This window comes from Rana temporaria, chromosome 1 (genome assembly GCF_905171775.1).
Source record: "Rana temporaria chromosome 1, aRanTem1.1, whole genome shotgun sequence".
In the NCBI taxonomy this organism is placed as follows: Eukaryota; Metazoa; Chordata; class Amphibia; order Anura; family Ranidae; genus Rana; species Rana temporaria.
In genome coordinates, this window is record NC_053489.1 from 399488302 (window position 1) to 399629000 (window position 140699).

The 140699-nt window shown below is 42.7% G+C and overlaps 2 protein-coding genes across 2 annotated transcripts; both read left to right on the forward strand.

The window, feature by feature from the left end:
* The first annotated feature begins 1513 nt into the window (after positions 1–1513).
* LOC120913251 (ras-related protein Rab-8A) lies at positions 1514–68617 on the forward strand. The gene is made up of 8 exons (XM_040323075.1): positions 1514–1799; positions 28211–28271; positions 33346–33406; positions 47487–47564; positions 55254–55343; positions 57146–57211; positions 62418–62468; positions 67194–68617. The coding sequence occupies exons 1-8, from the start codon at positions 1676–1678 to the stop codon at positions 67284–67286; spliced, it is 624 nt and encodes a 207-aa protein (XP_040179009.1). The 5' UTR covers positions 1514–1675; the 3' UTR covers positions 67287–68617.
* Positions 68618–99788: 31171 nt separating this feature from the next.
* On the forward strand, positions 99789–133187 carry HSH2D (hematopoietic SH2 domain containing). The gene is made up of 6 exons (XM_040323088.1): positions 99789–99970; positions 118567–118703; positions 122730–122819; positions 126460–126625; positions 129713–129985; positions 132299–133187. Exons 2-6 carry the CDS (start codon positions 118600–118602, stop codon positions 132677–132679), a joined length of 1014 nt encoding a protein of 337 aa, XP_040179022.1. The 5' UTR covers positions 99789–99970; positions 118567–118599; the 3' UTR covers positions 132680–133187.
* The last annotated feature ends 7512 nt before the right edge of the window (positions 133188–140699 follow it).

Genomic DNA, 140699 nt, shown 5'->3' on the forward strand with positions numbered 1-140699 from the left:
CGTTTGAATAAAAGACAACCTTTTTGGTCATTGGAGTGCGGCTATCCATTTCCTTTCTTCGTATCCTATGCATGGTCAGTGCATTGCCAGCACCCACGGTATACTGAGTCAGTCTAATTCTATATAGTGACCCACCTGGAGCGGTGATCCTCTTTCTTCTCGATAGGCAATACTGACTGGCATCACTGATGGGCACAGATTGGCGTCACTGATAGGCAATACTGACTGGCATCACTAATGGGCACAGATTGGTATCACTGATAGGCACAGATTGGCATCACTACTGGTAACTGACTGGCATCACTGCTGGGCACAATTGGGGCTGCACCGATGATCAGTGCCCTGATAACCTGTACAGGTCTCCCCTGCAAGGAGATGCTGCTGATCTGCTCTCCTGACACTTTGTCAGTGTGAGGCTAGGAAAACTGATTACCAGCACTTCCGTGTTTACATGTGATCCACTGTGATTGGACACAGTGTGCCCATACCTCCCAACATTTTGAGATGGGAATGAGGGACGCCTACTAGCAAACGTATGTAGGCATAGGACATGCCCCATGCCACACCCCCTTAAAGGAGAATTAACCAAGAAAAAGGTTAAATAAATCCACAAGGGCTTTTTTTTGCCACTACTATTCCTTTATATTGGCCTTTAAAATTTACAAATGCAGCAATTAAAAATTTGGATGAAAGGTTTAGTTCTGGGAAACTCTTTTTGGAAGATAAAAAGTGCATTTTTTATACAACTATATAGATCAGACCAAAATGAGGGACAAATGAGGAGGAAAGAGGGACAGAGGGATATTGCTCCAAATCAGGGACAGTTGGGAGGTATGGTGTGCCCACGATTGCTGCGACAGTGGTGAGACTGGGGCAACATCATATGACGTCATCCCAGAACGAAAAGGGGATCCCATCCCGTGGCGGGTTGCCACCTCATCCCTTTAAATCCGAAGACCTATTAATTACACGGGTTCTGCGACTGATTAAGGTGCTAATTTAACTCACTTAGTGCCTTGCCTGCATTAAATTAGCCTCAGAACCTGTGTAATTCATGTGTTCGGGTTTAAAGGATCATGTGGCAACTCTACGCCCGCCGTCATTCGACTATTCGGCGGGCATGAGGTGGTTATGATAAAAATTGCAGAGGGTTTAATACTATGTTGAGCCACGCCCAAAATTCAGCGCAGTGTAGCCACTCCCATTCCTAGCTGCAGACAATATGCATGTTGTGTTTCATGAAGTTTAATAAAGTTCTCTATAAAGAAGAATGACATGAGAAGAAGGAGCGTGCTTGGTTCTGTGCATCCTCCTGCAAGCTGTACGTAATTGGAATCTCCTCCCAGTGTAACATAAGCCTTCACCAAAGGACTGCGCCTTTAAACGATAGCCCCATGACATTACAGAAACTTCAACCTCATCCTCCCTTCCAGCCAATCACAAGCTGCCGCTCTGACGTGCGCGCAGCCAATCAGCTCGCTCTTCTCAGTTTGACTCGTCCGCTTAGCCAGATAAACTTTATGCTGGGATCGGCCCCGGGGGTCCCCGGAGATGGGCTGGCCCAGAATGACGTCAGAGGGACAGTAACCAGTCGCGTCTTTCGCCGCGCTAGATTGATAAGCCCGCCGGCCAATAGGATCCGGGCGCTGGTATTTCCTGTATAGTAGTTTTTAATATGGCGAAGACTTACGACTATTTGTTTAAACTGCTTCTGATCGGGGACTCGGGGGTCGGGAAGACGTGCGTGCTGTTCAGATTCTCAGAGGATGCCTTCAACTCTACCTTCATCTCCACCATAGGTGAGAGGCGGGGAGCAACTGGTGGGACTGACAGGGGAGCAGGCAGTGCTGGGGCCAGACAGGCAGCCGCACACAGGAAAGTCAGGGCAGGAGGCTACGTGTTCAGGCTGCTGGGGAGCTCAGGCAGGCACATTCACATGGGATCAGAACTACTATATGCCTTAGTAGTGCATGGGTACTCAACCTGTGGCCCTCCAGCTTTTGTGGAACTACAAGTCCCAAGAGGCATTGCAGGGCTGACAGTTACAAGCATGACTCCCAAAGGCAGAGGCATGATGGGACTTGTAGTTCCTTAACAGCCGGAGGGCCACAGGTTGAGTACCCATGTATAGTGAGTGGTAAATCTCAAATTCCTTGCTGCTGAATCTGACACTTCCTGGTGTGTCAAGTGAGCCCCCCTGGTACTATGCTCAGCCCCCCCCCCCCTTTCTGCTCTGGGGGCACTCGGTAGGTGGGAGGGGCGAGAGACCCGCGAAGAGGAGGATCGGGGCCACTCTGTGCAATACCGCTGCATAGAGCAGGTAAGTATAACATGTTCGTTAATTGAGAATGACTTGCCTTTAATATCACTTTAAATCTAGAGTTGATTGTATTCTATTGCCAGATTGTAATGTATATGATGAGCCTTCGATAGTATTCGCCAGAAAATGTTTCCTTCTATTCCTGTGTCCCAGTGGAACTCTAGGCTACTGAATAAAAATTGTCGGACAGTCAGGATTTTTAATGCAGAAGAGACATACTTTAAAACTACTTGCCTGCCTGTCCGCCCGTCCTTGTACTATAAGGCTCCATTCACATTGTAACGCCGCGTATTTTGCCGCGATTAGTTTACTTTTTTTTTTTTTTTTCACAAAGAATTTACATTGATGTCTATGGCCGAACGCCAATGCCGCCTGAAAAAAAGGGTCCGGGACTTGTTTTCAGGCGTTTATGAGATGTGAACCATCTCATAGACATCAATGGAAATTCTCCCCTCCAGCGGCACGGGCGTCGCGCTTCAGGCGTTTTGTCGCCTAGGAGTGAATGCAGCCTTAGCCGCGCACATGCAGCTCACTGTACAAATTCGGCAATGCCAAATCTGACTGGACTCCTGTGCATGCGTGTGCGTGACGTCATATCTGCCCAGCCATACACTATACATCTTGAATGTATAATCTGTCAATCAAGACCCAGAAGCCAGCCGCCTCCAAGCGGGGAGCTCAGTGATGCCGCATCGCTGGAGCTGAGGTGAGTATTATTCTGCTTAAGGCCCCTTTCACACGGTCGGACTGTTCAGGTCCGCCTGTCATATTTGTCAGCGGACCTATGGAGTGTCGGATGTCCGCTGACGTCCAACCCGATCCGCTAAAATCAGACGGATGGCAAAACGTTGCTATCTGTCCATATCGGATCGGGTGAGATCTGATGAAAATGGGCATGCAGTCCGTTTTCATCAGATCTCTCCATAGGAGACAGCGGCGCTGCACAAGCCCCTCCCCGCTCAGTGAGCAGAGAGGGACCTGTCATACTCCAGTTCAGTGGAGAGATCTCCCGCTGAGCTGGTGGACTCCGCTGAGACGGATTTGCCTAGTGTGAAAGGGGCCTTAAAGGGGAGGTTCACCCTAAAAACCACTTTCTCTAATTACACTGGCCCCCCACATTACAATACAATTATGCCTGTTATGTTTTTTTTGATGCTGTACATACCTTCGTACAGCTATTCACCCCTGGCTTCGGGGTTGCGAGTCCCGCGGGAGTGGGCGTTCCTCACATGCTGGTGATTGACGTTTTGACAAAAAACAGCTCCCCCCGTCGCGTAAGCCGCGTCACGACTGGCGAAAGGAGCCGAACGGCGAGTCGGCGCTATATTGCGCATCGCCGTTCGGCTCCTTTCGCCAATGTAATTAGAGAAAGTGGTTTTTAGGGTGAACCTCCCCTTTAAGCTCACAACACATGTTACAATCTGATTGCAAAGACGCCATTAGATCTGTCAACAACTATGTAATGTATACAGAATGATTGGATAGTGTAGGTAAGTCCACATGTTACAAGGTTTTGATGGATGTAAAGTTAATTGTACAAACATTGTAACTTGTGTGGTGAGTCTTGGGGTCATCGCACACGTTACAGCCTGTTTTTACAATCTCCTTTAGATCTACCAACAACAATGTAGGGAAGGGCCCGCCTGATTAAATGCAGATCCATTGGTCATTTGGGGTAGGTGCAAATGTTACATTGTTTTGGTAGATCTAATTTTGATTGTACAGAGATTGCATCGGTCAGATTGTAATGCTATTGATGAGCCTCAAGGTGGCCATACACTATACAATTTGAATGTATAATCTCTGTAATCTCCTTTAGGCTACTTTCACACTGGAGGTGTTTTTCAGGCACTAAAAATAGAGCCTCAAAAATTCCTCTCCAGTGTGAAAGCATGAGTGCTTTCACACTGGAGTGGTGCGCTTTCAGGACGGGAAAAAAGTATCAGCATCTTTGGGGTGTTGCGGGAGCGGTGAATACACCACTCTTAAAACGCCGCTATCAATGGCCAACGGCCAGTTCTCAGATCAGCAGATGCTCTTGATCAAGATCATCTGCTAAGTTGGCTGATCAGCAGAACTACCCCCAGCACTACCACTCATCCCATCACCCCCACACTGCGGCACGCAGCACTTTGTGGGTGCTTTTAACCCCTTTTCGGTCACTAGTGGTGGTTAAAAGCACCCTGCTAGCCGCCAAAAAGCACAGCTAAAACAATGGTAAATAGCGGCGCTTTACCGCTGACGCCCCGTCACGTGTGGGTTTACCAAAGCTATGCAATATGTGGACACGCCTACCTGTCCAGTCAGGCAGACCCTTGTTCTGCATAGTTAATGGTTGATCTAGAGCAGTGGTTCTCAACCTGGGGGTCGAATGACGATTTGCCAGGGGTCACCAAATCCTGGGCTGTTTCTGAAGCCCCCACTGCTCTCCCAGCCTTTTCACGACTGCCCAGCTGGGCTGTTCCTGGAGCCTGCGGCTGCCCACTCAGACTCTTCGCAGCCATTCAGGTCACCGCATGGCTGGGGAGCAGAGATTAGAGGTCAGCTGGCTGGTGAGGAATGTGAAGTTGGAGGGGCTGGAGGAGACCCTATCTCCTGATTTCGACATAGGTGTCACTGCTGCGAGACACAGTGAAGCTGCGAGACACAGTGAAGCTGCGAGACACAGTGAAGCTGGAGACACAATGAGTAACACTTCCTGTGATTAGAGTTGCGATTAAAAGTCCCCACTACAGTTCTCAGGGAAAGAAAGGAGAACAAAGAGCGGTACATCCAAAATTGTACCATAAGAGGTTTTAATAATGTACGAGTGGAAGGGACTCGGAGCGCTAAATGTCCGTGGGTTAGGGGTGAAAATTACTTGTCTTGCCTTGGGTGCTGACAACCCACGCTACAAAAATGTTACTGTTAGGGGTCCCCACAACTTGAGAAATTTAATCAAGGGGTCACGGCACTAGTGAGGTTGATCTAGAGCAGTGGTTCTCAACCTGGGGGTCGGGACCCCCTTGGGGGTCAAATGAGGATTTGCCAGGGGTCCCCTAAATCTGGGCTGTTCCTGAAGCCTGTGGCCGCCCACTCAGCCTCTTCACAGCCGTCCATTCACGACATGAATGTGAGGAATGTGAAGTGGGAGGGGCTGGAGGAGACCCTATCTGCTGATTTCAGCATAAGTGTCACTGCTACGAGAAACCACAAAGTCGGAGACACAGTGAGTAGCACTACCTGTGATTAGAGTTGCATTTAAAAGTCCCCACTACAGTTCTCAGATCAGCAGATGACCTTGATCAAGAGCACCTAAGTTGGCTGATCCCAACTCCCCGCCAGCACTGCCACTGATCCCAACTCCCCGCCAGCACTGCCACTGATCCCAACTCCCCGCCAGCACTGCCACTGATCCCAACTCCCCGCCAGCACTGCCACTGATCCCAACTCCCCGCCAGCACTGCCACTGATCCCAACTCCCCGCCAGCACTGCCACTGATCCCAACTCCCCGCCAGCACTGCCACTGATCCCAACTCCCCGCCAGCACTGCCACTGATCCCAACTCCCCGCCAGCATTGCCACTGATCCCAACTCCCCGCCAGCATTGCCACTAATCCCATACTCCCCACCAGGGAGTAAGAAAAGGAATAAAAATAGAGAATACATGGAAGGGAGAGGAAAAGAGGGGGAGAAACAAAGAAAAAGGGAGAGAAAGAATAAGAGAAAGAACAAGAGAGGGATGGGGATAACAAAACAAGAAATTAGGATAGAGAGAGATAAAAGTGAAAGAAAGGAGTACAAAGAGAAAGAGTGGTACATTCTAAAATGTACTATAAGGGGTTTTAATACTGTACGAGTGAAAGGGACTCGGGGACCGCTAAATGTCCGTGGGTTAAGGGCGCAAATCACTTGTCTTGCCTTTGGTGCCAAAAACCCACGATAGGAAAATAATTTTACCGTTAGGGGTCCCCACAACTTGGGAAATTTTACCAAGGGGTCACGGCACTAGAAAGGTTGAGAACCACTGATCTAGAGGATATTGTATAACCTGACTTGTATAGTGGATGGTGTGCTACACAATCAATTTAGATCAACCAAAACAATGCAATTTGAGCAATTGCCTGCCTAATCTATAAATTATTTTATACCCACTCAGACAAGCCCCTGCACTACCTTTATGTTGGCATATCGAACAGAGATTGTACAGTCAGGTTGTAATGTAATTGGTGACCCTAAGGCCCCATACTCACGACCAAACATGTCTGCTGAAACTGGCCCGCAGGCCAGTTTCAGCAGACATGTTTGGTCGTGTGTAGGTGCGAGCGGGCCGAATTCCAGCAAACATTTGCCCGCCGGGCCTTTTCCCAGCAGACAAATATTCCTGGACTTGTTTTAAAACAGCCCGCTGGAATTCAGCCCGCTCGGACATGTACGGTCGTCAGTACAGACCTACCGTACATGTCCAGGCGCCCGCCGTCCCTCGCATGCGTCGAATGACTTCGACGCATGCGTGGAAGCATTTTAAAGGCGGGCCGCCCACGTCGCCGCGTCATTGTCGCGGCGACACCGCGTCATCGACGCGGCGACACCGCGGACACGCCCCGCGTATTGTTTACGCGCGGACTTCTGTACGATGGTGTGTACAACCATCGTACAGAAGCCCTCTGGCAGACATGTATGGTGAAAACGGTCCGACGGACCGCTTTCACCATACATGTTTGTCCGTGTGTACCCGGCCTAAGGCTCACCACACCCGTTACAATCTGACTGTACAATGAACTTAAGATCAAATAAAACCATCTAATATGAGCACCTACCTATTCTATCAAATAATTTTATGCACAGTCAGGCAGGTCTTTGTACTGCATACTTGGTAGTAGATCTAACGGAGATTGCATTTTGTCCCAGTAGTGGGAATCTATCTAATGAGAACACCGCCAACAATAAAATGGCTCACTGTTCCAATCTAAAAGGTTTTGTGCACACGGCCATAGGACTTTAGGTAGGATTTCGCTTGGCGATAAGATCCAACGTAAAATCTTGTCCGTACATTCTAGACCAGGGATCTTCAAACTACGGCCCTCTAGCTGTTGCAGAACTACACATTCCATGAGGCATTGTAAAACTCTGACATTCACAGACATGACTAAGCATGATGGGAATTGTAGTTCCTGAACAACTGGAGGGCCGTAGTTTAAGGACCTCTGTTCTAGACACTTGTGGCAGTGAGGGTGCGGATTTAGGATGCTAGGTCACAGGCAGCTCCTGCCCCCTGACATCCTTGGTATTCAGGGCCTATATAATTGGCACCATGGACACAAGAGATTTTCCTTTTTTTTTCCCCTTCTGTCCCTCGGAGCCTCTGCAGACTGTTTTCTGTGTTTTCAGCTTCTCATGAAATGTGTTAAGTCTCTAGGCTCAATTCACAAAGCTTTGTTTAAGCCATGCAATTGTAATTTTTAAATCTCTATGGACTCAACTGAAAATAACAGTTAAAAAAATAAATAATCCTTAGGTTGCCTTTAAACAGGCGTTTAGGTGCATATATTGAGTTCCAGTGGATTTTTGTGGCTGCTATGACAGGTCTATTTGAATAGTGGTGGCCACTCTGCCTTTTTAAAGTATTGACAGGCAGCCATGTAGCCGCACACCAAGTGGTTACATTTGGTTAGGAATGGGTGCCCAAGCATAAATGTAGTCAGAAATCCAGTGTATGTGGTTATATGCATGCGTGAAGAGGGCCTTATTGTGGTGGTAGCTTTGTGAATTGTGCCTTATGTCTCCTGAAGTATGCCCCAACTACTATAGCATCTACGCAGTCTCTGACATCCCTTGTAGCAAGCAGGTAGTCTTTGACTGTATCCTATTGCTTGCCTGCAGGTTTACAACAGCTTTCTGAAGTTTTATATTCCCTAAATCTTATATGTGAATCTTGGCTGATGCCAGGGCCACACCCAAAGCCCCCTTGATCAAGAAAGGTGACCACCATTGCTCTAGGACGTAATTTTCCGCTATAAACATTTTCACAGTAAACTTGTGTGCAGGGCGATTTTATTGCATCTATTCTAATGGATGACATTGTAGAGAAGATCTAAAATGCCAACGTTGCTCTGATTGTGTGAATGACTTGCTAAACTTTGGACTTGCTGCTTCGTTTTATTGAGGAGGATATCAGGTGCTGTGTTGTACATTTCCTAGTCATTGCCACTGGTATGCAGATCAGTACTTTTGTTTCTCTATTATGCCTAGACCCAGTTTACACAGGGGCGGCACGACTTTGGGGCGAGGCGACTTGCAAAATGACTTCTGTATTGAAATCAATGCAAGTCGCCCCCAAAGTCGTACAAGAACCCTTTTCTAAGTTAGAGCGACTTGAGTCGCCTGACGAGTCGCCCCTGTGTGAACCAGCTCTTAGAGTATATTGTGTAACTGCTAGAACATAGAAAATGGCAATGGCGAAAAAGGTCCTCCAAGAAATGTTTAGTAAATCCAGATTTTCGGTTCCAAAACATTTTTTAGGGTCTGGTAGACCTTTGATGTTTCCTCTTCCTCCAGCCACTGCAGATCAGGGACACGCAGGGAAAAATTGCTTTCTGAATGGCTGTCAACCAGCTTTAAACCACTACCACTAAAGCCCTACTCCAGACAAAAACCTTTTCTTGTTAGTTTTTAGCAGAATTAGGATAGAACCTGGATAGGTTTTTATTTTTTTGTGGTTTGTAAGCCCCATTGGGGAGATTTCCCGCCTTTTTCCCTCAGGACTGAAATTATGGGAAATCTTTCCAGTGTCTCCACCTCCTGCAACATAACACCTTTTCTTTAGGAAAATGGATTTGGACTGGAACCTCTATCGGGTTATTACCTACTTATCTTTTCATCTCCGTACTGTTACCTTAATTTCTTGTTCTGCGGTCTCAGGACAGGAAGCAAGGTGACATCTCTCTAACAGGGTCTCCAACATCTATTCTGGGTCACAGGGTTGCACTTATTTATGTACTTCTGTGACCCAGATTCAACTGACAGTGGGCTGAAGCCTTCTGTTGGCAGATGTCGCAGAGCCTCTCCAGACACTGCAAGGATCCAAACTTTAGTGTAGGTGTCAAGCCAGATTTTTGACAGGCAACTGGCTCGGCCTCCCACTGCGCTGATGAGAGCGTGAGCCAGCTGCTGCCATCCTCTCCACAGCCCTGTGCCCTAATGAGCATTGGAGGGGTAGAGCAGAGAGCCAGAGACTGACGGTAATGCCTCGTACAGGAGGAAAATCAAGAACCTGCTCGGTTGCTTTTCCCGTGTACACACGGCCGGTTTTCCTGACAGGAAAACTGCCATGACAGCTTTGGTCGTTAAAACCGGCCGTGTGTATGCTCAACTGCAGCGTTTCCCATAGGAAAACTGCAGAGCAAAAAAACGCACAGAATCGCGGCGGGACAAAAGAGAACAAGTTCTCTTTTTTTTTTTTTTTGCTCGCAGTCTTCCTGTCAGAAAAAACTGCTATGGAGCATACACACGGTCGGTTTTCCCGACCAAAAGCAAACATGGCAGTTTTCCCATAAAACAGGTATTTGCACCACTTCCGGATATAGACCCCCCTCCCCGTTGTGTTCTGGGAAACACTCGGCTCCCAGAACACAACGGGAACCAGTGGAACTGCACAGCGCGACTCGCGCATGCACAGTAGGGAACCAGGCAGTGAAGCCACAGCGCTTCACTTCCCGATTCCCTTACAGAGGATGGTGGCGGAGGAAGCCGAGAGCCAAGCTACTGCTCGGCTTCGGCGGATGTGCTGGACAGGTAAGTGTACATTTTTTAACAGACAGCAGCAGCTGTATTTGTAGCTGCTGTTTAAAAAAAAAAAAAATTGCAGGTGAACCCCCGCTTTAAAGCCCTGTAGGGAATGTCTATTTGGTTTGCAGCACTTTGTCCAACACTAAACTATTCACCTCCGCTCTCTGTGATGGTAACAATCTTATGTCCTTCCCACAGGGTCTGTTTTGTCAGAAGCCTGTTATTTCTTCAGCTTGGATTTTGAAGGCATAGTTCATTATTTCTTTTAGAATGATTCCTTTAAAGCAGGGGTCTCCAAACAAAGTGTACTATATATACCGTGCATCCGCAAAGCATTCACAGCGCTTCACTTTTTCCACATTTTGTTATGTTAGTCTTATTCCAAAATGGATTAAATTCATTATTTTCCTCAAAATGCTACAAACAATACCCCATAATGTGAAAGAAGTTTGTTTAAAATCTTTGCAAATTTATTAAAAATAAAAAAAAATCACATGTACATAAGTATTCACAGACTTTGTCATGACGCTCAAAATTAAGCGCCCATGCATCCCGTTAACACTAATCATCCTTCAGATGTTTCTACAACTTGATTGTAGTCCCGTCCACCTGTGGTAATTTCAGTTGATTGTACATGATGTGGAAAAGTGCACACCTGTCTTCAGTGCCTTGAAAAAGTATTCATACTCCTTTTCCACATTTTGTTATGTTACAACCAAAAATGTAAATTCATTTTATGTGATAGACCAACAGAATGTGGCACATAATTGTGAAGTGAAAGGAAAATGATAAATGGTTATATATATATATATATATATATATATATATATATGTGTGTGTGTGTGTGTGTGTGTGTGTGTGTGTGTGTGTGTGTGGCATGCATTTATATTCAGCCCCCCTAAATCAATACTTTGTAGAACTATCTTTTGCTGCAATTACAACTGCAAGTCTTTTTGGGGATGTCTCTACCAGCTTTGCACATCTAGAGTTTTTTTTTATTTTTTTTTTCTCATTTGCAAAATAGGTCAAGCTCTGTTAGATTGGATTTTTTAAGTCTTGCCACAGATTATCAATTGAATTTAGGTCTGGACTTTGACAGGGCAATTCTAACACATGAATATGCTTTGATCTAAACTATTCCATTGTAGCTCTGGCTGTATGTTTAGGGTCGTTGTCCTGCTGGAAGGTGAACCTCTGCCCCAATCTCAAGTCTTTTGCAGACTCGAACAGGTTTTCTTCTAAGATTGCCCTGTATTTGGCTCCATCCATTTTTCCATCAAATCTGACCAGCTTCCCTGTCCCTGCTGAAGAAAAGCATCCCACAACATGATTCTGCCACCACCATGTTGTACAGTGGGATAGTGTGTTCAGGGTGGTGTGCCGGGTTAGTTTTCCGCCAAACATAACCTTTTTCCTTTTAGGCCAAAAAGTACAATTTTTGGTCTCATCTGACCAGAGCATCTTCTTCCACATGTTTGCTGCGTCCCCCACATGGCTTCCTGCAAACGGGACTTTTGTCTTTCTTTCAACAATGGCTTTCTTCTTGCCACTCTTTCATAAAGGTCAGATTTGTGGAGTGCACGACTAATCTAATCATTATCCTGTGGACAGATTCTCCCACCTGAGCTGTGGATCTCTGCAGCTCCTAATGCTCTCCTTGCCCTACCTGTCAGTTATGTGGATGGCCATGAAGAGAAGAATGGACAGCCACACTCCGATGACCATTAAGGTTGTCTTTTATTCAAACGAACAGCAGGTACATGAGCCATGAATAAGCACTAGTTCAGTGCGAAACGCGTCGGCTGTTCCCCTGTTCCATTGCTGTACCCCTGTGATGTGATGTACCTGCTGTTCGTTTAAATAAAAGACAACCTTAATGGTCATCGGAGTGCTGCTGTCCATTCTTCTCTTCATATCCTATGCATGTCTAGTGCATTGCCAGCACCCACGGTATCCTGAGTTAGTCTATTACTACATAGTTGACCCACCTGGAGCGGTGATCCTTCTTCTCTCAATATGTGGATGGCCATGTCTTAGAAGGTTTGCAGTTCTTAATTTTTGGATGATGGATTGAACAGTGCTCCGTGAGATGTTCAAAGCTTGGGATATTTTTTTTATAACCTAACCCTGCTTTAAACTTCTCCACAACTTTTTCCCTGACCTGCCTGGTGGGTTCCTTGGCCTTCATGATGCTGTTTTTTTCTCAAACAATCTTCTAATAAATATCTTCTTATAAATACAGCTATTCTGTATTTTCTGCAGAATTGAAGGTCCCAATAAGCACAGTGACCTCCATCATCCATAAATGAAAGACGTTTGAAACCACCAGGACTCTTCCTAGAGTGGCCAAAACTGAGTGATCGGGGGTAAAGGGCATTAGTCAGGGAGGTGACAAAGAACCCAATGGTCACTGATAGGGTTGTACCGATACCGATACCAGTATCGGTATCGGGACCGATACCGAGTATTTGCGGGAGTACTCGTACTCGCGCAAATACCCCCGATACTAAATAGAATACTCCCCCCCCCCCCCCCCCCCACCGCTGCCATCGCCGCATCGCACCGCCGCATCGAAAGCCGCCGCATCGCACCGCCGCATGGGTTAAACGCAGTTCGGGAACATCACAGCTTTCATTTGAATAGCTGTAGTGTTCCCGGGCGTATAGACACTCCCCCTTGCCCGGGATTGGATGGGTGATCGTGATCTGTCCAATCCCGAGCAAGGGGGAGTGTCTATACGCGCGGGCAAAACAGCTATTCAAATGAATGCTGTGATCTTCTCCATGCGGCGGCAAAGGTATGGGGGACATGGCTGGTGGGACATGGCTGGTGGGACATGGCTAGAGGGACATGGCTGCATATGTGGAGGACATGGCTGGGGGGACATGGCTGCATATGTGGGGGACATGGCTGCATTTGGGGACACATTAAAAAAAAGTATCGGTATTCGGTATCGGCGACTACTTGAAAAAAAAGTATCGGTACTTGTACTCGTTCCTAAAAAAGTGGTATCGGGACAACCCTAGTCACTGACAAAGCTCCAGTGTTTCTCTGTGGAGAAAGGAGAACCTTCCAGAAGAACAACCATCTCTGCAGCGCTCCACCAATCAGAGACAAGTAAATAATGCGCAAGGATACACAAAACTCTGGTGTCAAAACAGCATATATAAATGTAAGGGCAAAGGGGATGGATCAAAGTCAAGGAATGATAGTTTAAAATAAACTGATCAGATAGTCTGTGGTTGGTATTTTGTGGGTACAAATCAGGCTCCACCAATCAGGCCTGTATGGTAGAGTTGCCAGATTGAAGCCACTCGTCAGTAAAAGGCACATGACAGCCTGCCTGAAGTTTGCCAAAAGGACTCTAACCATGAGAAACAAAGTTCTTTGGTCTGATGAAACCAAAATGTAACTCTTTGGCCTGAATGGCAAGTGTCATGCCTGGAGGAAACCGGGCACCCCTTAACCTCTGGCCAATACCATCCCTACAGTGAAGTATGGTAGTGGCAGCATCAAGCTGTGGGGATGTTTTTCAGAGGCAGGAACTGGGAGACTAGTCAGGATCGAGGGAAAGATGAATATGAATATACAGACACATCCTTGATGAAAACCTGTGCTCTGGGGCGAAGGTTCATCTTCCAACAGGACAACGTCCCTAAGCACCCAGACAAGACAACAAAGGAGTGGCTATGGGACAACTCTGAATGTCCTTGAGTGGCCCAGACTTGAATCAGATTGAACATCTCTGTAGAGATCTGAAAATGACTGGCGCTGATGGAGCTTGAGAGGTTCCACAGATAAAAATGGGAAAAACTACCCAATATTAGGTGTGATAAGCTTGTAGCATCAAACTCAAAAAGACTTGAGGCTGTAATTTGTGCCAAAGGTGCTTCAACAAAGTATTGAGCAATGGCTGTGAATACTTTTGAGGAAAATAATGAATTTAAAGAGGAACTGCAGTCTGCTCACATAATTTGTAATAAAAACATCTTTGCAATTTTGAAGCTTCCCTCCAACCACTTTGCATATTTTATATATACTGTGATTCTGTACTTGCCTATTATGTTGCAGAAATCTCCCTCCGCTGTGTCTGGCTGCATCCAGTTTAGCTGTGGGCAGCTGAAGCTGCTGCCAGTTCACTTCCTGGATTTATACACAGGCAAACCTCCAGCTCTGCAGCTCTCATTGGCCCTCTGACTCATCTCCCCCCCCCCCCTTCCTGGCAAACTCGCACTAGAGAACGGTGCATGATGTCATAAGCCTAGGCTTATTACCAGACAAGAAACAGGAAGTGGGCTGTGATCAACATGTGTATAAAGAAGTGGTCCATATAGGGAACTTGGTGTTGAGCTATTTGTCTAGAGGAAAAGAGATTTCACCTCCAAATACGGAAAGTTTTTTTCATGGTAAGAGCTGTGAAAATGTGGAATAGATTCCACACAGAGGTGGTTCTGGACAGCTCAGTAGATTGTTTAAAGAAAGCCCTGGATACTTTCCTAAGTGTACATAATATAACTGGGTACTAACATTTGTAGGTAAAGTTGATGAAGGGTAAATCCGATTGCCTCATGGGGGATCAGGAAGGAAATTTTTACCATGCTGTAGCAAATTGGATCATGCTCTGCTGGTTTTTCTTTTTTTTTTTTGCCTTCCTCTGGATCAACTGTGGGTATATGGGATTGTATGTATGGTTTTTATTTAATTTTTTTCCTCCTTTATTGCTTGAACTAGATGGACTTGTCCTATTTTTTTATTTTTTTTTACCTGACTAACTACCGTATATGGGGCAATGGAAATGAATCTGGACTAATAAAGTGGACTTTTGGCAGTACAAGTAGTTAATGTAAAAAAAACTATAAATATTTATTTATGAGAAAAGAGAAAATTACCCCTAGGGGCTTTGTGCTGCAGCAAGGAATAGAAACGTACCAAAAAGTATAAAAAAGTATAAATTTATTTAGAAATTATAAATAAATAAATATTTATTTATAAAAAACACAGAGTAAAATAGTATCGGCATATGATCTCAGTACATATAACACAAGGTAAAAATGCTTATACTTATGCAAATACATTCATAACATAAGAATGTGTAGCATCAGAGGGTGTGTATAAACTCTTAGTGCTTGAAACTGAGTTCGATATGCAAAATGGTAGATCTTGCTTTCACTCTCGACATGTTTCGCGTACATGATGCTTCATCAGGAGCATAGAAGTCTAATAACAGACATGCATAACCTAAACAAAAAGATGTCAATTAGTCAAACCAGTTTATACATAAAACAAATATACAAATCACAAATAGAATGTTAAAAAGCTGCTATACATTGTTGCTCGTGCAGTACGCAAACTGACCCGCAGATCAAGTGCATATAGAACCAGACCCAATCCACTCAGCAAGCTAATGACTTGGCATAGATAAACTTAAGTAATATCATATATAATAGTCGTAGATGACATTTAGATAATAACCATTCGGGTAGGGGCAACTTATAGAGGTGACAATTCTTAATGTCTGCATATAAAATCTACTTAAAAAAAAAAAAAACAGCGTGAAAACATTTCAAACATAGAGTTAGTTCTTACACTTACAGATCAAACAAATTTCCAAAGAAATACGTAGATCCAACCGCTAGTAGTAGAGTAAGATGTGTACAATGCTTTTTACCTAACCAGCCTCCTGGGCATATGGTCGGTGCTCTGAAATACACAGAGAAAGACAAAGCATTTCCTAAATGGCAAGGACATAATATGCAGACAAAAAGGGGGGTCACATAGGTGACCCGTATCAGACGAATGGTTGATTTAAACAAAAGGTAGGACAGTCAAATGGGCTCACCGTTGCGTGTAATGGTAAACAAGTTTAGCTGTGACACAATCTGTTGGTAAACGGTGATAGTGGGTAGGCGTCAAGACCCCATCCGAAGTCCCTCTGAACACATCTAGGCTTGAATAGGCTCCATGTACCTGGTTACTAAATGGCTGAGCACTAGAGGGGAGGTAGCCACCTCAGCGCAGCAAAAGGGGGGTAATTCTTTTAACAGGTGCGGCAGTATCTAGGGAGAGATCAATGTGTTAAGTTGCTATTAAATAAAAACCTAAACAGACTTGTAAGTATGGTTACAATAGTAGCCTATTGATAACAAGCCGTGGAAAGGAGTTACCTGAACAGCCGCACAGAGTTAGCCAGGGGGAGAGACAAGAAGCACGGAGGGGGTCATGCATAGACGCCGCAATCCTGTATGTAGCAACAGGAGTGCGGCGTCTGCCGTTCTTAAATTTCCCCATCGGAAGTGCGTCATTCCGCCTGGAAGTGACGTCACCCCGCGGGGTCACGGTTTACCGCGCATGCGCGGTTAGCGCCAAAATGGCGGTTCCCATCAAACCGTTCGTCATCAGGGGGACACGGCAGACCGGGCCAAAACGGCAATGTGTCACAGAGGCGTGCTGGGGCCCGGCCCACTCAGGGAACAAGGACCTGGTCCACCGGCAGAATACCAGCAGGGGGAGTTGACTCCGGGAAGACAGGCAAAAGAGGGGCGGACGACCAAACGTCCACAGTCCGCGCTGTGCACGAGCAACAAATAAACAGCATCCAAAATAATGGGTTAAAAACGCATAAGTCACATAGATGGAAAAAATCCACCCATTACAATAAAACTATACATATTAAAGCGGTGGTTCACCCATAAAAACGACTTCCCCCTATTACACTGCCCCCCCGCATTACAATACAAATATGCCATTAATTTTTTTTTGGCTGCTGTACATACCTGGGTACAGCTATTCACCCGTGTCCTCCGGGTTGCGAGTCCCGCGGGAGTGGGCGTTCCTACCATGGCGGTGATTGACGTTTTGACTAAAAAATGAGCTCCCCCCGTCGCGTAAGCCGCGTCACGACTGGCGAAAGGAGCCGAACTGCGATGCGCAGGCGCAGTATAGCGCCGACTCGCCGTTCGGCTCCTTCTGCCAATCGTGACGCTGCTTACGCGACGGGGGGAGCTCGTTTTTTAGTCAAAACGTCAATCATCGCCATGGTAGGAACGCCCACTCCCGCGGGACTCGCAAACCGGAGGACACGGGTGAATAGCTGTACCCAGGTATGTACAGCAGCCAAAAAAAAATTAATGGCATATTCGTATTGTAATGCGGGGGGGCAGTGTAATAGGGGGAAGTCGTTTTTATGGGTGAACCACCGCTTTAAATGATGAGAGTAGCCAGGGCAGGGGATATGCAGGTGTTAAATACGAAGAAAAAAAAATATGCTTTTAAAATTCCATATAATGTGCATACAAAAACATGGCTCGCTAATAATTAACAATGGTGCATAATATATTGTAAAACCACAACTTGGGACACAAACGTATATAAGTAAATGTGTGAGTAACTAGATACTGTCCCACTGCATCTTAAACCCATACCATAACGGTATGGGCAGTGCAGCACATCCAGTTGTGTGGGGGGTGTAAATCGTACAAAAAAGTACATAGTCGTGAAGGAACATTGGCGGAATAGCTGGAGCTAGAGTAGAGTGCTCTATTGGAGGGATGAAGGGAATTATTAGTGTGTGAACAAAGCAAGATGCATAAAATGCAAGTTATCGAAGTGTTAATGGAAATACACTTCTACATAAAGTGACTAGTTAGTAAAAAAGAGGGGGAGGGAAGGGGGCATTAAGGCCCCTGAAGGGTCATATGAGAAGTACTAATAAAGTAAGAGTGCATGACAGCATGTGTTCCGGTAGTGTAACAGTCCACACGCCGCCAACTTACTCCCAAAATAAATAAATAGATATAACCAAAAAGAGGTAGCTAAATCGTGGGTATAATCTAGGGTTTGTATAGACCTGACCAAAGAAGTACATTACACTTCTATAAGAAGCATTTGTAGGATTGAGGCCTGGAGGATTTACCGCATCAAGCCTCTCAACCCAGATAGCTTCCTATTGGAGAATGATTCTATCCCATTCTCCACCTCTCGGATTTTTTGGAACCACAGCCAGCACACAGAAGGAAACGGAAGTGTCACTTATGATACAAGTCCAGATGTTGGCTTATAGATGTTAGCATTTTTCAGTTTCTGGAATAGTAAACGTGGTCGTTAATACGTTGTCTTAGTTGTCTATTCGTCTTGCCGACGTAGAAAGCCCCACATCGGCAAGTCATCAGATAGACGACCCCCTCAGTGCGGCAGTTGGCCGAAAATTTTGGTGGAAACTTGTCCCCATTAAGTAATGAAATTGTTTGACAAGTAGAAACCCAGTGACAAAACGAACAACTGCCGCATTTGGAAGTACCCAAAGGTAGTTTAGACACTCCGCTCTTCGCCTCCGTGTAATGGCTAGTGGTTAATCTGTCTCTTAGGAAATTGGCTCGCCTGAACACAATTTCAGGGTGGTTCCCCACATATTTCCCAAGTGTGGGGTCATCTCGTAGTAGATGCCAATGGTTGTCAAGAAGCGCACGTATATCATAGTGATGGCTTGAAAATTTAGTTATAAGTTTCACAGTCGGTTGAGGAGGCACTACCGTAAATAATTACTGTGACAATATAGGTAGCTGAAAAATACATAGTTAAAGCTGAACTTCACCCAAAAAGTAAAGTACCGCTGGTTTGCTTCCTCCCTTGAGGGGGGGAAGAGAGTACCAATTTTCATTTGTACCCGCTCCCGCTCTCGGTCACCGGAGCTGAAGAACGGGGAGAGGTGTGTGTGTGTGTGTGTGTGTGTGTGTGTGTGTGTGTGTGTGTGTGTGTGTGTGTGTGTGTAAACGCACCTTCCCCGTTCTTCACTGTGGCAATGTCGGTGATCGTCTGTTCCCTGATATAGGGAAAGACGATCAATGATGTCCAGCCCCGCCCCCCTACTGTTAGAAAAAAAACATGAGGTCACACTTTACCCCTACAGCGCCCCTAGTGGTTAACTCCTAAACTGCAATTGTCATTTTCACAGTAAACAATGCATTTTTATAGCACTTTTTGCTGTGAAAATGTCAATGGTCCCAAAAATGTGTCAAAATTGTCCGATGTGTCCACCATAATGTTGCAGTCATGAAAAAAATCGCTGATCGCAGCTACGAGTAAGCATCACAGGATGCGAAACATGTCAGCTCTTTTTTCCTAATCCACTTCTTGGTTGACTGCATGAATTTTGGCTGTTTTTTCCATTTGAATTTTTGTTGTTTTTTCATGTTTTGAATAAAGACATCGTTTTTTGAGGAGTGCGGCGATCCAGGATTTTTCTTTCATCTCGCCGCTATTGGTAGTAAAAAAAATAATAAAAATGCAATAAAACTATCCCCTAGTTTGTAAATGGTATAAATTCTGCGCAAATCAATCGATAAACGCTCGATTTTTTTTTATTTTTTCTTACCAAAAATAGGTAGAAGAATACGTATCGGCCTAAACTGAGGAAAAAAACGTTTATTTTTTTTATTTTTTTTTTAGATATTTTTGGGGGATATTTATTATAGCAAAAAGTAAAAAATATTGAATTGTTTTTCAAAATTGTCGCTCTATTTTTGTTTATAGTGCAAAAAATAAAAACCGCTGAGGTGATCAAATACTACCAAAAGAAAGCTCTATTTGTGGGTAAAAAAGATGTCAATTTTGTTTGGGAGCCACGTCGCACGGCCATGCAATCGTCCGTTAAAGCGACTCAGTGCCGAATCGCAAAAAGGGGCAAGGTCCTTAACCTGCATAATGGTCCAGGTCTTAACCGGTTAAGCACCTCCATCCATGCTAGACAGTGTGGATGGAAGGATCTACACTGCTGGCTATTGTGTTCTGACAGCCATGACACTCACTGCCGCTGTATTTAGTTGAATGCAGTTATTCAGCTGACAATTTTTCACCAGCTCCTACAATTTTGAAATCTACTAGATGCTGACGGGGTCACGCAAAGTTCGAATTTCCTGTTAAATCAGTTGATATTCATGATTTTATGATCAGCCTATAATAAGATGTTTCTTCAGCCACAAAGAGTTGCAGGGTTTCTCTATACCAGGGGTGTCCAACCTTTTGACCTTCCTGGGCCACCTTGGAAGAAGAGGAGAAGATCACAAGTTAATGATTACTGAAATAGGTACATTATCTATCTGAGTAATGTTCATATTATTATTAATAAATATATAATTTTATTTTTTTACTTTATTATCAAAGTAAAAAAGGGCAACAGTGCGTGCGATATTTGAGACTGATAAACTAACGCATCAATATCAATGGATGTAGTAGTAATTCTCAAGGTGTTCAACGGATATTTTGGTTCTAATTTTGTCCTTCGTGTGCTTCATCCTTGAAAATAGTTGCTCACAAATATAGGTGCTGCTGAAAACTGATGACATGAATAAGTAGCAAGAAAGGTTTTTCCAAAGTTTTGCATAACCTTTCTTACATTCTGTGGACTGTTTATTAGGAAATTGTCATCTTGTAGTAAATCGAGTGTATACTCATAAATTGTGAAGAAGAGAAATGTGATTTTCTGTAAGCCATATGAGCTGTAGCTTTCAAGCAGGTGTAAGGGATGCCATCAAGGTCATTGGAGACTTTTTTAGGGGCCCGTTGACACCATATGCTTTGGGCTGGGCTTGTCTAATGCCCCGTACACACGTGCAGGATTTCTGACAGGAAAAGTTCCCGTCAGAAATCCCGAGGGGAAAGCCAAGAACATGCTCTTTTCAGTCTTTCCCCTACACACGGCCAGTTTTCCCGACTGTGATGGATCCCAGCCATGTGTATGCTCCATCGCAGTTTTTCCCATAGGAAAACTGCCAAAAACCGCCGGGCAAAAGTCCGCCGGTTTTCCCAGCGGGAAAAAGAGACCAGGTTTTTTTTTTTTTTTTTTTTTTTTTTTTTTTTTTATGGCGGTTTTTGAGCAGTTTTTTTCCATCTGAAAAACTGCGAGGAGCATACACACGGCCAGGTTTCCCGGCCAACAGCTCTCCTCAGTTTCCCATTGGGAAAACTGATCGTGTGTACAGGGCATAATGCATTCCCAAGGCATGGACAAGGCAATATGCCTTGAGTCCCATGTGTTCACTGCAGTGAATACAGGGAGTGCAGAATTATTAGGCAAGTTGTATTTTTGAGGATTAATTTTATTATTGAACAACAACCGTGTTCTCAATGAACCCAAAAAACTCATTAATATCAAAGCTGAATATTTTTGGAAGTAGTTTTTAGTTTGTTTTTAGTTTTAGCTATTTTAGGGGGATATCTGTGTGTGCAGGTGACTATTACTGTGCATAATTATTAGGCAACTTGACAAAAAAATATATATACCCATTTCAATTATTTATTTTTACCAGTGAAACCAATATAACATCTGAACATTCACAAATATACATTTCTGACATTCAAAAACAAAACAAAAACAAATCAGTACCAATATAGCCACCTTTCTTTGCATGGACACTCAAAAGCCTGCCATCCATGGATTCTGTCAGTGTTTTGATCTGTTCACCATCAACATTGCGTGCAGCAGCAACCGCAGCCTCCCAGACACTGTTCAGAGAGGTGTACTGTTTTCCCTCCTTGTAAATCTCACATTTGATGATGGACCACAGGTTCTCAATGGGGTTGAGATCAGGTGAACAAGGAGGCCATGTCATTAGTTTTTCTTCTTTTATACCCTTTCTTGCCAGCCACGCTGTGGAGTACTTGGACGCGTGTGATGGAGCATTGTCCTGCATGAAAATCATGTTTTTCTTGAAGGATGCAGACTTCTTCCTGTACCACTGCTTGAAGAAGGTGTCTTCCAGAAACTGGCAGTAGGACTGGGAGTTGAGCTTGACTCCATCCTCAACCCGAAAAGGCCCCACAAGCTCATCTTTGATGATACCAGCCCAAACCAGTACTCCACCTCCACCTTGCTGGCGTCTGAGTCGGACTGGAGCTCTCTGCCCTTTACCAATCCAGCCACGGGCTCTTCCATCTGGCCCATCAAGACTCACTCTCATTTCATCAGTCCATAAAACCTTAGAAAAATCACTCTGGAGATATTTCTTGGCCCAGTCTTGACGTTTCAGCTTGTGTGTCTTGTTCAGTGGTGGTCGTCTTTCAGCCTTTCTTACCTTGGCCATGTCTCTGAGTATTGCACACCTTGTGCTTTTGGGCACTCCAGTGATGTTGCAGCTCTGAAATATGGCCAAACTGGTGGCAAGTGGCATCTTGGCAGCTGCACGCTTGACTTTTCTCAGTTCATGGGCAGTTATTTTGCGCCTTGGTTTTTCCACACGCTTCTTGTGACCCTGTTGACTATTTTGAATGAAACGCTTGATTGTTCGATGATCACACTTCAGAAGCTTTGCAATTTTAAGAGTGCTGCATCCCTCTGCAAGATATCTCACTATTTTTGACTTTTCTGAGCCTGTCAAGTCCTTCTTTTGACCCATTTTGCCAAAGGAAAGGAAGTTGCCTAATAATTATGCACACCTGATATAAGGTGTTGATGTCATTAGACCACACCCCTTCTCATTACAGAGATGCACATCACCTAATATGCTTAATTGGTAGTAGGCTTTCGAGCCTATACAGCTTGGAGTAAGACAACATGCATAAAGAGGATGATGTGGTCAAAATACTCATTTGCCTAATAATTCTGCACTCCCTGTAAATGTAGGAGTAAGTGCACAAAAAAAAATGCATCATAAAACCCTTCAAAGAATGAAGGTGACTGAAATGTCATTGTGCCATTACAATAAAGTAGGAACAAACAAACACACTGGTATAGCTCCCTTTACAGCACACACCAGTGGCCTCTGGGGTGAATAGGCCCAAATTGTCACCACCATGCTCTCCTATATGCTGTGATAGCAAGCTTCAGCAAACGTTAGGATGTTCTGAATCCTGCTAGCAGCTTGTTTAAAGTGGCCACTTTAAAGGGTAAATGAACCTCTAATTTGCTCCATTAAAGATACCTTTGGAAATGTTTTGCTATAGCTCTTCAGTAAGTGACAAAAAAATCCCTGTTGATCCTTCTAGAAATCCTGTTGGCTGATACCTTGTGCTCTCTGCCTGTGTTGCCTTTTACCTATGACATTGTTTGCAGTTATCCCTGAGGACTACAGAACCCCTCCCTTCTATATTATTAGAGACCTGGAGAAGAGGACATTTTACTGTAGTCCTGCAGCAGAGGACAGGGGGACATTTTTTTGTAACCTTGTCCTTGGGTGACAATTTTACTTCTCCAGTACAATAATTAGGCGTTGTCATCCTATGTTAGAAAGTGTGTTGCTGGCAGAATTGTACGCTAAAAATAAAGCAAAGAGTCGCCACATCTAAGGACTGATTAGTCGTAAGAGAATGCACTTTGTTTCTTGGGTTTGGATAAATATATTTTTTTTAATTCTTTAAGCCCCTTCACACCAGCGGATCGATCGGGGTCTGCCTGTCTGTTTTTCCAGACAGACCCGATCGGACCACCCATTGTTCTGTATGGATTTGGTCCGCTAAAAACAGACGGGTGGAGATGCGTTTGCCATCCGTCCTGTGGATCGGATGACAGTTGGATGCAAACGGACAGACAGTACGTTTCTATCCGAACGCGCCATAGAGAACAGCGGGCTGTCGCCGTTTCCACTAGGCATGTGCAAAAGGGAAAATTTCGTTTCGTTTCGTTTTAATTCGTTATTTAATTAATTTAGTTAAGTTAGGTTCGTTACATGTGTTAAATTCGTTTTCGGAACTCGTTCGTTTTCGACCGAATTTCGAAAAAATCCGGTCGAATTCGAAAAATTCTCTCTTCGAATATAATTTCGAAATTCGATCGGAATTCGAAAAAAAAATTTTTTTTCGAATTCCAAATCGAAAACCCGCGGACGAAATTCGATCGGAATTCGAAAAAAAAAATCGAATTCCGATCGAATTTCGTCCGCGGGTTTTCGATTCGGAATCGAAAACGTTCGGATTCGGTAAATTCATTAATATTGCAATTCGGGAATTCGTATGCATCCGAATGTCCGAATAATGAAAAATTCGTCCGAATTTCGATTCGGAACGAAACGAAATGCACATGCCTAGTTTCCACTATGCATAGTGCCGTGGACACGGACCTGTCATCCGCCTTCTCAGCGGAGAGATCCCCTGCTGACCAGGCGCATCCACTTGACGGATTCTGCTCTATCTGAAAGGGGGCCTTCTGGGGATTTCCATAGCTTTCAGTAGGACCCTAGCTTTTGCTTTGTAATCAATATTGGAAAAAAAAGTACTGGATATGAAACCATTGCCATGTTCTACTGTGCTGTTTTGGGGAAGAATCATAACAGACTTTCTCAAGTTTTTTTACCCCAGAGTAACAATATTTTTGAACCCCAGCTTAAACAAATCCATTTGGGGTCAGTGGGGAAAAATGACCCTTACATTGGTGGCCATTGGGAGGAGAATCCTGGCTGAGAATGGCTGGGTTACAAGCTCAGTGATATTTCATTGCTGTCTGTGCTCCCTCCCTTCCTGGCCAATGTATATCAAGAAGGAAGGATAAATCTTCCTAATGTAGTCCTTCAAATTCTACTAAAGATTTTTTTCATGCCTGAATGTGTCCCCTTTCATGAAGTCACTTGCTGGCTGAGACCAGAAGTATTCCCACCACCCAGCCACAGTCAGTGATTTGAGTGGAAGGACCCCCCCCCCCTTCCCCTGCAGCCTCTTGGCACGGGTCACAAGTCCCAGGAGACTGCGGGGTCGTTCACGATGTGCAGTATGGCTTGCGCATACACAGTTGGCTGCCCACATTTAATATGCAGGCGCCTGCATCTGAAGACTGGCAAAGAGCTGGGTTGGGTGAGAACATCGCTGGATTTTGGGACAGGTGTGTTTGTGTTTTTTTTTTTTTTTCATTAGCAGCTACAGTATTTGTAGCTGCTGACTTTTTTATAATTTTGTTTACAGGGTGAAGCTCCTCTTTTTAGCACTTTGGTAATCTGGGAAAGAAGGGCTATAGAAAAATGAGTAGCACCAATACTGTGCACTGTATGGGGTACTCCTGGTAGCATTTCCCCACTGCAGTACATACCGTAGGTTATAATACAGGTATGGCTGATGACTTTTAGAAGCAAACTTGCTTGTAACATTTGGTTGCTGTACTGCATGGTTTATGTGAGAAAATCCAGTTAATTGTCCACATAAAATGACTCCAATGTATTTTATCAGGTTTATTTTAGTATTTTTCTGAATACTATATACACAACATACTGTCTATAAGGGTGTTGCCATGAAATTCAAAAGGGTTTGGATGGGTCTGGTCACTTCCTCCTTCTAGCTGCATTGTCAGCAGGAAATGCATAGTTAGCTGAAACTGCAATGTGTAAAGTGAGTAGCAAGCATCTACTTGTCCATATATTTTGTCCCAGCAATTATATCGCTCTGAGGCAAGGAATACAGCATGGAATCAGTATATTTAATGATAAATTCATATACTTTCCCTCCACTGAAAGCTTTTCCAAAACGAAATGGCTATATAAACCAGCTAGAGGAAGCTGGCGCTGTTTAATGAAGATAAAGGCCCATTCGTGCTTTGCTTAAAAAAACCTATAGTAGTTTTTACCACTGTATATCATAGATGTATTCATGTTATGTTTTAAAAAAAAAAATTTGTAAAAAAAAATCCCTCCGTGGGGCTGCGACTGCCCTGAAAGGGTTAGTTACTTGTTTTGTCTAGGGGAGTGGAGGACCCCTTTTACTTACTTGATCCTCTGCTCCCTCAATAGATGGTGCTCCCCTACGCTCTGGTGGTGGGAAGAATGTTCTTCCGCAATAACACATCCAGATCTGGGGCTAGGGACCCTGCATAAATCTTCACTAGAGTGCGAGGGACCGGTCTATCAGCCGGAAGGAACAAAGTGGCAATTGTAGCCCCACTACAAGGGGTCATTTTCTAATTGCCTGGAGTTGGGCAACTCTCCTGTCTCTTGCTTACAACACTGTTGATTATTCTGTTCCTTTCCTTACTTGGTGTCAAAGCGTTGAATTTTTGTATTGGGTGATTGTGACGCCCATGCATTTAGTCATTGTGAATTACTGAAGCACAATTTCAGTTTTATTGGTGTGAACAATATAGTAGATAGCTTTTACCATGGACGTTTACTAGCTGAAAACTCGAGCATAAAATCGCAACACTTTCCCACGCCCATGGAATCACAGGTGCAGTGCACAGCCACCAGTACAAAGGAATAGCTGTACTCACGTGAACAGTTTTTGCGTCTTGGGGGAAATACGCCGTACGCAAATGTGCAGGTAAGCACAGATTTTAGATATGATGATCAGCATTTACACAATTACTTTCATTGTAGCTATACACGGCAGCTGTGACTCCCTGAATGTGGGAAAGCACCAGGGTTTTTCCTTTTTTTTTTTTTTTTTTAGATATTTTCAGCTAATAAACATCCATGTTCATGAGGCCTTATTGTTCACTGAAAACACTTAAAATCTACATTATGGTTGCTAATAAAGTGTTAATATATAAAAAAAAAAAAAGTATATGTATAATATTTTATGAGTTGGACTGCACCGCCTTTGGCAATTCAAGATGGCCTGAATTCTCCTGGGAATGAGTCTAGGATGGTGGATAATGGTATCTGATACCACTCTTCGTGCAGAAATCCGGTTCACAATCTTGTGCAATGTCCTTTTGTCTCTTTTGGTCAGTTGACCATGTCGTCCGCGCTTATACTTATCGGGGGGACGTTTTCCTGGAACCTGTACTGATCTTTGATATTGCACCTTGCGACACTGCCAATTGATAACTTCAGTCATAGAGGCACCAACAATTTGGTTTGCCCTCTTTGAAACTCGGTAAGCACTGACATGACTCCATATTACTAGCAGCGCATGCAGTGAATGACAAAAGTGCGGCTTCCCACCTGTTGGCTAGGCGTCTCATAACACAGTGGAAGCAATGTAGCATCACTACCGCTTTGAGCCTGGGTTCAAACTATAACGATGTGGGATTCCAGTTCCCGCATTGCATCTCCCTAGCAGGCAGTTCATGCTTTCGGCTGGGTTCACACTACTACACTACTTTCATCCTACTTTGCTCTGTGTTCAATGTTTCCCTATGAGAGTGTCTTGTAGCGTCCTACACAAGTCGGTCCTACATTGATCCTACTTCAGGCCCATTGAATATCATTGAAGTCGGACCAAAGTAGTATCCTGTTCATGAAAGTAGGATGGATGTAGGACCAATGTAGCAGAGCCAAGTAGGATGAAAGTAGTGTAGTAGTGTGAACCCAGCCTTCCTCTGCGAACCGCTGCAGGTGTCAATACAAAGTTAATGACACCCGCAGATCGGTTAGCAGATCGCAGTGCGAACTTTGCCTTCGGACAGGAATCGGATCACATGGGTGTGAACACTCATGTAATCTGATTCCAGTGCGGGGAAAAAAGGTTCCTGCACCTTTTTCGTGCGAATCCAATGCAAGTTCAGTTGTATGGTTGGATTCACATTGCAAAAACATCACATGTGATCTGCCCAACAATGTGGTGCAAATCGCATGCAATGTTTGTCTTTTGGTGAACCTAGGCTCAATGTTAATGTCCTCGCTTTCACACCTAAAAATCATGTAGTGTTTCCATATTTTTGTCCAACCTGTGTGTGTGTGTGTGTGTGTGTGTGTGTGTGTGTGTGTGTGTGTGTGTGTGTGTGTGTGTTATATTTTTTAATCTTCCAACTTGACAAATTTCTCAGGAAGTTAGTAACCAGGTCCAAAACCTAGAAAGCTGTCAATGTGTTTTGTTGAGGCTACATTCACATCTGAGTGTGGTGCCACCAAGCTCATGTTGTCATGTTGCTGCTACCCATGTTTGGGATGCCATCAAGAAATGGCAGCACTGCAGGTGCCTCAAGTTTTTTGGTGCGTTTTCTTCTAAGCCCAGATGTGAACAAGGCTTAATAAATTGTCTGTCGGCGTCTAGCTTACGTTTTGAGTGCTTAACTGAACAAGCCGAAGCTAGAAGCTGATTGGTTAACTTGCACGGCTGCTCCAATCCATAGACCCCAGATGAGGCGTAATTGTTTGGGCATGCAATTGGAGGCTGCGGAAAATTTTTGCCTACATTTTCAAGTCAACTTTAAAAAGATTATGGATTGCATTTTGGTTGTAGTTATTAATGATGATATTTATTTCTTGCAGGTATTGACTTTAAAATCAGAACTATAGAATTAGATGGCAAGCGAATTAAGCTACAGATATGGTAAGTTTATTATACATGTCTTCACTTAAAAATAATAAAAATATTTATTCTTCACATGTGTAGAGGATATTATGGCAGACATTGTCAGATTTTATGCTACAGTATTTCAAGGCTGCAGTGTTGGAAGCTGCATAATTTTGTAATGTACTTTGCTAGGGAGTGTTAATTTACACAGGGAGGTTACAGTGAAAACTATCATAGTTCTAATGATGCCAGGTCATTTTTGGTGTTGGCCTAATGTATAAGCGTGTGTGTGTGTGTGTGTTCCCATACATACAAATGCTATACAGCCCATCCTTGCTTTTTTTTCAGCCAGGAGTGTCTGATGTTCATACATCAGTACATTGTGCACGTATAGAGTTGATCTAATCAAGCCAGCTGGTCTAGGAGGGCAGAGCTGTCCTATAATTTTGCATGGTGAGCGCATCATAGATGGCAGCAAAATGTGGTTCCCACACTAAATAAGTCAGGGATTGTATGCTCATTGCGGGTTAAATCAGTAAGTGACATGGACAAGTAGGAGACCACACGATCCAGGAGGAGAGCATCATTTCTGGTGGTTCTGGTTCCAAGCCTCATTCACGGGGAAGGGCCAGCTGGTGCTTTTAATGGCAATGGTTGTCAGAACGCTTCAGGTGGAAAAGCTAATACTACATTTTGGATTCTTCTATGCAAACTGCAGCTCGGGCAGATACAGGCGCCGCTGGCACCAGCAGGACACAAGCTGAAGGTTGCTGTATCTACTTTTCACCTATCCTGTAATCTGTGACCTGGGGCCCCTTGGTATTGGGCTTAATGTGGCAAGGCACTATTGAGCTCTCCTTCTAGGGCTTCTTAAAGGGAGTTTTGGGGTCTTTACTGATTTCCTTTATCGACTGGTTAAACGTGATGACTTTATGCACATCTGTACCACTATTCTCCCGCACAGACAAAAGGTGCCTTTATACACTTAAAGCGGTGGTTCACTCTGCAGAACAACATTTTAGCATACAATTCGGCATTGTAGCGCGAGCTACAGTATGCCGGTCTTAATTTTTTTATCGCCGTACTCGCAGTGTAATCGTACATAGTAGATTCTGACTGCCCGCGGGGAATGGGCGTTCCTTTCAAGAGGGAGGGTGATTGACGGCCGGCTCTGGCACGTCACGCTCCCCGAAGACAGCCGGAGTAGGTCTCGGCTCTTCACGGCGCCTGCGCACAGACTCTGACGCGCCAGAGCCGGCCGTCAATCACCTTCCGTCTGGATTGGAACGCCCATTCCCCGTGGGCAGTCGGAATCTACTATGTACGATTACACTGTGAGTACGGCGATAAAAAAATTAAGACCGGCATACTGTAGCTCGCGCTACAATGCCGAATTTTAGGCTAGAAGAAAAAAAAAAATTTTATTTTATTTTATAGGGTGAACCCCCGCTTTAACCACTTAAGCCCCGGACCATATTGCTGCCTAAAGACCCAAGGTGTTTTTACAGTTTGGGACTGCGTCGCTTTAACAGACAATTGCGCGGTCGTGCGACATGGCTCCCAAACAAAATGGGCGTCCTTTTTTTCCCACAAATGGAGCTTTCTTTTGGTGGTATTTGATCACCTCGGCGGTTTTTATTTTTTGCGCTATAAACAAAAATAGAGCGACAATTTTGAAAAAAATTCAATATTTTTTACTTTTTGCTATAATAAATATCCCCCAAAAACATATATAAAATATTTTTTTCCTCAGTTTAGGCCGATACGTATTCTTCTACCTATTTTTGGTAAAAAAAAATCGCAATAAGCGTTTATCGATTGGTTTGCGCAAAATGTATAGCGTTTACAAAATAGGGGATAGTTTTATTGCATTTTTATAATTTTTTTTTTTTTTTTTACTACTAATGGCGGCGATCAGCGATTTTTTTTTTTTTTTTTTTTTTTTTTTTTTTTTTTTTTTTTTTTTTTCGTGACTGCGACATTATGGCGGACACTTCGGACAATTTTGAAACATTTTTGGGATTTTTGTCATTTTCACAGCAAAAAATGCATGTAAATTGCATTCTTTATTGTGAAAATGACAGTTGCAGTTTGGGAGTTAACCACAGGTGGCGCTGTAGGATTTGGTGTACACTGTGTGTGTGTGTGTGTGTGTGTGTGTGTGTGTTTTTACAACTGTAGGGGGGTGTGGCTGTAGGAATGACGTCATCGATCGAGTCTCCCTATATCAGGGATCACTCGATCGATGCAGCGCCATAGTGAAGCACGGGGAAGCTGTGTTTACACACGGCTCTCCCCGTTCTTCAGCTCCGGGGAGCGATCGCGACGGAGCGGCTATAAACGAATAGCCGCGCCGTCGTCCCGGAACGCTCCCCGAGGGGACCCGACCGCCGCAAGTCGCGGGGGGGGTCCCGATCGGACCCCCGACCCACGTCTAGGCAGGGACGTACAGGTACGCCAATGTGCCTGTACGTGCCATTCTGCCGACGTATATGTACATGTGGCGGTCGGGAAGTGGTGTTTACAAGTTAAAAAACGCGCTTTTTTGCTAGAAAATTACTTGGAACCCCCAAACATTATACACCCCCCCCCCCAAACACCCTAGAGAATAAAATGGCGGTCATTGCAATACTTTTTGTCACACCGTATTTACGCAGCAGTCTTACAATTGCATGCTTTTTTGGGGGGAAAAAAACTTTTTTTTAATTAAAAAAAATAAGACAACAGTAAAGTTAGCCCAATTTTTTGAAAGATAATGTTACGCCGAGTAAATTGATATGCAACATGTCACACTTTAAAAGTGCATCTGCTCGTGGAATGGCGTCAAACTTTTACCCTTAATCTCCAAAGGCGACGTTTAAAAAGTTCTACAGGTTGCATGTTTTGAGTTACAGAGGAGGTCTAGGGGTAGAATTATTGCTCTCGCTCTGACAATCGCAGCGATACCTCACATGTGTGGTTTAAAGACCATTTTCATATGCAGGCGCTGCTCACGTATGCGCTCGCTTCTGCGCGTTAGCTCATCGGGACGGGACGCTTTAAATATTTTTTTTTTTTTTTTTTAACGCTGTTTTAAAAAAAAAAAAATTGGTCAATTTTATTCCTATTACAAGGAATGTAAACATTCCTTGTAATAGAAAAAAGCATGACAGGTCCTCTTAAATATGAGATCTGGGGTCAAAAAGACCTCAGATCTCATATATGGACTTAAATGCAATAAAACAATAATAATTTGTCATTTAAAAAATGACGACGACAAAAAATGTCCCTTTAAGAAGTATGGGCGGAAGTGTAGCTTTGCCTTCCTATTTTCTGATATTGCTTAGACTTTTCCCTGCAGTTAGGTCCTGCCTTTGTTTTTCTCTCTGAGAATTTATCAGGACAGGATCTACCATATTTGTGATATTTTACGATTTTGGTTGTAACCTGACAAAATGTGGTAAATTTCAAGGGGTATGAATTATTTTTTCAAAGCTATGTATGTATAATATATATTGTATATAACACTCTATATCACATACATACATACATACATACATACATACATACATACATACATACATACATACATACATACATTTGTTTTGCCCTTCATTTGAAACTGAGTGTTTTAACAAGGTAAGGGTTCACATATGTTTTGTATAGGTCAGTGTAAAAACAAGTTTTACACTGTACATTGTGCACTCAATACTACAAGACAGATGTAAACCCTTTGTATACAGGTTTTAATTACAAGTGGCTCATCAGATTACTCATACTATGTGTGAAGTCATAGTGGTTTCAAATTCAGCAACATCAGGAAGCGCTGTAACTGATGAATGCTTCGTGGTATGGTAAATTCAAACATAATTCAGAATTGTGTGTTTGTGTTTTTTTGTTTTTTCCTCAAACTTTAGTTGTATAAAACATTCTGTAGTTGAACTACTAATAATGACCATATAAGGTATACAGTGGTACCTTGGATTACGAGCATAATTCATTCCAGAAGAATGCTTGTAATCCAAAGCGCTGGTATATCAATGTGAGTTTTCCCATAGGAAATAATGGAAACTCAGATAATCCATTACAGTGGCACTTCTAGTGTATGCAGTACCGCATGTAACCAAAGGTGGGGGGTGCCGGAGACATTTGTAAATGCTCCGGAACAGGGTGTTTACGAGCAGCTCTGAACTGCTCAGGGCCTGAACGGGTGCTCCTCCACGGATGTCAGCGGTGACATGCCCGCTGACATCCGACCCGCTCCGATCCGCTAAAGTGTGACCGAGGAAAACCCTACTTTTCTTTGTCTGGCGGATCGGATTGGGTGACAACAGACTCTACGGTCCGTCGTCATCCGATCCCCCCCATAGGGGAGAGCGGCGCTCTGACAGGTCAGTCTCTGCACAGTGTGCAGAGACAGACCTGTCACCTGTCTGCTCAGCGGGGATCGACCCCCGCTGAGCAAAACAGCCCGCCCAGTGTGAAAGGGCCCTTAGAATTTTAATTTGTATGCAATCAGGCAGGCTCTTGCACTACATGGTTTTGGTAAATCTGAAGACAAAAATCTGCAGAAAAACTAATAGTGTGTATGGGGCTTTAGTCTGACACTACAATGACCGTTCTTTCTGATGGGAGGAGAAAATGGTTAATAAGGCACCCCCTATCCCTGAAAGACAAAGCTACACTGTTAGAACAAGGTTGGTGTTTCAGATTCTTGAAAATGCCCATTCTGGGTTATTATGCATAGCACAAATCTTGTCTCTGTAAAATCGGGTCCAGTCATTTCCCTTGGGTATCTTCTTTTTTTTTTTTTTTCCACCTTCACACGCAGCAGTCTGCTCTGAATTTGATGCACATTTTAAAACTGTTATTGCTTGCTGTTGAAAGCTGGACATGAACAGTGGTGGTATCTTAGTCATGCAAGTCATCTGTTTAATGTTTTAATGCTAATCGGCCAATAAGAACATTTTAAATTAGGTTCTTGACCTCTCTTTTGCTGTTTTTTTTTCTCGTATTTTATTCCAATTCCAACTACTAACAACTGACTAATTTGCAATGAAATATTAAAATGCTATTTGTCATGTAAATTATTTGATGCTTTTTCATATTCACGGTGTTCCTATTTTTCAAGGGATACTGCTGGACAAGAGAGGTTTCGTACAATCACAACGGCATATTACAGAGGAGCAATGGTGGGTACAAAAACTCTTTAACCAATATAATTTATGGTTATGCTGAGCTGCATTAAAGCACCATTTTAGTGCACCAACTTACATTACAGGGCCTTTAGGAATAAAATGTAAGAATATAAAGACCTCCATTTTCATGCTTAGTAATGCACTTCTTTTTAATACTTGGTTGAGAAATCCCTCCTATAGAAACTATTCTAAGCTTTACAAAAATGACATTTTAAAAATGTGCATCAACGAATATTTTAACCACTTACCGCCCGCCTTATGCAAAAAGATGTCGGCAAAGTGGTTTCAATATTATATCATATCATATCATATGACGTCCTCAGGATATTGAGCCGCTGCACGCCGATCGTTATTGCAGGGTGTCAGACTGACACCCCACAACACCGATCTAGGTAAAGAGTCACCGTCGGTGTCCAATCACGGCTGATCACGATGTAAACGGGAAAAGCCAGTAATCGGCTCTTCCTCACTCGCGTCTGTCAGACGCGAGTAGAGGAGAGCCGATCTGCTGCTCCTCTGACAGGGGGGGGGGTTTGTGCTGATCGATTATCAGCACAGCCCCCCCCCCCCCCCCGAAGATGCCCACACTGGACCACCAGGGATGCAAAACACAGGTATGCCACCCTAGACCACCAGGGATGACAATCACAAATAATGGATGCCAATCAGTGCCAACAATGGGCATCATTTTTTGGCACTGATTGGCATCCTTTAGTACAACACATACGTTAGTGCCCATCAATGCCACCCCATCAGTGCCACCTCATCGTTGCCCATCAGTGCCACCTTATCAGTGCCCGTCAGTGCAGTACCATCAGTGAAGGAGAAAACGTACTTATTTACATTGTTTTATAACCGAAACAAAAAAAATGCTTTTTTTTTTTTCTAAATTTTCGGTCATTTTTTTTTATTTTTTTTTGCAGAAAAAAAAAAATACCAGAGGTGATCAAATACCACCAAAATAAAGCTCTATTTGTGGGAACAAAATGATAAAAAAAAATAGTTTTGGTACAGTGTAGCATGATCACGCAATTGTCATTCAAATTGCAACAGCACTGAAAGCTGAAAATTGGTCTGGGCGGGAAGGTGCTTAAGTGCCCTGTATGGAAGTGGTTAAATATGCATTAGTACACAGAAATGCATGTTAAAATGCATGTTTAAAACACATTGATGCAGAAATGTGAATAGGGTCTTTATAGTTTAACATTAACTCACAAAATACATTTATAGGACGTTATTTTTTTATTATTTATTTTCAAGCAATTAACCACTAGCAACAGGCACCTATTGTAAATTGGGCTGCATGCCATTTTGCAAAGGATTATAAATTCTTTAAGCATTTGTGATGTGCCAACCGTTGTATTTGTTAGACGTTTCTACTTTTAACTGGTGCACATTTAAAGAAGTAGTATCGCCAGCTGACAAAAGAGCTTGCTAAGCCTTGCATGGGATCCAGTGCACATGGTACTTGGTCTCTTTCAAATCTCTGCTGGGATTGCTAAGCCTTGTATCTACCCAAATGCATGAGCATCAGCTGGTTTAGCTGCTCTGCTGAGAGCTTGAGCCAGCTGCACCTACCCCCTTTTTAAGCCGGCGCTCTAGTGAGCGCTGGAGGGGCAGAGCAGAGAGCTGGTGACTGATGGTCACTGGCTCTCTACACTTTGAAGACAGCCTTTGCTCAGTTCTCAGTCTTTTGAGGAGACAGAGGCAGCATGAGACCAATTCTGCATCCAACTAGGTAATTATGATCTCCTTCCCTCCCTTTTTTTTTTTTTTTTTTTTATCCCACACTACTCTCTTAAAGGGACACTAAAGGCATGATTTTTTTTTCCTTTAAAAAAACAAACATGTTATACTTACCTCCGCTGTGCAGTTAGTTTTGCTCAGAGTAGCCCCGATCCGGGTCTTCTGGGGTCCCTCGCAGCTGTCTCTGCTCTTCCTTGCAAAAGCTTTCCACCTTCATGCAAGCTCCCTCGCATGGTGGAAAGCCTTTGCGAGCGCGCTCCCATGATACAGCATAGCATGCATTAAGGTAAAAAAAAAACTTTTACCTTTACAACCCCTTTAAGGTATTGAAGGATTTGGAAAAGAAGGTAGTTCATGTCAGATCCTGGAAGAGGTTTTCCTTTAAGTAATGACAAAGAGAGATTGGATGCGACTTGATTCCAGGTCTTTAATGTTTCCTGGAAACAGGTATAACCGCTCTGCCACCTTCTCAATCTGTGGCTCCAAACCCTGTGCTCAGACTATGGTTTCCTGTACAATTCCAATGCAATCCACTGGAGAAAAAGTGAGCAACCACATATTAGACCTACCCGGATGGAGGCTTTTTCGCCAGTGCAGTGTGTTTTTAATGTTGCCTGTTTTGGACAGAAACAAAGACCAGGTTGACAGGAAGCCTAAAACCTTTATGAGGTAAACTTGGGATGTTCGTTCTTCCGCTGTGGTACCGGTCTTCACTTCTACTTGCATGGGCAGGAATTCTGACTGCTGGCTTAAGCGCATGGCTCAGCATGTGCCCCAGAAGGACCACAAACAGATTTTATAATCTTTGTCAGTGGTAGGTAGGGCAGTTACCTACCTGGTAGATGCAGCAGTGGGAGCAGTGAAGGCTTCGGATAGATCATTAGCTTTGATTAAATGGACCTGGAGAAATCTTGCTGAAATCTTGGAATGGGGATTACTCTTCAAAATTCAGTTCACTAACATGAAGCAGGCAAAGGTCAGGAGCCCAAAAATTGCTATTTAATAAAACAAATGCAGGGATGGACTTCTCTTTATTTCTTCTGAATCTGCCAAAGATACAGTAGGGAGAGGCTGTCCCAAGTTTATCCTCCTTGGGAAGAGCTTATAAAAGAAGGTTTTTGCCTCTTCTTTTAGCTCCTTCTCCTCAAACATGTTTTCTGACCAGGCTTTCAAGAGATCCATGAAAGGTGGCTGCCTTGATGCATTGCATTCAGAAGTTTTGCCCTTCAGAATGTGATTAAAAAGTTGAACTTCTGAAACCAGAACAAAGGTTTTATTCCCATGTGTCTTTCGTCCAGAAACAGAGAAACACAACTTGAGGAAGTTTTAACCATTTTGTGGAATACAAAAAGTTAATTATGGAGAAAATGTATCAGTCCACAGGTCCCTTTTGAATAAGGTGTTCGTGATTATCATTGACTTGCAAGATGCCTATTTACAGGTACCTATCGGACATATGAAAGGTTTTTTTTTTGTTTTGTGATCCTGGATCATAAAATTTTTCTGGCAGTTCCGTGCCTTATGCAACGTACACACAACCGTTTTTCGGGTTGTAAAAAATAAAAATATTAATGGTCTAGAAAGAACAACGTTTTTTTTCAACCCGATTGTTAAAACGGCCTTGCCTACACACGATCGTAGCAAAAAAAATGCTCTAGCAAAGCGCGGTGACGTACAACACGTATGACGGCACTGTAAAGGGGAAGTTCCATTCAGATGGTGCCACCCTTGGGGCTGCTTTTTGCTGATTTTGTGTTGGTAATAGACAATTCGTGCTTTTCAGTCTGTTACAGTGTGATGAATGTGCTTGCTTCATTGCGAACGCTAGTTTTACCAGAACGAGCGCTCCCGTCTCATAACTTGCTTCTGAGCATGCACGTTTTTTCACGTCGTTAAAGCCCACGCGACCTTTTTTTTACGACGTTAAAAACAACAATGCTAACGTCGTGAAAAATTAGAGCATGTTCTAAATTTTTAATGGCCATTTTTTACATCGCGAAAAATGCTCTGGAGCCCACACACGATCGTTTTAATGACATTTTAAAAAAAAAACTATTTTTTTACAATCCGAAAAACGGTCGTGTGTACACAGCATACCTCTTCAGCCTCACAGCAGCACCAGGTATCTTTACCACGATTTTGGCCAAGTTAATGTCTTTTCTGAGGCTGCAAAAGATATCTTTAATCTCCTTATATGGATATTCTCCTGTTTGTGTCAACAGAAAATAAGTGGTGGTTCTGTTGACATTTGAGCGATTTGGGCTGTCTGAACAAAGAGAAGTCTTCTATAATTCTGGCCCAAACCAGGCCCTTTTTTAGATTACCACATCAATTCAATTCAGTAGCCTAAAAGATTAATTTTTTTTCTCCCAGTTGAGAAACTCTTCAAGATACTAGCTATGTCCAACTTCTTAGTCCCAGCTGTAGTGGTCTCACTGAGGAAAATTGAATCTTTTGGAATTATTGACTTCTATGATTCAAGCCCTAACTTTGGCCCAGTTGCATTCAAGAACCCTGCAGTCATTTTATTGTTACCACTTGGGATCGCAAGAGGAGTTCTTTAGCTCTAGTTGTTCGCCTTCCTATTTGAAGGTATGTTAGTCTCTTAACTGGTGGATAGATCCACTGAAGTTGCAGAAGGGCAGGTTTTGGGCCCAAAGGTTTATTAAAGATCACTGATGCCAGCTCATGGGGTTGGGGAGTTCATCTTCAGGAATTCCAAACCCAAGAGATGTGGTCCCACCAATTTGGCTTAGATCTTGTCTGACCTTCAGGAGCTCACAGCAGTAAAAGAAGCCCTGCTAGATTTTCACTTGATCAGAGATCAGGAGGTAATTACCCTCTCCAACAATACTACCACAATGGCCCCATCCAGAAGAAGCTATGCTACGTCACTATAGTCGCGTGGCGCCAGCTACAGAATGCCTCGTTCCAACTGCAGTTCAGAAGACGTATATCACTGCAATATATCCCAAGCAGCGATGGCCTTGGACTACAAGTACGGTCAAAACCGAACCCTCGCCTCAGCACTGATATAGTGGACTAAGATAAACAGCTGATTTTGACTGCCAGAAGCATGTTATGTGAATAGCCCTGATCAGAGGCGTAGCCTGAAGCTTGTGGGCCCCGATGCAAAAGTTGACCTGGCCCCCCCCTCCTCCCCATTACCACCCACCACTTCCACTGGTGGGTGGTAATGGGGGGGGGGGGGTACATTCAGATACAGTGCAGATACATTCACCGCACGCCAAGATGCTTAAAGTGGCTTAAGAGTTTTGAGTTCACAGAGTTCCTCTTTACATCAGAGGACGGGGATTACCGCTTGAGAATCGCAGGACAGCGATCACTGCTTGATAATCAAAGGACAGGGACCCCTGGAAGGTCACTTGGCATAGCTCCTTTCCCATACCAGCACTATATACAGCTCCCACACTGCACAGGGCTGAAATCAGTCCTTTACACACAGTTTGTCAGTCTTCACAAGGTGTTTCTGGCTTTTATGTTGACCTTCTGACCTGTGAAATTCTCTGGTCAGAACGGCAGTGTAGTTACAGTAGGCAGATACACCATGTTCAGATCATGGCTATCTGACTGTAAAGGAATGTGATTTCAGCCCTGCGGATGAGCAACAGTATAGAGTGCTGTAATGGGAAAGGAGTTCATTAGCCGGGCATAGTATCCAGGGCAGAGGGGGTCGCTAGGGGGTGGCTAGGGGGCTTTGGAGGGGGGTGCAACTTGGATCTGGGAGGGCAAAGCCATGTGACACAATCTGGAGCCTGCAGCCCTTCAGGTTCCCCCTGAGTAGGTGTGAAGGGATTTGTTTTAGCAATTTCTGAAGGTTTTTCTGTCAGTGTTGGGGGAAGGTCACCTCCTGGAGGGAGTGTTGTCTTTTTCCCCCGGTTGTCAGGGAAGTGGGGTAAGCGGACATACCTGGGTTGGGGGGGGGGGGGGTACAGAGAAATCCCAGCTGGTGACTAGGAGACACTGAGCGATGTCTTACCTCACCAGTGACATCGGTCTCATATTGGCTATAGGATGATACCCTCCTGCTTCGCTAAGCACGGTTACCATTCCATGTTGCCAGCGCACAGCACAGACACCCCCCCCCCCCCCATCCTTGGCTGTTCTCACCTCGTGCTCCTCTCCATTCAGGAAATCCCTCACAGCTTTGTGGAAGATATAATATGACAGGGAGGCTGGGGTGGCTGCTGTGGCCCCCTGAAGCTAGGGGCGGGGTTTCGATTGTGACCCCTGCAACCCCTTATGCTACACCCATGGCCCTGATCTCTAGTAAGAACTGAGATAAAAATACAATACAAATAGAAATTCATTAAAATAAATATGAAATTCTATTTGTATTGTATTTTTATCTCATTTATATAATAAAATATCTAAAATATCTCTCTAGCATATTTGCTATCTGTGTAAAGCACCGCTATAATCCCCCATCCCCTTTTTCTACTGGGATGAGGTGCCATATCTATTGAGGACATTCCTGCCACACACCCTCTTTTCTTGTTGCCACTTTTACCATGTTTATCGTAGGATGATATGTTCCTATTCTTTGATTTGTACCATCCGCAGTGAATGCAAGTGGGACTGAGTCTGTTTTAGGGAGTCCTGTTTAAAAACCTTGGTTTTCAACGATGTTCAATACTTACAGCATCAGTGGACTAACATCAAATCTAATGCTCCAATTAACTTGCATAACAGGACCAGGTCAACGTTCAAATCGTTGTATATCAACTACTGCCAACCAAGTCATTTAGCAGCTTGTTTCAGTATTAGTGAGATTAGAAAGTGACTTAAATTCCCAGGGGGGCCATTCACTATAAAACTGTTTGAAAAAATCTTATTACTAAATAATTTTTTGCACATTTCTAATTTATTGTGACAATTACCAGCTTTTTGTGAATGGTAGCTGGAGTCCGGACTTTTTTTTATTATTTCTGTTTGTATTTTTATGTGTTTTCTCTGCTTCTTGTCTGTTTTCATCGCACTACTTTTTAGTGCTAGTTCAAACCAGACGCAGTTCCGTGCGTTTTTTTTTTCTGCACAAAATGCATGCACAGTGTTTTTCCATGTATTCCAATGGCTCTAGTTCACACCATGCAGTCAGTTTCTACTTTGGAAACTGACAGCATGGTGTGAACTAGAGCCATGGAAAACACTGCATGCATTGGCTCTTGAAGATGCAGAGAATATCCCTTCTTTTGCCTTGACCTCTTTCGGTCAGGCTGGACCTTCTTCAGAGGCCTGTATGCCACCCATGGACAGTTGAAGACCTGGATCTTAAAGGAGAATCCTATAGAAAAAGGGAAGTTCAGACTTCACAGTTGGTGACACCATCCTCAGTGATAGAAAGATGGTCACACATTTTTTTACCCCGTGGTATGGAATATCTTTTCCTTCATGGTGCAAAAACAGGGGGTTTTCTTTTCTAGTAGGTATAGCAGGTTAAACAGTCGCCTGGTGCCATCAGGGGCCTCTCTCCCCTTTTCGAAACCCCACTGGTCAGCCTTCACTAAAAACGGAGTGATAGCAGCTAGCCTATTCGCTAAAAATCTTAGCATAGATCTTAAGATCAGTGTTTTAAGAGGGAGATGGGCCTAAAGTTTTGTGGGGAATCCGGCTTCTTACCTGGTTTTGGCAGAGTAACAATAGTTGCTTGTAACATTTCCTCAGGAAAGGCAGATGAGGAGGCAACACTGTTGAACAGGGTACACAGATATGGAGCCAAAGTTTGTGAAAATACTTTATAATATTCCGAAGAGAAACCATCTGTTCCTGGTGATTTGTTTTTTGGAAGAGCCTTAATAGTGTCAACCTCCCCTGATGAAGTCACGTGACGATACGCGTCGGGATTGGAGCACTAGACCCAGCACTCTGATGGCAGGCAGCTCGCAAGTGTCACCGATCATATAGCTGAAGTATATGTGAGGGTTTTTTACCGTTCTTTACCAATAAATGTGCACCATTTTTTATGGGATTACGCAATGTGCTTCCTTTCCTTTTTTCTTTGACCATACTGCCACCCTTCAAGTACGCTTTGCTGTACACTGGGAGTAGGAGAGATCTAAGAGGAACATAAGAATTTTTGCAAGCTCAGCGCTCATGGGGACAAGCACGCTATTCATTGTTCCATGTGAGTGCAGTAGTGTGTTTACCATCTGAGTCTACTTTGGGGTAACAGAGTTACACTATATACATACCTTTTCTTTCCACATGGTATCATCCGTGAGTGATTCCCCTTACCGCATATGAGATCATCGCAGTATCTGCTGTGTTACATGAGGTGCTATAAGCTGTCATTAAAACAGCTTTGAGGTAAGCTGCTTGGCATCACTGGAGGTGTGTGCACTTTTGGATTTTTTACCCTCCAACACGTGTGCTGGTTTCCTGGATTCACCACTCCAGAGAATCTCTCTATATCTGCTGGGCATTTAGTCTAGCTGGTATAAGAGTTAAATTAGATACTCGCTGGTTTGGGTTTCCATCTGGCTGATTATATTATCGGATGTGTATCCCTTGAGAATTATCAGATCCTTAGGAGCTACAGCTGTGAGATAAAACCGCTAAGAAGTCACAAGAGATGTCCTTTGCACACTGAAGCTCCTCTTTTCTCAACACTTGGTTTTTTGGGACCACCACTCAGAGACTTTTATATATATATATATATATATATATATATATATATATATATATATATATATATATATATATATATATATATATTTTTTGCACGTATTCTATGCTGACTTTGCTTGACTCTTACATTTATTATATTAAGTCTATATATTTATGCATTATTTATTTGTGTATAGTGTGGCACTTTATTTTAATTTATGTTTTTCTGAGATATTTGTTTCACTTATTGATCCAGGCAGAGATCTGAAATATTTGGTAGTCTTTTTTATGCATATAGAGTGTATTATAGTCACATTATCTATCTCCTGCCCCCCCCCCCCCTTGTCTCTGTTACACAGTGCAGACACCATCGCCTTTTTTCATTGGAGCATTGAGTGTCGTCAGTTGATTTGTGCTCAATGAGGGCAAAGTGAGTGAACTAAGAAATGAGTTAATAGCTAGTTCAGTGGGTTGTCTTTGTCAAGATGGAGGTTATAAAGAAAATATTTAATGAAAGCATTGGCAATCTGTGTCCGGTGGTGAACAAGTGTGCCTAAATGCGGATCTTTGATATTGGGTAATTTGGCCTGTTGTTGTTTGTTTATATATTTAGCCAGTACTTTCCCCGCTTTGTTGCCGTGTGCATAGTACATTGCTTTAGTTTGTCTAAGAAAGCTCTGATGTGTAGTAATAAGTAATAGGCAGAGTTTGTGTCTACAGTTAAATAAATCAGTTTCAAGTGCGGGAGAGGGATTTTGTTTGTGCAAAGTTTCTAATTTCTTAGGCTCCTCTAGTAAACTGTTCAACAACCCTGCCTTCCTTTTTTTTTCTCTCTGGCTGCAGCCTGTATCGGTAGACCCCGACTAAACTCCTTGTGCGCACACCACAAGGATGCTATATTGGTGTCCTTGTTATTGTTGATTTGAAAAAACTCCTTAAGCTGTAAGTCCAGTCTAGTGATCTGGGTGGTATTGGAAAGAATATTCACATTGTTCCTCCATAAATAGGTTGACGGATCAGAATTCCGATCCTGGAAAGTTATGGACACAGGAGCGTAGTCCCACCAAGTAATAGAGTGAATTGTAACTGACAAGGTCTTTTGCAACAGGGCAAGATCTGAGTGAACAAGGTCGATCCTAGAATATGCGCCATGAGGGAATGAATAGTGGGTATAGTCCCTTTCCGAGGAATGAAGACCTCTCTACGTGTCATATAAATCATGTTCTGCAAGGAGGGAAGTTTTCGTGACGACTGTGGGTGGGAACAATCAATAGTTTTGCTAGGCACACAATTGAAGTCGCCACATAAAAGTAGGGATCCCTTCCTGACTTTCTCCACCTTCCTTAGTATAGAAGTCAAGAATCTCGGTTGTCTCCTGTTCGGAGCGTAAAGATTAACCAGGGTATATGTAGCATGGTTCAAGTCACAAGTCAAGATAATGTATCTTCCATTAGGTTCACAGATTAAATCATGTAGCTTAAATGCAATAGAATGTTTGATGGCCATTGGCCACCATCACACCCCTTTTTTTTTTTTTAACCGGAGCAGTCGCCTGAAAAATATTCGGGTATGCTTTGTGGGAGCATTTGGGTTGTTTAGCGGTCATAAAATGAGTTTCTTGAATGCAAATCACATCCCTCTTAAGTCTTTCTATTTCTTTTCACATGGAGCTCCTTTTAAAGGGACTATTGAGTCCATGGACGTTCATAGAAATAATCGATAGTGTCATCACTGCAGTAGTGGGTAAATACACTGTGAGTGTAGATATGCCATTAACATTCGAATGTAGTAATAAATTGTTACCTGAAGGTGGTGCCGTTGCATCAGATATACATAGCCAGGATACCTCTATATTGCAAGAGGACCCATTAGCGTGCGACCATGGTGTAGATGGGTGGCTTCTATAGCAATGAATCTGCGGTACAGTTAAAACATAAGAAAAACCAGAACGTGAAAAGTCTCGCTAATCGCGAACAAATCCGCAAAACTTGTGGGGGGGGGGGAATAGGCTCTCCAATACCCAGACCCAACATCTCTTGAGTTAAATGTAACCAGGGCAGTTTAAGAACAAACAGTACTTCAGGGTCCCTGAGGAGTCTGGATTATGCTTCACGCCACTCCGGGTACAGTCTCGGGAGGTTTTGGTCTTGTAAGGAAGTACCGGCCTCCTCTGGGAGTAGGTTCCATTTCTTAGCAAGAGAAATCCCAGCCTCAATATTTGTAATCACATAAGTGCGATTTTTTTTTTTTTTTTTTTTTTTTTTTGTGATGAGCAGTTTGGTCGGGAAGCCCCAAGAATAGGGGATTTTATGATTTTGAAGAAGCTTTGTGACAAAAGACAGTTTTTTGCGTGCCAACATGGTGTGCTTGGATAGGTCAGCAAAAACGGTGATATCAGAATGAGTTCCAGGTCGAGGTTGATTTTTCCTAGAGAAGCGCATGAGTTCATCCTTAACATGGAAAAAGTAGATACGAGTAATAAAATCCCTCTGCACTTTATCGGGAAGGCGATGCGCTCTATCCACTATCACTTCATGTTTGGGGGTGTCAGGCAGCATGGCTGCAATGAAAGATTGCACATATTGCCGAAGTTCAGCTGGGGTTATTGCTTCCTCCACTCCTCTAAGCTTTATATTGTTTCTCCTGGACCTGTCCTCTAAATCAGCGATTTTTCTCTCTCATCGCCTGCAGGTCTCCCTCTGTTTCATAATGAGCATCCACCAGTTCATTGTGGGCTGCTGTGAATTCCCCCATCTTATCTTCCACATGGGAGATCCTCTCCCCTATAGCTGACACCTCTCCCTTCAGCTGGGTGACACATACCATCATATCTTTATGCAAAGAGCCTCTGAGAGTAATTCACATGTCTCTCATTACTGTATCACCGAGGGGCTGCCCTGTAGTAGGGAATTTATTGATCTGCTCCACAAAGTCTCTGGTGCTGTTATGTGAATTATATGTGTCATCAGGCTCAGCTGCATACTTGTGGGCTGACGATCGTTTCTGTGCTGATTTCTGTGGGCTGTTGATAGGCGATGCACCCAAAGAGGATCCTCCGCTGGCGCTGTTGGAGAGGTGGGGTCCTTGCCCCTGTGGAGGAGTCGATCCGCCACCTCGATCGCGACGAGGGCTGTACCTCGAGTCCGACGCGTCATCTTGTGTGCTTGCCGACGGATAGAAATCCGTAAATTTCCGCGGGCCCTTCTTTCTCTTCCCCATCTTTTTCTAGGAAGTCCCAGGAGTGTTACCGGGCTGACTGATGCCCTGGTTAGCTGTAATAGTCGCTGGATGTCGGCGGGTATCTCGGAGCTCGCTCCCTACACAGCCATCCGCCTCGGCTGCCGGCCACGCCCCCCAGGGTTTTTCTTTTCCCTCAACTTTTATCATTTTGTAATTTCTTCAGGAGGGAGTGGAGCAAACCCCTGGGATAGTGGTTGTGAGAGCTGCACTTCCATGTAAAAATATCTAGAGCCGCCTGAATCACTCTTACCTGAAACTGATCTCCAACTTTAAATATCCATTACTGCAGAGAAATAGATTGTTTAGAAGTTGACCTTTATGGAGCTCTGACTAAAGGGATTGCTATGTAGACACTGGGTGGATGCTAGAGGTCGACCGATATATCGGCCGGCCGATATATCGGGCCGATATTCAGTCATTTTGGAGAAATCGGCATCGGCCGATTATTATCCAAATGTGGCCGATATTTAGCAGATCTGCATCAGCAGAGTGTGGAGAAGGAAGGAGGAACATGGGGTCCCCCCTCCCTTCTCCACACTGTCTGCAGAGCAGTGCCGTGTGTGTGAAGGAGAATGGAGCTGTCGGACTGATGTCGGGGTGGGCGGGACCCGGGGTGGGCGGGACTCAGCTATCCAACACCAGCCAATGGGATGAGATCATTGGCTGGATAGCTGCTGGGTCCCGCCCACCTCCAACATCACGATGAATCTGAGCTCCTCTCTCTCTCTGCTCTCACAGTTTCACAGCACATAATGTAGCTGAATGTGTGAAACTCTCTCTTCATACAGTTTCACAACTGCTGCAGAGAGAAAGAGGAGCTCAGATTCGTTGCGATGTTGAAGGTGGGCGGGACCCGGGGTGGGCGGGACTCAGCAGCTATCCAGCCAATGATCTCATCCCATTGGCTGGTGGACAGCTGAGCCCCGCCCAACCCGGGTCCCGCCCACCTTCAACATCGCAATGAATCTGAGCTCCTCTTTCTCTCTGCAGCAGTTGTGAAACTGTATAGAGAGTTTCACACATTATCTGCTACATTATGTGCTGTGAAACCTGCCAGTGCCATCTGCTAATGCCAACCAGCCAGTGCCACCTGCCAATGCCATCCAGTGCCACCTGCCAATGCCATGCCAACTAGTGCCACCTGCCAATGCCAACTAGTGCCATCTGTTAATGCCATCCAGTGCCACCTGTCAATGCCATCCAGTGCCACCTGCCAGTGGCAACGCCATCCAGTGCCACCTGCCAATACCATCCAGTGCCACCTGCTAATGCCGTCCAGTGCCACCTGGCATTGCCAATGCCATCCAGTGCCACCTGCCAATGCCATCCAGTGCCACCTGCCAATGCCACCCAGTGCCATCTGCCAGTGCCACCCAGTGCCAACTAGTGCCACCTGCTAGTGCCAACTAGTGCCACCTGCCAAGGCCATCCAGTGCCACCTGCCAAGGCCATCCAGTGCCACCTGCCAATTAGTGCCACCTGCCAGTGCCAACCAGTGCCATCTGCCAGTGCTAACTATTGCCAATTAGTGCCACCTGCCAGTACCATCCAGTGCCACATGCCAATTAGTGCCACCTGCCAGTGCCAATTAGTGCCACCTGCCAGTGCCAATTAGTGCCACCTGCCAGTGCCACCTTAGTGCCACGTGCCAACCAGTGCCACCTGCCAGTGCCATTGAGTGCCACCTGCCAATCAGTGCCATCTGCTTTTGCCAATTGGTTCCATCCAGTGCAATCTGCCAGTGCCAATTAGCGCCACCTGCCAAAAAATAAAAAATCGGCCTAAAATATCGGCCATCGGCCGCCCCAAATTCTAAATATCGGCATCGGTATCGGCCAGAGAAAAACCCATATCGGTCGACCTCTAGTGGATGCATCGAGAAATATAAAAGTATTTGCAATGGATGGATGGTATTTGTGGGACATTTTGCAGTGCTTGTCTTTTTAGAGCTCTGTTTTGTTACTTCAAAGAAGGGTGCAGAGGGAGGAGGAGGAGGAAGTGGTTTCAGAATGAAAGGGGTACATGCTCAGTGCTGGTTGTAACTCCCCTATAGGAATGCTCATATTTTGGGCTTTAGCAAGGGATAGAACTACAGCCAGCACTGGCAGAAATAAAAAATCAATATGAAAATCCATGCACAGGTTTGAATAGGACCATGTCCACTGGATCCCCTGGGAGGGGGAGGTTAACCAGCGTCTTTATCTTCTGGTAATACTACTTTAAGCAGCCAAAACTGTTTCATATTGGCACTGTACCATTTTGGAATTATGCTGTAATCTACTTCCCTCTTTATCATATGTTTCTTTTGTGTAATGAAAACCATGCAGTTTAGAAATTTAAGGCATATAATCTGTGTGCATTTTATTGATCCACTGTATGTGTGTAGATTTTTTATTTTATTTATAAGTATAAACATTATTAACTATTGTCTGTGGTTTTTTGTTTTTATTTATTATTTTAGGGTATTATGCTGGTATATGATATTACCAATGAAAAGTCATTTGACAATATAAAAAACTGGATACGAAATATTGAAGAGGTATGTATGAAATGGCAGTTAAAAATGTTGAGAGCTTGTATAAAGATTGGGTGCCATCTCTTTTTACCCTTTAGGGCTTTCTAAAGGAATAGACAGGGGTACCCTTGTCTCTCAGGGATCTTTGCACACCTATGATGGAACCCTATAACGACTGCGCCGATCTCCTGAAATTTGATGGCTGCAGTTTGGCGGCCTACTCTATATGCGGACTATATTCTTTTATTTCTATGGGATCCTGGGCCTTAAAGGATAAGTTCACTGTAGCACGAAGGGGGGGGGGGGGGGAGTCTGCACGGAGGGGGACAGTTAGCAGTGATTGGTGCGGCTTTAGGGGGAATTACAAGCACCGATCACTGCTGTATAACTTTAACCAAAACAGCTAAAGATCGTGATTGCAACTCCCCTGCCGAACCGATCACCCTGACTGCCCAGGTATCGGGTGAAGCATCGGAGCATTTCCCCGAATACAAGTACTCGGGGAAATGCTCGGTATCGGGACATCCCTAGTATACATATACAGCATCTCACAAAAGTGAGTAGACCCTCACATTTTTGTAAATTATGTTAGTATATCTTTTCATGTGACCACACTGAAGAAATTACACTTTGTGAAGTAGTGAGTGCACAGCTTGTATAACAGTGTAAATTTGCTGTCCCCTCAAAATAACTGAACACAGCCATTAATGTCTAAACCGCTGGCAACAAAAGTGAGTGCAGCCCTAAGTGAAAATGTCCAAAATGGGCCCAATTAGCCATTTTCCATCCCCTGTGTCATGTCACTCGTTAGTGTTGCAAGGTCTCAGGTGTAAATGAGGAGCAGGTGTGTTAAATATCTCTCTCTCTTTCTCTTTCTCTTTCTCTTTCTCTTTCTCTCTTTCTCTCTTTCTCTTTCTCTCTCTCTTTCTCTCTCTCTCTCTTTTTCTCTCTCTCCTTTTCTCTTTCTCTTTTTCTCTCTCTTTCTTTCTTTCTCTTTCTCTCTTTCTCTCTTTCTCTTTCTCTCTTTCTCTTTCTCTCTTTCTCTTTTTCTCTTTCTCTTTCTCTTTCTCTTTCTCTCTCCAGTCCACAATGCATACACAGAAGTGGTATTGTGATGGTAAAGTTGAAACCCAAAAAATCACTATGGGGAGATGGCAGAAAGTACTTCCAAACAGTGGCCACACTGTAGTGTGGGGAGATGGTACAATACCTCAGCAGCGGCTTTAATGCCTCCATGTAGAAAGATGGTACAGGAAGTGGAGGAATGTTGTCCACGCCAGGACTTTGACAAAGCGTCTGTGACGCGAAACATGTCAGTCACGGCTCATTCCCACCATCTCTGATGTCCTCTGATGCTCACAGAAGTCCCTAGGTGCTGTTTCTATGCACACTGACACTTTGGGAATCCTACAGTGACGCCAGTGTATGCCTCTCCATTGCCTGGGTTCTGCTCTCCCGATTGGCCTCAGGTGTCACATGATCGTTGTAGGACGGCGTCCCGACACCGCTTCCTTCTTCCTCCTCTGTGATACTGTGAAGATCCCGCCCCTCCATGCTCTGATTGACGCAGCGGCGTCATCAGCTCGGCTTGGCTGCATCTGATCCAGGCTCTCCCCGCCGCTCTACACCGCAGCTGTGAGGAGGACCCCGCTCCTGTGGGCCTCTCTCCAACATCCGGGTGATTTGGGAAATACCACTCCCTGCATCAGAGCTGTTTCACCGACTGTTCCTGGCGTGGACAACATTCCTCCACTGCCTGTACCATCTTTCTACATGGAGGCATGAGAGGCGCTGCTGAGGTATTGTACCATCTCCCTAAACTACAGTGTGCCCACTGTTTGGAAGTACTTTCTGCCATCTCCCCATAGTGATTTTTTTGGTTTCAACTTTGCCATCACAATACCACTTCTGTGTATGCATTGTGGACTGCCATCAGATTTTATTCATTATTTTAACTTTGCTATTATTGCTGCTATTTTATCAGTTCATGTTAATTTTTTCGTTTTTCAACATTTACAGACTATAAAGTGATATCTACCAAACCACTGTGCGCTGTATTTTTTGTTGTTCTGTTCTATTGCCCATGTCTCCTAGTGGTTTATAGCTGCACGGAAGGTTTTTTTTACCTTTTTTTTTTTTTTTTCCCCCAACACAAAACATTGGGTGGCACTGTTACATGGTGTAGCGCTATCTAGTGGGATTTTTTTGTATAAATTCATTTAGAACAAGCCTCGCCATCGTCGACCAAAGAAGTTAAGTGCACATGCTCTGTGTCATATCCAGAGGTTGTCTTTGGGAAATGGATATATGAGTGCTGCCAGCATTGCTGCAGATGTTGAAGGTGTGGGGGAGTCAGCCTGCCAGTGCTCAGACAGTACACTGCATCAAATTGGTCTGCATGGCTGTCACCCCAGAAGGAAGCCTCTTCTAAAGATGATGCACAAGAAAGCCTGCAAACAGTTTGCCGAAAAAAAGCAGACTAAGGACATGAATTACTGGAACCAAGAGACCAAGATAAACTTATTTGGTTCAGATGGTTTTAAGCGTGTGGGGCAGCAACCAGGTGAGGAGTACAAAGACAAGTGTGTCTTGCCTACAGTTGAACATGGTGGTGGGAGTGTCATGATCTGGAACTGCATGAGTGTTGCTGGCACTGGGGAGCTACAATTCATTGAGGAAACCATGAATGCCAACATGTACTGTGACATACTGAAGCAGAGCATGATCCCCTCCCTTTGGAGACTGGGCTGCAGGGCAGTATTCCAACATAATGACCCCAAACACGCCTCCAAGACGACCACTGCCTTGCTAAAGAAGCTGAGGGTAAAGGTAATGGACTGGCCAAGCATGTTTCCAGACCTAAACCCTATTGAGCATCTGTGAGGAATCCTCAAACGGAAGGTGGAGGACACAAGGTCTCTAACATCCACCATCTCTGTGATGTCGTCATGGAGGAGGGGAAGAAGACTCCAGTGGCAACCTGTGAAGCTCTGGTGAGCTCCATTCCCAAGAGGGTTAATGCAGTGCTGGAAAATAATGGTGGCCACACAAAATATTGACACTTTGTGCCCAATTTGGACATTTTCACTTGGGGCTGTACTCGCTTTTGTCGCCAGCGGTTTAGACATTAATGGCTGTGTTGAGAGGGGACAGAAAATGTACACTGTTGTACAAGCTGTACCCTCACTACTTTACATTGCAGCAAAGTGTAATTTCTTCAGTGTTGTCACATGAAAAGATGTAATAAAATATTTACAAAAATGTGAGGGGTGTAATCACTTTGGTGAGATACTGTATATGCAGGATAGGCTGAGCACATGAAGTAATTTGCCACTCTCCCTTATAAGGAAGGTTATCCTTATTAAAGTGAAAATACTGTCTGTCTTCCTATATTTTTTACATAATTCACCAGTCTAGATAACCCAATTTTATATATAGATAAGCCAAATGCTGAGCTCTATCTTGTGGGGAAACTCCACTCTGAGATTGAGCTTCGGCACTCTCCTTCTACCCTTGCAACAAGGGGGCTTGCTTTGCCTGATTTTATTAAACACTTCCTGGATGGGCAATTAAAACAAGAATATGATTTGCTAAACTTAAAGTAGAATTTTACCTTTAACCACTTAAGACCCGGACCAATATGCAGGTAAAGGACCAGGCCCCTTTTTGCGATCCGGCACTGCATCGCTTTAAATGACAATTGCGCGGTTGTGCGACGTGGCTCCCAAACAAAATTGGCGTCCTTTTTTCCCCACAAATAGAGCTTTCTTTTGGTGGTATTTGATCACCTCTGCGGTTTTTATTTTTTGCGCTATAAACAAAAATAGAGCGACAATTTTGAAAAAAATGCAATATTTTTTTTACTATTTTCTATAATAAATATCCCCCAAAAATATATAAAAAAGCGTTTTTGTGTTTGTTTTTTTTTTTTTTTTTTTTTTGTCCTCAGTTTAGGCCGATGCGTATTCTTCTACCTATTTTTGGTAAAAAAAAAATCGCAATAAGCGTTTAGCGATTGGTTTGCGCAAAATTTATACCGTTTTGGGGATAGTTTTATTGCATTTTTATAAAAAAAAATTTAATTTTTTTTTTTACTACTACTAATGGCGGCGATCAGCGTTTTTTTTTTTTTTTTTTTCGTGACTGCGACATTATGGCGGACACATCGGACAATTTTGACACATTTTTGGGACCATTGTCATTTTCACAGCAAAAAGTGTTATAAAAATGCATTGTTTACTGTGAAAATGACAATTGCAGTTTAGGAGTTAACCACTAGGGGGCACGGTAGGGGTTAAGTGTGACCTCATATGGGTTTCTAACTGTAGGGGGCGGGGCTAGACGTGTGAGGTCATTCATCGTCGTTCCCTATATCAGGGAACAGACGATCAATGACACCGCTACAACGAAGAACAGGGAAGGTGTGTTTACACACACCTCTCCCCGTTCTTCAGCTCCGGTGACCGATCACGGGACACCGGCGGCGATCGAGTATTCTTCTGATTTAAGACCAACAATTCAACTGTATATTTTTGAAGCCTTGCAACACCTCCTTTGAGGTGTGAATAGCCCCTTGCAACCTCTCTCTAACAGTGTGCACTACAACTAGATCCTTTAGGTACGCTCATATGTTAATGGAAATTTTAAAAGCTACCTCCTACTCCTTTTTGGAATAATCCTGAATTACCACAGTTTTATTCCATTCCAGATCCTTTTGTATGCGTGAAAATGGTAAATTGGGCTCTGTCGAATATTCATGCAAAAAACCTGATGTCATTCAAACAGCACTAACAAAATTGCTACACCTAATGAATCTTTCTTTTGGTATGCTTATCCGTCAAAGTTTGGGGCAGCGCTATTGGTTCCTCACTCTTCCTCCCTACTAGAGATTCTACTTTGTTGGTATATCTAAATCTACTAGTACTTCTCACCCCCCCCCCCCCCTCCAGACTAAAAATGCTTCAGTCCAAATGTGCTCTTTCATCCAGAATGAGGGCACTCTAATTCAGGAGGTGTGTTACTGGCCCAATTACCAGGTGAAAACAGATGGGGGGGGGGGGGATTTAAAGTGGACTTTTGCTTAAGTGGTAACTTGGAGCTATGTTGGCAATCTTGCAGTATGGTTTGGGACACAGATGGTAATTCTTGACAATTGGGTTATAGGCACTTGCCTCCAGGAGGTGGACACTGACAAACGGAAAACAAAAACAAAGACCAGTTCCTGTATAACCCCTTCCATAAGGCTGCTTCATACTAAGACACTTTGCAGTCGCTATAGAGCTAAAAATAGCCCCTGCAAAGTGCCTTAAAGAGCCTCTCACTCCAGTGGGAAAGTCCAAAGGCTTTCACATTGTAGCGGTGCGCTTGCAGGATCGTAACAAAAAAAAAAAAGTCCTGCTAGCCAGGGCTGTGGAGTTGAGGAGTCGGAGTTGAGGAGTCGGAGTTGAGGAGTCGGAGTTGAGGAGTCGGAGTTGAGGAGTCGGAGTTGAGGAGTCGGAGTTGAGGAGTCGGAGTTGAGGAGTCGGAGTTGAGGAGTCGGAGGAAATTTTGGGTACCTGGAGTCGGAGTCAGAGTCGGCAAACAATGCACCGACTCCTACTGAAATTTAGATTGGAATTAAAAAAAAAAAAAGCAAGTTTAAATGTCCCAATTCACAAAAAGTTATAATTAATGACTTCTCTACTGTAAGAATAAAGACCAATGCATGCAGTGCCTCACGTAACCGCAAAACGAACACGTTAAGTGACCGTGAAGAAGCATGCTTTTCATGTGCTTCACTATATGGCACGCAACGCACAATTAGGAGCTGCAATACTTATACTTTCCATAGTGTTGTGTTCTGCTTTTACAGGGAATGCATGTTAGAGAACCAGAAAGTGTCCAAATAAAAAAATTTCCAACAGGAGTTTTATAAAGCACTAAAAGAAGTTGAAAAGTATGATCGCTCATCAAAACTTACTGTTGAAGAAGCCATCCTTGTTTATCCAGAGATCGTTAGTGATGTGGCCAGAATAGTTACTGCAACGCCACCCACCCAAGTCCGTGTCGAAAGATTATTTTCAGCCCTAAAAATAATAAAGTCTGACTTAAGAGCCTCTATGAAAGAGGATCTGGCAGAGGCAATTCTCTTCCTTAGAACTCTACATTGAATTGATTTGCATTTGCTAAGCCTAGAACTACATTTCAAGATTAATATAAACCATTTCTAGGTTTTACAGATTTTGTTTTTGGTTCATTATAGATAAGCTTTGTTTTTGTTCTAAAACAACCAAATAATGTGGTTTGTATTTTTGAACTGGTAAAAATCCTGTTCCTGATGTTTATGCCTGCTGCTACTATCCAGCCACTTGATTGATTAATAAAAAAAAATTAATAAAACTTTGTTTTCATTGTGTTTGTCTTTTGCTTAAACTGTGCAATACAGTAGACTGTTGGCTTCCCAGCCAGTAGTCCTGTGGTAGGTTGCGTTTCTTTCCCTCAAGGAATGTATAAAATACATTTGCATATTAATACAGAGGAGTCGGAGTCGGAAGTACATAAAACTGAGGAGTCGGAGTCGGAACATTTATCTACCGACTCCACAGCCCTGCTGCTAGCCGCATCTTTGCAGCACTGTAGGAGCGGTGTATACACTGCTCCTAAAGCGCCCCTGCCCATTGAAATCGACCCGGTGCTTTGTGGGCAGCTTTAACCCTTTTTCGCCCGATATCGGGGTTAAAAGCTCCCCGCTAGCGACCGAAAAGTGCAGCTAAAATGATGGTAAACCGCCGCTAAAAATAGTACCGCTTTACCGCCGACGCCTAGCGCTGCTCAGTGTGAAAGCAGCCTAACATTCATGCTTCTGTTTTCTGCTAGTAGCCTAGGAGGTTAGGCACTTTTTTCTTTAACTTTGCATTTTTACTATTTTTTTTTTTTCTCTTTTTATCAACATCATCAGTATTTCCTAGATGCTTTGTCTCTTTACTCGAAGTGTTTCTCAGTGATTGAGCTGGTGTATACACAGAAGCTATCTGAATCCGCATTAGGTTTGGAGGTTGTACTAATACCCTGCTGGACCGAAAATCGAGAGGCCTGCCTGGAAAGTGACCTTTGGGCACAAGGCTTTGCTTGTGGTGCTTTCCGTACCTTTGTGTACTGTTACTTTGCTGCAGAGCTCTTTCCAGGTACAGTGCCATAGCACAGCCTCTGGTATGACTCAGTCTCTGAAGAATCACTCTGTGGGTAGACCAATGGATGGAAGAAGATAAACAGGAATGTTTGTGACCTTCAGGCACTATGTTCTATATTGTGGTGCTTTTCTGACCCTTGTGTACTATTACCTGCAGGATGCTTTCCAATTTCAGAACTCCATATATAAAAGCTATAGGCTGTGCATTCACATGCATTAGGGGGTATAGTAAATTCAACGAGCATAACATGTAGTAAATTGGCTCCTTAACGTTTATTTGGAATCTTGTCTTAAGCTGGCCATATATTATACAGTTTTCTTCAGTTTCCTTTAGATTTACCTTTTAGCTTTGTCGTGCAAGGGCCTGCCAGACGAAGTGTTTTTAGGTTTGACCTCATTATATGGTTTTGGTAAATCTAAAGAATAATTGTACAAGAAAATTGTTAAATGTATGGCCAGCCATAGCTGTCCTCTTTCCCCCCCTTTATTTATTTTTCATTTTTTTGTAGAATGGAAGTATGACTATTGCTTTGTATGTTTTGCAGCATGCGTCCGCTGATGTTGAAAAAATGATTCTTGGAAACAAATGTGACGTGAATGAAAAACGGCAAGTTTCTAAGGAGAAGGGGGAAAAGGTAGGAGAGCCTTGTTTAAAAATCCATTTGTAGGACTATATGCAATCTAAACAGTCCAAATCAAACTATCCTTCTTCTTTTTTTTTTTTTTTTTTTTTTTTTTCTATTGTGTAGTATACAGTGAGAAAAAGGTTGCATATTTAACCGCTTCCATACAGGGCTGTTATACACACCTCCATACCAGGCCTATTCTGGCACTTCTCTCCTACATCTACAAATCATAGTTTTTTTGCTAGAAAATTACGCAGTACCCCCAAACATTATATATGTTTTTTAGCAGACACCCTAGGGAATAAAACGACGGTCATTTCAACGTTTTATCTTGTACGGTATTTGCGCAATTATTTTTCAAACGCTTTTTTTGGGGAAAAAAATTGTTTCATGAATTAAAAAAATAACAAAACAGTAAAGGTAGCCCAATTTTTTTGTAAAATATGAAAGATTAGGTTACACCGAGTAAATGGATACCCAACATGTCACGCTTTAAAATTGCGCACACTCATGGAATGGCGCCAAACTTCGGTACTTAAAAATCTCCATATGCAACGGTTTGAATTTTTTTACTGGTTACCAGTTTAGATTTACAGAGGAGATCTAGTGCTAGAATTGTTGCTGGCACTCTAACGCACGCGGCGATACCACACATATGTGGTTTAAACGGCGTTTACATATGTCGGCGGGACTTGCGTGTGCGTTCGCTTCTGCGCGCGAGCTACCGGGGACAGGGGCGTTTTAAATTTTTTTTATTATTATTTATTCATTTTACATATTTATTTTTTTACACTTTTTTTTATTTATTTTTTATTACTTTTATTCATATTATAAGGAATGTAAACATCCCTTGTATAGGAATGTGTGTGACGCGTCCTCTTTATGGAGAGATGCGGGGTCAATAAGACCCCACATCTCTCCTCCAAGCTGGAAACCATGAGATCGGTGAAAAAAATTCACTGATCTCATGAATAATGTGGCTTACAGCCGCAATCGCGGCTTTGTTTACTTACGGGACCTGGGCGTGACGTCATCACATCGCGCCCGGGTCCTCCGACGGTCATAGAGATGACTGGTGACCATCTGGTCACCAGTCATCTCTATACTTCCTGCCAGCGCCGGACGATTCTTTCTCCGGGCCCCCGAGAAGCACCGGATGGCGGCGGGAGGGGGGGGGGGATGTCCCCTCCTGCCGCCTGTAAGAACAATCTAGTGGCGGAACCACCGCTATGATCGTTCTTGCGTTGTGCAGAATCGCCGACACAAGAGATAGATATCTGGATGATGCCTCTAGCTGCAGGCATCATTCAGATATCCCCCTTCAAAGTCCAGGACGTCATATGACGTCCACTCTGGATGGTAGAGCCACTTTGTGGACGTCATATGACGGTGGCTGGTATTGAAGTGGTTAATTACAGCTGCTAGATTTTTTTTGTACTACTTCTAGGAAGGTAAGACTCCGAAGCTGAATGGTTGCTAGTGGCAAGTTTTGTGTCACTTTAAGACTTTTTTTTTTTTTTTCTTGCCATTAACTAACTAGATTTTTTTTACATCTTCCAAATATGCCCCGCAATGGACTTTCATTCTTCTCAGACTAGAAAAAAAATGTTGCCAATATTTTACTGGAAATCTGTAACGGTATCTATAGTGCAACAAGCCAGTTCAAGGCCTACTTTAGAAGTTCCTTCAGATGGGTGTCTAGATAGTTAAATCCATTGTAAGTCAACTGCAACCTCATATGGACATATGCTGTTATATAAGCAAAGGGCACTGCTCCAGTTATTGAATGCTGTTGTTCATTTTTATTTCAGCTGGCACTTGAATATGGAATAAAATTTATGGAGACTAGTGCAAAGGCCAATATTAATGTGGAAAATGTAAGTAAAGTGATTATTTTTTTTTCTCTCTCTTCTATAGGCCTTTCATTGCTGTATCACCATTGAGATTTTGCCTTCTTTTCTGCCCTACTGAAGTTGATTAGGTGGACAGAAAATAATGGGAAAGCTCTCCAATTGGGGCAGAATCCCATTATTGGAGTCCTAATCAGCAATGTTGTAACCCATTCTCACTGTACCTAAATCCTAAGCATTAGTTGGAACTGGGCTTTTAAACTGAACTCTGATACAATCTGTATTGCATGCTTACATTATTCCAGCTTGGTACAAATTGTATGTGCATATCCCATACTTAATGGAGTAGTTGAAATTCACTGCAGTAGCTGGCTCTACTACATTGCTATTTGTGACTTTGTGAGTCTTGCTCAGGTTCTATGTGAGTGGCTGCCCCACTGCACAGTGACCACAGGACCTCATGAACTCTGCATTTGTGCCATTTATAGAATGCCTTGTCGTTTCCCCCCCCCCCCCCCCCCCCCAAGGAGTTCTCTGGTTGTACAAGGTGAAAAGGAGGAATGGCGATGTCATGATCTCCACCTTGTTCAAACAAAACTCCTTGAATTCAGTGAAAAAATACAAGGTGTTTCATGAACCAACCCCTTGGGCCAGATTCACGTAGGAGCGTGTATCTTTGTTCCGGCGTAGCGTATCCAATTTACGCTACGCCTCCGCAACTTAGACGGGCAAGTGCAGTATTCACAAAGCACTTGCTCCGTAAATTGGCCGGCGTAAGCCCACCTAATTCAAATGTGGAAGAGGTGGGGGTGTTGTATTTAAATCAATCGATACCCCACGTAAATGACGCGCTTAAATTACGGCGCATGCGCGCGCATGCTCAGTGTCACGTCAAATTATTTCCCTAAGTTACGCCGGCTCAATGCCTGACGTGAACGTAACCTATGCACAGCCCCATTCACGTACGACTTACGTAAACGACGTAAAAAGATACGCTTGCCGACGTCCATACTTTGCATTACCTACGCCTCATGTAGCAGGGGTAACTTTACGCCGGACGTAAGCCTTACGTAAACGGCGTAGCGGCCGCAAGTACGTTCGTGAATTGACGTATCTACCTAATTTACATATTCGATGAGTAAATCTACGGAAGCGCCCCTTGCGGCCAGTAGTGTACATTAAGACGGCTCCCATTCACTTCCATTCATTTTCTCAACCGCGTGACTTGGGGCGGATCCCAGGTCGCCCCTGTGTGAACCGCCTCTTAATGTACACTACTGAAGTCGCTCCGACTTCAGAAAAGGTTCCTGTACTACTTCAATCCGACTTCTAGGCAACTTGTACCCATTGATTTCAATGGAAGTTGCCTCAGAAGTCGGATCACTGTCTTAACTGGAGCAACAATACAGGAAGATAACATACATTTCTCAGGTAAACCCCTCCCTCCCCCCTCCCTCCCACAGAGCTGATTGTTGTTTGATTGGCCACTGGAAAGCCTCCTGTCCTGGAGGCGACTTGAAGTTGCCTTGTAAGTTGCCTGATTCATACTCAAGTCGTGTCAAAGTTGCCTCACAAAGTTGTGCTAGAAGTCGTATTGCCCCTGTGTGAATGGGCTCCAAGTGCATCCCCCCCCCCCCAAAACATTTTTTGCAAAATGAAATTAGTTTGCAAAAACCTTGTGACATGAACAAAAATTGCAACAATTTTATTCTCTAGGGTCTCTGCTTAAAAAAAAAAAAAATCTGTTTGGGGATTAGAAGTACTTTTCTAGAAAATGATAATGATTTAAACTTGTAAACAAAAAGTGCCAGAAAAAGCCTGGTCTTAAAGTGGATAAACAGAATATTTTAGCTGACTTTCAGTCTGCAAATGCTAGTTTTCTTGCCATCATGTTGAACTCCTTGCTGGTACACGGGGGGCTGATGCCAAGTTAAAATTGCAAAACCTATACTTGCATCAAAAATATGACATTGACTAATTTTATTAATGAATACATAGTCACATTAATAATGGCTTTTCTATGAGCTTGGAGTTCTGCTTAAGGCCCCTTTCACATTTATACGACTTCAAAGTCGTGCTTTTTTGCGGCCGCGATTTGGGATCAGTACAACTTCGACTTTGCCACAACTTTGGCATTAACCAATAAATACATACATGGTGTGGGGAAATTCCTTTTCCTGCCACCACAGTTGTCATTGCTGCTGCGGCAGTAGCAATGCATAAGGAGGAGAAGCAGAGGCGGAGAAGACGTTGATATTGGGTACATCCCATCATTGCCAATCGTGAAGATAGGGGTCAATTTTGGGTCCTCTATAATGAAGAATGAGAAGAATTCTCCTTACATTGGTGGTCCGTAGGAAGAATGTTCCTTACATTGGTGGTCCGTAGGAAGAATGTTCCTTACATTGGTGGTCAGTGAGAAGAATGCTCCTTACATTGGTGGTCAGTGAGAAGAATGTTCCTTACATTGGTGGTCAGTAGGAAGAATGCTCCTTACATTGGTGGTCAGTAGGAAGAATGTTCCTTACATTGGTGGGCAGTGAGAAGAATGCTCCTTACATTGGTGGTCAGTGGGAAGGATGTCCCTTACATTGGTGGTCAGTGGGAAGGATGTCCCTTACATTGGTGGTCAGTAGGAAGAATGCTCCTTACATTGGTGGTCAGTAGGAAGAATGCTCCTTACATTGGTGGTCAGTAGGAAGAATGCTCCTTACATTGGTGGTCCGTAGGAAGAATGTTCCTTACATTGGTGGTCAGTGGGAAGGATGTCCCTTACATTGGTGGTCAGTGAGAAGAATGCTCCTTACATTGGTGGTCAGTGGGAAGGATGTCCCCTTCATTGGTGGTCAGTGGGATATTGTCTTTGTAGTTTGGGTCACACAAATCATAAATAGCTGGGCACTCACGGATAAATCAAACGATTTGCTCATTATCGAGGACGTCTCTTTTTTTTACCTGTTTGGAGCACAGTGTTCCTGAGCGAATAATCAGGAAGTGAATGTGTGGTGGAAAAATGTGCTTGAGAGGGGCTTCTATGCTGAAAGCATTGGGTGGGACAAGGGTCAAAAAGCTGCTTGTGCTTCCAAAGTTGTACTGAAATTGTGTCTATATTATTCAGGTACGATTTGCATGCTACTTGAGGGTTTAACATTGAGGTCTATGGACATCAACTCGCATGGAAATCGGACCAAAGTAGTGCAGGGACTACTTTGAAGTCAGCACGACTTAAAGTCGTGCCAGTATGAATGGTGTTCATTGAAAATCATGGAGAATGACTTGTCATACGATTTTGCAGTCCAAAATCATGGGACAAGTCGTATAAGTGTGAAAGGGGACTAAAATGTATTTGATTTCATGAAGTCTCCACTAGGGAGCACTAATAGACAATTTAAGGCTTTGCGTGAGCATTCTCTGTGATTAAGCTCCTTAAATTCCATCTATGAACAGATATGCTGCAGCTACAAATGCACTTGATTAGATGACATGTTTGCTTCTTTTTGCACATTGTACTGCTTACACCGACTGTTTGGTTAACAGGCATCCAAAAAAGATGACATAGTTGAAGAAAAAAATAATATCTAGTCACTTCTATAAAGTAAATCTTGTGGGCATCGGTCTTATTAGCATTATACATGTCATTGTAACATCTCGGTGAAAACCCAAGGCCTTGTATACATATAAAGGAGACAATCCACCTGAAAGCTTTATCTGCTATATGGCGGGGGGGGGGGGGGGGATGATTGCCCCAGTCACTCCTTTAGAATATTCTTATCCTTATTAGATACTAAGCTCCAACAAGCGAGTGGTTCTCTTCATATTTTTGGTGTTAACACTTCACCTATCAAATCCTGTATAAAAATATACATACATACACATTTTTATATATATATATATATATATATATATATATATATATATATATATATATATATATATATATATATATATATATATATAATTTTTTATAATTAACCCTACCTCTCCACCCTAAACAATAGCCCCCCCCCCTATACCCACCTTTCCACCCTAAACAATAACCCCCTCACTGCCTATCTCGATCAGTTCAGCCGTGGTCTGAGAGCCAGGCCACGAATGGCGCACTGCCTGTAGTGGCAACGCATTGGGGGCACAAAATTATTACTGTTCCGAGTCTGCCATTCCAAGCGTGCTGTGTGTTGCGGCTATGTTTGTTCATCCCTTCTAATAGCAATAACATTGATCAAAAAAAGTTTAGTTACTTTTTAGTTACTTTTTTTTTTTTTTTTTTTTTACGCTGTATCGGTGAGGAAAAGTATCGGTACTCATACTCGGTCTTAAAAAAACTGCTAACAGTGCAACCCTTACACACACGCACACCACTTTATTAGGTACACCTGTTCAGTTGCTTGATAACACAAATTGCTAATCGGCCAATCGCATGGCAGCAGCTCAGTGCATTTAGGCATTTAACCACTTCAGCCCTGGAAGAATTGGCTGCTCAATGACCAGGCCATTTTTTGCGATACGGCACTGGGTCGCTTTAACTGACAATTGCGCGGTCGTGCAATGTTGTGTCCAAACAAAATTGACTTCCCCCTCTTCTTTTATTTATTTATTTTTTTTTTTTTTTTTTTTTTCATTACCTAATAAAGTGTCCGGTGGAAATTAATTACATACATACATACATACATACATACATACATACATACTAAGTTGCTTAAGTCCTGAAGTCTCTGGCCCAGTTCAAGAGGCAAATAATAAATGGTTAGGTGTGTTTTCTCTCCAGCAGCTAAGAAAACTCAAATAACTAGGAACCTATCAACCGCTTTAACTTGAAAAAGGCCAACCCTTTGTTCAAACCAGTCGTGCTTCCTGCCTTGTTTGAATAAGGTAGGACAGTGTGGGGAGGGGTGGAGAGCTGCGATGTTATGAAAGGGACGGACCTGATACGCCTCCCCATTTTCTGCCCTTAATTGAGGGTGATGGTGCTTGCGGCGGGGAGAGGACACTATTTAGTTAGCCTGCGGTCCGGATAGGACTGTTGCTGGGTATGCCATTTAGTAATGCCTGACCTATAGTATTCATTCTAGATCTATTTGCATTTTGGTTTGGTGTGCTGTGAAGTTTGTGAATTTGAGTATATATTTTTTTTTTCCATTTTACTTTTCATTTATTTATTGAGATTGAGATGACACGAGAAGTATACACATGCTTTAATAAATAAAATTAATTAATAATAATTATTATTTCATAGGCTTTTTTTACGTTGGCGCGAGACATCAAAGCAAAAATGGACAAAAAAATGGCAAGTAAAATGTTTGTTTTCCAAATAACTTTTAACTGCTCTAGTACTAGCCTGATACCCTTTCATTGCCAGGTCATTTTCAGTTTTGAATGCTTTACATTGAATGTTTACAATTATTCAGTCATGCAACTCTGTTCTTTAAAATGTTATATTGCTGTTTTGAGACAAAGCTTTTTTGCTGCTATTTAATGGCCCTTAGTTAATCTTCCCTATGTACTAATATAGCAGTAATGTTCCTCTATTGCAGCAATGCTAAAGCTGTCCCTATGTTCTGGAGCAGGCGTCACCTCAGCAGTTTCTTGAATAGAAAACTCCTCAATGGCTTCCTGTAATCTGTTCCAAGCAAATTGCACGATAGCAGTGCCGTTGGAGTGAGAGAGCGCAGGCGCGAGAGCCCACCATTTTTCCTGACATTCTTTGAACCATTAAAATTTGGTCGAAGTGTGTTAGTCCGAGCACTAGTACACTGCCCAACAATAATTCTCTTGCCTTTTGTGGCTGTGTGTGAGTAAAGAGATGAGCTTGGGCGTGTTATTTGGATATACCGTATTTATTGGCGTATAACACGCACCTTTACTAAGAGGGAAGTTTCAGGATAAAAACTTAAAATTTTAAATAAAGAACTGTGAAGAAAAATGAGGGTCACTGCCCATCTGCAGCACCCACCATTGCCAGGAATGCAGCACCCACCATTGCCATGTAAACAGGAAATACTCCTCGTGTGCACGGCACTCGTCCCGCCGCCTCCCTCTGAGGCAGCCAGCCTATATATCTTTTGTGGCCCCAGTGCTGGGAGATCATCGGGGGGCAACAAAAGATGTATATGTTTTAGATAACCATGCGGGCCGTTCAAAACTGGACCATGCGGGCCAGACTTTGGACATGCCTGGTCTAGATCGGAAGGTTCTCCTAATGGATGCCAGCCTGTTCTGTAAAGGAGTGCTGGATACCCTCCCAGTTCAAGGAACTTGGTCGCTGGAGGAAGCTTATCTCCCCATCAATATTCTGAGCGTAGGGTAATTTGATTTTTTGAGTGCAAGGCTATGCAATCCATATTCAGTTGGACAATGCCGACAGTGGCATACGTTGACCAAGCAGATTCTCTCTTGGGTGAAACTTCATGTTCCAGGCTTGTGCGCTGTTTATATTTCAGGTGTGGACAGTTTTTAGGTAGACTTTTTCAGTCAACATTTGGAATCCCAAGAATGGTCTCTTCATCCCAAAGTGTTTTTTAAGATGTATCATAGGTGGGGAACTCAGTATAGACCTCCTGGCTTCCAGGTTTGGCAGCAAACTGATCAAGTTCATCTCCCAAGTCCAGGGATCCTCTTGCCATCACAGTGGATACTCTGATGGCTGAGTTAGATCAGATCAAACTGATCTACATCTTGCCTCCTTTCAGAGGCATTGCTAGGGGGGTGCGGTCCGCACCCGGGTGACACCCGCAAGAGGGGTGACACCATCCCGTTTTTTTTTTTTTTTTTTTTAAGCTGACATGCCCAGCAGGTGACACCGAGGCCGCCGCTCCGCTAAACACCGTACTGTATTGATTGGAGCGGTGCGAGCAGGGCATCTAGTCGTGCGGGGAGGCTGTCTGTAACATTCCTCAGTCAGGCTATCCCTGTGTGAGCCGGAGCTGTGGGTGTGGCTGCCTCCTTCTCCTCCCACAGACTCCTTCACCATCGATGATGCTGCAGCTCAAGCAGCTAGAGGTGAGGACACAGCAGCCCCGCCCACAAGCCCGGGTCTTCACCTGCATTCATGCTATGTAAGTAAATTACTCTGCAGTGTCACTACATAGAGTTCCAAGATGCACTGTGCCACCACAGCCTACCTTGTACCACCCAGCCTACCCTGGACCACCCAGCCTGCCCTGTGCAATGCCAGCCTACCCTGGACCACCCCAGCCTGCCCTGTGCAATCCCAGCCTGCCCTGTGCAATCCCAGCCTGCCCTGTACCACCCCAGCCTGCCCTGTACCACCCCAGCCTACCCTGTACCAGCCAGCCTGCCTGCCTTGTGCAATGCCAGCCTACTCTTTTCCACCCAGCCTGCCTTGTGCAATGCCAGCCTACCCTGTACCACCCAGCCTGCCTTGTGCAAAGCCAGCCTACTCTGTACACCCCAGCCTGCCCTGTGCAACCCCAGCCTGCCCTGTGCAACCCCAGCCTGCCCTGTGCCACCATAACTTGCCCTATACCACCCCAACATGCTCTATACCACCCCACTACACCAACCTGCCACTATACTACCCTAACCTGCCACTATACTGCCCTATACTATCATTTACAGGGGCTGGTTTGGGATGCGCCCCGTGCGCTGCCTGCTTGGTGCTGGGCAGCCTAGACAGAGGGGGGGGGGTGACGCCATGTTTTACCGCACCAGGTGACACCAACCCTAGTGACGCCACTGCCTCCTTTACAATTGCTTGCTCATTTATTTTGCAGGCTCGAGATGGGAAGGGCATTCTGGTGTTTCTCATTGCACCAACCTGGCCCAGGAGGACATGGAACCTTGGTAGACACTGTGGCCCTTTACAGATTGTTTTAGGGACTGATTGCTGCCCTGCCGCTCAGTCACTGGCTTTAACAGCTTGGCTGCTGAAGCTCAGGTTCTAAGGCACAGGGGCATGTCTGCTTTGTTATTCATACACTCCTAAAATCTAGGAAATTGACTGCTCACAAAGTTTGCCCTTGTACAATTGTGCTCAAAAGTTTACATACCCTGGCAGAATTTTATTTATTATGATCTAAAAAGAGTAAACGGACTGCCACCATGTCTGTTTTTAACAAGTTTGTTAAAGTGGTATTAAACTAAAGGGCCAAACATGTTATTCTGTTGCAGCTTACCAGTTCTTAGATGTGATGGCTATGTTGGTTTTCTTATTTAGGCTTTCTTTCCTTTTTTATTTTCATTTGGTGATCTGGTCAGTAACTCTGTTTGTTTTGTTTTTTTAACAGAACAAGCAATCCTGCAAATGTAGCAGTTAGAGTATTGAGATCATTTTAAGCACCAGTCAGTGGTATATGATTTATCAGCTTTCATTTACTTACCTAAAACCTTTGTCCAAAAAGGAAAAAAAACTGTTGCTGTAACTGCTTATGAAGTGTTATGCCTCGTACACACGGTTGTTTTTTGTGATGGGGGGGGGGGGGGGAAACATTTTTAAAAACGTCATTTAAAATTATCGTGTGTGGGCAAAACGTTTTATGTCTTCTGAAAAACAACAAAAAAAAATTCAAACATGCTTCCTATATTTATATGTCGTCTTTTTTGTGTCATAAAAAATGATTGTGTGTGGGCTAAAACAACGTTTTTAAACCCGCGCATGCTCAGAAGCAAGTTAAGACGCGAGCTTGAATGGGACAGAGTGCCGCCGTATGTGTTGTACGTAACCGCGTTTTGCTAGAGCATTTTAAAAAAAACGATGGTGTGTAGGCAACGTCGTTTTTTTAAAATGAAGTTTAAAAAATTATATTAATAATTTTTTTACAAGACAAAAAACGACCGTGTGTACGCGGCATTAGAGTTTGACTTCAATTTGTTAGAGTATCAAAATCTGCTAGTACATCGAACACCCCTGTCTGGCGCCCGAAAAATGCTGGTAAAGAGCAGCTAGTTTTAGTGGCGTTTTTCATGCGCTGGCAGTGTGAAAGGGCTCTTCGTGTGTGTACTGTATGGTGTCCCGGTGATCTGCCAAGCTTGTTCCAGCTATGGTATTTGTTCCACTTAACAGCTGATGATTAGCTGTTGCGTTCGGCTATTTCCGTAGCCTGCTACTGCGCATGCCCGGAGTCTGCGCAGTCGGTTGTGGAACTTCTCAGATGGTCATCTTCTCCTCCTCCCTCCCTGAGGCAGCTATTGGGACATTGCAGGGACAGACACCGGCCTGCGCACACACACACACACACACAGCTCTTGGCCACCACTGTGCAGGGTGAGGGCGGTGCACCCTCCTATCTATCTCCATTCCCTATAATATCCCATAACAATCAGACCTCTCCCCTCCACCCTCCTCCAGGAACAGCTCATTCCCGTCACACAGCACACACCCGAACTTGCCGGTATCCCGCCTCCCCGAGCTCCCCTCACCGCCCGGAACCTCCGCCTGCACCGAAACCACGGATCCTGACAGGCAGCGCGTCACCCGCCTGCACTGACACCACGGATCCCGACAGGCAGCGCGTCACCCGCCTGCACCGACACCACGGATCCCGACAGGCAGCGCGTCACCGGACAGCTAGCTGCCGATTCCGTGTTCCACAGCTGACGATCAGCTGTTTTGTTCGGCTATTTCCGTAGCCTGCCCGTAGCCTGTTACTGCGCATGCCCGGAGACTGCGCAGTCGGTTGTGGAACTTCCCACATGGTGGAACAAGAACGTTAATACACCGGCTTTGCAGGGAGAAAAAAAGGCCCTTTCCTGCTGTCGGAGAGCTCTGTATTTGCCAACACAGAGCTTGTTTCTATCATTTTGCTCAGCTGATCAGTGGGTTCTGGCCATGAATCCAAGGCCAGGACCCGCTGTTTGGCTTGTGCTGTAGTGAATGACAGCACAGCCTGGGTGGGAAAATTATGTATATTTACATGATTCTGAACAGCTGAGCCGCCCTGTAGCAGTAAAGCTACAGGAGGCGGTCGGCAAGTGGTTAACAAAGCACATGATTGTAAATAAGGACTACTGGAAAGATTGTGATAAGTCTAACACGTTTCTATTTTTTTTCCAGGAGGGAAACAGTTCCCAGGGCAGTAATCAAGGAGTGAAAATAACCCCAGAACAACAGAAGAAGAGCAGTTTCTTTCGATGTGTTCTTCTGTGAGGGACCTTGCCTTAATGGAGTTTCTTGCTTCATCAAACTGGACTGTGCCTGTATTTGAATTCTTGTTATCACAAACCTAGAACCTTAAAGCACCAGCTCTGCCAAACCTTGGCTACCTGAATGAGAGCGATAAGCTCTGTTTTACTAAGCAGTTCTGGAATATGTTCTAAGTTTGTACATTTCTTCATTATTTTCCTTTTTTGAGATGAGATAAAAACTTTTTTTTTTTTTTTAATTCAAGGCCTGTTGTCTATAAATCCAAGCATTCCTATAGAGCCATATTTCCTTTTTTTAAAACCAACCAGCTTTATATTTGGGTACATGCATATGATCTTTATGCGCACAAATACAAAGGTGTGTGTGTTCTCTACCCATACATGCACATATTACATTTACATTGTATTTCAAAACTAGTCTTCCTGATGGTGGAACTAAAAGTTATTTTTTGTTTTTTTTTCATTTAAAGAGATCTAGACTTTTTTGTGTGAGAATATAAAGAAATACACAAATAGGACCTACAGTGTATCCCTCTGTAAACTGGTATTTGTACAAGGATAAGTCATATGGCTTGTTATGCTTATCTTTCGATTTGAAATATGACCTGTTAAGTTGACTTTTATAAAAGCTTTTACGTCCAGAAAATAAAAGTAATGGTCATTTTCATAATCTTGACTTTTACCTGAAAGTTCCAAGCATGCAGTGTAAAAGCTATAGCTAATAAGAGGGCAAAAAAACAAAAACACATTTATAGAGATCATTGACCAAGTCATATACTAGGACTAGGACGATTACTTCCCCAAATTTTAGATGTCTTTAAAGTTGTAAAAAAAGAGTACTAACAGATGTTTGAAGTTTACAGAGCTGATTTACAGAATGGCATCAATATCGGAATCTGACATTATGTGCATTAATTTGTAGTATGACGAACCATAAATAACCCAGAACAAAATGTCAAAAATTTTAAAATTGCTGCATGTCCTTTCCTTGTAATATCTCTCTGGCCATGACGCACAAAGAAGGCTGCGAGGAATAGATATCCTTTGTTATAGAATATTTCCAACTTTCTGATCAATATAGTATGGGAAGGAGAAAGGCAATGAAACAAGTGGCTTTGCAAATTATATGCATTACAAATCATGTTCATTCAGGCATTGTACTCGCGTTATATTTTAAAGCTCCAAAAACTGTTTTGGATAGAGAAGAAAAATGTAAACTGTCAGGTTTTTACTGACATCCAGGGGTTCGGTTAGGGAGCTTTACCCTCATTTCCAGAAAGAATGCGCGTATAAAACTGCAATAGGGACAGAGAACAAAATCATTTGACACCATTTCAATTTTTTTTTTCCGAGTTTACTATGGAAGTGTTTTATTTCTTCTTGTGTTACTGATGGAAGGTTCTCCTCCTTCCAGACTTCCGGTCTGGTAAAGTTTCGGGTGGCCGTAATTCCTGACACATTCTAATTCTTCCTCACTCTATCCAAAACTAAGAATAAACATTTTGGCTGAATTGTAGTTTGAATTTGCAAAATATTCTCTTTTGAACACATAGGGGTCTTTAAATGTTTTATTCAAGATTAGCAAAACTTTTGATCAAGATTCACACTTGGAACTGGGTTCCAATTTTAAGTGTGAATCTGGGTAAAACATTTATAAATACCGTAGACCAACAATGGATCGTTGCATTGGATTCTTTGGAAAATTTGGATTGTAGATTCACATTTCGAATTTTCCACTTTCAGATGACTTATTTATTGGAATGGTTTTCCTGAAAACTGTTACTAAATAACCCGTTCCTTTTATTTTTTTTTGGAAAGTTTGTACATCTTTTATGATCTAGTAAGTCATCAAAAGAGGAAAATAATCTTTAATGTATACATTTTGTATGTAATTAAAACTGGCATAGTTTATTCTTTTAATTAAATGCTTGTAATATGAAACAGAAATATTAATAGCCCTAAAATGTAGAGGATATGGATGTGGTCACATTTCATTTGTGGTATGGTGGTCTAATTCATTACAACTGGAGGAAGAAAATGAGAAAAAGTGGCATTGCATTCATAACCATACAGGTTGCTGCGGGCATTCTGTTTTCATTTTCTACCATTGCAGTGAATAAGACCCAAAGCTGGAAAATGGATGATTCCTGCAGGTTCTTTTTTTTTTTTTTTGGTGCGGTCACTAACAACTTCCATGAAAGTTGATCAACTTTTAACATCATGGTCATAACATCTTTTTTGTCCTTTTATATAATTTGTACAATGGTAACGTGCAGAAATCTGCAGTGACTAGTTTTCCTTCATAAAACTGCCATCTGTCTGTATGCGCATACTTTAGGCAGAAATTTTGCTGATGAATGTCATAAAATGCCATTTTTTTACAGAGTGTTCTCTGCAATGCTCAGGAAAAAATATATTTTTATTAAAAAAAGAGCCCGAATCCCTAGAGTCTAGAAATATCACTTTTTTATAGCACAGTAACCTAAACTGCTACTCCTTAATAGCCATGTTCAAATGCTTCATTTTTAGTATTTTCTTTTCTTGAATGTTTATATCCGTTCTCAATATTGATATCAAAATGTCATGGTTGCCCATGGCTCAGGTGTATAGTATGTTGCAATTACAGATTGTACCTATATTGTGTCTTGGCTGTGTATGAAACCGCTAACCACTCCAGTGATTTCACTGTGTACTTCAGGCTGTAAAGTGCTATAACTTATTTTTTGTATTCATTCCATACACCACATCTTGTATGTAACAGGTGTTTGGTGTGCATTATACCAAATGATATGTTTGATGACCAAAGAGTGGAACTGGTGGATTTACAGCCTCTCACAAGATTATTTTTCTTACTTTTACCTTAGTATAGGACAAATACCAATGCTAAAGGACCAGTTAATCTAAAATACATATGATGAATTGTATTTACTTTTGTAGTAAAGATGAGTGCAGCCTGTTCCATATTTTCAGGCTTAGGCCACATTCACATCTGCGAATGGGCCCGACATTGTTTACATGCATGAACCCCTGCGGAGGTTCCCAGCTATCCTCTATAGGAGGCAGCCCCATTAAAAGCAATGGGAGGCTGTCTGCTCCGCAACTAACCCTGACCACTCGTATGTAATTGCTCATGAGCGATTTTTGCTCATGACTGGTTTACTTTTAAAGTAAGAGAGTTCAGTTTACAAAAAAGCCCAAACTCGCTAGCCTTCTAATATAACCCAGAACCCTCCCTCCCTCCCAGGTGGTCTCTCCATGATAGCAGCAGCCGTCTTTGGTGTTTCCATTCTCATGCCCACCCTGCACAGTAAGTCCTCTTAAACTTGAAAGTGGCAATACACTAGAAATGCTAGTTCAAGTCTCTATTTGTGTCTATGGGGAGTTTACTGTACAGGTGCAGCCAGCATCCAAAAGTATTTTAGGCCAGAGGATGGATTGGCAAGCACTAATGGGGGCCACAGAGGTCATGAAGAGGTTTGGAAGTTATTACTTGGATAAGAGAACTTTTACAAGTGTTTGCCTACAGTGACATTTAATAGAACTGCTGCAAGTCTGCCAGTGTTTATGTTAAAAAAAATCACACTTTTATCTTTTGCCATCTATCTTTAGTTTTAGAACCCTTAGAATTTTTCCATACAGCCATAAATGTAGATAATCTCTATACCTTAAAACACACTGGGGGGAATTTGGTAAAACTGGAGTCGAGAGAATCTGAAACGGCTATACGTAGAAACCAAGCAGTTTCTAGCTTCCGTTTGTTCAGTTAAATTTTGAAACGTAGAGGCAGATTGGTTGCCATGCATAGTTGCTCCAGTCTTGGGCAATTCCTCTGATTGTATTTTAGCTTTACTGGCCCTTTAAGTAAACACTCCTTGCTAAAACACACTTTCTAGGTATTCCTTCTAGAGTAGCATTCACATGTGATGTGTACTTTTATTTACACTGACCAAATAACCTAATTATTCCATATCTGCTTGGCAGCCTCCTTCCCAAAAACAGCGCTTCGCTGTTTTTGCAGTACTAGAATCTACATGAGGTTTCATGTGTCAGTCTGTTTTTTGTTTAGGTTATTGTTTGAGAATACTGCATGCACCTATATTTGTCTTTCTCTTTAATTTTATTTTCACCAAATTTTTATGGCTTCCATCACAGTAACACTGCAGACTGTTGGACTATGCCAGATAGGGTAACAAGGTTCCCAGTTAGCAGTACAGCAGAATTTGCAATACATGCAGCTTGCACTTCATGTTTATTGCCTATTGTTCAATAGATACAAATAAATATTTATAACAGTGATTTGGCTACTGGAGTTTCTTTAGTAAAATGGTGGATATGTTTTGGAATTGCTTGTTCACAAACTAAATTTGTAATACCATATTTGTTTTGTTATTGATTAAATTGCAACTCTAGCCAACATTTGATGTTAAATGTGAAAAAAGGCTAGAACATTTATCAAGCTTATTCAGTAAAAGACTGTAACTGGAGTTCCAAGTTAAAATGGAACTTTCTTAATGAGAAAAGTGTAAAGGCTGCATTGACTGTGCTTTTCTTTTAAACATTCTGGTTGCCTGGCTGCATATTAAAATCCCTTAGAGAGGTTGTACAGGCTGGAGGATTTTTACCCTCATGAATTCAATGCATAAAGGTAAAAAAAAAACAAAACTTTGTGCTGCTTCCCCCACAGCCCTCCTAATGCTATAATAATCTAATTAACAATGAATCACAAAACAACGGTCCTCAATAAAAGTCCGGTACTCTGCAAATGCTTCCTCTTACTGTACTTATTTATAATCCAGATGGCATCTGGCTGTACGTTGAATGCTGAGGGACATCATGCCTCCTGTGGTTCGGGCCAGTCTATTCTCACTTTTTGAATATTGGCTGTGTCTGTTATCTGACTTCGTTCCTCTATAGTTTCCATCTTTTATTTTTATTTCAAAAGTTTTTATTTTACACATACAGTGTCCTAACCTAGCTACTATTATCAGAAGATCAGTGAGCGTTGCCTCATCCCTGATATGTATGGCAATTTGCAACCCATTCACTGGCACTAAAGCCCTCTTCCCTATAAGCCCTTTATACCTGTCCCTCCCACTCCCCTCCCCCTGGTATCACACTCTTGTGTGAGTACCAATCACCCATATTGATACTATGCACCATATGTTAATTCATCACTCCCCTAAATCGAGGAAGTTAGGTGTAGTATAGGCCTGACTGGGTTCTAGTATATGTGCATTACCCATTCTTGCGTACCAACCTATATATATATTTGTGTTGCATGATCAAAACTCCTATTATCATATATTAGGCTAAGATCCTAGGGATCAGGCCGTTGGTCCCCATTAGTGTGACACTCCCCTGCCCTTGTTTCTTTATAGCCGTTTTTATAGCCATTACTCTTATAGTCACTTTCTACCTCAGTTAGGCATTTGGCACCTATAGACTTCTATTAATTTAGTTCTCTTCTAGTGATATTTATATCTCCATGACAGCCCCTCCCCGCCCTTTCCTTTCCCCATCCTCTCCGTCCCACCACACCATCCCCCTCCTGATTAGTCCTACACCCTTCCATGCTACCAGGAGCTTTTGGGTCATACAGATACTTTTATTGTCCAGATATGTTCCTATCGGAGATCTATCACTATGGTTCCACATCACATATTCCTATATTAAAACATGGTCTTTTGGCCCCTCCCATCCTCTCTCCCCCCCTCCCTCACTTTCTCCACGTTCCAATATGCTTCTCTCCCCTCGGCATTAGGCCTCTCAAAATTGGATTCCGCACCCTGACATTTACGTTTGGTCTGTTCAGATATGACGCCATCCTATTTGTTTTGTACCCCGACCTCCGTTTTTTGTTTTGCTCTACACGCGCCACTTGTAATATCTAGCATGGCGCAAGTAGACTACCAGCAGCGTTGTCATTACTCTTAAACTTCAACAAAATGGCCGCCGGGCGCTCATTAATACAGACTATAAATGTCTGTCTATGTGTCCCCTATTTCATCCCCTGATGAAGTCACGTGACCGTGACGATACGCGTCGGGATTGGCAGGCAGGATACACCCCAGCATCCGACGAACAGGCATACGAGTTCGCCACTCGTGGGATTGTTGCTGAGTTCCTGAACTTTTTATGTGAGTTTTTAATCTGTTTTTAATAAAACTGTTTGTACCGCTGACTGGGTTACACTATGGATATTTCTTTTTCACCTCTTCCCCATCATCATGCCATGCGAGCGCTGCATCTAAGGCATTGAAAAAGGAATAGGAGTCACCTTTAGCCCATATCAGCTGAGACATCTCCACACACGCTGAACCCTTGGAGAGACCAAACAGTTAGCCCACGACTTCCAAGACCTAGTGGGGGAGAAAATAGAGGAAATATAGAGGGACCTACGAGTTCGGTACTCGTGGAGATGAGCCTGAGATCTCTCACCTACATGTGAGTGCACTCCCACCCGTCAAGACCCCAATTAACAGCCCCCGTTGTGACGTTATTTCACCATCCGTTTTTTGTTGTCTTTTTACTTTGCTTTTTCATATGACACATTGGACGGAGATTTCTCTATTTGTGGACCATAAACATCCAGACCAGGTTGATCTGGAGATATTGCGATCAACTTGAGGTGAGCAGCTGGGCACACCAGAGGTGTATATATGTAATCTTGGTGTTGGCTCAACTACTCTATCCCACTCACACTCCGGATTCAAGGGTCTTATATATACTTTCTCTAGAACTACCTTCCGTGTGTTTTTCCTTAAAAGTGTGTGTATTTTGTGTATTATTATTTATACAACACTTGCACTGTTGGAGATTGACTTTTGATGAAACACACCCATACACGGCAGAACTGTGCCAGATTTGGACTTTTTTCAGAGTACCGGACTTTTATTGAGGACCGTTGTTTTGTGATTCATTGTTATTTTCTATGTTAGATAATATTATCTTCACTAGTCACTGTGTAGTACTCTACCCTATTTCATTATTTGTCCCCCACATATTCTACAGCGCAAGTATTTCACTTGACACATTTATTTCACTTCAGTCTATTGAGGTAGACTTTTTTATATTTGCAGCAGTATTTTTTAGCTTTCAGTTCGCCCCTCCCCCTCCCCCACCTTTCAGACAGCGCAGGAGTTCACGCTTAACTAATAATCTAATTATAATATAATCCAGAGCTCCCTTTCGTTCCAGCGATGTGCATGGGAGCCTCGGCTGTCCTCGGACTCCCTTTCCTTGTTGGCCGAGACGGCAGCAGGGGCGTCATTTGCTCTTACTTCTGTCAATCACAGCCAGTGAGTCAATGAGAAGAGGACCGAGCAGCGCGGCTCTTTGTTTCTTATGGACTCATAGTGCAGGGCTCAGGAGCGAGCATGCATCAGTGCCCCCATAGAAAACGGCTTGCTATTGGTGCACTGGTTAAGGGGGGGAGGAGCCAGGAGTGCTGGTGGGGGACATGAGAAGAGGAGGATCAGGGCTGCTCCATGCAAAATCATTCCACAGAGCTGGAAAATAACATGTTTGTTTAAAAATAAAAAAATAACCTTTAGGCTTCACGCACACTGAACATTTTTGGACGTTTTTACAGCAGCTATTTATGGCAATTAATTTATTTTTTATTTATTTTCTACAGTCCTTAAACTCTCCATGTTATCCTATGTGTCCATGCATACATAGGCTGGAATCGGCAGTTTTGAGCAGTAAATTTTTTTTTAAAAAATTTCAACTGTAAAAACGCTCTAACGCTGATAAACGTCGCTCATCAGCGGTTTTAAGTTTTTGGTCCATTGGAGGAAAAAACGCTAATGCGGAAAAAAGCACTATTGCAAAAATGCAAAGGGTGGAACCTAATGGATGAGGACCAAAGGGCTGCTTGAGGCCGATTAGTATATGATGCCACAGGTCAAAAAGAGAGGAAGTGGGATTTTCAAGGCACTGATAGGAAACGAAGTAATAAAAATAAGTGGATATTTATTTAGCAAGATACAATATAAAAAAAACATTTGGGACAAACCCCACAAATCAGGTAACAAGACCATCATTGTCTAATCGGTGGAGCCATAGACCTCGACCGGTTTCGCGGTGTGTACCGCTTCTTCAGGAGGATTCTAAGAAACATATGCAAAATATACAGTAAAAAACAAGCAATATGTACAATATTTTATACAAACAGGAAAAATCAACAGTGCATTCTGAAGGGGAGTCAAGAAAACGTGCTCACCTTTGCTGGTCAAGGCGATCAGGTCCGGGGTCTGGCAGTCCCCCCGTTTTCTTGTCTCCCCTTCAGAATGCACTGTTGATTTTTCCTGTTTGTATAAAATATTGTACATATTGCTTGTTTTTTACTGTATATTTTGCATATGTTTCTTAGAATCCTCCTGAAGAAGCGGTACACACCGTGAAACCGGTCGAGGTCTATGGCTCCACCGATTAGACAATGATGGTCTTGTTACCTATCTGATTTGTGGGGTTTGTCCCAAATGTTTTTTATATTGTATCTTGCTAAATAAATATCCACTTATTTGTATTACTTCGTTTCCTATCAGTGCCTTGAAAATCCCACTTCCTCTCTTTTTGACCTGTGGTATCATATACTTATCGGCCTCAAGCAGCCCTTTGGTCCTCATCCATTAGGTTCCACCCTTTGCAAACTAACCGGGATGCTGGCACATCTGATTGATTTTATAATTAGCCCAACAGAGGCAATACTCTCCCTATTCAACTATTGCAAAAATGTTTAAAAAAGTTGAAAATCTCACTTAAGGGGAAGTGAAGGAAAACCTAATGGCTGGGGGAGAGAGAAATGTAATTTGTCCCGTCGCTCGACAGAAGTTCTTAAAGGATCACTAAAGGAATTTTTTTTTTTAGCTAAATAGCTTCCTTTACCTTACTGCAGTACTGGTTTCATGTTCTCATTGTTAGTTTTTGCTTTGATGTTGCTGTAATTCCGCTGTGATCTCCACACTTCCTGCTTATCTGGCTCCTTATGAAAATCTCATGGCAGCTTTTCACTGTGGTCCAAGCTGTGTGTCTAAAACTCCTCAGAACCAATCAGATTCATTTTAAAATGGATGGCACACTCTGCCATAATATTGGGCAATGATATAAGGGGGTTAGAACAGGACATCATCCGCGTAGGCGGATAATTTATGCTCTGTCGGACCAACCGTAATGCCCCTGATATCATTATTCAGACGGATCTTATTAAGCAGCGGTTCGAGGCTTAGAGCAAAGATGAGAGGGGACAGTGGACATCCCTGACGTGTCCCATTACTAATCGGAAAGGGATCAGACAATAGCCCATTTACCTTCACCCTGGCACTCGGAGAGCTATACAGGGAGGAAATCCATGCCAGCATGTTAGGTCCCAAGCCAAGCCTGGCTAGGACCGTCCTCATGTAGGTCCAATCCACCCTGTCAAAAGCCTTCTCGGCATCGGTGGAAAGCAAGAGACAGGGGCGAGACATGGCCTGCGATTCAACCCAGTGGATCAGCTGGAGTGCTCTGTTAGTTATCCCTAGCCTCTCTACCCATAATGAACCCCGTCTGGACAGGATGAATGACCTTCGGGAGTACCGGCTTAAGTCTATTGGCCCGAATTTTGGCCAAAATCTTGATATCGGTATTCAAAAGCGATATTGGCCTATAGCTACTAGGTAAGGTATGCTCTTTGCCTTCCTTAGGGAGGACCGTAATATGCGCCAGCAGCGCCCCGTACGGTACTGCGGTACCAGCGGCTGATGCCGTGAAATAAGTGGTATATAACTTTCACTGCCCACTTGGTGAACCTTCTGACGGCCGTCAAGCATGTAACACGTGGCACCCATGTAGATTTGGTTTTACCGCCACTGATTACATGCAGGCCTGCCTCTTCTTACCTGGTTTAATGATCATGGTATCATTGTGCCTGATTGGCCAGCAAATTCGCCTGACCTAGAGAATCTGTGGGGTATTGTCGAGCAGGGGTCTCAAACTGGCGGCCCTCCAGCTGTTGCGAAACTACAAGTCCCATCATGCCTCTGCCTGTGGGAGACATGCTAGTAACTGTCAGCCTTGCAATGCATCATGGGACTTGTAGTTTCGCAACATCTGGAGGGCCGCCAGTTTGAGACCCCTGGTCAAGAGGAAGATGAGACACCAGACCCGACAATGCAGACGAGATGAAGGCTGCTATCAAAGCAACCTGGGCTTCCACTTCAGCGTTGCCACAGGCTGATCTCCACCATGCCATGCCGCATTGATGCAGCAATTCATGCAAAAGAAGCTCTAACTAAGTATTGAGGGCATACTATGCTGTACATCAGGGGTGTCCAAACTTTTTTCAAAGAGGGCCAGATTTGATTAAGTGAACATGCGTGAGGGCCGACGTCAAATGCGGAGCCTAGCATTTGACGTCACCACGCTCATCAGCTGTGCGGACTGCATCGCAGCCGTCGGCTGTTACACACGCTGACATCCAAGCCTTTCATCTATGAGGATCCGTGTGTGCAGGGTGAATTACTGTCGGTCAGTGTCATGCTGAAGAAAATAAAACCTTTTAAACCTACTGCACCATGAAGTCCTTCATCCTCCTTCTAATCCCACTCATTGATTGAGCACAAAGAATCTGTTGGAGCACACGGAACGGCATATCTTCCAATCCTGAAAGTCCAAGAAGGGAGCTGAGACACAGCATTTGAGTACTTCTCGGGATCCACAGAGTTACAGCCCTCTGAGTGCCCAATAACCCCTTGAGGGTACATCGTTCTGGTAAGCGGCCATCTTCTATCTTTTTGGATTTAAATGACCTGCCTGCTGATATTGCCATAGGAACAAGTGTTTGTGAAGAGTATAAGATCCCTGAAAATCAGCTGCTTTTTGATAGGACTTTATTGCACTTATTGGCTTGCAACACTTGTGGTTATCTGATACACAGAGACTTTTTATTTTTATTCAATTTATTTATTTAACTTTTTTGATGTATTCCATTTATTATGCACACCTGTAGATAATGGCTTTGATGCTATGATAGTAGCGCACTTTTCTTTTTTGTTTACACATGAATGCAGCCTTACCATTGCCATGAATGCAGCCTTACTATTGCAACCTCACCATTGAAACCAATGCAGCCTCACATGTGCCATGAATGCAGCCTTACATGTGCCATGAATGCATCCCTACCATTGAAACCAATGCAGCCTTACCATTGCAACCAATGCAGCCTCACATGTGCCATAATTGCAGCCTCACATGTGCCATGAATGCAGCCTGAACGATGCCCATCTGCAGCCTCGGAGGGCAGAGGGAGGGGGGTGGGACGAGTGCCGACAGATTACAAACAGGAGAATCCCTAGTTTACCCTGTGGCGTCTTTAACCACTTAAAGACCTTAGGTGTTTTTCAGATTTGGTGTTTGCAAGACTAAAACATTTTTTTCTGCTAGAAAATTACTTAAAACCCCCAAACATTATATATATTTTTTTTCGAACACCCTAGAGAATAAAATAGTGGTTATTGCAATACTTTGTCACACCGTATTTGCGCAGCGGTCTTACAAGCGCACTTTTTTGGGGAAAAATTCACTTTTTTTAATTAAAAAATAAGACAACAATAAATTTGGCCCAATTTTTTTATATATTGTGAAAGATAATGTTGCGCCGAGTAAAATGATACCCAACATGTCACGCTTAAAAATTGCGCCCGCTCGTGGCATGGCGTCAAACTTTTACCCTTAAAAATCTCGATAGGCGACGTTTAAAAAATTCTATAGGTTGCATTTTTTGAGCTACAGAGTAGCTCTAGGGCTAGAATTATTGCTCTCGCTCTAACGATCGCTGGGATACCTCACTTGTGTGATTTGAACACCGTTTTCATATGCGGGCGCTACTCGCGTTTGCGTTCGCTTCTGCGCGCGAGCTCGTCGGGACGGGGCGCTTTAAAAAAATTTTTTTTTTGGTTTTCGTATTTATTTTTATTTATTTTGTTACTTTTTACACTGAAAAAAAAAATTGATCACTTTTATTCCTATTATAAGGAATGTAAACATCCCTTGTAATAGAAAAAAGCATGACAGGTCCTCTTAAATATGAGATCTGGGGTCAAAAAGACCTCAGATCTCATATTTAGACTTCAATGCAAGAAAAAAAAAAATTGAAACTGTCATTTTTCCAAATGACCAAAAAAAAATGTCTCTTCAAGACGCTGGGCGGGACTGACGTTTTGACGTCACTTCCGCCCAGCAAAGCTATGAGGATGGGTGGGGGCCATCTTGCCCTCACTCAAGTCCTCGCCGCTCAGGCTGCAGCATCCGATCTCCTCCGCCACTACCGACGGCTCCGGTAAGCGGCAAAGGGCGCGGAAGAGCGGCGGGAGGGGGGGGGGCCCTCTCCCGCCACCGTTAACGGCGATCTCGCGGAGACCGCCGTTATCGTTTTTACAATACGCGGGTCGGCAAGTGGTTAATACAAAGTCCCACCTCCTATGATAGACAGAACAGTCATCCAACGGCATCCCAGGAGACGGGACTTCCAATAGAGATGCTGCTGAGTAAACAGGAGATTCTCTTCATGTAATCTGACGGCGCTCGTCCTGTCCCCTCCAAGGCAATGCCAATAAATACAGTATATATCTTTTGTGGCCCTGGGGGCCACAAACAATATATATATCCAAATCCCCAGGGGGGCCATATTAAATCAACAGGGGGGCCGCATTTGGCCCCCGGGCCGACTTTTGGACATGCCTGCTGTACATGGACATACTTTTCAGGAAGCCAACATTTCTGTATTAAAACTCTTTTTTTTTTTTAATTGGTCTTATCTAATATTCATATTTTTTGAGATACTGAATTCTGTGTTTTCACTAGCTGTAAGCCATAATCATCAAAATTAAAATAAAGAAATGCTCAAGATATATCACTCTGTGCAATGAATCTATATAAATATTTTGAGGTTTTTTTAATTGACTTAGTGAAATAAATTAACTTGATGATATTCTACTTTTTTGAGATGCACCTGTAGTTAACCACATCCCTACCGCTTCATTGTAAAATGACGGCGGCAGGAACCCCTCCTCGATCCGGGTGGACGTCATATGACGTCCTTCATTCCCGGCGATCTAGGGCGCACGTGCCCGCGGCGACGCTCGTGACCCGGCGCGGGTGCCCGGCGGCCGCGATTGCCGCCGGGTGCCCACGATTGTCAGTAATCACGGCAGGAGTGTGGATTTGTGTGTGTAAACACACAGATCCACCTCCTGTCAGCGGTGAGGAGACCAATGTGTGTTCCCAGTACAGAGGAACACACATCGGTCTCCTCCCCTTGAGAGTCCCCTCCCCCCTACAGTTATAACACATCTTAGGGAACATATTAACCCCTTCAACGCCCATAGTGGTTAACCCCTTCCCTGCCAGTCTCATTTACACAGTAATCAATGCATATTTATAGTATTAATCGCTGTATAAATGTGAATGGTCCCAAAAACGCATCAAAAGTGTCCGATGTGTTCGCTGCAATGTCACGGTGACAGTAAAAAAAATTGCAAATCGCCGCCAATACTAGTAAAAAAAATTAATAAAATAAAAATGCCATAAATCTATCACCTATTTTGTAGCCGCTATAACTTTTGCGCAAACCAATCAATATATGATTATTGCGATTTTTTTTTTTTTTTTTACCAAAAATATGTAGAAGAATACGTATCTGCCTAAACTGAGGAAAATTTTTTTTTTTTTTTTAAAAATTGTGATATTTATTAAATAAAAAAGTAAAAAATATTGTGTTTTTTTTTAAATTGTCGCTCTTCTTTTGTTTATAGCGCAAAAAATAAAAACCGCAGAGATGATCAAATACCACCAAAAGAAAGCTCTATTTGTGGGAACAAAATGATAAAAAAAATTGTTTGGGTACAGTGTAGCACGACCGCGCAATTGTCATTCAAAGTGCGATAGTGCTGAAAGCTGAAAATTGGCTTGGGCAGGAAGGTGCGTAAGTGCCCGGTATGGAAGTGGTTAAATATAAAGTACATATGAAAACTATTTCTGATGTTGACACTGATGATTTCTTCTTGGTTTAGTGCTGCTAAGGAAAAAACATTGTGACTTGCATAGGCTTTTTATTATTCCTTAAAAAAGCAGAAATATAAAAGTCTGTTGGATTTGCCCATGTAAATGATATACTCTATAGGTGACCCTTACTGTATTGTGAAAATAGGTTTCTTTTCTAGGAAAGAAATATTGAATTTGTAATAATGTTGTACTCTATGCAAAGTTCAGTATAAGCGTTCTGTTGTGAAACTTTATACCTCATATTTGTGTAGAAAAGTGCAGTACATTAACAAAATAATAAGTAATAAAATATGGTTCACTGGTTCACATTCATCCCATGTACACAGAAAATCTTGACTATTTATTGGAAGTATTTTATGGGATGGCTAGACAATGATCAATGAGCGTTCAAGCAGTATTAAAGCCAAAACCGAAAATGTAATATATTGCATCTTACCAATCATTAGATGTGGTGACTGCATTCTTTTTTTTTTCTTTGCTATCACCTGGTGATCCGAACAGTGAGTGCCCCCACTCTTGATGAAGGTGCACAGGGGGCACAGCAGACAGCAGCATTGACACTCTGGGAGGGAGTGTTAGATGGACAAGCAAATTTAGATGCACATATAATTTGAAACCAAACTCCAGCTCACATTTTATAAGCAGTTACAGCAACAGTTATTTTTGCATTGCATTGCATAGGAGGTTACGATTCATTTGGATTTAATTTAATCATTGGAATACTATTACTAGTAGAAATTGTAACTGTGCTTATCCAAAAATGCACTATGCTTATCTAAATCCCAGTGCAGGCAGATCAGATTGTATTCCTAAATGTGTATAGGGCTGCATTGAGATTAGAGGGAGATGCATAAACTAGTAAACTCTTATTGGTCTTTATTTTTCATTGAAAGAGTATATTTAGAAACCTGCTTGGAGTTTGCATGTTCTCCTTGTGCCTGCGTGTGTTTCCTCCGGGTACTCCGGTTTGTTCCCAAAGGTTTCCAAAGACATATTGGCAGGTTAATTGGCTCCTGTCTAAATAGGCCCTACTATGTCTATGTAGGAATGTGGATTAGGGACTTTAGATTGTAGGCTCCTTGAGGGCAGGGACTGATGTGGCTGTATAATATACAGTATATGAAAAGCGCTGTGTAAATTGATGGCGACATATACAGCATTTCACAAAAGTGAGTACACCCCTCGCATTTTTGTAAATATTTTATTTCTTTTCATGTGACAACACTGAAGAAATTACACTTTGCTACTATGTAAAATAGTGAGCGTACAGCTTGTATAACAGTGTCAATTTGCTGTCCCCTAAAAATAACTCGGTACACAGTGCACCTCTAAGTGAAAATGTCCAAATTGGGCCCAATTAGCCACCTTCTCTCCCTGGTGTCATGTGACTCAGGTGTGAAAGGGGAGAAAGTGTATTAAATTTGGTGTTATCGCTCTCACTCTCTCATACTGGTCACTGAGAGTTCAACATGGCACCTCATGGCAAAGAACTCTCTAAGGATCTGAAAAAAAGAATTGTTGCTCTACATAAAGATGACCTAGGCTATAAGAAGATTGTCAAGAACATGAAACTGAGCTGCAGCACGGTGGCCAAGGTTTAACAGGACCGGTTCCACTCCCACCATGGTCGACCAAAGATGTTGAGTGCACATGCTCAGCGTCATATACAGAGGTTGGCTTTGGGAAATAGACATATGAGTGCTGCCAGCATTGCTGCAAAGGTTGAAGGGATGGTGTCAGACTGTCAGTGCTCAGACCATATGCTGCACACTGCATCAAATTGGTCTACATGGCTGTTTTCCCAGAAGGAAGCCTCTTCTAAAGATGATGCACAAGAAAGACTGCAAACAGTTTGTTGAAGATAAGCAGACTAAGGACATTAAATTACTGGAACCATGTCCTGTGGTCTGATGAGACTAAGATAAACGTATTTGGTTCAGATGGTGTCAAACGTGTGTGGCGGCAACCCGGTGAGGAGTACAAAGACAAGTGTGTTTTGCCTACAGTCAAGCATGATGGTGGGAGTGTCATGGTCTGGTCCAATTTGGACATTTTCACTTAGGGGTGTACTCACTTTTGTTGCCAGCGGTTTAGACATTAATGGCTGTGTGTTGAGTTATTTTGAGGGGACAGCAAATTTACACTGTTATACAAGCTGTACACTCACTACTTTACATTGTAGCAAGTGTTGTCACATGAAACGATATAATAAAATATTTACAAACATTTGAGGGGTGTAAAAATAAAATATCTATTTTCCAGTACAAGCTTTGCCCTATGCCACAATTCATACTTGTCCTGGTGAGTTAGGGAAAATCTTCCCAATCAAGCCAGAAACAGCAATAAAATAGGGCAGATTATCGAACCTTTTTCCTCTCTAGTCCAATTATTTTTTTTTAATAAAAGTTCTAGCTGGAGTTAGATTTCAAAGCAGTATTATACGTCTTTCCAAGTTTTCTTTAGATATATATGCATTGTAATTGTATCTTTATATGCATTGTGCAAGTCTTGTTTGCCCTCTACAAAATGACTACTTCCCCCTTTGCAGTGCAACACAATAATTGTGCTTTACTGTTCTTTCCCACAATGTATATCTAAGATTTTGCTTCACTGCATAACAACTGTTTGCTTAGCAAAGCTTAGTGGTTAAAGAAGACAAAGCTGTGTTTGTTTCAACATACCATTTGCATGGCAGCGAAGATTCTATATATATATATATATTTTTTTAACATTTCCCTTGCACAGGATTGGGGTTTTCCCTTGCACATGATTGCATATTATCTTGCTTAGTTGGCCTAGTGAAAATTCACTGGATTTTCTAGTTTTGAAAGCAACCTTTGCATTAATATTAAAAACTGAAAACATGCCTGCAAAAGAAGAATATAGATACCTACTTTTATACTGCTCCTACCGTCAGAACATCACTCCACTCATAAGAAAAGCTTACACCACATCCAATTCGCAGAATATTTGAAAAAACGTTGTTTTTAATGGGTATAGTTTACCTATGTGCGTGGCGAACACACACATAGGGCCAGATTCTCGTAGATCGGCGCATCTTTGAGCCGCCGTAACGTATCCTATTTACGTTACGCCTCCGCAACTTAGATGGGCAAGTGCAGTATTCTCAAAGCACTTGCCCTGTAAGTTGCGGCGGGGTAGCGTAAATAGGCCGGCGTAAGCCCGCCTAATTCAAATGTGGAGCAGGGGGGCGTGTTTTATGTAAATGTTATGTGACCCGACGTGATTGCCGTTTTTCACGAACGGCGCATGCGCCGTCCGTGGAATATCCCAGTGTGCATTGCTCCAAATTACGCCGCAAGGACGTATTGGTTTGGACGTGAACGTAAATGACGTCCAGCCCCATTCAAGGACGACTTGCGCAAATGACGTACATTTTTCAAAATTCTACGCGGGAACGACGTCCATACTTAACATTGGTACGCCACATGTACGCCACCATTATAGCAGGGGTAACTTTACGCCGGGAAAAGCCTAACGTCGGCCGGGCGTACGTTCGTGAATTTGCGTATCGAGCTGATTTACATATTTCTAGGCGTAAATCAGCGTACACGCCCCTAGCGGCCAGCGTAAATATGCAGTTAAGATCCGATGGCGTAAGAGACTTTCGCCGGTCGGATCTAATAGAAATCTATGCGTAACTGATTCTATGAATCAGGCGCATAGATACGACGGCTGAGACTCAGGCCTCGTACACACGACCAGACATGTCCGATGAAAACGGCCCGCGGACCGTTTTCATCGGACATGTCTGCTGGGAGATTTTGGTCTGATGTGTGTACACACCATCAGACCAAATTCCCCACGGACAGAAAACGCGTTGACGTGGCGGCGACGATGACGCGGCGACGTGCGCGAACCAGGAAGTTCAATGCTTCCACGCATGCGTCGAATCACTTTGACGCATGAGCGGGATTTCGGCCCAGCGGACATGTCCGATGAGCCGTACTAACCATCGGACATGTGCGACGGACAGGCTTCCAGCGGACAAGTTTCTTAGCATGCTAAGAAACTTTTGTCCGCTGGAAACCTGTCCGCTAGGCCGGAAAACTGTCCGGTAGGCCCTACACACGATCGGACATGTCCGCGGAAACTGGTCCGACGGACCAGTTTCCGCGGACATGTTCGGTCGTGTGTACAAGGCCTCAGATACGACGGCGTATCTGGAGATACGCCGTCGTATCTCCTTTGAGAATCTGGGCCATTATCTTCAATGGGAACACATCTGATTCGTAGATGTTTCATTCTAAACAAATATTCTCTCCCCCTCCCGATACACCACCCCCTCTCCCTGGTCAGCTGATCCCCCCGCTACAATGGAGAGGAACCGCTGAATGAATAAAGTTTGTTTTCACAAGGAAAACAGAGCTGCAATTCGCACCAGACTACTGTGAACCCAGCTTCAGAGAAGTTTGTTGGGACACCTACACTTCCAGGAGTGCTCATCTCATTGGTCCCCCAAAGCCCATTGGTTCTTCCATCCAATCTCTAGGTTTCTACAGGACAGAGTGGTGATGTGGTGGTTGGTGGAAAGAACAACAGAGTTCTACAGAGGACCATGCAGACAGTCAAACCCAGAAATGTTGATTTTTCCACCAGACTTCAGCAAAGATTTTTCTCATGAACAGAGAACTGTTCTATAGTGAGTCTTTAAATTATTATTTTCCAGGTATGTCTGCTTTCATTTTTTTCATAATGACAGTGTGGCTTTAAGCAAAGAGGTTTAATAAGGCTATGTCAAGTACAAGGATCACTATATTGGCTATTCTAAATATGTCTATATTTAGTGCAATAACAAAATATGGCAGAACAGTCATTTAAAAATGTCAAAGTCACATGACAATGATGAATTAACTTTGCGGTAGTGGGATGTATCAGGGATGGGGAAAAGACTGAGTATAGGACTGTTGTGGAGAACTTTGTCACATGGTGTGAGAATAATCATCTGAATCTAAATGTGACAAAGTCAAAGGAGCTGGTTGTGGATTTGAGACGGACAAAGGCACCAGTTACCTCCGTCTCCATACAAGAAGTGAATGTGGATGTAGTGGAGATTTACAAGTATCTGGGGGTGCACATACATAATAAGCTCGACTGGAGCAATAACACTGGGGTGCTCTAAAGGAAGGGCTAGTGCCGCCACTATTTTTTTTTTTTTTTTAGGAGACCGTGGACTTTTAATATCTGCTGGGCGATGCTGAAGATGTTTTATGAGTCTGGTGGCCAACTCTCATGTATGCGGTGGCATGCTGGGAAAACAGGCTTATGCTCTGTACACATGACCGGGATTCCCGGCGGCAAAAGGTCAGTCGGAAATCCAGAGGGGAAAACCGAGAACCTGCTCTCTACTTTTTCCACCATACACACGTTCGGTTTTCCCGTCGGGAAAACTCTGGTGAGAGCTCTTCCTCTGTAATCCCGTGTTTATACTCCATCAGTCCTTTTCCCCACAGGAAAACTGCAAATAACAATCATTTTCCACCGGGAAAAAGTCAGCCGGGAATCCCAACGGGAAAAAAGAGAGCTGGTTCTCTTTTTTTTTTTTGCTAGCCGAATCCAACAGTTTTCCCGTCGGAAAAACTGAGATGGAGCATACACACCGCCAGGATTTCTGGCCAAAAGCTCTCCTCGCAGTTTTCCCGTCGGAAAACCTGGTTGTGTGTACGGGGCATCAGGGTGGCCAACACCAACAGACTGATTTGCAAGACCAGTGATGTTGTTGAATCGAAGTTGGGGTCTTTAACAACAGTGTTGGAGAAGAAAATGTTGTAAGTTAAATCTGGGACAACACCTCCCACCCACTCCACAATATGTTGGTTAGTCTGCAGTACCATGAGTGATCGACTGTTACACCCACGATGGACCACAGAGTGACACAAATCGTTTTTGCCTGTGGCCATTAAGTTACATAATTCTTCTCTGTGAGGGCTGGAGGTGACGAATTAAAGATTTAAATCTGTTTTATGATCAGGATTTGTATGTAATTTTTATAGTATGTTGTGTAGTAGTGTGGTACCCCAGGGGTGTGGTGACCCAGGGTTTTCAATTGGACTGGTTGAGGGGCTCCAGGGAGCTTACAATTTACAGAGGAAACTGGCATTCCAGTTTCCTCAATTGTTAATAAAGTCCACTTTGGGGCCTGGAGCCCCGGGATTTCGTAGAGATCTGTGTGGGATGAAATCCCCAGTCCTGGGTCCAGATTTTCAGGTTTTCCAGCACACTGACTGGTCAGGTGTGTGCTGGCCCATATATAGACACCTGACCATGGTTCTAGGCTCCACCCTCCCGAGGAGTCCAGGCTTGACAGGGAGAACCCAGAGAGTGCAGGTGTGCACTGAATTAGCTAGAGAGCTGGAGAGTGCAGGCTGCACTGTGAAACCCCAGAGACCTGAGTCTGAGGTCGCTGACAGGAGTCAGGAGGGCTCCATGCTGGAGCCTGAGCAGTTGTGCTACTGCTAAAGAGAGCCAGGTGGCTCGGTATTTTCCTTTGCACGTAAGCCAGGAGGCTGAAGGTATCATTTTTGGTTATATGAACTGTACTGGAGAAGAACCCCTGCGTGGGAAATCCTATGTGTGAACTTTTATTTTGTTTCCTTTTAAATAAAAATGGGTTGCCATGCCCTTAAAACTGCCAACTGACTGCTGTAGACTCGCTAAAAAACGCTTTTACCACTTGAGTTAAACACCCCCATATTACAGTTGGTATTGTGTTAATTATTTTTTGGGGTAATGCTAGAGCAATTGGTGTATTTGCATTTTGTTATTTTGATGTATTAACCTGTATTATTTATTCTATGTTGTATTTTAATAGTATGGATGGTTTATTAGAGTATTGTTTTAATTTATTTTATTTGGTGCTAATTGCTGTTATTGGTAATTTTGTTGTGTCATGTTCTGTTCATTTGCAAACAAAACGACTAGCCCTTCCTAAAATCAAAGCACTTGTGGAAGAGAGGAGAGAAACTAAATGAAAATACACAGAGGGACTATAATTACCTCCCTCTAGGACAGTGGTTCTCAACCTGGGGGTCGGGACCCCCTTGGGGGTCAAATGATGATTTGCCAGGGGGTCACCGAATCCTGGGCTGTTCCTGGAGCCCGCGGCCACCCACTGAGCCACTCATTCAGTTCACGACATGGCTAGGGGGCAGAGACTAGAGGTCAGCTGACTGGTGAGGAATGTGAAGTGGGAGGGGCTGGAGAAGACCCTATCTCCTGATTTTGGCATAGGTGTCACTGCTGCGAGACGCCACAGAGTCGGAGACACCGTGAATCCGGAGACACAGTGAGAAACACTACCTCTGTTTAGAGTTGCCATTTAAAGTCTTCACTACAGTTCTCAGACCAGCAGATGACCTTGATCAAGAGCACCTAAGTTGACTGATCCCAACTCCCCACCAGCACTGCCACTGATCCCATTAACCCCCCACCAAGGAGTAAGAGAAGGAATAAAAGTAGAGAATACATGGAAGGGAGAGAAAAAGAGGGGGAGGAACAAAGAAAAAGGGAGTGAAAGGCTAGAGAGAGGGATGGGGGGGAAAAAAGGGAAAGAAAGGAGCACAAAGAGAAAGAGGGGGTACATCCTCAAATGTTCCATAAGGGTTTTAATACTGTACGAGTGGAAGGGAGCGCTAAATGTCCTTGGGTTAGGGGTACAAATTACTTGTCTTGCCTCGGGTGCTGACAACCCACGCTACGAAAATAATTTTACTGTTGGGGGTCTCCACAACTTGGGAAATTTTATCAAGGGGTCACGGCACTTGAAAGGTTGAGAACCACTGCTCTAGGACAATATAAAAAAACAATGATGGTAAAAAGCTGCCACCTTATCCCATCTACTGATAGGCAAATGTATAGCAATACAACATACAATGCATTAACAACACATTACATATCAAGGTGGCGCTACCTAAAAAAAAATATATATATATATATATATATACAGTTCATGCTGCCACCACCATGTGTTCAGGGTGATGAGCTGCGTTGCTTTTACGCCAAACATAACGTTTTGCATTGTTGCCAAAAAGTTTGATTTTGGTTTCATCTGACCAGAGCACCTTCTTCCACATGTTTGGTGTGTCTCCCAGGTGGCTTGTGGCAAACTTTAAACAACACTTTTTATGGATATCTTTAAGAAATGGCTTTCTTCTTGCCACTCTTCCATAAAGGCCAGATTTGTGCAGTATACAGGGACTGATTGTTGTCCTATGGACAGAGTCTCCCACCTCAGCTGTAGATCTCTGCAGTTCATCCAGAGTGATCATGGGCCTCTTGGCTGCATCTCTGATCAGTCTTCTCCTTGTATGAGCTGAAAGTTTAGAGGGACGGCCAGGTCTTCGTAGATTTGCAGTGGTCTGATACTCCTTCCATTTCAAGATTATCGCTTGCACAGTGCTCCTTGGGATGTTTAAAGCTTGGGAAATCTTTTTGTATCCAAATCCGGCTTTAAACTTCTCCACAACAGTATCTTGGACCTGCCTGGTGTGTTCCTTGTTCTTCATGATGCTCTCTGCGCTTTAAACGGACCTCTGAGACTATCACAGTGCAGGTGCATTTATACGGAGACTTGATTACACACAGGTGGATAGACATGTGCACTGCCAAAAAAATAGTTTTTTCGTTTTTTTTTTGGAAATTCGGGAAATTAAAAAAAAAAAATCGTTTTTGTTTCATTCGTTTTTTTTATTTTTTCGTAAATTCGGGAAAATAGAAAAAAATATTTTTTCAGTTTTATTCGTTTTTTTGCTTTTTTTCGTAAATTCGGGAAATTCGAAAATCCAGAATTCCGAATTTTTGGATTTTCGAAAAAGCAAAAAACGGAAAAAACGAAATTTCCGAAAAAAATGAATGAAACGAAAATGAAAAAAAAAATATTTTCGGAAATTCAAAAAATTCGGAAATGAAAAAATTCGGAAGTACGAACAAATTTTTATTCGAAAATTCGGGATTTTGGAACTTCTAAAATTTGAAAATTAAAAAAATCGAAAATTCCACAATTTCGAAAATTCGAAAGTTTTTTTAATTTTTTAATTTCCGATTTTTTTTAATTTTCGAATTTTCAAATTTTTCATTTTCGAAAATGAAAAATACGTAAATTCGAAAAATAAATTCGAGAATTCGTATATTCGAAATTTCGAAAATGAAAAATTTAAAAATTTAAAAATTCAAAAATTAAAAATTACAAAATTCGAAAATTACAAATTTGACATTTCGAAAATTAAAACTTCGAAAACTAGAAAATTACAAAATTCAAAATTTCGAAAATTAAAAATTCGAAATTTCGAAAATTTGAAAATCCGAAATTTGAAAATCCGAAATTTGAAAATCCGAAATTTGAAAATCCGAAATTTGAAAATCCGAAATTTGAAAATTCGAAATTCGAAAATTCGAAAATTCGAAAATTGAAAATTCGAAAATTCGAATATTTGAATTTTCTAAAATCGAAAATTAAAAATTCGAAAATCGAAAATTCTAAATGAAAAAATTTGAAAAATAAAACAATCGAAAATTCGAAATTTTGAAAATTTAAAAATTCGAAAATTAAAAATTCGAAAGTTCGAAATGTTGAAAATCGAAAATATATAAAAGGCCAGTAGCGCCGGTGTTCTGTCCTATTAGCCAACTCGTCAGAAACTCCAACCATGTCCACTTCCTTAGCTGTTTTGGCAGCACAGCGGCCAACGAGGACAAAGTTTTCGAACGCCTCAGAGTAGGCTATTTTGACAGAACACCGGCGAGGGACCCGAGAAGAGGCGGATCTGAGCTGCTCTGTGCAAAACCACTGCACCGAGGAGGTAAGTGTAGCATTACCCCCAAGGTGCTGCTGTTTGTTTTGGGCGGCACATTTACCTCATGGCTCCTCCAAATTCCCAGGGGTGAATGATGCGTATTGCATTTAGTAGAAGTAAAGGAATATCCACAACAGGTGCTCTTTGCTGTGCTCTTTATTACCCAGCCGGGTAAAAACAATAACTTGTAGTGAGAAAAGTAAAGTTGAAGAAGAAAGAGAACAACAGATTCAGCGTAACACTTTCTCTGCGCCACTCCTGCCGGAGTGGGTTTAGAGTACCTGGACAGGCCTCTCTCACTGACCTGGCAGCCTGGGGTATCGCTCGAACGTTTGTAGGATAAAGTCTCTGCCACAGACCCTTCTTGGTAAACTTCAGAGAGACACCCCTGCCACAGGCCCTCTCTGATTTGGTAGTTACGGATATAATCCTCCTTAGATGAGTTACGCCTGGATCTCCTTCAACTTGTCGCCCAGGTACCGACAGGTGATCAATCCTTCAGTGTCCGGCTACCTTGATCCCTGGTGGTTTGTCGAGGCCCTTTTGGACCGCCAGCCTCTCAATGGTGCTCCTCAGATGGACTCTCCCCCGAACAGCAAATACAGCTTGGGATCCGCAAAGGTGGGAACCCAGCCGCTCACTGGGTCCTCGTCGCTGTTCAGATGCTTCGGGCCAACATGGTCCCGGAACCAGGAACACCGCATTGCACGCACGCCCCAGCCAGGTAGGCCATAACGCCAGGGCGCCGTGATGTGGTCACCCTAAAGGTGGGTGCCACACTTGAAGACCCAGAACCAATGGCGTCTGCCTCATAAATACCCCTCCCCAGCATGCACAGTGAGGTCAAACCCTCCTGATTGGCTGCTGGGAAAGAGCACCCAAACCTTGACTCCACTGCTGCCCCCTGCAGCACCGGGGTAGGAAGAACACCCCAGTGTAACAGAATAGCCTACAGCACAGACACGCTGAGACAGAGACCCTGTTTTGCACTTGACAATTTGGATCAGAGTTTAACTCAGTGGCGGTTCGTCCATAGTAGGCTCTCGCTCGCCACTGAGTCTAATAACATACATTCATGCATTGCATGAATGTATGTTATTGTTGCCAGCTGCCGCTGGTCTATTCAGAGATGGCCGGAACTTGAGCGCCGGCCACCTGAATAACGGCAGCTGGTTGGCTGTGCGGAAGTGCCTATCAGAGCCAGCGGCTCTGATAGGCTTTCCGAGTACAGCCCTCGGCTCCCGGATGTCTTATCCTTGGAATGTACGGGGGGGTGCGTTCCTTGGATAAGACTGACGGCCGTCTCAGCCAATCAGGTTCCCCGATTCTGGTTATCGGTAACCTGATTGGCTGAAGCGTCACCAAGGCGGGAGAAGACATCGAGGGACGTGGAAGGAGTAAGGTAAGTGCATTTTACAGGGCACAGCGGCAACAATGGGCACAGAGGCCACAAATGGTACAGTGGCGTCAATGGGCACAGTGGCATCAATGGACACAGTGGCATCAATGGACACAGTGGCGACAATGGGCACAGTGGCAACAATTAAAGGGTACAGTGACATGCACAGTGGCAACAGTGGGCACAGTGGCGACAATTAAAGGGCACAGTGGTGACAATTGGCACAGTGGCGACAATTGGCACAGTGGCGACAATTGAGGGGCACAGTGGCTGCGTTTGATGGCATGGCACAGTGGTGACAATTGATGGCACAGTGGCTGTGATTGATGGCATGGCACAGTGACTGCATTGCATGGCACAGTGACTGCGTTTGATGGCATGGCACAGTGACTGTGTTTGATGGCATGGCACAGTGACTGCGTTGCATGGCACAGTGACTGCGTTTGATGGCATGGCACAGTGGTGCGAATTGATGGCATAGTGACTGCATTTGATGGCATAGCACAGTGGTGATAATTGATGGCACAGTGGCTGTGTTTGATGGAATGGCACAGTGGTGACAATTGATGGCACAGTGGCTGCGTTGCATGGCACAGTGGTGACAATTGATGGCACAGTGGCTGTGTTTGATGGCATGGCACAGTGACTGCATTTGATGGCATGGCACAGTGACTGCGTTGCATGGCACAGTGACTGCGTTTGATGGCATGGCACAGTGACTGCATTGCATGGCACAGTGACTGCGTTTGATGGCATGGCACAGTGGTGCAAATTTATGGCATAGTGACTGCATTTGATGGCATGGCACAGTGGTGATAATTGATGGGACAGTGGCTGCGTTTGATGGAATGGCACAGTGGTGACAATTGATGGCACAGAGGCTGCATTGCATGGCACAGTGGTGACAATTGATGGCACAGTGGCTGTGTTTGATGGCACAGTGGCTGCATTTGATGGGCACAGTGAGGCTGCAATTTTTTTTTTCGTTTTGTTTGCGCCCCCCCCAAAAAATTTTGAGCACCAGCCGCCACTGGTTTAACTACACTCTGATCTCCATCTAAATTTAACTAGCACCAGTACTATAAAGTACGCAGGAGCTACATAAGTATAACATGTTTGTTATTTAAAAAAAAAAAAAAAAAAGTCTTTAGTATCACTTTATTGCTAAAAAGAAGTGTAACAAAAGGAATTTTCTATATATTGCTATTATTGATTTCTAAATGTTCTAATATATTACTGGGCCCCCTAGAGCAGGGGTGTCAAACTCAATTTCATTGTGGGCCGCATCAGCATTATGATTGCCCTCAAAAGGGCCGGTTGTATCTCTAAGATTAGATGTCCAGCGCATTCCCCTCCCCTTACATTAGATGTCAAGAGCCACCCCACCATGAGCAGCTGCAGGAGAGGTGCGGGGGCTACATGAAATGGCCTGGAGGGCCGGATTCGCCCCTTGGTCCTTGTGTTTGACACCTGTGCCCTAGAGTATTTTATGCGTATGTTTATGACTTTATGCTAAAAAATTTATATACATTATTAAAAACGATATTTTGGATTTGTAACTGTGTTCTCAGTTCGCATGTTGATAATGTATGACAAATAATTTGTTTTGAGCTAGCCATAATGTTGGATAGATTTCATATAAAAACTATTTTGACATACCTGTGTAATTTGTCATTTGTAGTCTCCATTAGAAGTCCATATGACAGGGTGACAACACAGGATCACAACTGGGATACAGGAAGGGAACATTTTCACCCTATAACAGGAAGTGCCTGAAGGATGATATTTGTGGCAGGATCGTCATGTATATTTTTTTATTAGTTTCCATAGAAAATTACAAAAAAGAAACAACAGCATAGTGCATCAGTACCATTAGACAACACAGCTCCCATTAAAATGATAATGGCATCATCATAATAAGAAAACAGCAAGGCATTTCATCATTGAGCATTTAACCCAGTAAAGGCCCGGACACACGATACGAAAATAAGAAGTACAGTTTTGTCCGACAAATAATGTGCCGATTTTCGGATCGTTAGTACGGTGCTTTCGACAGCCAATTCAGATTTTTCGTAAGACAAAAGCTGGATGTGCAGAGTATAAAATTGTTGTCGAATGTGGACACAAAGTTCAATTTTCGTTTAATAAGTATGGTTTTCGTTAGAAAAAAAACAAAAACGTAAGAGCAAGACTACGCATGCTCAGAAACTAAAGAATACATACAAAACTATTCAACACATTGGGGGTTATTTACGAAAGGCAAATCCACTTTGCACTACAAATGCAAAGTGCACTTGAAATCGCACTGAAAGTGCATTTGGAAGTGCAGTCGCTGTAGATCTGAGGGGGACATGCAAGGAAAATAAAGCATTTTAGCTTGCACATGATTGGATAATAAAATGAACAGATCATCCCCTCATTTCAGATCTTCCCCTCAGATTTACACCGACTGCACTTCCAAGTGTACTTTCAGTGCAATTTCACGTGCACTTTGCACTTGTAGTTTGCACATGTAGTGCAAAGTGGATTTGCCTTTCGTAAATTACCCCCATTACGTCACTTCTGAAGTTGAATTCTGTCATACAAGAATTTACGTATGGTGGGTAACCTCTTCACTTTCGATATGAAGACTAGGATGCAACAAAAACGGACGAATGTTCATCTGAAAATTGTGTGTATGAGGCTTAAGTCTTCCCCCCTGGGATGCAATGTACAACTCCATCGACAACAAAGGATCACCATATATATATTTTTTAAATGAAAGCTGCATATTTATATTACTGATCTTCATTAAAATTACTATATTATGCATTTTCTTCTATGTATGAAAAATACCATTTAAAAAAAAAAAAAAAATACTATGTTAACCACTTCAGCCCCGGGCCATTTGTCAGCTTAAAGGGATTGTAAAGGTAAAAATGTTTTTCCCTAAACAGCTTCCTTTTACCTTAGTGCAGTCCTCCTTCACTTACCTCATCCTTCGATTTTGCTTTTAAATGTCCTTATTTCTTCTGAGAAATCCTCACTTCCTGTTCTTCTGTCTGTAACTACACACCGTAATGCAAGGCTTTCTCCCTGGTGTGGAGAATGCCTCTTGAGGGGGGATGGGGCAAGCAGGAGGGTCAGGACGCTCTCTACTTTGCAGATAGAGAAAGGAGTTAGTGGGCGTCCTGACACTCCTGCTCACCCCCTCAAGAGGCTTTCTCCACACCAGGGAGAAAGTGTCGCATTACTGTATGGAGTTACAGACAGAAGAACAGGAAGTGAGGATTTCTCAGAAGAAATAAGGACATTTTAAAAGCAAAATGGAAGGATGAGGTAAGTGAAAGAGGACTGCACTAAGGTAAAGGAAGCTATTTAGGGGAAATTTTTTTACCTTTACAACCCCTTTAAAGACCGGAGGTCTTTTTGCGATTCGGAACTGCGTCGCTTTAACTGACAATTGCGCGGTCGTGCTATGTGGTTCCCAAACAAAATTGGCATCCTTTTTTTCCACAAATAGAGCTTTCTTTTGGTGGTATTTGATCACCTCTGGGGTTTTTATTTTTTGCGCTATAAACAAAAATAGAGTGACAATTTTGAAAAAAAGCAATATTTTTTACTTTTTGCTATAATAAATACCCCCAAAAAATATATAAAAACAAATATTTTCCTCAGTTTAGGCCGATACGTATTCTTCTACATATTTTTGGTAAAAAAAAATCGCAATAAGCGTTTATTGATTGGTTTGCACAAAAGTTATAGCGTTTATAAAATAGGGGATAGTTTGATTTCATTTTTATTAATATTTTTTTTTTTTTTAATAGTAATGGAGGTGATCAGCGATTTTGTTTATCGTGACTGCAACATTATGGCGGACACATCGGACACACTTGACACATTTTTACAGCGATCAGTGCTAAAAAAAATGCACTGATTACTATGAAAATGACACTGGCAGTGAAGGGGTTAACCACTAGGTGGCGCTGTAGGCGTTAAGTGTGCTCTAGTGAGTGATTCTTACTGAAGGGGGGTGGGCTACACGTGACAAGACAGTGATCACCGCTTCCGATTACAGGAAGCGGTGATCACTGTCATTGTCACTAGGCAGAGCGGGGAGATGCTTGTTTACATCAGCATCTCCCCGTTCTAACTCATCGTGAGACGATTGCGGGTATCCCCACGGTGATCCCCACAATGGCGCGATCTTAAAGGGGACGTACAGGTACATCCTGCCTGTCCCAGCCATGCTGTCGACGTATATCGTCGTGCACTGGTCGGCAAGCAGTTAACGTGTAATATGTTGGAGCTTATGTTAGATTTTAGTGATTTGGTTTACATGTACTTAAAAAGAACCCTGTAAATGTTCTTAAAATATTGGCATTTATGTCTGTAAAGAATGTCTGGAAACATTCTAAAGTGGACATTTCACATATAAGTGAAACGATCAAATTGTTTCATTTTCCATACTCTTTATAAATAGACAAAATAGAGAAACATTAAAAAAAAAAAAAATCTGGATTTAGCACTGTCTATGTCTGTAGATGAAAACAAATTGTGCAGCTTTGATCAAAATTGAATAATGCCCTTGCTATGAGTTGTAGGTAATTTACATGCCTCATGAAGCCTAAGTGGAAAATTTCTAAGGCGTTCCCAAGAGACACCTGGTCATAACTGCTCACCTTCACCATCACAGGAGTGAGCTCACAAATAATGAACTTAGAACTTATTGCGTCAGGGGACAGAATGTGCATGTGAGCATGTTTGAATCAAAGATAGTGCTCACTCCTGTAATGGTGAAGGTGAGCAGTAACGCTTCTCCTAGTGTCCTAGAAATGTCCTGGGAGTATTCCAGTCAAGCACCAGGAGGTACATAAATGGCCTACACCTATAGCAAGGGCATTATTCACCTTTGCTCAAAGCCGCACATTTTTTTTTTATCTATAGATGTAACCTTATCTGTGTAGCAGTGTGTTGCTACGAGTTACTAATGATATCGCGCATTATACGTTACACTCCTCAGATGGGATAAAATGGCGGACCCTAATCCTGACAGACTTTACACCTCAGTACTTTCCTGCCTCTGCACTCTCCCTGCAGATCTTTCTGTGTCCTCAGGACACTTCTCCTCCTGCACATCACTTTCCTGTCACAGACTAATACGCCTGTCCCGCGATCTTCAGCCCACTAGGCCTCACTCTGAAAAAGTCCTAGTAGTTTCAATTGATGATCCTAAATAGGCCAGGGGTCTGCAGTACCCCTTTTTGTGTCCATGGATATTACTTGCGGAAAATATTTGATGACGGACTACTGGGTTACTGATCTCAGCGGTCCCGACTTACAAATCCTGCACCCTCGGGCTGCATCGATTTAACACAAACTCCACAGTCTCTCCTCTGGCTCTACACCCAGCTCCTGTTCCAGGACACCTTTCCATGACAGTGTCAGGAAAGGATCCCCTTCAGCCCTTCCTGGCATGCCTCTTCCAGATCTCCTGTGCCTCACTCACCGACTCCTGCCCCGAGTCCTTCCTGAAGAATTTTCCCCCGGACCATGCGGACCAACTGCTCTCCAGCTTCTGTTCAGGGACACCACTCCATGACCATGTAAGAAGAGGCACCCTCCCAGCTCCCGAGCTCCTCCGCCAGATCCACACTCCCCCAGATGGGGATGTCTCTCCAGCAGACATTCTAACACTCGAATCCTTTAGTTCACCCAGTCGACAACTCCCCCCCAGCAGGCTGACTGAGGGAATATATAGGAGGCTAGCCCCCTAGCAATTCCAATTGGGGATAGGTCAGAGCTCCCACATACACCCCATGCCACTTTAACTCTCAGCCCTGCCCCCTTTCCAGAACATTCTCATTGGAAACAGGGGAGGCGCCCAAAAGCTGAAGTACTTGTCAGTCACACCCACTGCTACACTAAACCACTCCCTGTCCCCAGATCAAAAACAAACAGGCTTAGCTCTCAGCATAGGCCAGCTTAAATTGACCTGCACTGGCAGCTAACACCAAAAACTGCTACATCTGCATAGGTGTTTTTTTTTTTTGTAAGGAATCTAACCCTTTAAAATGTCTGTAAATGAAAAAAAAAAAAAAACAACCCTGCAAGACAAAGAAATAATGAGCATTGCATTGCATTACTAGCTCATGTTAAAATACTTACATTGGATTGAAGCTGTTGCACCGTTCGTTGCACACCGATGTGACTGGCGACATGTCTCCCAGAGTTATTTCCGGGTTCGCGGGCTCCAGCGCTGTGATTGGCCGGAGCCGCGATGACGTCACACACGTGCATGCGTGCGGGAGCCATCGGTCGTGGCCCTGAATAAACGGGACAAGCAGGCCGTTTCCACAGTGCGCATGTGCCGATGATGTCGGCCTAAGTGTATATGGTAAATATTCGCTATCTTAAAACATATACACACTAACTGTGTTACCGAACCTAAAATCTGAATATAGAGTACAATTTCAGCATTTCAGGATCAGAAAAAGTACACCGTAGTACAGTGGTCAGTAGAGTTCCATTTGGGTACCCATTTACTTAATGGTATGCTATGTGTCTGTTTCTTCAGTGCGCATGCGCCGATGACGTCGGCGCAAGCGTATATGGTAAGTAAAGTACCTACAGGTAAGCCTTATTATAGGCTTACCTGTAGGTACAAGTGGTGTAACTAGGTTTACAACCACTTTAAGGAGAAATCTTTAAGGCAATGCCATTATTTCTCAAAGGCACCTTTAAACGTGATGCAGTTTTGCTGCGATTGTTGTGCTGCGAAATCGCTCCATAATCACGAAACGCGCACCACCCAAAAGAAGTTCTGGAATTTTGCATGATTTCGTTTGATTGAGCTGAGATTTGTCAGGTGACAATCACGGAAAAACCACGTTTGGGGTACAATTGACAAATAATGGCATTGCAAACCTGTCGCACATTTTCGCGGTGATTCCGCCCACGATTCCTATCACCTATGTGTGAATGGAGCCTATTATTTCACTTATTTTTCTATTTATAAATGATAAGTCATACACTCATGTCCTGGCAACTGACATGCTTAAAGAATGCTCAAAGTGTTTTGTACTATGTCACATATCATCAGTTGTCTCTAAATTTAATTATATAATACATCAGGATCACTGAGTACCTTTTTTTACATAGAGATTAAGGCCTCTGTACACTTTACGCAACACAAAACCTGACATCATTGGCATGTTGAAGCACGCTAGCTTAGCACAGTGTTTCTAATTCGAACTCCTTATCTCTTCCTGATGAAGCACAGTCAGTGACTCTGCAGCAGCTCTCACCTTTCTACCAGCTCCACCTGTTTGTCTAGTATATGATTATTTGGAATGAAAAGGGGTGTGCACTGCTTCTCTAGCAAGTACGGGAATAGAAACCAGCTCATTCACCTGAGAAACACCTGCCAGGATCTATCCGCATACTTCTTACCAGGTAAAATCTGTCTTTTTTTTCCTTTTCTTTTTTTAAGATGCATGCCGATATAAACTAATATTAATGTACTCATCTAGCAGCTAACAAATACTCTGTTAATTGTCTTTTTGTTGTACTTTATATAATTTAATGGAATTATGTTATACGTGCACAATGGGTAAATATGTATTTTCTATGTAAGAGGATCTGAAAAGATATACACTCTAACTGTGTTACCACAGTTAACACAGTTACCATCTCCTAAACCTGCACGGTTTAGGAGATATTTACCATTTACTCTTGCGCCAACGTCATTGACGCATTCGCACTGAAGTAAGGGCACGATCGTGCTGTTTCTAAAAGGCCATGCCGTGACTGGTGGCTTCCGCACGCATGCTTAGGACTGACGTCATGGAACTCCAGCCAGTCACAGAGCCAGAGTCCATGGCCCTGGAAGGAAGAGGGGTGAAGATGGATGCTGCAGTGGGGACATCGTGGGCTTTGTTTGCAGTAGCCCACGATGCATACTAGCCCATTATGCTTTTACTTTGCAGGGGAAATAAGAGGAAGTAAAACCCATCAGGGTTTACTTCCTCTTTAAGACATCACAGAGGATACAGTAATTTACAATTGGCCTGCAAAAGTAAGAACAAATGTACTATACTGTAGATAAAGGGTACAGACAGATAGGGGTTTTATTTCAAGATTTAGAGACTGCAGTGAATACAGTAGTGTAAACTTGAGTAGCAGCAAAACAATTTTAAATAGCAATATTGGGCATACCTCCCAACTTTCCAAAAATTAAGATACCACAGATGACACAGCAGTGTAAAACTGGCCAGTTTTATTCAGGGATAATAGGCCTAACCAGTATATGCCTAAATCTTAGTTTATAGTGAATGTGAGTGATATAATGTGAAGTGGTTTAGGTTCTTGTACTTTCTTTCCTTTCAAATGAATATTAGCAACAACTGCCTGATGTGCCCCAATCACCTCAAGATAAAAGTTACAGTCTAAAAATAGGAGAAAATACCCAATTTCTTGAAACAAATAGCTATGGTGCTAACAGTCAATCAGTTATTGTGGACAAATATTGGACCCTGAAAAGATTTATTGGTGTACAAATCTGTGCACACAGCTAGGACACCTAAAAAAATCTACCTCAGGGCTTGTATACATCAACCCATGTTTGGCCATTCTAAGCCACCTGAACAAAGCACACAGACCAGGAAATTAAATATTGGTAGTTAGTTGCTATGGTTGTGAACAGCTGCATTAATTTGCTGTTTCTGTGTGAACCAAGGACAGGTTGGGTTTGCCTCAAACCTATGCTCAACATAAACCTGAAACCCATCCCTAGTGTCTTGTTTGTTATTATAGTGAAGATGAGGGACAGCTAGGGAATTAGGTTGATAATTTTATGCGCCACAGGCAAGAGAACACATGTAGCCCTCTTTGAATTGTGGCCAAGATGTTCAGTGCCTGCAATTAAAATATAACAGAAGGCAAAACTGTTTTGCACAGAGTGGAGAGGGATTAGAACACCTGTCACTTTTTTTATTGCTGTCTGTGCCCTCCTTAGAGAGATTCATCCTCTCTATTTGTTCCATTTACCATTACCATTGAAAGTGAAAGTAAAGAAAAGGCACAAATGTTGGGCTGTCCCCGGTGTACTGTCAAATTAGCCAACTCGTCAGAAACTCCAACCACGTCATTTCCGGTTTCTTTAACCACTTCCTGACGGCCGTACGACTATATATGGAGGCAGGGTGGTTCTACATCTCCTCCGGGCCACTGGGGGGCGCGCGAGCGCCACCGGCGGTGCTCGCGTGCACGCCGCGTCACTGAGATGCCGATGCACGTGCCTGGCGGCCGCGATGTCCGCCAGGCACCCGCGATCAACGGTTACAGAGACAAGGGCGTGGATCTGTGTGTGTCGCTGGCTCTGATAGGCACTTCCACACAGCCAACCAGCTGCCGTTATTCAGGTGGCCGGCGCTCACCATCCGGCAATCTGAATAGTCGGCGGCAGCGGCAACTATAACATAGATTCATGCAATGCATGAATCTATGTTATTGTATCAGTGGCGGTGCGAGAGCCAGAGGGGGCGGCGCTCCGGCGCCCTCTATAGATGCACTGCCACTTATTTTGACAGAACACCAGAAAAGTAATATAGAGGAACTCTTCCAATGAGGACACTAGTTCTGGTGACCTGGGGGTCCCCAAGAGATCCCCTTAATTTCTGGGGATTTTCTCTCACTTCCTGTTTAGCTATGGGACAAAAACCATTAGCACTATTAGAAACCACTGATGTGTTAGTCCACAAAACTTCTAGGCATTTACAGCTGTATATTTTCCAGCAACTGTCACAGCCTTTCCCTAATACTGGTCTCGCTCGACCAGAGACAGTATAATATTTGCATAGTTGGTGATTAAGTATGACTTCTGTTTCCAGCTAGGTTGAATTAAAGGTGAACTTAAGGCAGATATGTAGACAATCAACACGTATGCACTTGCATTTGTAGAAAAAAAAAAAAAAAAAACTTTAGATGTATTTCTAAACCCACTGCAAGTGCATATGTTTATTTTTACAGCAACTTTTTGAATTCCCTTGTTTACCAGCACCCAGATTGGGTGTGGGAGTGGAAGAGGACAGCGCTAATAAGGTTCTACATCATGCACATGTGCTGATAGTGAACATACGGGCAGGAAGAGAGTAGAAAAAAAGAGCACAAGTGGCCTTATCAGTATGTTGCTGCTTTTGACTTTCAAGTCAGCAGACTGGGAATGGTCAAGGGTATTGCTGTACAGTACGGCATTAGATCGCAAAATAGATTTGTATATGGTTTGGTAGGTAAAACGGTTTCTGAATACATATTTCAACTTGATAAGATCATTGTTAAAAGAGTAATTGAGGGGATTTCAAAACCTTTAACACATATCTGTAAACTTGTCATTCCAAACTGGCATATTTCCAAACAAAGTAAAAAAAAAGGAAAAGTCATACTTCTATATAAATTTGGGAACAGACACCATTTCACAAACTATAGGCCTGTATCGTCACTACCACAATTTTCCAAAAAAAAAAAAAAAACTCTTAATAACCGGCTGGACAAATTTATAGAAAAAAAAATTACTACGAATGATCAATATGGATTTAGATCAAATAGAGCAACATCACTGGCATTAATAGATTCAATAGAGGAAATTACAAATTAAAGAAGCCAAGAAACAATATATACTCAAGTATAAGCCGAGTTTTTCAGCCCTTTTTTTAAGGCTGAATATACCCCCCCTCGGCTTATACTCGAGTCAGTGTACCTGAAATTATTGACAGGCTGCGGGCGTTCATTGTTTAAAAGTTGCGGTCTCCTCCTGGTCCCTTCCGTGATAGGCGTTTCTCAGCAGACACAGTTCCGCTTATCATAAACGTTCTTTCATCCTCGGACTCAGTTTCCCAGCAGACACTGTGTTTAGTGTTCCGCCAATCACGGACATCCTTTCATCCTCGGACAAGAGGACGTCCGTGATTGGCGGAACACTGAACACTGTGTCTGCTGGGAAACTGAGTCGGAGGATGAGAGAACGTCCGTGATAGGCGGAACTGTGTCTTCTGAGAAATGCCTGCCATAGAAGGGACCAGGAGGAGACCGCGACTTTTAAACAATGAATGGATGCCTGCAGCCTGTCAATAATTTCAGGTACACTGACTCAGGCACAGTGAGGTTGGCACAGTGAGGCTGGCACAGTGAGGTTGCAATGGGCACAGTGAGGGTAGGGCACAGTGAGGTTGCAATGGGCACAATGAAGCTGCAAATGGGCATTGTTGACCCTCTTTTCCGCTTACAGTAGCTGCTGCATTTCTCACCTTAGGCTTATACTCGAGTCAATACGTTTTCCCATTTTCTTGTGGTAAAATTAGGTACTTCGGCTTATACTCGTGTAACGGAACTCCAAATGGGACAGGGGTTAACGCCGTTTAAGATATTCCATTCCGAACCCAAGACAGCTATCGACACTCCACAGTCAGGCAAACAAACCCCAATAACGAGACACTGCTCTGTTTGAGGTTCAAAACTAATAGAATCTTTAATGAGAAAACCAGGCTCTTATATACAGTCAGTAACCAAAAATTAACTGACTCAACTCCACCCACAACATGACACAATGAGCCCAATACACATCATTTGGGTGACTTTCTGGCACCAGGTCTGACATAATTTACATGAGCCAATTAACTAATTGTTTACCCAGACAAGGTGGCTCTGAGATATGACCTTTACGTGAGCTAATTAACTACAGCTGATAAGTCAGACATCTGACCTCCAGACTGTAAACTCTCAATACACATTTATCATCAATAGAACTTCACACAATACTGTGTCAATTAGCACAACACAATGAAAGGTTCTTAGAAGCCATACTAAGATTTATTTACATCACAGTAGCAGACAAGATTAACAGTCTGTGTTCCCACATTGAATGAGTCACTCTTTCAATTAACCTGCTGAGTTCAGAATCAACAACCTTACAGACATCCTTGAATATATTGTGGATTACAAGCAATACAAGATATGTCCATTATTTCCTGGCTCGTAATTTGTAAGAGCTTCTGGGACCCACGGGCCCTCCCGTTACATGTCTCCCCTTTCGGCAGGAGACTAACACAGGAGGAGACCCCAGACGGGTTGACTCCGAAGTTGGTCCATAGTTTCATTCCTCTAATGCCTGGACAACCCATCAGCATTGCCATTTTGCTCACCAGGTCGGTAGCTGATGGTGAAGTTGTAAGGTTGCAGGGTGAATGATGGAATTCAGTTATGGAACAGTCACTTGCTTTGCTCTCTCAATGGCTCCCAAAACGTGTTGCTGATGCTCTTGCTAGAGATAAGGCTCAACCTGGATGCAAATCCCATTTAACCTTTTGACAATTTCAGCCTGTTTGTGCATTTCAATGTTCAAGCCACGGGACATCTCATAATACATGACGTAGTGTCGTTGCATCTCTGATTTCTCACTGGTCAACTTGTCACATTCCAATTTTAGGCTGTGATATTGTGCCTGATCTAAGGTACATGTCGGGGAAGATAGTCTTACCCGGGTCTCGGCAGCAAGCGGGTTGGTTTCTGCAGCACGGGTCTGGGCACAGGTAGTCACTGGGATGGCTTCAGCTGGGCACATCAGGGCGTAAGCAGAATTAAGGGGGGCCAAATCATTCCCCAGTAGTACATCCGCTGGCAAATCCTTCATCACCCCCACATTCACGTGTCTCAAACCAACCCCCCAATCCAGGTGAACATGGGCAACGGGTAGCCGGAAGACGGTGCCTCCCGCTACTCTTACGGCTACAGTGTCTCTGGTGTGCTGGCTCTCTGGGATGAGGTTCTTCTGTAGCAGGGTCATGGTGGCCCCAGTATCACGTAGGTCATTGGCCACCTTTCTATTGACCCAGACAGTCTGTCTGTGTTGCTGCCTGTTGTCCTGGTTAGCTGCTTGTATTGGATCTGCCTCGTGCAGGACGCCCAAATGTTCTTCCTCCTCAACGCAGTGGGCCGCAGGCATGGATGTGTGAGGGTTTCCCCTTACTGGCTGTCTCCATGACTGGCACTGCCTGGGTGGGTTCAACGGACAGTCTAGCTTTTTGTGCCCTAGCTGTTTACACCCAAAACACTTGATGGGTTGTGGGTAGCCCTGAGAGTTGAACCTAGGCTGCTGAGGATAAGTGTCCACTGAAAGTGGTGCTGTAGGGCTGTACGTCTGGGGTTTGCAGGCAATAGCCTGAGGGGGTGCCGCTGATCGATAATCCACCCAAGCTGTTGTCTTGACCACAGAGTTATCCAGTTTGCGGGAGTCTGTGTATTCGTCCCCCAGGCGTCATGCTTCAGACAAGGAGAATGGTTTTCGGTCCCATACCCACTCTCTGACTTCCAGGGACAGTTTGTCAAAGAAGTGCTCCAGCAGGAACACCTGCAGCACCTCTTCCCTGGATTCTGCTTGGCATCCATCGACCCAGTGGGATGCAGTGCACTGTAGGCGGCATGCCCACTCGGTATATGGGTCTCCAGTCTGCCTGCTCGTCTCTCGGGAACCGCCTCTGGTATGCCTCTGGTGTGACGGCATACCTGGCCAAAAGTGCTTCTTTTACCAGTCCATAGTTCATAATATCCTCGTCTGGGATGGCCCTGAATGCTTCACTGGCCCGGCTGGACAATTTCCCAGGCTAAATGGTAACCAATCCTCTGTGGGCACCCGGTGTAGGCCACATTGCCGTTCAAAATCAGCCAGGTACCCATCAATCTCCCCTTCAGTTTCAATGAAATTCTTAAAAGCAGAAAAATGTATCTTTTTCCTTTCAGTTGGTGCTGCTGTGACTTCTGCTGCTGCAGAACCTCTTCGTCATAGCCAATTTGCGTCCACAGCAGCTATAACTCGGTCTATGATCTCCGGTGGAGGGTTAGGACCATAGTGTGCCACTCTTATTTTTACAGCCCGATCAAAACTTGCCTCCTCGGGTGTCCTGTCTGTTACGCTGAGCATTCCCGTTATGTTGGGTCTTTCAGCTCCATCCATTTCAAATCATTCTGTGATAATGTCCCTCTTCTTACAGGTGTTGGCCACTCTGCCCCGGTTCTCCAGTAAGTCCTTGAGGGAAGAGAGCTTTAGCCGTTCCTACTGTGTCTCCATTGTCCTGTGTCCTCTTGTAGCTGTTCTTCTGGCGGTGGGAATCTTACCACTGCTTGCCAACAATTGTAACGGAACCCCAAATGGGACAGGGGTTAACGCCGTTTAAGATATTCCATTCCGAACCCAAGACAGCTATCGACACTCCACAGTCAGGCAAACAAACCCCAATAACGAGACACAGCTCTGTTTGAGGTTCAAAACGAATTGAATCTTTAATGAGAAAACCAGGCTCTTATATACAGTCAGTAACCAAAAATGAACAATGACTCAACTCCACCCACAACATGACACAAGGAGTCCAATACACATCTTTTGGGTAAACTTTCTGGCACCATGTCTGACATAATTTACATGAGCTAATTAACTAATCATTTACCCAGACACGGTGACTCTGAGATATGACCGTTTAAGATATACATCATTTACATGAGCTAATTAACTACATCTGATAAGTCAGACATCTGATCTCCAGACTGTCTGTAAACTCTCAATACACATTTATCATCAATAGAACTTCACACAATACTGTGTCAATTAGCACAACACAATGAAAGGTTCTTAGAAGCCATACTAAGATTCATTTACATCACAGTAGCAGATGACATTAACACCTAACAGTTTGTGTTCCCACATTGAATGAGTCACTCTTTCAATTAACCTGTTGAGTTCAGAATCAACAACCTGTAAATAGTTCTTACAGACATCCTTGAATATATTGTGGATTACAAGCAATCCAAGATATGTCCATTATTTCCTGGCTCGTACTTTGTAAGAACTTCTGGGTCCCACGGGCCCTCCCGTTACACTCTGGTTGGCTTATACTCGAGTATATACGGTAGTTGGGATATTCATATAAGCATTTGACACAATAGTAAACTAGAATGTTATGGTATTAGGGATAAAGTGTTAGCATGGGTGTCAGTTTTTTCCCCCCAAGGTATAAGAATGAAGGTGTTTGAACTATTATTGTCTGTTTGTCTGTTTATTAATATTGATTTTAATGTACATATATGCATATATGTGTACGATTGTGTAGTTAGATTATTAGTAATTAGTAGGGCTGTGCAAATTAACTTCTAATTAATCGATTAATCTTTAATTTTTTTGATCGATCAAAATCTTTTTGATCAATCAAAATTGTTTTGATTGGTACTCACCTCTCCGCCGGCTTCTGGGCCTTCAGGGAGTTCCGTCGGAGATCCAGTAATGTCATGGACGCCGGCGAGGCTTGCCGTGTCCATCTGAAGGGCTCCTTTGCCTTCATATCTGCATGCCGGCGGGACCTCACTATCTGCTCCACGCAAGGGCTGTTACACTTCCCTCTATCACTTCCCTCTATCAACCTGGGATTCTACAACCATCCACTGGGAGTTGTGATAGTTCCCTTCATGGGACATCTACATGCCGACTGACTGATGTTAACCTTTTCTCATCTGGATTCAGCAGTGGTATTGTTGTACACATTTTTTTACCAGTATCATACTTAGCTACATGTTTTTATGACTGCTTTTGGTACCGTTTGGTATTACTTGCACCATTGTTACAGTTTATGTAGCTACATCGATTTTATCTCCAGTGCAATATTTATTTGGTTGCCTACTTGAAGACTATAAAAGTTTTAATGCTATTCCCATCGAGCGCTGCCTTTGTGTGTTTTTTGTATCCTGCTATCCATTTTTCCAGTGGTTGGTAGCTGCACTGGGAATCAGCCTGCAAGGAGATCAGCTAAAAGTAGTTGGATCTGTATGTGCATTATAATTAATTGAAATTAGTCGATTAATCGATTAAAAAAAAACGATTAATCGAACAGAAAAATGTTGATCAGTAACAGCCCTAGTAATTAGTATATTTTATTTTATTTATTAATTATTGTATGACTTTATAGTGATGGGACATTGAATAGTATATGTTTACTTATGGAGAAGGGGTGGGATTAGATAAGTTTGTACTTCTTCCCACTACTTTTTGGACTTGTAAACTAAAATATTGTTTATAGTTCTTTTTTTGTCTTCTCTTGTAACTAGTTGTTTTGTGATTGTCTATTACTGAATGATTACTTTTATTTTGTATGTTTCTTTTTACATGTTCGAAATAAACTAAAACCTACTAACTCTGTATGAAGTTGCTTATCTGGAGTTAAAGAGGAAGTAAACACTGCAAAAAAAAAAAAAAATTTTTTAAACCATCCCTGCAAAGTAAAGGCATAAAGTGCTAGTTTGCATCGCACCCAGGGTGAGTTCGGGAACACGTACCCACACCCACACGGATGTCATATTGGGATGAGTCTGCGCACTTAGCTGCAAACAAAGCCCGCATCGTCCCCTCTGCAGGCTGCATCCATCTTCGCCGTCTTACTTCCACGTCACTCCCACGCATGTGTGTGGAAGCCACCGGTCACGGCACACGCTCCCGAAGAAACGACACAGGCGGCCGTTCCTTCAGAACGCATGCGCCGATGACATTATTGGCACAGTATACAGTAAATATCTCCAAAACAGCGCACGTTTAGGAAATATTTACAGTACCTGTAGATTTTACGTTTTATTCTAGGCTTACAATATAGGTACAAAGTATTTAGGAGGGTACACAATCTCTTTGATATAAAGTAAACAAACTTTCCATGGGGCTTGTTAATTGTTTAGTAACCCATTTTCAAGATGACTGCTCTACTTTTATTATTTCACAACTTGGCAATTGCACTTGTAGTTTTGCCATGCTTTTTAACAAGTAAATGACTCAGGTATACTGGATATTTTACAATGGATATAAAGGTGAAAGGAAAACCGCGCTGTCAATAATGAATGTAAGTAGCTGCCTGCACAACAGATATACTGTATATAAAGCAAGTGGAAAAGGGAAAGTGCGGCGCTCAAAATATTACTCTCGGCATGCTCAAAAGATAAAAGTGTACATATAACCTCCGTGTTACACTTACAATATGAAAACTATGCAAATGATTAATCAAAGTGATAATATAACGCAATCATTGACTGAACAAAATTGTGTTATTCAAAATTTGGACACGATCTAAAATATTATGTGTAGGTTGAAAATGCACCAAATGAATATAGTGAATAAATAACCAGTATTATATAAATAAATATAATAAATACAAAGTGAAGCACCAAAGATGGAAATAAACCAAAAAAAGGGTAGTGAACAAATGAAATATAAAGTCCAAAATTGATTCACTGTGTATATATATATAAGTGACTCTGTATATAGTTGTCTGTAGGCAATCCACCACCATGAAGATCAAAGGCTTACCAGACAAGATGGACCCAGCAGGGCATATGCTTAAAGGATCGAATGAGCCTGTTGGTGTAACACACCCAGGGAGAGATACGACCAGGTAGTGAGACCAGGCGACGATATTCCACTATATTGACATCAATGGGTATCTACCATAGGTTTAAAAAGCTGTGCTTGCTGTACCTCTCTCCCTGGGTGTGTTACACCAACAAGCTCATTCGATCCTTCAGGCATATGCCCTGCTGGGTCCATCTTGTTCACTAGCACTTTTTTGGTTTATTTCAATCTTTGGTGCTTCACTTTGTATTTATTATATTTATTTATATAATATTGGTTATTTATTCATTTGGTGCATTTCCAACCTACACATATTATTTTGGATCATGTCCAAATTTTGAATAACACAATTCTGTTCAGTCAATGATTGCGTTATATTATCACTTTTAATCATTTGCATAGATTTCATATTATGTGTGCAATTTAATTAATTTATTACGTATAACACGGAGGTTATATGTACACTTATACTGGATATTTTAGAATGATTGATTTAAAAAAATGTACCTTTTAGTGTCACTTGAATCACATTGATTTTAATAATAAAATGTCTGTAGAAAGTACTTAGTAGGGATGTTGAACACTGCAAGTGTGTTTGACTATTTTGGTAATCCAAGATGTTGAGGTGAGAGGACCAGGGGTCAGCTATACCTGTTCTTTAAAATAATTATTCTGTTGCTGGGTGCCTGAAGGATAGAGCTAATGCTCCTGGTAAGGTCTCGTTTACATAGGGCAATTACATCTGTGCCATGTGCATGGCCGTGTTTTCCTAGCATTAGGATGCACAGGGGTTGCGTGGGTCCCTGCGTTGGTAGTGCCATTTATGTTTATTGGGACACAACAGCTGTAAAAACACACCTGCTGCTCCCAATATGACATCTGTGCCAGTGCACGGCCCTGAACACACCCAGGGTGAGTTTGGGGACACGTACCCGCACCCACACGGATGTCATATTGGGATGAGTCCATGCAGCTGCTGTGCCCCAGTGGACATGAATAATGCCGCTGACAGAGGAATGCATACAACAGCTGTGCATCCCCTTGTCAGTAAAACATGGCCCTGCACGGGACATAGATGTAATCGACCAGCATGAATGAGGCCTAAGGCTTTAAATGTCAGGTGAGTCTTTGAGATGCCACATTTAAAACTCCAAGTGCATCTTTATGTAAGGACCTACCTTGTGTTGTAGTCATGCAACTGCGCATCAGATTGGATGCAGCTTCTTTTTTTTTTTTCATATTTAAATCTTTTATTTTATTTTTCTTTTATGGTAAGGTTCACAGAAGGTTAACATATCTTATACAATGGATACATAATCATATAGTTCTTATCACTACACACTTATGATGGGCTAGCAAATAAACAGGTGGGGATTCAGAAATTTAGGAAGAATAAACCAAAAGCAGTACCTCCCCGGTCCTCTTGCTCTATTCCCAAGCCCGCCTGCCTTTTATCAGTAACTTCTTTTCCCGTTTCCTAGTACCACTGTATTGACCTCACACTTCTTCCTCCCCTCTGTTCCCTTGTCCATTCCTATACCCCACCTAACCCCCCCTTAAACCTAGAATCAACATAATCCTCAACAAAACAACAACCAAAAAAAAAAAAAAAAGAGAAAACCCCGCCAACCCCCTCCCCTCCTCTCCCTCCCCTACCTCGCCGGAGACGGACGGATCCTCCCTTACTTCAACCCTTCGGCCTCTCCCATTTCACTTCTACCCAAAAAGGATTCTTCTCTCCCCTATCTATTCCTCCAGTAATCTCTTCCCCTCTTCCGTACTCATAAACTGATTCCAACCTGTCCAAGTTTCTACATACTGTTCCCTTTTGTTCCGGGCTGAGAGGATCAGGTCTTCTATAGCTCCAGTCTCTCTCACTCTATTGAGCCATCTCGCAATAGAGGGTGATCTACTGTCTCTCCATTGTAATGTTATTCCATTTCTGGCAGTATTTATCATGTGACATATCACCATCTTTTTGTACTCTCGCACTGGGATTTGTGAGCAATGGAGCAGAAAAAAAGCTGGATCCTCCTGAATCTGGTACTCCGTAAATTTTTGAACAATTCTCTGGACTTCCTTCCAGTAATCTCTTACTTTTGCACAGGACCAAAATATATGCAGCAAGGTTCCCTGCTCCACACCACATCTCCAACAATACTCTGAGTAGCCTTTAGAAAATTTATGTAACCTTACTGGTGTATAATACCATTGGAACAATAGTTTATAATTGGATTCCTGTATTCGCGTAGATATTGAGGAGTTTAGTGCTAAGTGAATTATGTGTTTACGTTGAGTCTGTGAGAAATTTCTCCCCAGATCTCTTTCCCATTTCCCCAGTCCCGGCAACTCAAAATCCTCCTGAGGGGAATTCAATAGTCTATACATCTTTGAGCTCACTCTATGTATTGGTTCCTCCTCGTCGCAGTATTGTTCAAATTTTGTTAGTTGTCGCCGAAAATTAGATGGTTGTCCCAGGGATCTTAAAAAGTTGCTTATTTGAAATGCTTGCCAAAAGGATAACTCATAATTCCCTCCTCTCTTTGTTAGGGCCTCCAATGATGGCCACATACCAGTTTGCAGAAAATGTGATACCTGTACTTTACCCCTTTGTTTTAATTTATTAAACACTGCTCCTGCTGTACCAGGTATGAAGCCTGGGTTCCCTAATATAGGGAACAGGGGAGAACACTTCGGTGAGAATTTTGGATTTTTACATATTTTAGCTGCGATTGACAACGTTGGGCCAATTATGGGATGTTTCTTCATCTTACTTGGCAATAACTTATAACACCAAGGGGCTCTACTTAGTGTTATTGGACAGGTCTGCTGTTCTACCTCAACCCACCTTTTATAGTGTCCGTTTCTACACCAGTCTATCAATCTCGTAAAATGTGCCGCTTGATAATATTTGGCAATATCCGGGACTGCCATCCCCCCAAAACACTTGGGTAACCTCATCACCTCTTTCTTAATTCTTGCCTTTTTCCCTGCCCAGATGAATTTCATCAGGAGGGCACTAATTTGCCGTAGGAAGGCCGATGGTATCAATATCGGCAGTGTTTGAAACAAATACGTAATCTTTGGCAAGATGCTCATCTTGACTATATTATTTCTGCCGAACCATGAATGTAGTCCATGTTGCCATTTCTCTAGTAGCATTCTTATTGAAGTAAGAAGAGGTGGAAAATTTATTTTAAAAACTTCTTTTATGTTTGCTGGGATCAGGGTACCCAAGTATTTTAGCGCAGTCTTCCACTTAAAACCAAAGTTTTGTTGTATAATTGACTGTTTCTGGGGTGTCATTGACACACTCATTGCTTCAGATTTTGCTTGGTTTATTTTTAGGTTGGAGAGCTCTCCGAATTTAGCGATTTCTTTGACGAGATTGGGAAGAGATACGTGAGGGTTTGATATAGTAAACAGCAAGTCATCTGCAAATGCGGTTATTTTATGCCTTCTCCCCCCTATCTGTATACCCTGTATATCCGGATTTTGGCGTATTTTATTTAATAAGGGCTCCAAAGATAGCACAAATAGTAGCGGTGACAGGGGACATCCCTGGCGCGTTCCGTTTGTGATTTGGAAAGTTTTAGAGAACATCCCGTTAACTCTCACTGAGGCACGTGGGTCTGTATAAACACTTCCTATCCACCTTAACATATTCTCCCCCAGGCCCACGTGTCTCAGTACTGAGAACAGGAAATTCCAGCTCACTCTATCAAAAGCCTTCTCGGCATCAGTATTTAGGAACCCGCAAGGGATGTCCCCGTCAGTGGCCTCCTGCACCAGATTAAGAACCCTTATTGTACCATCTCTTGCCTCCCGTGTAGGTACGAATCCGACTTGATCCATATCGACTAGCTCGGGTAACCATACTTGGATCCGTCTTGCTAGTAACTTCGTAAAGAGTTTTAAATCGGAGTTTAACAATGAAATCGGCCTATAGCTGCCGCACTATTTGACTGCCAGCTGCTTTGATTTTTCCTTCAAAGGTTGTTGGGTGGCAGGGAAATGTCAGGACCACTCATTAAGCAAATTTTGGCCTGTTCATCAGGAACCAGCCAAAATGTGTGTACGGCCATCCTTAATATACAAGGGCATACCTCCCAACTTTCTGAAATATGAATGAGGGACACCTATCGGCAAAAGTATGCAGGCATAGGACACACCCCTTGCCACGCCCCCTTAAAGGAGAATTGTGCAATCAAATAAGATTGGTTAAACCCACAAGTGCCTTTTAACCACTACTATTCCTTTATATTGGCTTTTGAAATTTACAAATACAGCAATTTAGAAATCAGATGAAAGGTTTAGCACTGGAAAACACTTTTTGATAGATAGAAAGTGCATTTTATATACAGCTATGTAGATCAGACCAAAATAATGGACAGATGAGGAGGAATGAGGGACAGAGGGACATTGCTCCAAATCAGGGACAGACCCTCGAAATCAGGGCAGTTGGGAGCTATGCATGGGAAGGGTGCGCCCACATAGGTTTTTTTTTTATAATTGACCAGAGTTCTGCTTTAACATAAAGGAATTCTGTCATCAAGATGAATACCTTTTTGATAAAGGTTGTCATTGTTTGATTCACATACTCCAGACCAGTGAAACTGCTGTTCAGTTTCACTTTAATTGACATGACTACTTGGACAGAGTATACAGCTTGTAAAAACTGACAATGTCATCTTACATACAGCTATTTGACCTAATAAAAACAAATCAAACTGCTGCATCATGTTTGAGTGGCTTAGGTAAGTTACATAAAACAAGTAAACCTCCATGCAGAGATGTTTTTTTGAATTGTGGTGTGAAAAAGAGTTACCTCTAATGCTATGTATCCCAATTCCTGATCACTGCTGTGTACTGTAAAAATTGTACTTGTAGATGCTGGAAGATACAGCCAGCTCTGTATTTCCGGCACTATGGTCACAATAAAAAAAGAGAAAAAAAATCCTCTTTGTCTGCCCCTCCTCTCCCCTTGTCTATTCACAGAATATCTTGTATTCTGTGAATTGTTCACATAAGACAGGGATCTCCAAACTTTCTAAATAAAGGGTCAGGTATGCATGCCCCAAATTCATGTACCTACAGTGGGTATAGAAAATAATAACCCCCCCCCCTTAAAAATAATCACATTTTGTTGCTTTGCAGCCTGAAATGAAGACACGGTTTTTGTTTTATCCAGCTGTATTTACTCAGTGCCACTTATAACATCCAAGTGAAAGATATAACACCAACATGTCAGAAACAGTTTGTTAAAATAAAAAAACAGAATTACTGAGTTGGAAGAAGAATCACCCCCCTCCTAAAAATGATTTGTAAACTCAATCAGATGTAGCTAATCACCTTCTCAATAGCACACGAAGCCACCTGACTTTCAACTGTGATCAGCTGTCATTTTGATTAGCTCAGCATGCAAAGAGATTTCTGGGAGCATTTCAGTCCATTGTAGTGCAACTGAAGCAAACAATCAACTATGGGTGGCAAGGCACTGTCACAGGATCTTCGAGATAAAGTGATGGACAGGCAAATGTCAGAAGATGGATACAAAAACAATTCAGAGGCTTTATTAATGCCTAGAAGCAAAGTAAAGTTATTATTAGGAAATGGAAGGTATTTAGAACAACACAGACCCTCCCTGGATCAGGACGTCGCTCCAAAATGGATGAAAGAGCCAGGAGGAAACTGGTCAGAGAGGCTACCAAGAGGCCTACATCAACTCTGAAGCAGTTGCAGGAATTTATGACAGAGTGATCATTGTGTGCATGTGACAAATATCACAAATTCTCCACAAATTTGGCTTGTATGGGAGGGTTGCAAGAAAAAAGCAATTCCTTAAGAAAGGCCAAATGCAGTCACCATTGAGCTTTGCTTAAACACACCGTGTTGAGGATTCTGAGGCCACATAGAAAAAGGGGTTATGGTCAGATGAGACTAAAATTCAATTATCTGGCCTCAACACCAAACGATATGTATGTCAGAAATCCAATATAGCTCACCATCCAAAAAATCCCATTCCTACAGGAGGAATGAAGGTGGCAATATTCTGTTATGGGGGTGTTTCCCTACAGCAGGAACTGAAGCACTTGTCAGGATAGAAGGAAAAATTGATGGGGCAAAATACTGTCAATATCTTGAGCAAAATCTGCTGCCCTCTGCCAGAAAGTTGTCAGTAGGAAGAAGTTTTACCATCCGACATGATAATGACCCAAAGCACACAGAAGATATCGCTACACAATGGTTGAAGGAGAAAAATGTGAATGTCTTTGCATGAGACTAGACTTAAATCCCATTGAAAATCTGTGGAATTACCTGAAGACTGCAATCCACAAACAGTCACCATTAAATGTAACTGAACTTGAGCAGTTCTGTAAAGAAGAGTGGGCAAATATTGCAAAGTCTAGATGTGCAAAGTTAGTAGAGACATATCCCTACAGAATCAAGGCTGTAATTAAAGCAAAAGGTGGTTCAACAAGATACTGACATAACAGGGGGCGATCCTTTTTTTTAACTCAGTGATTCTGTTTTTGAATTTTTTATTTTTATTTACATGTTGGTGTTATATCTTTAACTCGGATGTTATAAGTAAATACAGCTGGATAAAACAAAAACTGTCTGTCTTCTATCCAGGCTGCAAAGCAACAGAATAGGATTATTTTAAGGGGGGGGGGGGGGGTTGGTATTCTTTTATATACCCACTGTATTTACAAACGGTATCTGTCTTCTGCACCAACTTTTGCCCTGCAAAGACATGTCAGAATTCTATTGAGTGTAGCATAGACACTCTTAATAAATTTCCCTGACTGTTTTTGTTGTCTGTTTGCTGCCCCTAATAGTAGTGCCTGGCTTCCAATGCCTTTAGTTCGATAATAGATTGCTAAGTCCGACAAATGGCCAAAACTGAATAAGATTCACCCCCATAGACTTCAACAGGGTTTGCTGCAGAGTTTACAAACTTTGAGTAAGATTCACAAAACTTTTAAGGAACTGAACCCAGGAGGATTCACTCATCCCTATGTATATAAGTCTACATCTTTACGGTCATTAGCTGTAATGACAATCAACAGATTTCCATTAAACTTAGAACCATGTTAACATTATTTAGACCAGACTTCAGAAAAACTTCAAACATGTAAGAACTAATGACTGCTATGGGCTTTCTCATGAGTTAACGAAAATCATATATTACCCCCCAAAGTAGTATGCATTACAGAGGTGCTCAGTGTTTTTATGCTGCAGCCGCAAAACGTATTCAGCCTATTCTGGAAATCTAAAAATGTGGTTCCTATAAGAAAGACAACAAATATTGATTCTGAAAATATATAAGGCCTCGAAGCATTCCAGATTAGAATACTGAGACTCAGGCTGGCATCTCTTGCTTTATCTGTAGAGTCATGGATGAATTATTACCTAATGCTGGTCATATACAAAGGTGTAAAGGCCATACATACCTTGTGAACATGCATGAAGGACAAAAAGACTAATAACTAAAGAGAGTGGCAAAAAAAAAAAAAAAAATATGAAGCAGGCTGCATTATAACCAGTACAGTTTACTAGACATGTGCACACAATATCATTTCGGAATTACATTTTCGTAAAAAAAATGTATTTAGTTACTCCCGAAATTCGTTTTTATTTATTTTGTTTAGTTAAAAAATGCATTCGTCCGAAAATCCGAATTAATTAAGGTTGAATCTGTCATTGAAGGCTTATGGTGTCTGTCGAAAGTTTTAAGAAGATTAGACAGAGCAGCTAAACTGTACGATACCGCAATTGTAAATTTCCGGTCGAATATTCCACCTACAAGCTATAGAATTTATAAATTATTACTACTAGTCAACCAACATTCAAATTCTTCTATAGCCTATGGGCCGGGCATTTGACCGGAAATGTATGATTTTGGCGTTGTACAGTTTAGCTGCTTGTCGAATCTTCTTAGAACTTTTGACAGACACCAAAAGCCTTCAATGGGAATGGTCTACCCCAACACTGTCTCTATAATGTCGAATCTTTTCTCTCTATGTAGAACCTTTCCTCTCTATGTAGAATAATCTTGGACTAATAGAATTAAGGTTAGGCACATTCGACCACAGGTTCGATAGACACAGATTGCTAATTTCAGCGTCATGTTGAATCTCCTATCTATATCAAACTGTTGTAGCAACGAAAATGAAAATAAAGCAATTTTTTATGTCGGATCTTTTGGATTTCGGATTCTGCATGTTCGTTTTCGTTTTCTAAAACGATCACGAAAATACCCGAAATTCGGATGAAAATGCATTCGGACGAAAACGAATGCACATGTCTACAGTTATCTATAATATTGAATTCCTGTTTAATATCTATGAATAATATTATTTGCTTACAGTACTTTACAAGGGTAATGTTTCATAGAAGTACACAGGGCACATGTACAGTACTTGTTATTATGTAAACTAAAAGAAGACATTTGTCATCTTGCTGGAGATTTCAATAATTTTAGAGCTAATTTGAGATCTGTTCAGAATGGGTAAATTAAGAATAGCCAGCCCATGTATCGCCAAATATTACTATTTGGTTTGAGAGAATTCCTGGACATAATTTGTTTTACAGTCAAAAATATGTTTTGTATTTCTAGTTGCTGAAGCGTCCCTAAGATCCCGGGCAGAATATGGAACAAAGTAAACCATCTGTAAAATGGTTCATTGAAACACAGTCACAATGGTTCCTACAAAATAGAATCCCTGAATGGTTTCATGGCGTGATCACAAGGAAGTAAGAATTTTTTTTTTCACATTCACTGGTCATGGGGCAGGTTTATTTATTTTGCAAATAAATGATAAATTATTTTGCATTAAGGATAAAGTAACTCAGAGACTCATAAAGATTTTGTATATGGAATAACCAATGGAAATAATGTGAATTTTAAAGGAATTATCTATAAATGTAAAAGTTATTGTATTTGGTAAAAAAAATCAGTACTAAGAAATTGAAAACAAAAAGGATAATAAAAAAAAAAAGTAAATGTTTATAAATACGAATGCTCATTGTAAAGTACAACCTTGGAACTAGAAATTAGAAAATCAATACACATTATTTTTGCTTTATTGCCCCCAATTTGACTTATTAGGAATCAAGGAATTTTCTTTACTGAGACATAAATATTTACCTGAAAATCACACATTTTAGCAACCAAAGTTTTTAAATGATCTTTTCCTTTTGTGAATAAGGAAGTAGGCTAAAAAATCTTTTAAATATCCCAAAATTCTGCATTATTTTCCTCCACTATCCATAGCAGATATATTTTTTATTTACATTTTGACAAGCCTTCTTTTGACAAACTATTACAGTAAGTATTACTACTCAGGTGTTTTTTTTGTGATAGAGGATAGTAGCACCATCAGTCACTAATAATTAAAATAAATATACATACATACAGTATCTCAAAAAAGTGAGTACACCCCTTACATTTGTGTAAATATTTTATTATATCTTTTCATGTGACAACACTGAAGAAATGACACGTTTCTACAATGTAAAGTAGAGAGTGTACAGCTTGTATAAAAGTGTAAATTTGCTGTCCCCTCAAAATAACTCAATACACAGCCATTAATGTCTAAACCGCTGGCAACAAAAGTGAGTCCCCTAAGTGAAAATGTCCAAATTGGGTCCAGAGTGTCAATATTTTGTGTGGCCACCATTATTTTCCAGCACTTAACCTTCTTGGGCATGGAGTTCACCAGAGCTTTACAAGTTGCTACTGGAGTCCTCTTCCACTCCTCCTTGATGACGTCAAAGAGATGGTGGATGTTAGAGACCTTGCGCTCTTCCACTTTGCGTTTGAGGATGCCCCACAGATGCTCAATAGGGTTTAGGTCTGGAGACATGCTTGGCAAGTCCATCACCTTTACCCTCAGCTTTCAGAGACATCTGTGTGGGTTTCTGCACAGATGTCTATTGAAATCGCACCCGAAGTCACCAAAAGTAGTAAAGAAACTACTTTTGGAAAGCGGTGCCGAAATTGTGGCCTTGCACCGATTCAGGTGGTGCCATTGCCAGCAATAGCTGCCGATTTGGCATGCGATTTGACATGCCAAATCACTGAAATGTGAACCAGGGCTTAGAAGGGTAAATCTGGGAAAATTGCTGGTATCTTCATATGCTTCAGACCCAGAATTTTTCTTTGAATAATGTGGTGCCATCATGACCATTCAGTTGTTTGTCAACAGGTCCCTGGATGCAAGTAATTTGCCTCTATCAAAGGGCAGTGAGAGTTATGTGATTAAGTTTGAGGTGTGTGGAGACACCCCAGAGTCAGAGCCAAACATTTTAAACCCTTACCTGCTTTCTCTCCTTGGGACAATAGTCAGCATGACAAATAGTAAAGCAAAACAGGGACAGCACTAAAAATCGGACAGAGATATTACCCCATCCCCACTCTATCCAAAACTAGATGAAAATATTCTGCTTTAAGCTGAAGCATGTTGTCTGCAAAATTCCATAACCGGTCATATTTGTCTGCAAGTTTCTATTACGTTATGTCTGTATCGCCAATGAGGCCAAGAGGGGCTAATGAATGAAAAGTATGCTAAAAAGAAAAATGTTTTCTGTCCCTAACCAAATACTCAGCGTCCAACTGTCATTTGTGCTGTGCAGAACGGACAAAACAAGGTTTCTTATAGTCAAAAGGAAAACAAATTGTTAGTGCACTTTTCATGCATAAGCACCAATTAAAAGTTTTCATTTTTCAGGGCTGCTTTGAATCTGACTACAGACTATGGTATTATACTTACAAATCTTTATTGAGTAACATAATAATTATTAAAACAAGCTTACTAACCAGACATGGACACTTGTACACTCCCACACATTCAGGGTACAATTTGGTCATAAACTATTGTCATTGGCACCTATGTCAGCACAACAAATTGCAATCACGTGCCTTACCTGTTTTTAGCGCAGGGTCATATTACATTTGTTTTAAATTATCCGTACTCACTGTTCTTAGGAATGACATGTAGTAATGACTAACTTTTCCTGTTCAACACGTGAGAAGGAAATATATTTAGAACACACTAGTCTCAGTGAGAGAATGTACCTCTAAGGCAGAGTTGCCAACCACCAGTAAATTTACTGGCAGTTCGTAAAAATCTGTGTTTTTTTTTACAACTGCCAGTAAATATCAGGGGCTCATAATTTCATGCTGTGTTGACTTTTTAAGTGTAAATCAACCAAATTAATTTATTATAGGTATTGTTAGTGTCATTAATAGATCTCTATCAGATATTACTTAGAATCACAGAGACAAAACAAAAATGTGCTTTGATATGACATAATTTTATTTGATGTTAATAGAATGCTTTTTGATTAGACTAGAATATGACACATTGAGACTGCAAAGCTAGCCATACTTGATTTATTTGTTTTCATTTAGCCAGAGCTGAAGGAAAAAAAAATAGCAGATTCCTCCATCCACACAAGCAAGGTATATGGAGGAATCCACCTCCCCAAGACCAAGCAGACTCTCTACTGTCAAAATACAGTATAAAAAATACAAAGTAGGGGGGATGGAACATTATCAGTGCAATTAGTACAAGGACATACCAAATTAAATAAAATCACAATTTATTAAAGTTACAAAAGTACATTGACAGTATAAAACAATATTATACAATACATGAACAGCTTTATGGTCATCCAAGACGTGTTATTGTATCTCCTATAGTTGTTCCCACATCTTAAACCTACATGTTTTGCCGTATGGCTTCCTCAGGGACAAACGTGGTTTTGTGGCTACTCAATGATAGAAAGTAGAATCCAGTTATTGCCAAGCACACAGAAATAGGAGTCTGTCTGGGTGGCCCAGAGAAGCCCAGATGTAACGGGTATGAACTGCCCAAAAAATGCCAGATCTCCCGCAGGGAGGGATAAAGCATGAGGGTTTAAGCATATCACACAACTAGGAAAAGGGTTCCTCCTTGGTTTCTAGAACTGCCTAATAGTTTACCCTGTGATCTCCACAGAGACACACTTTCTGCCATTGGTTAGAATATTGGCTGGTTTAGCAGGGACCGGCCGTGATTTGAACCATCAATTGTACCCAAGTTGATCCATCCATTTTGGCATGCGATTATTGCCAATGACAAGCAATAATCATTGTGTTCTGCCAGCATGGATAGCTCCCCTCCGAACACAATGGCTCTGCGGGAGTGATTCCTCCAACAACATGTCAGTAGTTGCAGAAAAGAAAATTGCATCATCTGTAGTCAGCTTAAGTGAACACATTACAAAGAGGACATGATCTATTGCTTTAGTAAATCAACCCTACTGTCTTCCAATATCTGAGTATGAATAAGAGGACAGAATTACCACACCCTGTACCTTTTGCATACTTCTTTGCATTCCTTTTGTTTTTATATACATACTGTTCTGAACTCCTAAGAACTGGGAAACTGATGAGTCAGACTCAAAGTAAGTAAATAGCGAGACATTATGTTTAGGTTGTGACTGGCTGCAGGGCCACCATCAGGGGGGTACAGGCAGTACAACTGTAAGGGGCCCGATGGTCCCCAGGGGCCCGGCCATAACCCCCCCTTTTTTTTGTCAGCTCCCCAAGCAGCCCCCCACCCCCACCTCAATTTGCGGCGGCACACTTGCACACTGCAAGATTAACTAGAAGATGTCTAATTTAAAGATATGTAGGATGGATTCATATAAAATATGTTAACATGGAAATCAAATGATGGCAGTTTTTTTCTCAAATAGGATGTTGGCATTAAAATAGATCTGTCTTAATTATAGGGATGCAGAGAATTTGCTAAAGGATAAGCCACCAGGATGTTTTCTCATCAGAGTAAGCGAAAGCCGGATTGGATATAGCTTGTCCTACAGGTAAGCTGATTATTATTTAATGTGAAAGTACATAATTAATTACCATTTTAATAATCCACTGAAACAATCCAAAACTGACATACAAGTCCTGAACTGGATCGTGTGGTGTTTTGTGGTGTCATTTGTTTTGCATGGTACCCAAACGTGCTGTATACAGGCTGTATACAGGCATACCCCACTATGCAGAAGTGAGCCTGATTTTGCACTTTCCAGCTTTAGTAAATAAACCCCATTGTGTACTTAAAAGTGGGGTAGGCCTGTAGTAGAGGCACAACTATACACTACACATGCGTGTTTTGTGCTACACTGTATTGCTAACAATAAAATCCTGTGCATTTTGTTATCTCTTGGCATTGATCTTTGTGCATTGGCAGATCAGTCATAATGAATGGGCTATGTTAATGCACCTCAAGGCATCGCAAAAGTGTGAATGGGCCTTCATTGTTGGAACATACCCAATTAAACATACTCTTGGTTTGCTTTGTTTGCCTTTGCTCTGCTCCATTTGGTGAAGAATATGTATATTTACTAAACTTATTGTTAACATATTCCACTGTAATTTGACCTAATTTAAGCTTTATATGCCATTTACTGTATATGGTAAATAAAGAATATTGTAAGATTTCAAACAAAATGCGTTTTTTATGTTAAGTGCCGGTTCACACTACCACGACTTGTTATACTACTTCTGTCGCCCCAAATCGCGCGACATGAGGAATTTAATTGAAGTGAATGAGACCCATCTTAATGTACACTACTGAAGTCGTTCTGACTTCAGAAAAGGTTCCTGTACTACTTCAAGGTGACTTGTAGGCAACTTGTACCCATTGATTTCAATAGAAGTTGCCTCCAAAGTCGGATCACTGTCTTAACTGAAGCAACTTTACAGGAAAATAAAATAGTTTACTCAGGCAAACCTCTCCCTCCCACAGAGCTGATTATTCTGCGATTGGCCACAGCCAAAGTTACCTGTCCTGGAGGCAACTTAAAGTCGCGCTGTAAGTTGCTCCAAGTCGGGCTTGAAGTTGCCTTGCAAAATCGTGCTGTAAGTCCGGTTGCCCCTGTGTGAACCGGTACTAAGTATAAGGCCCCGTACACACGGTCGGACAAAACCGATGAGAATGGTCCGACGGACCGTTTTCATCGGTTCACCTCTGAAGTGGCCGCACGGCCTGATATGTGTACACACCGTCAGTCCAAAATCCGATCGGGTCAGAACGTGGTGACGTCAAACACACGACGTGCTGAATAAAACGACGTTCAATGCTTCCAAGCATGCGTCGACTTGATTCTGAGCATGCGCGGGTTTTGAACCGATGCTTTTCTGTACTAACCATCGGTTTGGTCCGATGGGGCAGCGGTCCATCGGTTCGGTTTTAAAGCATGTTTTAAAATTTTGGACCGAAGGAAAACAGACCGATAGCCTATACACGCGGTCGGTTTGGTCCGATAAAAATGAACTTCGGTTCATTCTCATCGGACCAAACCGACTGTGTGTACGGGGCCTTATAGTTCCATGATATAAAATATTTAATAAACAATTCAATTCCAGCATAGTTGTAAAAGCAACATTTATTAGCTAAGGCCGATGTCACATGGGAAACTCTGCCACTAGTGACAATTCATTGGAGATAAAAAAAGATAGGTTCTATAACCTACTATCTAACCTTTAGGCCTCATGACATTTTTGGACATTTTTACAGCTACTGTTTTTGGCTTCAGACGTTTTTTTCTACAGTCAATAAACTCCCCATCATGTTATCCTATGTGTCCATGCACACATAGGGCCAAATCCACAAAAGGGATACGACGGCGTAACTGCTGTTACTCCGTCGTATCCCTGTTCCTAACTATGGAACTGATCCACAGAATCAGTTTTCCATAGTTAGGGAGAAGATCCGGCATGTGTAAGGGACTTACACTGCCGGATCTTAGGATGCAGTACCGCATCCGCCGCTGGGGGCATTTCGTGTCGAAATGCCGCCTCGGGTATGCAAATTAGCACTTACGGAGATCCACAAAGCTTTTCAGCTTCGTTTTTTCTCCGTAAGTTTTAGTTTGCATACGCAAAATTAGGGCTGCTTTTACAAGGTGTAAAGTTAGTACACCATGTAAAAGCAGACCTTTCTGTCCAGCGACGCGATTTTTTTTTAATTTTAAATTTTTTTTTTCCCGCCGTTTTTTTTTTCCCCGACGCAACTTTATTGACCCGTCGCAATCCACAAAGCTCGGCGTAACGTAATTTCGCTCTATGCACGTCGGGAAAATGACGTCACAAGCATGCGCAGTACGGCTGGCGCGGGAGCGCGCCTCATTTAAATGGGAATCGTCCCCATTTGAAGAGGAACGCCTAGCGACGGCGGAATTTAAGTTACACAGCCCAAAATTTCTAGGTAAGTGCTTTGTGGATCGGGCACTTAGGTAGAAATTTTAAGGCAGTGTAACTTAAATGGAAAAATTTACGTTAGGCACGATCTTTGTGGATTTGGCCCATAGGCTGTTATCAACTTTTAATGGCTGGGGCATTTTTTGGCAGTAAAAATATCCCAAAACTGGTGTGTTTTGAGAGGAGTTTTTCAGCTGTAAAAACACTTAGCCAGATTCAGAGAGACATTTACGATGGCGTATCAGTAGATACACCGTCGTAAGTCCGAATGAGCGCCGTCGTATCTTTGCGCGCATTCTTAAACTGAGATACGCCTCATTGTTGCCAAGATACGACCGACGTAAGTCTCCTACGCCGTCGTATCTTGGCTGCATATTTACGCTGGCCGCTAGGGGCGTGTACGTGGATTTACGCGTCGAATATGTAAATTAGCAAGATACGCTGATTCACAAACGTACGTACGCCCGTCGCAGTAAGCTACGCCGTTTACGTAAGACATACGCCGGCGTAAAGATAAAACACCTCTATAGGTGGCACAGCCCATGCAAGGTATGGAGGACGGAACAGCCGTCGTATTTTACGTTGTTTGCGTAAGCGTACGTGAATGGGGCTGGGCGTAGGTTACCTTCACATCGAAAGCATTGAGTATTTGCGACGTGATTCTGAGCATGCGCGCGCATGCGCCATACCAACGGCCCTTCATTTACATGGGGTCACGGTTACTTTACATGTAGCACGCCCACTACATACCTAATTTGAATTAGGCGGGGTTACGCTGGGCCATTTACGCTACGCCGCCGTAACTTAGGGAGCAAGTGCTTTGTGAATACTGTACTTGCCTCTCTATGTTACATCGGCGTAGCGCATATGAGATGCGCTACGCCCGCCTAAACATACGCCGCTCTACGTGAATCTGGCTAACTCTGTCTAAACGCCAATAAACACTAAAAAACACGTCTCACCAGCATTTTTAACGTTTTTGATTCATTGAAAAATAAATAAATAAAACAAAATGAAAAAAAAAAACAACACAAATAAACGCAAAAAAAAATGTTCATAATGTTATTTTAACGTCCAGTGTGCATGAGGTCTTATAGGAAAAATGATAGCTGCTACAAACTTTTTATTCATGCAATTCCCAATACATAATTTAGTCGGGTTATCAAATTACATATTTAACTTTTTAAGATTTCAGTTATCCAGACAGTTATCTATGTATATCCTCTCGTAATCATTTTTCCTTTGTTTTTGCAGGACAGTGGGTCACTACAGACATTTTATGGTTGATATTTTGAAGGATCAGCAGTGTATTATTGCAGGTGATACAAAAGTCCACATGACATTGGAGGACTTAGTAAAATGTCATACACAAATTCCTTTGCATCCATATGATGAAATTTTAACACTTCCATGTGGTCAGGTATGTTTCAAAGTCACCGCAACCTTTTTGTTTAGTTATAAGTTTAACAGAGACTAGAAAAAAAATCTTTCAAATGTTGCTGGATGGTAGTAGCATTTAAAGTGACTCTGTAGCCAAAAGAACACTGATTATACTCACCTATCCTAGTGTCCAGCACAGTGGTGCAGTGAGTAGCACTTTCGCCTAGCAGCAAAAGGGTCGCTGGTTCAAATCCCGACCACGACACCATCTGCCTGGAGTTTGCATGTTCTCCCTGTGCATGCGTGGGTTTCCTCCGGGTACTCCGGTTTCCTCCCACACTCCAAAGACATGCTGGTAGGTAAATTGGATCTTGTCCAAATTGGCCCAGTATATATATGTATATATATGTATGTATATGACTGTGTATGACTGTGTGTCCCAAGCATGTCACGATCCTACGGGGTAAAATGACCTCACCAGCCAAGCAGACTCTGGCTGGAAAAAGCGCCCAGAGGCGATTCAGTTCGCATGAGTTGCGCTATACAAGTCATTCATTCATTCATTCCATTCATGGAGTCCTCAGAAGCTATGGCCTCTGCCAGAATTGTCAGCATATGACACTTCTTGGAGTGTCAGATGTATGTTTTCCATGTCACATGGTGTGTTTCCCATTGCCAGTTCCTAAGTCACTACAGGAGATAGTAATCATGTAGGAGCCGGCAGGAGGATCCACAGCTTACAGGGGGCGAAGCTTTTGATTTTTAGCTGTCTGTAGCTTTTAGAGGTTCCAGAAATGGGAGAAGGATTGGTGAGTATAAACATTCTTTTGTAGGGTTACTTCTTATTAGTTTTTTTGATTAGCAACAAAGTCACATAAAAGGGTTTGTCCACCCAAAACTCACATTTAACTTGTCGGAGATTGGAGCTGGACTGAAGTACCGATTGGCTTCCACTACCCACAACGGCATGATCTCTCTGCTGCAATCCTCAGATTTGCCCTACTTTGCTATGGAATCTTATCTAGTGGCAAACTATAGTGAAACTCCATTAGGCAGAGCACCCTTATGCTGGGTTCATATTGCCAATAGGGGGGCCGCTCACAGCTCCGGTGCATTCCTGTTCTCTAATTCAGGTCTGATTTTGGTCCGAATTTTTGGCATAGTTTGTTCTTGAAAAAAACGGACCAAAAGATCTACAGAACTCCTGCACAATTGGTTCCACATCCGTCCTGAAGATGTGTGAACCAGCTCCATAGAGGGTCAGTCTCAATCTCCTGACATGCAAATTGGATGCAGGGAAACCCACATTCAATTCACAATAGTGTGAACTTAGCCTCACAGTGCATACCAGAGGGAAGTATAGATTGCAGCACCATAAATGAGTTTAAAGCTTATCCCACCAGCTTCTAAAATCTCTATAATTTCATAAAATAGTTTATAGCTACACGACCAATAAGATTGCCTTATCCACTTGAGCTTCGAATGATTTTACCCCCTTCATGACAATTTTTTCACACAAATAGAGCTTTCTTTTAATAGTATTTGATCACCACCGGGTTTTTTATGATATAAACAGAAAAGAAACCGATATATTCTACTTTATGTTATTAAACATATCCAATCAAATTAAATTTTGACATAAATTTTGATTAAAATGCATTCTACTACGTTTCTTTATAAAAAAAATCCCAATAAATGTATATTAATTGGTTTGTGTGAAAGTCATAGCTTCTAAAAACGATAGTATACTGTATATTTGAAAATGATGTACTGACTGCCTATCTCCTTTCTTGAGGCCCTAAAATGCCAGGATAGTACAAATACCCCCAAATGACCCCTTTTTGAAAAATAGACAGTCTAAGGCATTTAGTAAGAGGCATGGCGAGTTTTTTGAACTTGTACATTTTTTTTAATTAAGAAAGTAACTAAAAAAATTATAAATTTTTTCACATTAGTTTTTTTACATACTGTCACCAGTACAGTACAGCATCATCCTATGACTGTGGCGGTGATCAGGGATACTGACTGCTGACAGTAAAATTAAAACATTGGACCATTTTTGTCACATACTTTAATCAGAGTAGTTCAGTGTCACCATAGTAAAACTTTGTGAACTTTGTAACGAAAAAGTTTTCACCTGCCATTAATGGGTCACTAGTGATCTATAATTGGCTATAGCCAGGGCCGATCATGGGTGGGTGCAAAGGAGTTTTTGTCTGAAATGCCAGAAACACCTGCAGCGATGTGACAAAGTCCCCCCTCCTAGATCAGGCTCCTGTAATAGACAGAACACTGATCCAATGCCGTGAAATTGAATCAGTGTGGCGTGTATAATAGGAGCCGTGAGCTGGTTTAGGAGGGTGGACATTGTTAAAGCAGCTGCCCGGGCGATTAAAATCCAAATTCCATGACAGCAGGAAATCGCTTCTCTGTGTGATCCGGGGGCACTGGTAGGCTGCAACTGGTGGGAACTGGTAGGCTGCAACTGGTGGGAACTGGTAGGCTGCAACTGGTGGGGACTGGTAGGCTGCAACTGGTGGGCACTGGAAGGCTGCAACTGGTGGGCACTGGTAGGCTGTAATTGGTGGGGACTGGTAGGCTGCAACTGATGGGCACTGGTAGGCTGCAATTGGTGGGTACTGATAGGGCTGCAATTTGGTGTGCACTGGTAGGCTGCATTTGGTGGGCATTGGGCATTTTGATTGCCCCTAATGTTAACCCCTTCCCAGCCAGTGTCATTAGTACAGTGACAGCGCATTTTTTTTTAGCACTGATCACTGTATTAGTGTCACTGGTAAGCAAAAAGTGTCAAAAGTGTCATAATGGCCGCCGCAATATACCATAGCAGTCCGACTATAAATCGCTTATCGCCGCCATTACTAGTAAATAATAAAAATAAAAAAAATATCCCATAGTTTAAAGACGTTATAACTTTTGCACAAACCAATCAATATAAGCCTATTGAGATTCAGGAATGCCCTGCCACACACACAGACTACTACATACTGTACCGTTTCAGTCTTTCAATGTGAGATAGTGTGCTAGATGCAAATAAATTAACATATTTAAATGGCTTAAGACATTGGTAAATTTAGCTTATTTTTTTTTTTTACCTATTCCATTATAGAAAACAAATACAACTACAGACTATGCTGAATTATTTGAAGACAGAAAAACATTTGCACCATCATTGCCGATGCCATCAAAGGCTTTGACCGTGTCTCTAGCAGCTACTGGAGCAACAGTGCAGCCAGCCTTTCCCCCAGTACCACCCAGGAGACGTCAAGCTTCTGTAACTAGTTCTGAAAGCACAAGTACTTCATGTAACCTACCTCCAAATCTGCCAGGAAATAGACTTTATCCAGCACTGCCGACACAACCCATGATGTTCAACAATGGTGTAAGTGTTTCAAATATACATACAAATGATGTGAGAAATATGATACGGTTGTTGCTGGGTGTGATCCATTACTAACTTCATCAAAAATGTAATATGTAAAAAATTATTCAAAGGAAAAATATTCTTTATCTGTGTGCGTATATGTATAAAACCAGCATTCAATTGGAATCTGATCAGTGCTGGTAGCCAATGGCTGCCAGCACTGACTAGTATGTTCTGGCAATGTGGCAGTGCCCCTGTCAGAACACAATAGCTCAGCGGGGAGATCACTGTACTAAGATTGCATAGTTAGTGCAGCGAGCTCCTCTTAAGCTTCTCAGTTTTTTTGTTCAGACCGCTGGGTTGAATGAAAAAAAAAACTGCTAGTATGTATCAGGCTTTAGGTTAAGGTAACTGTGTTACCAATGTGACTATAAATATTGGAGTATAGTATGTACCTAACATTCATTAGAACTGAAGAAGCTATTTGGAGGCGTGTCGAAACATCTTTAACACTACAGAACAAGGCCAGTTAAAGTGGGTGTAAAGCCACTATGTGATATTGCTATAATACCCTCTGTAACATTAAATGATGTACCCAGTGTACATGTTTTTTTTTTAAATATGCCGCTTTATACCTTATATCATAGCGCCGCTCGCCGCTCAGGTGCCTGCTCGCCGCTCTCCTCTCCTGATCTGATAACTACCATGGGGAAGCAGCAGAGAATCCCCCACTGATGTCAGCCAGGAGGGGGGGGGGGAGGAGAGGAGGATAGAGGCTGCTGGTCAAGTGAGCGCCAAGCTAAGTATATATAGGTAGATTCAGGTACAATGGCGTTAATTTAGGGCGGTGTAGCGTAGCCTGTTTAGGCTACGGCGCCGTAAATTAGCTAGGCTAGCAATGATTCTCAATATACTTACCTGCTAATTTACGGCGGCGTAGCCTAAAACGAGCGGGCGTAAGGGCGCCTAATTCAAATGGGTGGGGGGGGGGGGCGTGTTTCATGGTAATGAGGCTTGACCTCACGTTTTTGACGTTTTTTGTCACTGCGCATGCGCCGGGCGACTACATTTCCCAGTGTGCATTGCCGGCTAAGTACGCCGTACGGGCCTATTGATTTTGACGTGGACGTAAACGACGTAAATCCCAATTCGCGGACGACTTACGCAAACGATGTAAAAATTTAGAATTTTGCGGCGGGAACGGCGGCCATACTTAACATTACTATTCCATTAGAGCCTAGCACTAACTTTACGCGGCCTATCTCTTACGTAAACGGCGTAAAAGTACTGCGTCGGCCTGGCGTACGTTCGTGAATCGGCGTATCCCCTCATTTACATAATCTACGCCGGCCGCAATGGAAGCGCCATCTAGCGGCCATCAGAAAAATTGCAATCTAAGATAGGACGGCGCAAGCCATCGTATCTTAGATATGTTTAAGCGTATCTCTGTTAGACACTTAAACATAGGTTGGTGCAGATTCAGAGTTAGGTCGGCTTATCTGTAGATAAGCCGGCCTGACTCTTTCTGAATCTACCTAATAGTATACAGTGACATATTTCTAAAAGAAACGCATACACTGGGCACATCATTTAATGTAACACAGTGGATTGTAGCAATATCACACAGTTATGATAGCAGCAGGAAGGGTGGGGAGCATTTCGGCACTGTCATAAGCTGACAGGCAGGGAGAGGGGGGGGGAGAGAGGAGAGACAGCGGGATGACCGAGACATGTAAACTGACCATGTTATCAGGGGCTCAGCAGCCATGAAAAAAGTGGTCAGTTTACAGAGGGGAAGGCAGCACCAGGCAGGATCAGCCAGGAGTTTTAGATGATACAAAGGGCCAAATGGCACAGCACACGCGTGGTCCTGTTATTCATGCTTTGAAGCAACAGGATCTTTTTTTTTTTTAGGGTTACAACCACTTTAAATATGACTAACTACTACCTAATAAGGACAATGCATTCAAATCCATACTCTAAAGGATATGAAAACATCATAAGCTCATTGAGGTTCAAAGGGATTAAATAAGCCCATTAACAACATCAGAATCTGTATACTATTAACAATTAATTAACATGTGTTACTATATGATTGTACAATCTTCTAAAAAAATGTATCATCTATCAATGTAGTGTGAGTGGCAACCTAGACTGGATATAAGCTGATTGAATTTTTAGGGTGTATATACTGTACAAACAGATTGTAAAGTGTGTAGCCTGCATGGTAAACATGCATACTGTAGATACGGTATACAGAAAAACCAATGTCAATATTGGAACACTAAACTGTGCACATTTTAACAGCACTGTACAAATTCTCTTTTTCAGGCCTGCGTGTTACCAAATAGAACTCGGCCTATGACAAAGTCATACAGTTTGGAGTCTTCAATCCCCACTGCAGCTCATAACACAAATTATCAGATAAAAAATGAAGAGAAGCAAGAACATGCACCAGTGAAACCATTGAACGCTTGTCGGAATGCGATGACCAAAGCTGTATCTTTGATGACGGAAGGGGAAATAGTTCAAGATTTCAGGAAAATGGAAAATGTTATGACAACACACTTGAGAGGTGTGAAGGAAAATTTGGAACGCTTTGGACAAACGGGACAGAAGGATGGAAAGCCAACAATACCACCAAAAAGTAAAAACACTAAATTGCCAGAGGAGTACAAGCCACCTCCCCCATTCGCACCCGGATTTTGTTAAATGGAACTTGCTGAGCTGAAAAACTGACAATGCAGCCCTGTTGTGCAGGAGACATTTATGAAGGATTCAAAAAGCTGATTGTCTGCTGCTGTATACCGTATGAGATGCAGATCAGGAATGGCCAAAAGGCAAACATAGGTCATATATTTACAGGCTTTGAGGGGAAAATGTGAAATCTTATTTAGGAAAAATAGAGGCAATAATGCAAACTACTGTTGTATTACATCATTTTAAAATGTATTTAGTTTCACAAGCTTTTACCTGTGACTATGACCATTCTATATAGGCATTCAAGTATTTACAAATTCCTAAAAACAGTAAATGAGCTTTAAGGTCATCACTGACCTATGAAACTGCAGACACCGTGGATGAATTAATTCTTAAAGATTACAGCAGAAGCACTGAAGTCATTCAAGTCTTTCAGCATTTCAAATAATGCCGCATACACACGATTGGAAATTTCGACAAGAAAACCGTGGATTTTTTTTTTTCAGACAGAATTATAGCTCAAACTTATGTTGCATACACACGATCACACAAAATTCCAACCGTCAAGAACGCGGTGACATACAAAACACTGCGACGAGCTGAAAAAAATTAAGTTCAATGATTTCGAGCATGCGTCGACTTGATTCCGAGCATGCGTGTTTTTTGTGCGTCAGAATTGCATACAGACGATCAGAATTTCCGATGGGGCCTACACACGGTCGGAATCGAACCAAACTTTTCTTGACGGAAATTCCGATCGTGTGTACGTGGCATTACTCTTCTACTCCTCCCAGATCATCTGCTCAATCTTGCATTAGAGATGAGAAGTCTGGAAGGCCGATGAGGCACTTCTGGGAGGGGGAACAAAGTGGTATAAGCTGGCCATATATTGTTGTTTTTTTTCCGATCAGCCAGCAGGCTAAACAAAAATACCTCAATTAAATCAGTGCTGCGGTTTATTGGCTGCAGCGCCGATTGAACTAAAGTTTTCCAGCAAGCCCATTAATGAGCAGTCGATAAGTAAATCAACTTATTTTTAATAGGACCGGCCTCTGGAAGGACTGGCAGGAATCAGTTCAATTTCAATCCATCTATGGCCAGCTTTAGACAAAGACTTCTGCTATCAAGTTTAAGATAAATTGCTCCTCAGTGCCTGCAGCTACAGAAGCCCTTGAGGACTTGTTTTAAAGCGCAATTACTACTTGTTAGGAAAATGTAAATATTTGACCACATTTACACTTTACAGGGTTTTCATTGTTTTAACTAGATCTTGGTGTAGTTATATTCTCTGTGTTGTGTTTGCCTTACCTTGTAATGATGGACTCACATGTTATGGCTGCAGTTTTTAGTGTCATGGGTGATCAATTCCCCCGGTTCCAGTGAGCCAAGGGGACAGGACAACTTCCTGTTGTGGGTCACACAGCATCCAGTTCATGCATCGTCACCCCCTCTGTGTTGCATCACAAATGTGGAAGTGCTAATGTGATGATAAACTGCATGAGTGAGCTCTTTGTGTGTATGTGACTGTTCTGCTTGCTTGTGTCTCTGTCCGAGCAAATTACTCTGTAGTGTCCAACTGCATGCGCACTAGACTGAGACATTGTGGGATATGTAGTTTCTTCACAGGAAGTGTCCGGTCTCACACTACAGACAAAGGTTATCCATTGACCTGTGCAGTGCCACGCTGCATGCCTCATGTTCCAACACTGAAACGGCTAGGAACAACAAATGGCACCATGTAACTACATGATCAGTACACATCTTATGCAGATATAAAACACGAGGTGCAGGTAGGAAGGCTTACCATGCCTTTAAAGTTGACCTTCCATAGCTGGTTAATTAGTCACATTAAATGTATATTTTCTGTAACTATATTTTCACATTTCAGCCTCAAAAGAATACAAAACGTGTTAAGCATTTCCTGAGAAGCAGCATGTGTTTACAGAGTTCCACTTGTTTGCCTTCTCCCCCATCTCTTTAACAAATGGCACTTTTTTAGGGGAGGGGAGTGGGTACCTGGTTTGACAGGTACCCACTACCATTTATGGTGAAAGTTCGGCCCCCCACCTCCATCTCCCGCAGCCTTCTGGGACACATCACAGGTCCCAGAAGCTTGCAGGGCCATTCCCAAGTGTAGTGCAGCTTCCGCATGCGCAATTGGAAGCTAGCTGTGAAATGGCAAGGCTTCACTGCCAGTTTACCTTAGTTAAGATGCTGGACCCGAATCCCACTGAAAATGTGGTTTGGGTGGGGACAGCGTTGGATCCCTGGACAGGTAAGTGTTCTTATTTTAAAAGTCAGAAGCTTTTGTATTTACATTTTTTTGGGGAAGACTGGAGCTTCTCTTTAGGATGCCTATATGCATTGGAGAACTCTTGTCCAATTAAGCTGTTTGCGGTCCATGCAAGGAATGTTCATACATTTGTAGACACTTTCATGACCCTGGCTGATGATCCCTGGCTAAACCTGTGGGGTAAAAGTTTTTTTTTTTCTCTATTGTTTTTCCCAGATGAGCATTGATTTCCTCCAAGAAACAGGTGATCATAGGTACAAGTGGCTTGACTTTACTTAGCTGAGGGAGCTATGTAGACTCTACTCCTACAATATATTTTTAATGGCTTGGCAACTTTAAGAATCCTAGGCTTTAATAGGATAGCCAAGAATGCATTTTTTTTATAGCAGTTGTGTTACAAATCGTTTAGATAATGAATTTATTATAATTTTATATTTCCAGGATTATTTAAAGTGGTTAAGAAAGAAAAGTGATAATATGCAATTTTTTGAGCATTTAATTCACTTACTGTACAAAAGTTTTACACTTTTGTAGAAAGTGTGGGAATTCTGTTAATATTACATATTTTAAATATTGTTCAGTTTTTATATATTTACGGTATTACTCATGTAAAACATTTCATGTGATGTATTTTATTTTCTGTGATCTAAAGGACCATTTTGCACTTATTTAGGGATTTCAAGTAAGAAAGTTAAGTTCTGTTTTTCTACATGTACTGTATGACATGAATCTGTAAAATAAATTATTTCTCTTTTCTGACATTAATTTGTTGTAATTGATATTCCAAAAAAAAACTTGGTATCAGTCATACAGTATAGGTTGTTCTGAACTGATCATGAGGAAATAAAGCACCAGGTAGAGAGAGACAGACATAGAGTTTACAGGGCCCATGAATAAAGAAACATTTGAGACTCCTTGGACGATCATCATTGTTGTTCCACTTGGCAAGTTTTTGTCTGTCAACAACTTATAAATAACCTACACCAGAGATCTGCAATTAGTGGACCTCCAGCTGTTGCGGAAACTACAAGTCCCATGAGGCATAGCAAGACTCTGACAGCCACAAGCATGACACCCAGAGGCAGAAGCATATTGGGACTTTTTGCAACAGCTGGAGGTCAGCTAATTGCATATCCCTGACCTACACTACTGTATACTAGACTATGTTAAATACCCTACACTACACTATGATGTGCCTGTATACAAAGCTACAATTTTGTCTCTCCTCCCTTTCACATTGTGTTATTCACTACCTCATTCACCTATCCTGGACTGTTGAAAGTTTGGTTTACACTTGCCTTTTACCGTCTGTTTAAATTACGTTTGATGCCAACCGAGGTGCTATGAGAGAAAATAAATTCCCCTATCTGCACTATAATGCGGATGGAGGAATCTTCACTTCCAGCCTCAATACCCTCAGCCACCGGAACACAATTGTGCTGTCAAATTCATTCAGCAGGAATCAGCTGAAATTCAAATAGTCTACATGGGCTTTAAAGTATATCGTAAACCTCTGACATTAAATATGAGCAGATTATATCCCTCTATGGTCTGTACTCGTCTCAATCCAGAGCATCTAGTGTAATTTCTGTCTACTGCCTTGTTCTTCTGCTATATGCATTAGTCACTTCGGACAAGTTTTCCTAACACCAAGAGAAAAAAGGTGACCGAGGTGGGAGCTTGAGACACAGCCTGTGAATGACAGCCTCAGCTCTGTTCCTGTGTGCTGTGTAAAGGGGGTATGTCCCTTGCCTCCAATCAGCTCTCACTAAGCTCTGCAGAGGGTAACTTGCTCAACCCGCCCCTTGCTTTTCATAGCTGAGGCCTCGTACACACGACCGAGTAACTCGTCGGGCGAAACACATAATTTTCCTCGTCAAGTTCCTTGTTAGGCTTGTCGAAGAACTCGACAAGCTTGCTTTGCATAAACACAGTCAAGACAAAATCTCCTCATTCTCAAACGCGGTGACTACAATGCATAGGACGGCAGGGGAAGTTCGATTCCACTTGCACAACTCTTGGGGCTGCTTTTGCTAATCTCATGTGTTTGTGTGTTAAGTAAAAGTTTGGTAAGAGACTATTTGCACTTTTCCGTCTGTTACAGCTTTAAAAATGTGTTCTCTCCATTAAAAATGCTACTTTTACTCCCGTCTCATACTTTATTATGAGCAAGCGCGGGTTCCTTAGCATACACACGCTCGAGTTTCTCGTCGGAAATCAGCCTGACGAGGAACTTGACGAGCCAATTTTTCTCCCGTCGAGGAAAAAGAGAACTTGCTCTCTTTTTGGCTCGACGAGTTCCTCGACAGTTTCCTCGATGAAAAATGTACACACGACCAGTTTCCTCTGCAAAAAAACTCTCCCACCAAGTTTCTTGATGGATTCTGCCGAGGAAACTGGTCGTGTGTACGAGGCCTGAGAGATCTGCTGTACATTTTGGACTTTGAGTGGATATCCAGGAGATGGCTTCAGATAAACAGACAACTTATGTAGAAGAATTTATTTAATCTATGGTTATTACCTGAGATTAGTCACATTTGGTATTTGTAAAGGCTTATAACCACTTTACGTATAATCTTAAGGTGTAGGCATCATTAAAATGTCATTAAACTCACATAATTCAAAACTATTAATAAATGCTGTATTACATGCTGTTCATACTCACTCAGTCACTATAAGATTTTTTGTAAAGTTTTTCTGTATTCTGCAAAAAACATGGTTGACCCTGCTGTTCTCTATCTACCCCTCCTGTCCATGTCCCCACTGCAGTTGGGGATTTTGCAAAGCAGTATTGGCAGCTAGTGCACATGCTCAGTTTTCAGTGAGTTTCTATGCTGAGCATTTCCTCTTTAACACATATGAGCCAGGGGCGGATCCAGGGGGGGAAACAGGGCAATTGCCCCCGCCCTCGAAAATATTATTGACTGACTCACTAGTCTCTCTCTCACATCAGTATCATCAGCAGCAGTGCAGAGAGAGAGACCCCGTTTTCTTCACCCCACGCTTGTGCTGGAGCATGGAGAGGATGGAGGGAGGAAATGGGTGGAGCCGTGCCTCTACTGTTTGCTTCACTGGTTGCTAGCGCAGGTGCCACCTGATGTCTAGCAACCAGTGATGTCAGTCACGTCGGAGCCACTGTCGACGAAGAGGAGTCCCAGCATTCAGAGTGGGGCATTCTTCCTTCTCCACGCCTAGTGAGAGTGTTGGCTCAACCCACCTCCTCCCTCCATCTTCTCCACACTTCAGCATTGTGTGAATACAGGATGAAGCAGTGGCTCTGTGCCACTGTCATTTGATACTGCCTGCAGCGCAATCCTGGATCCAGGCTCATCTCAATTGCTCATTGGCTCCCCCTCTGTCCAAGCAGGACTATATGTTATGGTAAATACAGTTCTGTAAGTAATCTTATTTTCTGACAGTGCCCCTCCCGAGACTAAAATCTGGATCTGCCCCTGATCTGAGCAGCCAATGTGACTATAGAGTCACGCATGTGGTTGTACAGTGAGGAAAATAAGTATTTGAACACCCTGCTATTTTGCAAGTTCTCCCACTTGGAAATCATGGAGGGGTCTGAAATTGTCATCGTAGGTGCATGTCCACTGTGAGAGACATAATCAAGAGAGACAATACAATAAGTATTTGAACACCTGTATATCAGCTAGAATTCTGACCCTCAAAGACCTGTTAGTCTGCCTTTAAAATGTCCACCTCCACTCCATTTATTATCCTAAATTAGATGCACCTGTTTGAGGTCATTAGCTGCATAAAGACACCTGTCCACCCCATACAATCAGTAAGAATCCAACTACTAACATGGCCAAGACCAAAGAGCTGTCCAAAGACACTAGAGACAAAATTGTACACCTCCACAAGGCTGGAAAGGGCTACGGGGAAATTGCCAAGCAGCTTGGTGAAAAAAGGTCCACTGTTGGAGCAATCATTAGAAAATGGAAGAAGCTAAACATGACTGTCAATCTCCCTCGGACTGGGGCTCCATGCAAAATCTCACCTCGTGGGGTCTCAATGATCCTAAGAAAGGTGAGAAATCAGCCCAGGACTACACGGGAGGAGCTGGTCAATGACCTGAAAAGAGCTGGGACCACCGTTTCCAAGGTTACTGTTGGTAATACACTAAGACGTCATGGTTTGAAATCATGCACGGAAGGTTCCCCTGCTTAAACCAGCACATGTCAAGGCCCGTCTTAAGTTTGCCAATGACCATTTGGATGATCCAGAGGAGTCATGGGAGAAAGTCATGTGGTCAGATGAGACCAAAATAGAACTTTTTGGTCATAATTCCACTAACCGTGTTTGGAGGAAGAAGAATGATAAGTACCATCCCAAGAACACCATCCCTACTGTGAAGCATGGGGGTGGTAGCATCATGCTCTGGGGGTGTTTTTCTGCACATGGGACAGGGCGACTGCACTGTATTAAGGAGAGGATGACCGGGGCCATGTATTGCAAGATTTTGGGCAACAACCTCCTTCCCTCAGTTAGAGCTTTGAAGATGGGTCGAGGCTGGGTCTTCCAACATGACAATGACCCGAAGCACACAGCCAGGATAACCAAGGAGTGGCTCTGTAAGAAGCATATCAAGGTTCTGGCGTGGCCTAGCCAGTCTCCAGACCTAAACCCAATAGAGAATCTTTGGAGGGAGCTCAAACTCCGTGTTTCTCAGCGACAGCCCAGAAACCTGACTGATCTAGAGAAGATCTGTGTGGAGGAGTGGGCCAAAATCCCTCCTCCAGTGTGTGCAAACCTGGTGAAAAACTACAAGAAACGTTTGACCTCTGTAATTGCAAACAAAGGCTACTGTACCAAATATTAACATTGATTTTCTCAGGTGTTCAAATACTTATTTGCAGCTGTATCATACAAATAAATAGTTAAAAAAATCATACATTGTGATTTCTGGATTTTGTTTTTTGATTATGTCTCTCACAGTGGACATGCACCTACGATAACAATTTCAGACCCCTCCATGATTTCCAAGTGGGAGAACTTGCAAAATAGCAGGGTGTTCAAATACTTATTTTCATCACTGTATACACAGTGGTAAATTATATCCCACTCCCTCTTCCATGCTCAGTAACCCGCTAAAACACAAAGGGGGTGGGATATCCTAATCCTCTGGCGATGACGTGTCGCGCCGTCGCCGCGATTATGACGCAGGGACGGGCGCGACGCTGTCATATAAGGAATTCCACGCATGCGTCAAATCATTACGACGCGTGCGGGGAATCCCTTTGGACGGATGGATCCGGTGAGTCTGTACAGACGAGCGGATCCATCCTTTGGGATGGACTTCAGCAGATGGATTTGTTGAGCATGTCAGCAAATATTCATCTGCTGAAAATCCATCCCAGGGGAGATTTATCCGCGGATAAATATCCGCCGGAGTGTACACACCATAGAATCTATCCGCTGAAACCCATTCGATGGGATTTATCTGCGGATAGATTCTATGGTGTGTACGGGGCCTAAGATATGTCGATCACCTACGCCCAGCCCTATTCACGTAGTACTACGTAAATGACCTAAAATACGACGGCTGTTCCGTGGTCCATACCTTTGCATGGGTTGCGCCTCTCTATATGTGGAATAACGTACGTACGCCTTACGTAAAAAGTTACGTCGGTCGGAAGAGGCCTATTTTCAGGCATATCTAGTTCTGTGGGCACGACGCACAGATACGACGGCGCATAGTTACACTTACGCGGTGTATATCGAGATACG

Excerpts from the sequence above, each read along its gene's own strand:
- LOC120913251 (XM_040323075.1), top strand. The coding sequence starts at position 1,676 with ATGGCGAAGACTTACGACTATTTGTTTAAACTGCTTCTGATCGGGGAC. Across the intron at positions 1,800-28,210 it reads TACCTTCATCTCCACCATAG|GTATTGACTTTAAAATCAGA; the intron begins GTGAGAGGCGGG and ends TATTTCTTGCAG. Across the intron at positions 62,469-67,193 it reads CAAAAATGGACAAAAAAATG|GAGGGAAACAGTTCCCAGGG; the intron begins GCAAGTAAAATG and ends TTTTTTTTCCAG.
- HSH2D (XM_040323088.1), top strand. The coding sequence starts at position 118,600 with ATGGAACAAAGTAAACCATCTGTAAAATGGTTCATTGAAACACAGTCA. Across the intron at positions 122,820-126,459 it reads GGATATAGCTTGTCCTACAG|GACAGTGGGTCACTACAGAC; the intron begins GTAAGCTGATTA and ends TTGTTTTTGCAG. Across the intron at positions 129,986-132,298 it reads CCATGATGTTCAACAATGGT|GCCTGCGTGTTACCAAATAG; the intron begins GTAAGTGTTTCA and ends TCTCTTTTTCAG.